This window comes from Heterocephalus glaber, unplaced genomic scaffold (genome assembly GCF_053883595.1).
Source record: "Heterocephalus glaber isolate CG9 unplaced genomic scaffold, H.glaber_assembly_v1.0 deba00001561, whole genome shotgun sequence".
Taxonomy (NCBI): domain Eukaryota; kingdom Metazoa; phylum Chordata; class Mammalia; order Rodentia; family Bathyergidae; genus Heterocephalus; species Heterocephalus glaber.
The window spans coordinates 2,119,906-2,258,817 of NW_028258349.1; the positions used below are offsets into that span (position 1 = coordinate 2,119,906).

General features: G+C 43.1%; 6 protein-coding genes and 4 non-coding genes across 18 annotated transcripts; 3 read left to right on the top strand and 7 right to left on the bottom strand.

The window, feature by feature from the left end:
- Positions 1-4,696: 4,696 nt before the first annotated feature.
- Fcrlb (Fc receptor like B) lies at positions 4,697-18,500 on the bottom strand. The gene is made up of 6 exons (XM_004865153.4): positions 14,299-18,500; positions 13,996-14,016; positions 13,400-13,654; positions 11,547-11,813; positions 10,644-10,934; positions 4,697-10,465 (listed from the first exon to the last, which is right to left on the bottom strand). Exons 1-6 carry the CDS (start codon positions 14,429-14,431, stop codon positions 10,050-10,052), a joined length of 1,383 nt encoding a protein of 460 aa, XP_004865210.2. The 5' UTR covers positions 14,432-18,500; the 3' UTR covers positions 4,697-10,049.
- Positions 18,501-18,649: 149 nt separating this feature from the next.
- Positions 18,650-45,258, bottom strand: Fcrla (Fc receptor like A). 5 transcript variants are annotated; one of them, XM_087190880.1, is made up of 6 exons: positions 41,249-45,258; positions 28,297-28,664; positions 25,074-25,271; positions 23,584-23,850; positions 22,841-23,125; positions 18,650-21,944 (listed from the first exon to the last, which is right to left on the bottom strand). In XM_087190880.1, exons 2-6 carry the CDS (start codon positions 28,373-28,375, stop codon positions 21,661-21,663), a joined length of 1,113 nt encoding a protein of 370 aa, XP_087047006.1. In that variant the 5' UTR covers positions 28,376-28,664; positions 41,249-45,258; the 3' UTR covers positions 18,650-21,660. The 5 variants fall into 5 exon arrangements, with proteins under 5 accessions (XP_087047006.1, XP_087047004.1, XP_087047008.1 ...); XM_087190878.1 differs by lacking the exon at positions 41,249-45,258 and adding an exon at positions 33,756-36,396; XM_087190882.1 differs by lacking the exon at positions 41,249-45,258 and adding an exon at positions 33,756-36,386 and having other exon boundaries at positions 28,485-28,664.
- A 146-nt stretch (positions 45,259-45,404) lies between these two features.
- Fcgr2b (Fc gamma receptor IIb) lies at positions 45,405-60,766 on the bottom strand. Of its 2 annotated transcripts, none has more exons than XM_087190883.1 (10): positions 60,669-60,766; positions 60,059-60,241; positions 59,786-59,889; positions 59,346-59,521; positions 54,299-54,319; positions 52,489-52,743; positions 50,699-50,953; positions 49,907-50,029; positions 46,087-46,124; positions 45,405-45,987 (listed from the first exon to the last, which is right to left on the bottom strand). In XM_087190883.1, exons 4-10 carry the CDS (start codon positions 59,374-59,376, stop codon positions 45,901-45,903), a joined length of 810 nt encoding a protein of 269 aa, XP_087047009.1. In that variant the 5' UTR covers positions 59,377-59,521; positions 59,786-59,889; positions 60,059-60,241; positions 60,669-60,766; the 3' UTR covers positions 45,405-45,900. The 2 variants fall into 2 exon arrangements, with proteins under 2 accessions (XP_087047009.1, XP_004865208.1); XM_004865151.4 differs by lacking the exon at positions 60,669-60,766 and adding an exon at positions 48,342-48,398 and having other exon boundaries at positions 60,059-60,206.
- A 38,729-nt stretch (positions 60,767-99,495) lies between these two features.
- Positions 99,496-106,558, top strand: LOC101701607 (low affinity immunoglobulin gamma Fc region receptor III-A). Of its 2 annotated transcripts, none has more exons than XM_004865141.3 (5): positions 99,496-99,641; positions 100,214-100,234; positions 100,577-100,831; positions 101,653-101,907; positions 104,645-106,554. In XM_004865141.3, the coding sequence occupies exons 1-5, from the start codon at positions 99,602-99,604 to the stop codon at positions 104,833-104,835; spliced, it is 762 nt and encodes a 253-aa protein (XP_004865198.1). In that variant the 5' UTR covers positions 99,496-99,601; the 3' UTR covers positions 104,836-106,554. The 2 variants fall into 2 exon arrangements, with proteins under 2 accessions (XP_004865198.1, XP_004865200.1); XM_004865143.4 differs by having other exon boundaries at positions 99,581-99,641; positions 100,574-100,831; positions 104,645-106,558.
- A 145-nt stretch (positions 106,559-106,703) lies between these two features.
- Trnan-guu (transfer RNA asparagine (anticodon GUU)) lies at positions 106,704-106,777 on the bottom strand. The gene has a single exon. It is a non-coding gene; the product is annotated as a tRNA-Asn (tRNA).
- Positions 106,778-115,490: 8,713 nt separating this feature from the next.
- Positions 115,491-115,562, bottom strand: Trnar-ucu (transfer RNA arginine (anticodon UCU)). The gene has a single exon. It is a non-coding gene; the product is annotated as a tRNA-Gly (tRNA).
- Positions 115,563-116,118: 556 nt separating this feature from the next.
- Positions 116,119-116,201, top strand: Trnal-cag (transfer RNA leucine (anticodon CAG)). Its single transcript has one exon. It is a non-coding gene; the product is annotated as a tRNA-Leu (tRNA).
- A 3,953-nt stretch (positions 116,202-120,154) lies between these two features.
- Hspa6 (heat shock protein family A (Hsp70) member 6) lies at positions 120,155-122,274 on the bottom strand. Its single transcript, XM_004921180.3, is given in 2 exon segments — positions 120,155-121,162; positions 121,165-122,274. Coding segments are annotated over 2 exon segments (1,932 nt in total). The 3' UTR covers positions 120,155-120,340.
- A 557-nt stretch (positions 122,275-122,831) lies between these two features.
- On the bottom strand, positions 122,832-133,342 carry Fcgr2a (Fc gamma receptor IIa). 3 transcript variants are annotated; one of them, XM_004865140.4, is made up of 5 exons: positions 133,137-133,342; positions 132,312-132,332; positions 131,742-131,996; positions 127,799-128,053; positions 122,832-123,362 (listed from the first exon to the last, which is right to left on the bottom strand). In XM_004865140.4, the coding sequence occupies exons 1-5, from the start codon at positions 133,201-133,203 to the stop codon at positions 123,337-123,339; spliced, it is 624 nt and encodes a 207-aa protein (XP_004865197.1). In that variant the 5' UTR covers positions 133,204-133,342; the 3' UTR covers positions 122,832-123,336. The 3 variants fall into 3 exon arrangements, with proteins under 3 accessions (XP_004865197.1, XP_087047010.1, XP_004865196.1); XM_087190884.1 differs by lacking the exon at positions 122,832-123,362 and adding an exon at positions 123,486-123,624; XM_004865139.4 differs by lacking the exon at positions 122,832-123,362 and adding an exon at positions 124,855-126,570 and having other exon boundaries at positions 133,137-133,341.
- On the top strand, positions 122,970-123,040 carry Trnag-gcc (transfer RNA glycine (anticodon GCC)). The gene has a single exon. It is a non-coding gene; the product is annotated as a tRNA-Gly (tRNA).
- Positions 133,343-138,912: the final 5,570 nt, after the last annotated feature.

A 138,912-nucleotide genomic window follows, 5' to 3' on the forward strand; every position in this document is an offset into this window, starting at 1 on the left:
TGTCCTGGCCCACTCGTTTAGTCACACTCCCACCACAGCCCGCACGATGGCCACTCAGAGTTGTAGGCCCTGCCAAGGGAAGAGGCTCCGACTGCCCCTCTCTGGCTTTGTGTCTCCACAGCCCTTCCACAGGGGATCGCAGAATGCCTCGCTGGGGCCACAAAGGTACTAAATGCTTAGCCTTGCCTGTTTCTGTACCTGTCGGACTGCGTCCAGTGAAAACGGTGCTCTGGAGCTGATGACTGCAGGGCTGGCCTGTTAATGTTCATGAAAAACAGCAGTGTCCACTAGGTGCCAGCACGAGCTTACTCGTCTTGCCCAGATAGAACGGTCTTGCCCAAAGAGCCTAGTTTTTGTTTGTTTGTTTGTTTTATGAGACAGGGTCTTGCTATGTGGTTCAGACTGGCCTTGAGTGCACAGCAGCCCTCCTGCCTCAGCCTTCTGAGTGCTGGGGTTACAGACCTTGCCACCCACAGTTTCCAAATAGCCTGTTTTTTGACAGGGTGACTAGCCCATCAAAGTAGGGGAATGTTCACACACTGTTCACTGCCCTAAGCTTTTGGACAGCTCTCCTTGAAGGGATGGGAGAGAATTACAAGCTGGATATTAGAACAATGAAGCAGGCTGGTAATTTGTTAAACAATTGTATCCAAAGAAAGTGACATGAATCAGTGACAATCAGTTTCACTCCCTGCCTCACTGTGTAGTACCCTGAACTGCGCTGGGACCCTGCAGAGTCCCCACCAGCAGGGAGGCCCTCACTGGCTGCAGCTGCTCAACCTTGGACTTTCCCACCTCCTGGGTAGCTGGATTACACGTATGCACCACTGCATCCACTCTTTTATCTGTTATTCAACCTTTTTTTAAAAAAGTGATTTGGATTAGGGCATAAAAATATGCTTACCTAACTTGCATGTGTTATAATTCAGAGGGTCTGCACTGGGATCTACTATTGTCTTATTAAATTAACAAAAACATAACTAAAAAGAGATACATACAAGGTTCTGCGTGTTGGTCCTCAAAATGAACTCCCAATTAGTTGGGGAACAAAGAGGTGTATTTTAGATGAAGGCATCCACATTTTCACAAGGGTTTCTAGGCAATAAACTCAGGCTGGTCAATATTACCTGACTTCTAAGCCAGGTGTGGTGGCACACGCCTATAATCCCAGCACTCAGAAGGCTGAGGAAGGAGGATCGCTGTGAGTTCGAGGCCAGCCTGAACTACATAGCAAGACTCTGTCTCAATCAATCAATCAATCGATCAGTATAACGTGACTTCTGGGAAAGCAGCAATCTCTTTAGACACATGATCTCCATGTAAAAGATCTGAGTTCTCGTTCTACACCATAACTAACAAGTATTAACTTCTCTGGATCTCAATGTCCGTTTCGCTAAAGTATCAAGTTGGGCTGTATCTCTAGGTCTTTTCCAACAGAAAAATCCCAAGATTTACCTCTTTATTGTCTATTCGGGTGGTGTCAACATCTGCTCATGACTGTCAGGTACCTTTCTGAGCTACAGAGCGTGGTAGGGCCTGAGACTTCCTTCCAGCCAGGTGCTGAATGTCGCTTGCATCTGACCAGCTCATAAGCCCCAGCCCACCAAACAGCAGGTGAGGCTGTACTTCTGCAGCCTGAGTCACTTTTAGAAACCTAGCCGAGGCAGCTTTTGGTTTTTCTCTGGTGTTAACTGGCCTTAGCTTTACAGTTCTAGAGGCAGAGCCCTAAGCGTCCATTTCTTGGACAGCACCAGACATAGTGTAGTCATGCTGCCCCACCAACAGCAGTGTGCTTATCGTGGAAATTTCCCAAATCACAACAGCGGCTGTGTGACCAGATAAGTTCTGATCAAGGGAGAGGCGTTACCTCGCTTGGTGGACTGACATCAGAAGACTTTGCTGACAACTCAGTCTGGAGTCCGTTTCTTCATGCTTCACAGTCCCTCTGTAAACTATCAAAGACTGTGTGACAAAATCCTTTCTCCTTAAAACAGCAAGAATGGATTCTGTTCTCTGATTCTTGATCAATATAATCTTACACTTAGGAAGATCTTTCTTAAAAAAGGCTCCGAAGAGTGCACACCAAATAATTACACAGAGTTACATCTATTCCCACTGATAGAGTAGGTGGAAGGATAGGAACTGAAGATAGAATTGAACATTTTTCTACATAGTATGACTTTTTCCAAATAAACACTCTATTTCTTAATAATTCTGTTTTAAAGATCAAATAAAGGGGGTTACTGGTATGTTAAAGTCAGGATTCGTGGCCCAAGAACCAGCAACATTGGCATGAATGGACACTTGTTAGAAATGCAGAATCTCTGGTCCCACCCCCAGACCTACCAAATCACAACTGCTATTTGCAGAAGAGTCCTGTGTGATCCATGTGTGATTAAAGTTCACAAAGATCCATGATTTTTCTGCTTCTATCAGTAATGGAGAATCCTGTAATGACCCTGGGACACAGGCATAATTTCAACTTATAAATTAGAATGCCAGTCCCAAATGTTAATTAGGCCTTCTGTCTTTTTTTTTTTTTTTTGGTACTGGGGATTGAACTTGGGTCATTGCGCCTGCGCAGCAGGCGGTGAAACCACTGAGCTAAATCCCCGACTAGACCTGTCTTTATTCCAAGTTAAATTTCTGACCTGGTATCCAGGTAAGCTCCTGACCTAAGGGAGGAGCTTGACTAAGACTCTCTCTTTTATCTCTTTCTCCCTCTCCCTCTCCTCCCTGTCTTCCCTTCCTGCTTTCCTCCTTTCTTTTCATTAGCATCTGTTTTCTTTTCAGCCTCACCTAAGCCAAGGTAGAAGAGAAGGGGAGAGGAGATGAACAGAAAGTTCTTATTTAGCTGACAGCTCTCTGAGTTTGGCAGGTGGCTAATACAAACTTTCGCCCATGTGCATTTCTGTGGGCTTTTTGGAGATGTTTAATTTTTCCCCCTGGGAACTGCTTTCCTATCATGCTGTGCTCTAGGCAGATGCATCTGTTTTCCAGGTGCACATTTGTATCTCTTTCCTCAGACCCTAGGAATCCAGACACTAACCTAGCTTTCTGGTGCCTTTGTCTACCCCTCCTGGTGGCCGTATTCTACAGAAAGCAGAACAAGCCCAGGCTAGTCCTCTGTCTTTGGTGGACTTTCATATAGACACATGTGATTTAAGGATATCATGGACTGCAAGCTGACCCCAGAGTAGCCCTTCCGGCCCACAACCAGAGCTCACTTTCCCAGAGCTTTCTGAGACCTAAGGCAGGCCCAGGTCTCCTCACTGCAGGGGACACATTTCAGACCTCTCTGGGAAGCTCCTGTGCATGTCCTTCATTAGGCTTGAGAAGGAGATAGTAAGCTCTTCTCACTTCCCCACTGTGAGGGCAAATTTGTCAGTAAATCTTGTTTCCTCTCCATATCTTGGCCCTGTATTATCTCTCTAATGTGACCTCAGAGTCCAAAAGTCAAGGAACAGATTCACAACCATTTCCTTTATGAATTCTGCATATGATGTTTTGGCTTTAGAATTTCACATCTATTGTATTTTGAAACAATCATTTTGACATCCTGTCACAAGTATAACTGCTTAATTGTAATAAATAAAAATAAAATCTTGCCTTCCGCTTTATTCATCCCGGATGCACCCATCTGAGGAACTGCAGTCTGTTGTGGGCTTCATATTTTAAGCCAAATACAGAGGATGTGTTTGGAAAAGCCAGGATAGGAAGGTATTCTATGTTAGAAATAGTTGAAAATGGGCCAGGGATTTAGCTCAGTGGTTCCAGCCCCTGCTTGCAAGCTCAAGGTCCTGAGTTTGAACCCCAGTACCCCCCCCAAAAAAAGAAATAGTTGAAAACTCTGGAGTGGAAAAACAGTGTACCTTTAAGAAAACCTAGGCATGAGCTAAGCAGTGTCTTTAAATACCTGAAGGATTGCAAGCAGGACCAGGCATTAGATTGTTCTGTGTAACCCTAGGAGGTACAATGAGTAGAAGTCATAACAAAATCACTTTGCTCATTATAATAAGGAAAAATCTTTTTTTTAAAGCACTTATAATCACACCCAGGAGCATTCTACATTTCCAGCCCTTTTTAATTTTTTTTTTTTTTGAGACAAGTTCTCCTTAAATTGCCCAGGTTAGCCTCAAATTTGCAATCCTCCTGTCTCAGCTTCCCACGTAGCTGGGATTACAGGTGTGTGCCACCATGCTTGCCGCAATAAGAAGGAACTTTCTGTTGCCAGCAAACCAGCCAGAGGCTGAATCTGGGCCCCAACTATCCAGACACATTTGCTTGCCCACTAGGAAGCGTATAAGGAAAGCTCATATTCACAATTTGGCCAAATTGAGTGAGTCTACTTTCCTCCACCCTGCAGAAGTACTGTAACTTACAGGAGGGGCAGAATGAAGGCCAGGAAACATGCATGCATAGATTCAGCCAGGCTTTGACCCACCAGAGGCCCAGAAAATGTTGAAAATCTGTTTCGCCGAAATTTCCACTACACAGGGCTGGAGGTGACAGTGACTGCACTTGGCATGACAAAGTGAACTAATAACTTTGTTTTCAAAATCGGAATTTTTAAAGCTCCATTCTAAGCCAGGGGAAGGTAGAGGGACATGAAAAGAATTAAGGCATGTAGGGCCCGGGATTTAGCTCAGTGGTTCTGCCTCCTGCCTTGCAAGCACAAGGACCCGAGTTCAATCCTTGGTACCAAAAAAAAAAAAAGACATGTCTTGTGCATGTACCACTCCCCATAGTAACTGTAATCACTGTGTATCACAAACATACACTAATAAAAATAAATAAGGAAAGCTCAGTTCCAACTTCTCAGTTTCATTTCTAGTTCCCAAAGATGGGGAGGGCTATCTTTGGAGGCCACAAGGGCCACAGTGGCTGTGTGGCTGTCCAGCAAGAGAAGTTTAGAAGTAACTCAAGAAGTGATTTCTTGGTTGAACTAAGCAGTCTTTTAAGGTCCCTTCAGCATTTCATGAACTTCTAGTGCATGCTCAGTCTCTGGCAATATGTAAGACCATGCATATCTTATTTTTTTCTAGACATTTAAAATTTGCTTTTCTAGAGTTCATGGTGCATTTTGTATTTTATTAATTCCAAAACTTTTTTTCCAACTATGTTTGAACATCTCTGAAATCACAATGCATCTTATAATTTCTGGGTTTTGTTGTTGTGTTTTCTGGTACAATAGGACTTATTTGTCACTTGGTTGCTTCTTTTAACTTATTAACGATAATGCATGACTATTGCAGGGAACTATAGTAATATAGAGAAGTGAATTAAACATTTCCCAGATATCCAGTAATATGTAATATTAATACTGTAAAATGTATCCTCCTTTTTTTGTTGTGTTGTTTGTTTTTTTGAGACAGGGTCTTTCTATGTAATCCAGTGTGTCCTTGAACTCACTGTGTAGCCCTGGCTGGCGTCAAACCTCATAGTGATCCTCCTGCTTTAGCCTCAGGTGCTGGGGTCACAGATGTACACCACCACGCCCTGCATCCTCATACTTTTTAAAGTGCATATTTGTTTTATAAAAATGGTGTTATGGTGAGCATACCGACTTTGAATGTGCTTTTCCTTAATATATTATTAGTATTCTCCATGAATATTTCCCTGTTATACTCTTAACTAATTATCTATTTCACTTTTTTTCTTCTGGTACTAGGGATTGAATCCAGGGCCTTCAAGCTGAGTTACCTGCTCAAGCAGGGCTTGAATTTTTGATCCTCCTGCCTCAACCTCCCAGAGTGCTGGGATTATAAGTGTGCACCATCACATCCAGCAAAATTGCTGTCTTGCCTTAGTTTTCACTGCTGTGTATCTATAAGCACCAAATTGGCAGCACCAACATTTACAGCATGGCTATGAGCAGATGGGAAGAGATTTTTAGGCAACACTGAAGCAGCTGTTGGCTATGGGACAGAGGATTGGGTAGGGAGTCGAAAGAATTTAGCGACATTCCTAAAGCAGAAGTCAAAAGTAAGCAGGCTCCAATCATTATCAAGCCAGTTTAAAAGTCTGGCAACAATAGCTGTAGCTTTTGCTTTTATGGCTTCTTTTGTGAAATACTCTTCAAAGAATAGAAGGTGAAACAGAAGTGAGAAAACATGGACAGTGGATAAATCTGAATTGAAAACTGATTTAGAAAAGTCAGATTCTGAATATAAGAAAGTTTTAGGAAGTCAGATGTGGTGGCTCATGCCTGTAATTTTGCATTCTGGGAGGCTGAGGCAGGAGAATCACAAGTTCAATCTCAGCCAGAGCAACTTAATGAGACCCTGCCAAAAAAAGTTTTATAAATACTTTACCCAATTTATTTCACTTATGTCTCCCTGTCGATACATAATTAAGAATAACTTATTATTTAAGCCTATTTTTCTTTTCTTTTTTTTTTTTTTTGGTACCGGGGATCGAACTCGGGTCCTTGTGCTTGCACAGCAGGCCGCAAAATCACTGATCTAAATCCCCGGCCCTTTAAGCCTATTTTTCATTAAGTTTAAAAGATACTGTGTAATTATTTGATCATTGTTTTCCTCTCTTAATGCCTTTTTAATGGTGCAGCCTACAGTTAATATTATTTAAGATTCAGCAAATTACAATCTTATAAAAATTTACTGCTTTTTGTGTCTGGTATATTACTTGCATAATCTCAATCCTAGTAATTTTGTGAAATTGATACTAGTATTATTACCCAGTTTTATTTTATTTATTTTTATTATTTTACTTTGTTAGTATGTGTTCGCAGTATGTAACATTGACATTCCCTGTGTGGAGTTGGTACATGTATGTAACGCATCTTAATTCTTTTCTAAATTTCTTTTCCCTTCCTTCCCCCCCTCCCTCCATCTCTTGATCCACTTCCCATTTGAGAAAGATCCATTTCCCTACTTCCCTAGTATCTAGCTCTTATTTTGCCCTTTATTTGTAATTTGTGTTTCTCACATAAGAGAAACCAGGCAATATTTAAGCTTGTGTATCTGATTTATTTCAATTTACATTATGGTCTCAATCCATTTTCCTACAAGTGACTCTAGTATATCTTTCTTTATGGCAGAGTAGTACTCCATTGTATGTAGCAAATATCACATATTCTTTATGCATTCATCTATTAATGGACATATAGGCTGCTTCCAAGATTCAGCTATTATGAATTGTGCTGCTATAAATATGAGTATACATGTTTCACTATAATATGATGTCTTTATCTCTTTGGGGAAGATACCTAGAAGGGAAATAGCTGGGTCAAATGGAATTTCTAGCTTTACTTTTTTGAGGAATCTCCAGACTGATTTCCATAGTAATTACATATTCTGTTTGTTTGTTTTGGTACCGGGGATTGAACTCAGGTCCTTGCGCTTGTGAGGCAGGTGACAGAACCACTGGGCTAAATCCCCGGCCCTACATATTCTGTTTTAAAGATAAGGACACAAGTTCTACAACAATGTATCATGTCCAAGGCTACTCAGCTAGCAAAAGTAACATTTGAACCTAAATCTGTTGACTCCTGAGCTAGGATTCTTCTTAACCTGTGTACTCTGCCACCTCTAAATTGAAAGCTAAGGAGCTGGGCTCTTATGACTTAACATTATATATGGGAATATAGTTACTGTTAAAATGCTATTTCCTTAGTGTAGATCTTCCTGGGAGACTATTAACAGATATCATAGAGAATGATCTTGGTCCTGACCTCCTGTATAAGATTTGGGGTGAGTGACTCCAAAACAGTAGAGCCAACAGGGTAGAAGTCAATTTTCCTCTCCCACACAAGAAGGTTTGGCCATGAATAATTTTGGTCATGAATAACTTACCAAAAGTTCTTGCTCTTTCCCATCCCCCACACCCCTATTTATAAATGGGTATAGGTGGCAGGGTAGGAAGGGGAACACTGTGGCTGCTAACATGGTGTGTTATAGGAGAAGCTAACATACTAGCTCTCTTCTGCATTGTTAGTTTACTTTTTTTCCTCAAAAAATGATCAACTGATTTTTTCACTTGACCTGAGATACTTTGACTACTAAGTCTCTTGGGACTCATCCTAGCTCAGGGATGGCAGGATCCTCAGGGGGACAAAATCAGAAAGGGGAAAGAGCCTGTGCACTAGCATAGAGTGCAGTTAGTCAAGTGAAGGTTGCCAGGAGGAGAGCTCTGACAAGGGAAATAAGCCTGCATTAGAAACCTGGAAATCAGAGCCACAAAGACCCTTGCAAACCAGGTGTGTTACAGGGACCTGGACATACCTTCTCAGAAGTAAACAAGTATCCATTAAGATCAGTTTGATTCTTTCTAATTTTACATTGGCAACTCCTGCAGTAAGATGTAAGGATGTCCTCATGTCAGGAATGCTTCCAAAATACCCAACAGGCTATAAAGTCGTTCTTAAAGATTCTCAAGTTCTGGTCCCTTCCTACTTCTTCGTATTCACCCCTGACTCCTCCTGTCTAAAATATAATCCCCACTACCACATAAACACACATAAGTCTCCAACCACTCCCAAACATTTGCAGCTCCACAGACTAGTCTTACATCTCCATGCCTTTGCATCCTCAGCCTGCTTGCCCTATGCCTTGATCTTTCTCACATCTCTTCTTGGTAAATTCTTGCTCTCCTTTGGAGGTTTGGCTTCCTTTTCTGAATTCCTATAATATTGCACAGAGCATTTATCACATTGCAGTGTAATTTACATGTGCACCTGCCTACTCCCTGTGTAACTACAGTGACTTTGTAATAAAAGGGTACAAACTAATTCTAAGAAGAATGTGATGGTTGTTGCTGTTGTGCTGGTTAATCAATTAGAAGCCAGGCACATGCTGTAATCCTAGCACTATGAGAGGCTGAGGCAGGAGGATCACAATTTCAAGCCCAATCTGGGTGATTTAGAAAATAAAAGGGCTGGGGATGTAGCTCACTGTGAAAGACCTAGGTTCAATCCCTAGAACAGAAAGGATGAACGGAGAGAGAAAGGAGGTGAAATGTGGTGGTCCGATTCTAACGGAAGTAAAGGAGCGGAGGGTATAGTTATTAGTTCTGAGCCTTAACAGTGAAACTTAACCAAAGAAGGGTATGGACCTAAAGAGAATGAGACCTGAGAACAAATCGTACCAGCCCTGCAGGGACCCCAGGACTCTGGTAGGCAGATGGAGAACTCATAGAAATTGGATTTTTAGGGAGCAAACTTGAACTTAAGATTGAAATGGCCTCTCACTTTTCTTCCTTCATTCCCCAGTAATGTCTCCGGGCAGGATGAGATATGGATCTGTACGTATGTACCTCAAGGTGTGAGGCAGGGTTTGAATGGTTTTTAGAGAGGAAAAGAATTTGCTAAAAATTATGCAGCAATGTTAAGGATTTGTCTTAAACTTTGCCCAAAGAGATTTCTGAATGCAGATGGTAGGCTTCTTTCATTTTTCACTGAGCTTACCATGGACTGCCCTGCTGTTACCAGAGCCTAGCAGCTGACTGCAAGGGCAGGGGGCATCTGAGAGAGGCTAACTGAATTATGAGCCTCATAAGCCAGGAATGTGAGGCCCACACAAATACCTTTCCCTCTAAAACTAAATGGAACCCAGGACTTTGAAGATGTGAACTCATCAGTTATAGGGCAAAGTCTCTTTAATATTAACAAGAGAGTGAGTGAATTCATTATGAGTAATTGGAACATGACCCTAAAATTTTCTAAAGTGCTCAGTGACCTCAGTGAATTTAATTACCAAAAAATTATTTATGCTGAAATATGTTCTTGCCAGGCTTATATAATGATGTCTAAGGATGACTGAATTAACTTCCAAACTGTAATCCTCAGAGTTGCAAATAGCAGATTTCTCTTTCCCTACTGAATTCTGGGAGGAGAAGAAACACATCAGGGAGAATGCGTGTGGTTACAAACTGCTACGTGAGGTCCGAATCGTCAGCCACCACACTTTATGGGTGCTTCTTTTATAATCACAGCAAAACAAAGAACAGAGATGGCTCTGAAGGGTCTGTGGGTAAGGGGAAACAGGCAAACCCAGGAGGACCGGTCCTGGAGAGAAGACGGAGGCTGCCTCTCAGGTCCCCACTGGAGTGGTCTCTGGGGTCCCCGGACTCACAGCAAAGTGGGAAGTGGGGGTCTCAGGGCTCCCTCTGAGCTCCAATAGGGCCTGTGGCTCCTTTAGTTCCACAACCACCCGGCTCAAAAGGCTTATGAGCAGCTGTACTTCTCGGAAGAGGTCCACGTTGGGTTTCAGCGCTCCGGCCCACTGTCCCACGGGAGTGGGCTGAGCGCAGGCAGGTGGCCCAGCAGTGGGGGCGCTGCCGCCAGCGGGGAACTGCAACCCCGCTGAGGTGGCGTTTGGGACAGAGGTAACCGACAGGATCAACCTGGACACTGGAGGCTTTCTGATGGAAAGCAGCTTGTTATCCGGCGCCAGAGCTGCAGCCTGGGGCTCCGGGGCGGAGGTGGATGCCAGATCCAGGGGAGAGCCTGTGAACAGACACCCCAGATCTTTTCGCCTTGGAGCGGGGTCTGGGGGAGGGGGAAAAGCCGGAGGAAGAGGCCTGAGACGCAGAACTGGAAAGGGAGAGGCTGGACAGCGGTCCAGATCGGAGGAGGCCAAGCTGCCTCCCACCAAGGTGGGCGTCACGGGGGCGCGGTCACTCACCCGGCCCCGGCAGCTGCAGCCACGGGCTGCGCTTCTGGACGCTCCGGGTGGAGGTGGCAGCCTCGCACCAGTACGCTTCGAGCTCCTCGACCTCGGGCTCCGGGACAGTGTACTCGGCGGCCCAGTCGAAGCGGCGCACCGCGCGACTGTACTTGTAGAAGGCAAACTGCAGCGGCGAGTCGCGCTTCTGGGGGTGCAGGCGCGTCTCACAGCGCAGGGTCACCCCGCGGGGGGCGGCGCCGCGAGCCTCCGGTGAGCGCAGCACCTTGAGCACCGGCGTCTGGAACAGCTCTGCGGAGAGATCCCAGAGGCCGAGGACGCCTATTGGGTCCTCCCGAGGAGCGGGATAGACAGGCCCGAGCCACCCCGCTCCTTCCCTTTTCCCGCGAGGGCTCCTCGCCCCCCCGAAGTCCCAAGACGGGTTGGGAAGCGGCTGCATGCGCGTGGGAGGAGGAAGGAAACCCTTCTGAAATGTAGGGCCGGGGGACCGCGTCCACGAGGGATTGGGACAGTGTGAAGGGAAGCGGGACCAGGCCAGGCGCCACACCTGATATCCCAGTTGATCCCTAGCTCGGATACTCCAGCCTAGAAGGGGGACGCTGGAGAACAGATCCCTCGCCCCTACCACTGCAGCCGCCCTCCTGACTGGGGCTGTGGCCAGAGCTGCCTTCATATGGGGTCCCCAGACAGAACAAGAAGCCACTGCGTGTCGTGGAGAAGGGACACCAGCCTAAAAGCATGCTGCAGGGAAAGTGCTCCTTCCTGTAGAGAAATCCACCAAGCAGCAGCTTCTAGAATCCCCGCCCCTCCTCTCCTGGTTCCAGTCCCGGCGTTCCCCAGTGCTCGTTTGCACCTCTCCGGTCCCCGGTCTCCCCCACCTTGCACGGTCACGGTCTCCCCCACCTTGCACGGTCACGGCCACCTTGGCGGAGAACATGGGCGCGCTCTCCACCGGGATGCGCATGGTGCCCGAGCACTGGTAGCGCCCGCTGTCGCTGGCGCGCGCCTGCAGCACCGTGTAGTTGGTGCTCGAGTGGAAATAGCGCACCGCCTGGCCGTCGTGGTAGTAGTGCAGTTTGTAGACCACCTTGTCGTACCAGCCGCGGCAGCGCATGATCAGCGGCTCGCCCTCGAACACCGCCGTGTAGGGCACCTGAAGGATCAGCCAGTCTGCAACAGACAGGCAGCGAGCCTCACTGCGCCAAACTTGCAGCCATAGCTCTCGAATTCTGACACCCTGCTTCCCCCATACCGTTCTCCCTCCCTCCTGTCCCCAGGACTCCCTCCCTCTCTCCAGAGCCCGCCAGAAGCCTCATACAACAGAAAGCTCTAAGTGCCAGGAAAGAGAAAGGCCAGGCTTTCATTATGTACTAGGGAGACAGAGATGCCCCAGACTCGGTTCCAGTCTCAGAGCATTACCCATCAGAATCAAGTTTAAACTCCTCTGGGTGGCTTCAGAGCTTTCCTGACCTGACCCTCGTATTTTCCCCTAACCTATTTCTTCTCTACTCTCCCACCTTTCATTCAACACATGCTAGGTTCCAGCTACAGGAACTGCTGGGAGAATTGGGTCTGCTCTGACCCCAGGGCCTTTGTACCTGCTATTTCCTCAGCAGAGAAGACCCTCCTTCATTTTAATTTGAGGCCTACTTGTCCTGCACATCTAGGTAAAGATTTCATCTACTGAATAAAACTTCCTGGACACTTCTCAAGACAGCCTTAGATATCCCCGGCAGCACCATCTATTTACCCAATCATCATCATGATCACGGCGTGATCATAGCCTTAGCACATACCAGATGTTACATTGGGAGGGAATTCCACAAAGAAGTACCACAAGCCATGCGTTACTCTCAGAACCTAAGCAGTAATCGCAATCTGTTGTAGTCAGTGTTACTATTGCTGTCACTAACAATTCTCAAACAGGAAACCTCAGAGTATGAATATGAAGTATAAGTCCTAATATGAACACTGAGTGACATCTCTTAAATTCTAAAGGCAAATCGTGCCTATGAAGCTAGAATTATACATTCCCTATGAAGGTTGCAATTCTGTACCTTAATTAACAAGTGATTATTTTTCTTGTCCTGTTTTGAAACCCTTCAAATATCTTTAGAGTCAATTTCAGTTAATCCCTCTGTGCACATATATACATGTCTGTTATAAAATTTTAATCAAATGTTCTCTTTTTGAGACAAGGTCTTACTGCGTAGTTCAGGCTAGCCTTGAATTTGCTATGTAGCCCAGGCTGGCCTTGAACTCAAAATCCTCCTCCATGGCCTTCCAAATGCAAGGATTACAGGTGTGTGTCACATTGTCCCGACATTACTGTTATGAACACTGATACACAGAGAACTGTAGCTTTACCAGGTGGGAATAATTCCTCTTGCTATGCTCCACCCACCCAGGGACACATTTTTCCTGCTTTACTCTGCCCTTTCTTGCCCATCCCCCAGAGTACTCTCTGTCCAGCATCCCAGGTCCTCAGAGACTCTAGTCTTCTGAGCTGGTCTGAGAAACAAACAGAAACGTTTGCCTCACATTATGGCGTGAGAGTAACAGGACTTTTGGGGCCAGGCAAACCCTACTTCATCTCTCACATAGCACCATGCGGGCCTCTGCCTACTCCAGAGGCTCAAGAGAGGCCTCAGGATGGCCCTTGTTTCCTGCCCCTTGGAAATGGCCCACTGTCCTACAGGAGGGCCTGTAGCACCAGAGGACACTCGTGCCCCTGTCCCCTTGCTCAGACCACTCACCATTAGATACAGAGAGGTGGATGGGGTCGCTGACAGGTGCTCCCCGAGTCTGGCATCGATACACCCCTGGTGTCTGCACCTCGATGCTCTTCTTGTGGGAGGGCAGGAGTAGGTGGCCCAGATACCAGAGAGTGCTGATGGGCCGCAATTCCAGGAACAGAGGGTAATGTCCATCACACCTCAAGGTTACCCGCTCGCCCTTGAAGATTGTGGTCCAAGGTGGGTGTAGAGACAGTATGGGCTTCTCCAGTGTAGCTGAGGTGTGTGAGAGGAGTTTTGGGAAAGAGAACCAAGGTGAGGTGCCCAAACATGCGGCCTGAGGTCCTGAAGTCTAAGAAGGCCCCATTTCCCAGGCCCCAGCCCATGTATTCACCCATCCCTGCGGAAGAGGAGACTGTATTCATGGAGCTACAAGCTATCCGCCCACTGGTCAGCATCCATTTCTGAGTGCCAACAAACTTAGTCCCAGGGATTGAGGAACATATACTATCCCAGAACAGCCAAGTACTGGGGAATCTACCTAAGTGGGTTACTTAGAGGGGAGTGGAGTAGAAATCATCAAAAAAATTGGGATGAGAGAGATACAGAAGACTCACCAGCTTGACCAGTGCTTAGAACTGTAAAACAAGAAAGAAGGAAGGAGGGGGATGTTGGAGATGAAAGTCTCATATGACCCTGGGAAAGACCGAATGGTCTTAAAGTCTGTTTTCCTTCTTTTCCCCCTGGTTACCCCAGCTCTGATAATGCTCCCTCCTCTTCACTCCTCCAAAAATAGATATGGCATCATTTGGAACCTGAGGATGGAATAGCCACTCCCCTACCCCACACACCCTGCCCTGCCCACCTTGTCCTCCCTCACCCAAAATCCTGCTGCTGCTACCACCTTATAGAGGACTCACCCAGGAGCAGGAGGGCCGTCAGTGCCCACATGACCAATCTGTCTGTAGCAGCTGTGGAAGATGCAGATGTGCTGGTAGGGGATGGGGGCAGAGAGAAAAAAGGTGGCCAGTGGCTGAGCACTAGGAGACACATTTCCCACCCATTCCTAGTTCCTGAAGGTGGTGGACTGGAGAGAGCAGGAGACAGGCAGAATATGTGTCGCCCTCAAGGAATCACAAGCATCAGGCACAGTCCTGTCTACCATCCCAGTAGCCATAGTACAGCTCAAGCCAGCCTTGGCTCCTGTAGGGTCAGCTGGGCTTGTGCCCTCTGTAGCATAAGAGAGCCAGGTAGGTCTTCAGGCTCCCACAAGTGACCCTGCCATCTTCAGCCCCTCATCGACAGCCCACTTCCACTCTGTCCCCACCAGCCAGCCCTGGAAGCCTCAGTTGAGGGGGACACATCTTCACATCCACAAGGCAGACGGGGGACTTTCTTTTGTTCATTCCCTGACTGATCCTGGTGTGAGGCCCAGAGAGGACAGCGCTGAGTCCCCTGCACCAGGGCTGACATCCTCCCACTAAAGAGTGGACAGAATGGCATGACTCACCAACTGCTCTTCAGTGTCCCCACCCTCCTGGTCCCCAAAGATAAGGGTAATGTGCTTCCCTTTCTTCCTTCCTTCCTAAAATCTCAAACCCTCAGAAGTTAGAAAATGTCTTTCCTACTCATCCCAGTGATCTCACCTGGCGGCACCCCCTCCCCCTTGTTCTTTTCTTCTTTCCTTCCGAAGAGCCCTACAGCCCCTCCCAACCACACCCTGCTCCTGGACCTCCTGACCTTCGGCAGAGAAGTCACTGAATCAGCCCCTCAGAAGTTCCTCAGATCTGACTCTTGGCCCTATTTCTTGCGCTCTGTGAGCCATGTGACCAGGCCTGAGCAATGAGGCGCCCAAATTTTCACATAAAAACTTAATGAAGTTTCCAACCTGATAGTATGTCTCCTTGGACTCTCTCCTGGCCTCACCTGGTTGAGAACCAGGGGGCCTCCTTCAGTTGGAACTCTGGCAGGAGGTCAATTATCAGACGTCAAGTCCCCAGACAGCATCCTCCTCTTTTGCTGGTGGCCAGGGTTCCACTCTGAATTCTCTCATAGCTTAGCTTAATATGCTAGTCCCTGTTAAAAATGCAAATGACTCTGAGGGAAAGGTCACTGGTTGAATTATGCTGGCCACTTCAGATGGTGCTTTGGGAGGAGGTTAAGATACGAGAGATAGCCATGTAAGTCTGGAAAGTAGGGAAGCACTGGATAAGGTGCCCAGGAGTGGGGGAGGCAAAGAACTGGACACTGGGAGCAGAGACAGTCAGCTTTCTGCTTGAGCAGTGACCAGGCTGGGCAATGCTTCTGTCTTTCCCAACACTCTGCCTAATCGTTCATGTTGGGGCCAGTCAGGGGCTCCCCACATCATCCGCAGCCTGCCCCAGGTGTGACCTATGCACAAGGCCGCTCTAACAATGCCCCATGGCTGGTTGCTGGCCTCTTGGACTATAGAGCTGAATTCTAGTTTGGCTTCTCATCATCCAGAACACAGATTTCAGCCACTTTACTGGGTTCCAGAAGAAACTCGCCCATGCCATAAATTCATGTTCAATATAATCATCCCTGAAAAATCTCAGGAATCCACTGTAGAATTCATTATCTTAGAGAGCTCTTAATTTGACTTGAGAAATATCCTGCCCAATGTTTCTTTATTCTATGCTCTCCTCAGGATTTTCCTCAAATTGCATCTTTTTCTCCATCCAGCACTTTCCCCTAACAGAATGTGTGGAAGGGTTTCTGGGTTTTGTTTTGTTTTGTTGGGTTTTTTTGAGAGAAACTCTCACTTTGTACTTGAACTCACTATGTAGGCCAGGCTGGCCTCAAATTCACTGCAATCTTCCTGCCTGAGACTCCCAAATGCTGGGATTACAGGTGTGGGCCCGGCACTGCTACCAGAATGTTAATTCTTTACTGCTTTACTGCATTGAGAAAGTCAGTAATTATTGGTACTTGAGTAATTCTTGGAAGCCTGTCACAGCATAACTTCCAGAAAAGATATGCCATCACTTATTTGATAAGGGTTCTGGTAAATAAAAGACATCCCGTGATGACAGTGATAATGGAATAATGCTGATGATGATACCAGTTCACTCTTATGGGCATCTGTTTCATGCCCTGGTGTGTGGCAGGCACCATGCTGAGTGCTTCACAGGTATAACTTCATTTAATCCTCACACAGGCCCTTTGAGGAAGGATTGTTATTCTCTCTGCTTTCCACTTGAGGAAGCTGAGGTGCCAGACAGAATTCAGGATGACTGAATGTCCAAAATCCGTTTTCTTGTGTCTTGTCAGGGACTCTCGGTGCTGCTCAGGGCATGCTGTCTCCCCTGGTCTTTTCAAGGCCCTTCTCTTCTTTTCCTGTTCCTCTGCTCTCGGCTACAGTGCCATTCATTGCCCCTCCACACAAGCATCCACTGCGCAATGCTTACTGTATGTCCCAACATATGCATTTGTTCCTCCTGGAGACATTTGGAGTATTATTAATTTACATAAATGACACAGAGATCTAGATATTATTTTCTCTTCTACTTTTTTATTGGTAGTGATATTGGGTATTGAACCCAGGGCATGGAGCTACCTCCCTAGCCCTTTTAACTTTTTTAAAATTTTGAGACAGATTCTTTCCAAGTCGTTCAGGCTGGGCTTAAACTTGCCATCTTCCCTCACCCTACCAGAGGTCCAGTATTACAGGTGTGCAACACTACACTTGGATCTTTGTGCCTTTTAAAATTAATCCCCTGTGCTTAAGATTCATGCACATGTTCTACGTGCATCTTGCTTATTGCTTTTGTCTGCCCCAATATTCCTCAGTGTGCTTCCATTATACCGCTGTTTGTCCATTCCCCTGACATGATGGCTGCTGTCCTGCCCTCTGCTATCACAGACAGTGCCATCATGACCTAACTTCTTAGTTTGTATGGGGAAGGCTGGATAAACTACAGTGCTATATGTAAGCGGCTTAGGAGAGGGCCTAGCACAAAGGAGGCTAATGAGGCTGTTAACATGTTAACATGGTTCTTAGGTTCTTTCTGTCCTGAGCAAAGAATCGGTCAGGACAAGTGCAAATGTAGCAAAGTTTTACTAAAACTAGGAAAAGAAATGCTCTGCAGAACTAGTTTGGGCCCAGTAAAAGTAGGAAAAGAAGTACACCCTACAGCATGAGGATGGCCCACCACACAAGAGAGAACACTGGTAAAAACTCAGTGTAGACCGTCCTTTCTGTATCACCCACTCCTCAGGCTCACATCAGGACTAGGCCATCCTATCAGAAATCTCCTCAAGGTCTTGCAAGAAGTCCACGTTCAGGGTTTTGGGAAATGTTCTGTGCACGAGCCTGCGGTTTTGTAATTAACAGGTCATGCTACTACCCTAGCCATCTTTGCTATGCCCTGATCTCCTGTTTCAAGACTAATGAGCTCAGATACTCCCTGCAGGGCTGCTGAAGGGCTTCCCGGAGTGAGACTGTAGGGTACAGTCATGAGCTTCGTGCCTATCCTCCTTTCAAAGTCCAGATCTGATCCTTTCCCAAGTCCTGACGACTCTACCTTCTACAGACATCATTTCTCATCATTATTTCTTCAGCAAGTGACCAGATAAATACTTTATAAATATAAATCATATTGTTTTTCTCTCCTTCAAAAATCGCCCTCAGAATAAAGCCCAAAACCCTTCCCAGGGACCTTACCTCCAGATTGCGCTTTTGTCTGACCTTTGACCTCATGTCACACTCTGACCTTTTCCCTCCCTCCCCCTGGTCTGGCATCATACCAGTTTTTCTGTCTTCACACTGGCTGACAGAGGTTTTTACTAAGGAGCCTTCATATGGTGGGGGCCTGGATACCATGGGGAGCTGAATGTGAGCTGGACCCAGAATTAGAGCTGCAGTCTCGGCCTTGGCTGGCAGAGCCTGAGAACACTTGGCCGTGTGGGCATGAGCACACTTTCTGAGCTTGGGCAAATGATGTAGGCAAGTCGATGGAGCTTGTTGCTGACAGACACCCTTTGGGGGCTTGGACTGAACCTTTCTTGGACTTTATAACGGCCTTCGTTGCCTTGGCATGTGCACCCATGGCCTTACATTGTTTGCCTGCTCTTCTTGTGCTTCTTGGAAAAGTACACATTCCTTAGGAACCCGAGGTCTACCTCCTTAAAAGGTTCATGTCTTTGTGATCCAGGTTTCCTGATGCCATGTCTGTGTCATTTTGGAGACTGGTTCTATGTGTGCGGTTCTTGGACTTGTCCATGTTTGCACCATAATCCATGGCTCCTGCTTGTTTTTGTTTTGAAAGTTTTTGCTCTTTTTTAGTAGATATTATTTCTTCATTTCTGTGAGATCCTAAACTCCTTTTAAAGGCTTTATGGGCTATCCTGCTATTTGCAGTTAATTGAGAGTGATTTGATCTCCCTGGAGTTGAGTTAGTGAACTGTCTGTTAAGATGTCTTTCCCCAGGCCCCTGAGTCTTCAATCCAGCACCAGCAATTGGGCCAACTACTTTGTAGCTATGTACAGCATCACATCCTGTCACTCAGCCAGCTAGTGATCGGCCTAGGTGTTTGTTTCTGGTTGCTTTGATGTTTCTGTTCCCTCATTCTACCCCTGGGACAAAACTTTAAGTAAACAGTGGAAAATCTTTTTACAATTTATTTTCATGGAAGAAGGCACTTCTCACACTCTTCCTCTGCAGCTTTTGGTCCCCTTAACTCACAGTAGCTGAATTTCTAGCTCTCTCTTTCTTCTCTTTCTCAGCATTACATTACCTTTCCTTCAGGGAGGTGGTAGATTGTCCACATAAATGAAATTATCCTTGTCTAGTTTGTTTATTTCTAGTAACAGGTTAACACAAAACAATTAACATTCGGTGTAGTCATTTCTTTGTGTCTACCAAAGAGAAAAGTAATAAATGAGTTAATAAGGATCTGACGGGTGGTTAAATTTACATATAGATTCCTCAGCTAGCTTTTTAAACCTTTAATTAAATACATTGAAATTATGTAATTTTCATGTTGATTGTATTGACAATTGCATGAGGCTGTAATTGTGGGCTTCCAGATCTGAAGCCTAGCTTGTGCCCTTTATTATCTTCACTTTCTTTCAGGTCTGTGGAGATGCTAATGCTGTCTCTGAGGATTAATTAATTAATTAATTTGTTTATTTATTTATTGTGGTGTTGGGGATCAAACCCAGGGCTTTGCATACACTAGCAAGTGCTCTACTACTGAGCTACACTCCAGCCCTGAGCATGAATACTTTAAAAATATTTTTTATATATCAATGATAAATGCTTGGAGGAAAAAAGAAATTTAATGCAAATTCAGAAGTTTTTTAAATTAAAAGTTCTGATGTTACAGCATTGTTTCTAGGAGAAAAACCATTCTGTTGCTTCTTCTCACAGATATATTACAGAATGAAGAAACATGCAGTTTACTTAGACTTTTCAAAAACATCTAACTAAAAATATTAAAATGAATGACCTGGAATTGAGGGATTATTTTCTTATATATACAGAATTAATTTAGGAACAGAAAGATGAATGAGTTCTTCTCTTTGGAAACAGATAAATAATAATCTAGTCCAGCAATAATTGTTGTGTGTGTGTGTGTGTGTGTGTGTGTGTGTGTGTGTGTGGTACTCGGAATTGAACCCAGGGCCTTTGCACTAAACCACATCCTCAGCCACTTATTTATTTATTTATTTACTTACTTACTTACTTACAGGCAGGGTCTCGTCATGAAATTCAGACTGAGTCTGAACTCACTATGTAGCCCAGGCTGGCCTCAAGATCAGGGCAATTCTCCTGCCTCAGCCTCCAGAGTGTTGGGATTACAGACGTCCACCACCACACCCAATTCCTTTTTTAAATTTTTTATTTTGAAACAGTCTCACTAAGTCACTAAGTTGTTCAGGCTGGGCTCAAATTTTCCAACCTCTTTCCTCAGCCTTCCAGAGTGCTGAAATTATAGCTATGCACTAACACACCAACTTTTAAAAAATATATTCTTTATTAGTATGGATTAATTTTAGAAAACATTGGATTTCAATATGTTATTTTCATCATACATGTCACATATTTTTGTCATATCCATCTTCCCTTTTACTCTTCCTAACAGCAAATCTTAATATGTGATCTATGGGGCTGAAGGTGTAGCTCAGTGATAGAGCATATATACATAAGGCCCTAGGTTCAATCCCAAGCACCACAAAAGAAAACAAAAAGGGAGAAAGAAGGTAAAAGAAATGCCACAAAGAAAAGCCACAGTGGGAGACATCACCACGTAATGCAGGATGGTCGAACATTCATTGGCTGAGGCCATTATAACATTGTACACTAACTCACTGACCAAGGTTACTGTAGGGCTTGCCAGGCTGCCCCTCATTGGGTGAGAAATTAGTTCTCATAGTTCTGGAGACAGGAAAGGCCAAGATTAAGTGGAGCCAGCAGATTTGGTGTCTGGTGAGGGCTCAATTTCTAATTCATAGACAGTACCTTCTTGCTGTGTCCTCACATGGCAGAAGAGCAGGCCAGCTCTGGGGGTCTTTTTTATAAGGGCACCAACCCCAATCACAGGGGCTCTGCCCTCATGGCATAATCATTTCCCAAAGACCCCATTTCCTAATAACATCACCTTAGGGCTTAGGATTTCAACATATGAATTTTGCGGGAAAACCAATACTCAGACCATAGGGCCACCTAAATACTAGCACGTGATTAACACTCGCTGAAGGAGGATGGGAGGGAAGACTGAGGATTAGGAGAGGCAAAGGCTGTTCCCAGAGCTCAACATCAGCTTTGTTAGGCAGGGGTTTCTCAACTTGGGCACCACTGACATTTTGAGATAGGTAACCTTCTGTTGCGGGGAGGGACTGTTCTGTACTTTTATAGGAGGATGAGCACACCCCTGGCTTCTTACAAGATGCCAGTAGCACACACATGTGAGGACTAATATGTCCAGGGAACACTGCTAAATTGGCCCAGTTGCTACTGCTGTGTTAAATCCACCTGCATGGATTCTCTTTCAATCACCAGATTATGGTGGGGACAATGAAAGGTAACTATTGGTCTAGACAGAGAAGAATTATCTTGTCGTGTTGAGAACACACAATTAGAGCTAAACTCCAGCTATCACTTCATACAAATTTATTTGTACTCACCTACCTTCATTATTCTAACAAGATGCTGGGACAGCTTATAAAACTATTTATGCCTATGTGCAGGACAGAAATCGACAATAGAGCTGGATTTACAGGGAGTGTCTGAGCCCCATCGTGGGTGACTCATGTACTTTCATTTGGCAGGAGGCTTTGTGGTCTCAGGCTTCCGGTGGCCAGACAAGTCCCTCAGCTCTGTGACCAGGTGACCAAGGAGAACCCGTACATCCTGCATGTGCTTGAGAAGAATGCCCATCTGGTGATGCAGATGGGGGTCAGGAGGGCAGAAGACTGGGGCCTCAGAAGTCGGGGTGGCTAGTGGAGGCACAGGCCTGGGTGGCTCTGTAGAACTTGTTTCCGAAGCAGCTGATTTCTGAGAAGCTGGATTCAAGGTGGGAGAGGCAGCAGAGCTGGAGGGACCTGAATTGTAGCACACATGAGAGTGAAGTTGGACTCTGACCCTACTCTCATGTCAATCTTTCTTGTTCTCTGAAAGTGGCTGTGGAGCCTAAAGGCAGCGGGACTTGAAGACTCTAGTGTCACTCCCAATCCAAGTGGGGTTTTTTGGTATCAGGGATTGAACTCAAGACCTTGCACTTGTGAGGCAGGCGGTGGCCCCAATCCAGGTTTTCATCTGAACCTTGGCTACCTGTGCTCCAATGATTAGCCTGATCACACTATATGTCTGTGACTATTCACCAATTTCTCTTCTTTTAAGACAGAATCTAATTGATCATTGGTCAACTCCTTTGTTGTATATGACATTAGTCAAATTCCTCATTCTTTTGCCAGCCTTCACCTTTTTGAGGATGTTCTTCCCAGTCCCCCCTGAGCTACCTCCTATTCAGGATGAGAATCTCCAGGCTCTTTCATTATTTTCATCCTCCACAGCTTCAAGCCTCATCACCCTGGATAATTCCTCTGGCAGTATTTTAGGTCGAGTAGAACTTTCCTAATGGCAGCTCTCAGAATTTACCACAGATGCCATTCCTCATTCTAGATATAATATTTCTATAAAAACCCAGAGGTAAGATAGGGATTCTAAGTTCTGTGGGACAGTCAGGATAGGGCTGGCTTGAGTCTTAGTCTTGTACACCATGGTCTGAGAAAGCCGTTCTCTATTGGTGTTTTCTTCCATCATCAGGGACTCTGGATTGTTGTTCCTGATTCTTCTATGTCCTTTCTTCCCTTTCTTTCACTGAACACAAGCTCATGGACCCAGTCATCCTGTCTCTCCCTCCACATTTACACACACACACACACACACACACACACACGCGTGCGCATGCGCATGCGCACCAAATATAGGAACTCACCCTGCACCCTGACCTCCAGCTGGGAGCTATGTTTCCAAACTTGGCTGTCCTCTGTGGCTGCCTCACACCAGTAGGACCCAGAGTGCTCTACTGAAGCTGTGAGGATCTGGAATTCTGAAGACAGATCCCTGCTTCGCACTGTCTTTCCATCCTTGTAGAAGGAGAAGAGGAGGCGGGTAGCTGACCTCTGAGGGGACAGCTTTGTCTGACAGCTCAGGGTCACTGGGCTTCCCTCTTGGGGCTCAGCTGAGGGTGAGGCTTTGAGGACTGGGGCTGGAAACAGTTCTGGGTTGAAAGATAGGCAAGAAAGAACAGGTCAGCAATCCTATGTTCCAGGAGACCCGCAAGAGGCAAAGCATCAATCATACTTTCTTTCTCATTTCCGTCAGGAATGGGCCCTCTAAGAAAGATCCATTGGTACTTTTCAAGTTCTCTCTCTCTCTAAGTACACAGGACTAGGAAAGAGCTGGAGATGGGCAAATCTGACCACTGTTCAGACATCAAATCTGCAAGTACCAGAAAGTAGATGTGGGTGGTAGGCAACCCACTGAACTCTGCATGGGGCTGAATGACTGGAAAGGCAGAGATACTGACCCTCCTAAAATCCAAAGTAGGCATTTGCCAGCAACCTGCACCTCAAGGCTTCAACAATCTTTCTACTTCCAGGCCAAAGGAAGATGATTTTGAGCACCCTGTCCCTCTTCACCCAATTCTGCCAGAGCCATATGACCTTCAGCTCTCACCTTGGACTGTGACAGACACGGGAGATGCTGTCTCTGGGCTCCCAGGACCAGGGCTCCTGAAGATGCCACTGCAGTGGTAGTGCCCGCTGTCTGCCTCTTGTACCACAGCAATGGAGAATTCTCTTTTAGGTCCAGGGGGACCGAGGGCGGAGCCATCTCGGTGAAAGGTGACCTGAGTCAGTGGCCAGTCTTGCCAGGCCTGACAGTGCAGGACTAGTGAGTCCCCTTCAAATATGGGTGCAGCTGGACCTTGGAGGATGAGCCAGTCTGTGACCAAGAGCAAGAGTGAAGTATCAACCACTGTCTCCCTTGGGAACTCCCCAAGTGATGCCCCCAACAGATTCACCTAAACTTTCTCTAAGGGTCCAGGTAACTCACTCCTTAGAGATCTACCATCATGCCCTCTGTCCCTTGAACTTTTCTTAGCAGTATCAAAGTCCTCTGCCCGCCTGCCTTCCCTTGACCCCCTACTCCCAGATAGAACTTGTAAACATAGAACAATTTTTTGCCTCCAGGTTGAAATTTAAGAGCTATGAGCTAGGTGTGGTGGTGCACACCTATGATCCCACCACTCAGGAGGCTGAGGCAGGAGGATGACAGGCCAGTTAAAGGCCAGTCTGACCTACATAGTGAGCTCAAGGCCAGCCTGAATTATATAGCTAGACCCTGTCTCAACAAATTGAAAAAAGAAAGAAAAAGAAACTTAGAGTTATACAGTGATACCTTGGTTGTAAAACTCAATTCGTTCCAAATTAGTGTTCAAATCGAAAAGTTTGAGAACTGAGCATATTTTTCCCATAAGAAATAATGGAAAACCAAATAATTGGTTCTGAGGCCCCAAAATTACACTTAGAAATTCATTTTTCCACAGCTTTCCAAGTTTCACAATGATTTCTTTCTTTAACTCTATTGCACTTCTCACAGTTTTCCTTTTAGCTTCACTGAGGGAATCACTAACTTTCTTTGGAGCCATGGTTATGATATTTTATGCAAATAAAGTGCAAAAAAAAAGCACAATGACCAATGTTCCAACACACTAACACAAAAGCACCATATGTTGTCTGGGTGAGAGCAGCGCTTAGACCGAAGCGTCACCCCTTTGTGTCTGTGACGAGTTGCGATGTGCGACTCAGCCCCTACAGGTTTTTGCAAGTCAGATTTTCAGTTTGACGATGGAGCAAAGTTACAAAACCCAAGTAGATTTTTTTCTAACTTTGCTGTTCAAGTGGAAAGTTCGAGCTTGGAGCCATTCGACAACTGAGGTATCACTGTATATTTCTTACCACTCTCTCCTACCTGCAAGACTGACCCAGTTTCAAATATGGACCTACTCTAGGGCCTAGGACTGAGGGCATCCTGGCTTGTAGGGTCTGGAGACAGTGAAGACAGTACCTCAAGCCATGGCTAGTTTCCTGGGGGCATTTTCCTGAGTCACCTGTGGAACTAGAAGAAGGGGTTGGGACACTGGCCAGCCCTTCCCATGACCTCACCGTAGGACACAATCAGATGGAAGGGTTCGCTGAAAGTGTAGCCCTTGACCTCAAAGTCAGCTTCCTCTGTGCTGGTCCCATCATCATTGGCGTGGCAGCTGCTCTCCTTGGTGCTGACAGATCCTTCACACTCCAGAATCTCCAAAATGGCAGCTGAAGAGGCCATGGACGAGGGACAGCCAGAAAATGATGCTGTAGCTTAGAAGAAAGGACAGGAAATGGGCCTCTGTGAGGGTTCCTCCTCTCTCCTGGGGGAATTGTCCTTTTCAGAGCAAGAAGAGGGAGATATCAAATACATTATTCCAAGAGACACCTATGGGTCTCTCCGGAGGATGCTTTTGGCCTCGGCTCACTGGTGTCCAGGCACTCTCAGTGAAAGGACTGTGGTTCAGGGAAGAGAAAGAAGAGAGATTGAAAGAATGATGAACTCACTGGCATGACATCCACCTGTTGGTGCAGGAATCAGAGGTCGAAGACAGCCATGACCCCAGAGCCGGCAGGCATGGCAAGAGAGGGAAAGATGGACATTAGATTCTAACATTCATGGGTTGCTCTCCATGAACCACACACTGCTGCACACTACTTTTGTATATTATCTTATTTTATCTTCACAATCTTTCCAGACATGTGATTCATCACCGTTTTGTAAATGTTAAAGAAACAGGCTTTCCAAAGTACATTAAAACACCTAAAGTTTAAAAACAGAATAAAGGATGGAGCAAGGGAGGGAAGTGTGTCTGAGCTCAAGCTCATGGTTCTTTGCACTCCACTGTGCAGATAGGGTCTGGGTCAGTCCTCAGAGGTTCCTTGGGGACTTTTCTTTCATCCTTTTGTTTTCCCATAGTTAATGTGTCTCTTCAGTCTAGACTAGCTTATCCATGAAGGAGCTCTCAGTACCTCACTGTGTCTCTCCTCCCTCTCTGCTGTCCCATCAGGTCTTCAGTTTTCAGTGATCTGAACAGATGCCCTCTGCTGCTTGAACTTCCCCTAGTGATGACAGAGCCCTTCCTGTGTCCTCCCCTCTACCCCGGCCCCCTATTTCATCACTGTATGGTAACTAGGCAACAACACTGTGCCTCTGGGTTGAAATGTAGTTATAGATCTCGCACCAACATACCACCTGTCTTCATGATTGACACAGGCAAGGTAAATGTGACTTCTCCCATCTCTGCAACTGCTCCTTGTCCCCTCTGTCTCTTTCACTCTCTTCCAGCCACCTGGAAGCCACCAGCCACCATTCATAGGTGCTCAGTTCTTTACTCCATCCTGTCCTGACCCACTGCCCTGTCCTCTTCCACTCCCATTGGCCCAAGATGCTTCTTTGACTTTGTAACTTCCCTTATCAAAGCTCCCTCTACTTCCCTATTCACACCATGTCACACCGGGTGTTTTCTTTTGATCTTCTCTTGGCTCTGTTCACTACTCTGCTGCATCTTTTCAGTTCCCCACTGTCACTCTACTGGTCTCTGGCTTCTTCCCTTTTTAAAAATAAAGTCTTAGGGGCTACGAGGCATTTTTTCACTCTGTACGCCTTATGCTTTACAAATGAGAAGACTGAATTCATAAATATTAAAAGTTACTTTTTCAAAGTGACATAGAACTACTAATTAGAAGAGAGGTTTGAAACTAGCATGTTTGATTCCAAGTCTGCAGTTCTTGCCACAAAACTAAAGTGGTCCTTGCCCACACATAGCTGTCAGTGTAGTGGAAGACACGGGTATGTGAAAAGATTATTTCAGCATGAAGAGCGGTACCTCAGGCAGCCATTGAGGAGCTTAACGAAGGCTTCTTAGAGAAGATGCCATTGAGGTTAGATCCCTAAGGATACCTAGAGGTCTTTAAGGGGAAGGGGACTAGGGGGCCATGGAGAGAGCTCATCTCAGGTAGAAGTAGAAGATAAGCAAAGCCTTGGAGACAGGTAAATGTCTGGATTGTGAAGGTGCAAATGCAAGCTGATAGAGGTTTTCTAGAGCACAGGTCACGGGGCTTAGAAGGTGGCAGTAGATGCTGAAGAGGCTTAATAGGTGCCAGGTTTGGGCGGCTTTTGTGTGCAGTGACAAGGAGTTTGGGCTGATAGGCTTGAGTTTTGGAACTCAGGCTGCAGAGCACAGAATTCATTGCAGGACACCAGGCTGACAGATTAGTTAGGCAGTCACTGCACTGGCCCAAGTCCTACGTGACTTAGGACAGCATTAGTGATGTTTCAGGAAACGACTGGCTCGAAGACAATGTCAGAAGTGAAATGTGCCAAACTCGACGCTTGATCAGATAAGGAGAATGAAAGAAAAGGAAGAGGCCAAGTTGTCTCTCAGGTTTCTGGCCCGGAGCTTGGGGTGGATTCTGCTGCCATTAACTGAGATCAGAAATAGTGAAAAATGAATTAGAAGAAGTGGGGGCCCAGATGACTGGTGAGTCCATCTCTGGTCACATTTCACTGCAGGGTCTGTGAGACCTGGAGGCAGACATGCTTCGTCTATAAATGTGAAAGTCAAAAGCCTGGGTACAGCTGAAGGTATAATTTAGGGCTCTTACATATGCAGTTATTGTGGCAAAGTGTATACAGATAATAAGCTCATGAAGGGGACTGTGAAAAGAAAAAAAGAGTAGAGAAGCAAGGATGTAACTATAGAGAACATTAGTGCTTAAAGGGAAGAGGAGATGCTACCAAGGGACCAAGAGAGGTGCAAGTAGTACAAGGGGAAATGGTGACATGGGAGCCAAGGGAGTAGAGAATGCAAGAAAGAAAGGGGAAAAAAAAACAAACCGATCACCAGTGCCCTGTTCAGCAGAGGAGTCCAGCAAGATAAGAGCAGTAAGTGTCAATCAAGGACCTAGTGAGTATGGAGATCATCGTGCCCTTTGCAAACCAGATTCCAGCAGAAGCCAGACTGCAAGCATTGAAGAGAGAGTGAGGCGTGAGGAAGTGGGGACAGCAAGAGCAGAGCAGTCTTTCAGAAAACTTGTATCAGAAAAGTAAAAGTTGAGGATGTAGCTAGAGAAAGCATTGCAGTTGGATGGGACTTTTGAGAAGGAAAAGGCGTAAATATTTTTATATTCAGAAAGAGCCATTCAGTCTTGCACACCATACTTTCTTATACCTCATCTTTTGATCCCCCTGAACAGTGATTCTTTGGAGAGACAAAGTTAGTTCATGTTTCTTTCCTCTGGGTCTTTTCCCAAAGTCAGGCATATTCCCACACCAACACTCAAACACTGTACTTACCTGGTAACATCTGCACTGCCCAGAGTATAGCAGGGGACATGTAGAGGGGCCAGGCTGTGAGGGCACAGCCCAGCTTCATGCTGCCTGCACTGAGGTCTCCTACAACCTCAACACACTGATTTTTTTCAACATGAAACCTCTTAAATTAGAAAAGAAGAAGTAAATCTAACTGTCTCATCTCCACGCACCTGTTGTCAAGTTTGTGATTGGCTGTCATCATTCAGATTTGGCCAGGTTGGTTCTGGCACCATGTGCATCCTTAGGGTTGTGGATGGAATGGCAGCACTCTCAGTTGTTCATGAATCCCCCTACAGAGCTCAGAGCCCTTTCAAAGCATGTCTGACAATCAGCTGGGTTTTATGTGCTTCCTGGGAAAAACCAATGCAACAAACATCCAGGTCACCAGTGAGGCAACAGAAAACAGGAGGAGGGAGGGAACAGAAGGTGAGAAATTGCTTGAAGAACAGCACTGGGAAATCAATGGTGAGAATTCAAGTGCCCTGCCTCAACCCATCCCAAACTTCACATGTTTCTAATGACTAGAATGTAGCAAGACACAGGGGGAAGGGCTGGGGATTTAGCTCAGTGGTGCCGTCATCTGCCTCACCTGAGTTCGATCCCCAGTACCAAAAAAAAAAAAAAAAAAAAAAATACAGGGGGAAATGATTGGTAATGACACCAAGGCAGATATCGGATTTGTCCCCAATAGGCTCTGACCATCCAAAGCCCAAACAATTTTTTACACAAATTTCTCTGGAGTCAGCTCTCTGTTTCTGCAGCATGACACAGGCTGTTCAGTCTCAGCGGAAATCTGAGTACAAGGCAAGATGAGTCCCTTGGGAAAGAGCAAAGGAAAAAAATAAAACCAATTTCCAGGGGCCCTAGCAGCAAGCCCAAGGCTGAGGCTCATGGCCAAAGCTCAAGCCACTGATCCTGAGGAAATTAGAGACAGGAGGCAACTGATAGCTTGAGAAACCTGAGGACCCTCAGGAATAAGGGTGATACAGAGGCTACAGCACCTCTCTTCAGCTCCAGCTGGCCTCAGGGGAGGCCATTGTCTCTGCTTCCACATGTTTGCTGGTTGGTTGAGGTCTCCTCAAGGCTGAGTCCCCTGCCTCTTTTCACAAGGACTACAATCTTTCCTTCCCTGTCATAGCAAGAGCACCCAGCAGGCCCTCAGTACATTATGTGGAGGGGAGACAAGTCATCAGAAGTGGGGGAAAGGCAGTCTTGTTTACAGGCAGAGGGAGGGACAACATGACCATTCAGCTGTGCAAAAATCAAAGATCAGCATGGGCAAGGGAGAGTGGATCTTTCTCAGTCTAAAATAAGCATTTAAAATTAATTTTCCATTAACTGAAAAGCATATGTTTTTGTGCAGGAGGCCCCAGGGAATCCAGAGGTGACTGCATATGGGTGTGGGGGAAGGCAGTGAGGCAGTCAGCCTTGCAGCTGATGTAGTGTGAAAGACTCAGCAGCCTTGAAAGAGGAAGAAAAGTCTAGCCGGCCATAATAAAAAGTCAAAATGAAAAGTGTTTAGATGCATCCTCACCCCTAAAACTCCATAACACAAAGAACTTCAGGCTTACACAGAGACTAAGGGCTTCTTAAAAAAATAAAAATTGGGCCGGGGATTTAGCTCAGTGGCACTGTGCCTGTCTCACAAGCACAAGGTCCTGAGTTCAATCCCCGGTACCAAAAAAAAAAAATCGTAAAAGTCTTTTTCTTCTCATGTTATCTCCTCTCCTTAACCACTCTTGCCATGTCTTCCCTAGACAGAGTCCCTCCCCTATACCTCTCCATTAATCACCAACAGGACCCCACCCTCAATACAGAAAGCAAGAAGACTTTGAAAACCTCATGTGAAGATCATGTTCATTACACTTCAATCACCATAAATCCACTGGGAAATTTTTCTCACTTGAAGCCTGGTCTATGAACTATTTAGAATAGGTGTGATTCAGGGGAGGGGGGAGCATTGGAATGGCTAGGTGTTTATGGAGAGTGAGATTCAGTTTACTGAGTTAGTTCTGCCTTTAGGATCACCTCAAAAATACTCAGGGCGATGGGGCAAGTCCCAGCTTTCATCCCAAGCCCAGTCAGGCCTTTGATGCCCTCCTCTGCTATTCCTGGCTGTCACCAATGGGCAAATGCTTATCTTTTCTTTATTTTTAATTGAGTAGGATACATATGATGAGAAGGTATAAAGAATAACAATGTAATATACACTTTTGTACTCTCCTGCAGAAGAAGGAATAAATTAGTGCTGTTATCCTTGAAGTACCATGTAGGTGCCTGTCCAATTGCATTGTCTACCCTGCTCATCAGCAATCACCCTCCTGATCTTGTATTTATCATGCCTGTTATTTTATAGTTGCAGTAATTTTGTACTTTTAACCTTTAAGTGGAATCATACTGTATTTCTTTTTCTAATTCAACAGAATGTTCCTAAGTTTCAACTTCTAGCTCTGTGCAATTACAGCTAACGAATTTTAATGACAGCAAATGTTCCAGTATGTGATTATGTCAAAAATTATTCTACTAACAAAGGACATGTGAGTTATTTTCGGGATTTTGCTATTAAAAACTGCATCTACACATGTAAATGGCTTGTAGTATAAGAGTTTTTCTCTAAGATACACATGAGTGGAATTTTCTTATTGACTTGCAATTGTCAACATGTTTTGGTGAGTCAATGTACAGCAAACAATTTTCTTTTTTAAAAAGTTAATTTTATTGGGGATTTAGCTCAGCGGTTCTGTCACCTGCCTCGCAAGCACAAGGTCCCAAGTTCAATCCCTGGTACCGAAAAAAAAAAGTAAGCCACAAATTGAAAATTATTTCCTCATTCTTTTTTTTTTTCTGGTACCGGGGATCAAACTTGGGACTTTGCACTTGCGAGGCAGGCGGTGGAACCACTGAGCTAAATCCCTGGCCCAGCTTACTTCTTCACCTTGTGTTTTTAAGATCACTTTATTGAGGTATATAAACATACATAAAATACAAATATTTAAATTGTATAACTTGGATGAATTTGAACAAAAGTGTGTGCCTGTGAAACCATAGCCACAATCATGAAAATAAATATATGAATCACTCCTAAAAATGTATGCTCCTTTGTTCTTCTTTCCGCTTCACTCACCTTCTGGAGGCAGCCATGAATCTATTTCATATCAGGCCAGGAGATTTAACTCAGTGGCCCCACACCTGCCTCGCAAGTACAAGGTCGTGAGTTTGATCCCCAGTACCAAAAAAAAAAATCTGTTTCATATCACTGTAGTTTGGACCACATTTTCTGAGGTTTTATATAAGTGGAATCATACAGCATATTCTGGGGGGATTTGGCTACTTTCACTCAGGATGATTATTATTCATTGTAATTATGATCTGCTTCTAACTTGACAAGGTAATTTTATAAGTATTTCTACTGTATAGTAACACAAAGATATCAATTATAATCTTATTGCTCAGGCAACAAATTTTGAAATAAGATAACCAAACAAAATTATAGGTTTCTTTTGAAAGCAATTTTCTTGGGCTATGGCAACTCTTAAAGGAGTTCTACAGGGCCTCCTTAATTAGATTTTACTTCCAAGGACAAATGGATATTAACAGAACAAGTTCATAAACAATTATGAAGTCTGTTTTTATTTTTATTTTTGGTGTGAGGACTGAGCTCAGAGATCTGTGCAAGCTAGGCACATGCTCTACCAATGAGCTACATCTCCAGCCCAAAATCTCTATTTTGCCCTAGAAAATAATACTGATACTGATAAAAGTCTTCCATTTAACACATTGTCAAACTGGATTCTTGAAGCAGAAGGTCAATGCTCCTCCCTCTTTTGATTAAAGGAGATGGGACATCTCTGAGACTCCTTTTATTAGTTATGAAACTTTGTATTATTTTAGGTTAGAACCTGAAATTTTATTGGTTATCATTATGAGCAAAAAATAAAAGGGCTCATGGAAACTCAATTTTATTGGTAGAAATGACAGAGCTATAATAGGATTTTACCTAATAATAGCAAAATAATTTACATATACCCCTGAGCTTCCAAATCCTATTTACAGTGATACATGCTTATTGTAGAAAATATAGACAACACAGAAAAGGAAATAAATTAAAATCATCTGTAAGTCCTCCACTTAGAGACTTCTTTTATAGATAGTTGGGCTTATTTTCTTCTGGGTGTTTCCCTCCAAGAAGTGGAGGGGGTACAGACTATAACTGATATAAGCCACAGACTGTATGTACTGATAGAAAACATGAGTTTAAATATGTATATTGCAAATACAAGGCTTTCCAATTTCTTCCTCTCAGAATGAGTAGTAGAAATACTTTCCTTATTCGTCCTGCAAAGTACAACTAAAGACATTGGACATTATATATACCACAAAAATAAGAAGGCTCTAAAAAACTGGAGAAGAAGCCAGACCAGCTAGGGACTTGGGGCCCGAGGGACAGCAGGTCAGCGAGTTCCCTGGGTTTTCTTTTTGCTTTGTGTATACCACACCTGGAGCTGGAAAATCCAGTAACCCAGAAATGACAAAATAAACAAAAATCTGCCAGTAAAAGTCTACTCTCTCTACCCAGAGGACAAGGAGAAAGTCAGCCTAGCATGACTGGAAACATTTAGATGATAAATACATGCTCTACTCCAGCAGTAACACATAAAATAAAGAAAAGAAAAAGATAAAAGAAAAACCTGTGGCTTTGTTTCCACTTTTTCCTTCTTTTCTCATTTTTTTTTCTTTTCTCTTCCTTTCTCCTTCCCCCCTTTTTAAAGCTTTTGTAAATGAGAGGAAGAGGGGTTGAAGGCAGGGGAGGGGAACAGGGGAAAAAAAGAAGCAGCAAGCTATATCATGTACAGGTACAAATTCCCTATGGGGAATGTGATCATTATGTATATCTAAAATGTACCAATAAACAATTAATTTTTAAAAACCTGTGGCATTATCACCCACTAAAAATCAGATAAGTAGGGCCGGGGATTTAGCTCAGTGGTTTCGCCACCTGCTGTGCAAGTGCAAGGACCCAAGTTCGATCCCCAGTACCAAAAAAAAGATATAAAAAAATAAATAAATAAAAATCAGATAAGTAGACTCCAGAGCACGAAAAGTACCAGAGATGAAAAAGGACTTTGCATAATGATAAAAGGGTGATACTACCAAAATAACATCCTAAATGTGTATACACCAAACGAGAGAGTTACCAAATATGTGAAGCAAAAATGGTAGAACTAAAAGAAGCTGAAAATTCACAATTATAATTGAAGGATACAATACCCCTTTCTTGACAATTGATAGAACAATTAGAAAATCATCAAGAATATAAAATTCAACACTATTAACCAACAAAATATAATCAATATTTAGAGAACATTCCATCTAATAATAGTGAAATACACATTCTTTTTTTTTTTTTTTTTTTTTAAGGGGAAGGGGTTTATTTGGCTTACAGTTCATAGAGGTTTCAGTCCATAATTGGTTGGCTCCAAGGCTGGATGGCAAACAAGCATCAGAGAAGAGAAACAACATGGCACGCACAAAGTAGCAAAGGTAACAAGAGGCCTTCACCATGTCTTTCTACCTCTTTTATCCAGACCTCCGGGATTAGGGTGGTGCTAAACCACTAACTTGTGTGTAGTGGTTTAGTAATCACAGGCCTTTAATCCCAGCATCACACATTCCAGATTCAGCCACCTCTGAGAAAGAAAGTTCCACTTCATCTGTGTGAGGCTTTGGGGGGAAATCTAAACACAAACCATAACATTCCACCCTTGGACCCCCAAAGACTCATGCATATCCTTTATGCAAAAAAGCAGTTAGTCTGTCTCTAAGAGTTGCCAAAGTCCTAACAGTTTCAGCATTGCTGAAAAGTCCAAGTCCAAAGTCTCCTCTGAGATTTAAGGCAAACTCAAAATCTTAGCTGCAAGCTCCAGTGGAAATGAAAAGAAAGTCAAACATTTCCAACATTCAGTGGCACCAGATAGACATTACCACTTCAAAAGGTACAAACAGGAAGGACACAAAGAAATGGGACCAAAGTAAAACTAAATCCAGCAAACCAAACATTACATTCCACAGTTCCACTTCCAGTATCCAAGACAATCTGTGGCAAGTTGTAAACTCCAAAGGGCTTGGGTGGCTCTGCCCCTGTGGCACTTCCGGTAGTTGTAGCTCCCATGACTTCCTTCTTGGGCCAGCTCTGCTCCCTCTTTGAAGTTTTCCTCAGACAATCCACACTCCTGGCTTCTCCAAACTTCTGGGGTCTCCACTGCACCTTTGGCTTCACACTCACAGCTTCACACATTGCCCTCTCAGGGGCACTCTGCCTGGCCTCCCAAGCCCTTTTCTGAAACCTGTGTGGAAGCCTTCCTGAGCCCACAACTCTTGCATTCTGCATGCACCTAAAACCAGCGTCACGTGGTCTACTGCCAGCTGGAGCAGTAGCCAGGGTTCCTTCCAGTGCCTATGAATCAAACCCTGAGGAATAATTTCCCTAAACCACCATTTTGAAGCAACTTCCTTAGGCCACTGACATTTTGTTTTTGTTTTGTTTTTTTGGTCCACTGCCATTTTGGAACAACTTCCCTAGGCCAACCGCCATTCTGGAACATGATGCTCTGGGGCTTCCTTCTCAAAGCAAAGTCTTTCATTTTTGCAATTTTGAGGCTGCAAAGGGTGAAATCCTGCTGTTTCCTATGATGCCCTCAGGCCATCTTTTCTATTCTCCTGTTCCTTCTCAGCAATCAAGATCTCCTCTGTTCTGTCTTTGCAGGATGAAACTTTATTGGAGCTTCCTTTCTGGCCAAATTCAAAACATTTTAGATTATTCTGCTGGGCTCTTTGCTCTTAATTCCCAATATAGATCTGGCTAAAAGTGCCCAACAGTAGCCATGCCATCGCCTCAATATTCGACTGCCTTGAAATCTCTTCTTCAAGATTAATTAGTCCACCACCCCTAATCTCCGTCTCAGGCAAAGTCTCTGGACACAAACAAAATGTTCTGCCAAGCCATCATCTGGAGTCCACATCATCTGGAGTCCAACAGCCAATGCAGTCCTTCTTCTTAGCAGAAACCTCCTGATCCTGGTCTTTATTGGCCTTCTGGTCTTCTAAGATCTGACCAGAATCTCCCATACAAAACAGCCTACAGCATTCCAGCACTCTCTAAAGCCAACATCTCTGGATCTTTCCTAACTCTTCCCCTACCCACAATCCAATTCCAAAGGCTTTTGAGCCACATGGCCAGGTAATGTCACAGCAACCCCCCCACTTCTCTGGTACTAAATTGCTGTGTTAGTTACTTTTCTCTTGTTGATGAGACAAAATACTCAGCACCAAAAATTAAAGGGGAAGGGGTTTATTTGGCTTACAGTTTGTAGAGGTTTCAGTCCATAATCAGCTAGCTCCAAGGCTGGGATGGCAAACAAGCATCACAGATGAGAAACCACATGGTACGCACAAAGGAGCAAAGGCAACAAGGGGGAATACACATTCTTTTCAAGTGCTCATTGAATATATATTAAGTTAAACCAGCCTGGGATTTTAGCTCAGTGGTGCCACTGCCTGCCTTGAAAGCGCAAGGGCCTGAGTTCAATCCCTGGTACTAAAACAAAACAAAACACAAACTACCACATTTCACTCACATTGAGATTGAACATTAAATGGCTCTATGATTATAAGAGAATATGAATTAATAATTTTTAAACTATTTTTATTAAAAGAAATTTCCAGGCCTAGATTATTTTACTGGAGAATTCCACCAAACATTTAAAGAAGAACTAACACCAATTCTACACAATCTCTTTCAGAATATAGAGGATCATGGAGCATTTCTCAATTTATTTTAGGAAGTTAGTTTATACTGACACCAAAGCCAAACAAAGAATACACATTCTTTTTAAGTGCCCATGTAACACATGCCAAGATAGACCTGGGCCAAACACAAATATAGGCTTAACACACACACAAATACACATACACAACTACACACAAAACAACAGACTAAAATTTCTCATGAATAGAGAGGCAAAAATCCTTCACAAAATATTAGCAAAGAAAATCTAGTAAAAATAAAAACAATTATACATAATAATTGAATGGGATTTATTTCTGGAATACAAAACTGGTTTAGTATTTTTAAATCAATCAATGTAATCTACTACTTTAAAAGGCTAAAGAAAGTCACAGGATTAAAAAAAGAGAAAGAGAGCATTCAAGTGACTGGAGTGTAGCTCAGTGATAAACCACTTGCATTGCATGCACAAGGCCCTGAGTTCAATCCCCAGACTTCAATCCCTAGCACGATCAATTTTAAAAAATAGCATTCAACAAAATTATATAAAGTCTCAGTGCTGAGCATGGTGGAGCATGTCTGTAATCCCAGCTATTTAGGAGCCTATGACAGGTGGATCAAAAGTTCGAGGCCAGCCTGGGCAACTTAGTGAGACCATCTCAAAATTTAAAAAGAAAATAAATGTAGCTCAGCACTCCTAGGGTTCTGTCCCCAGTACCACACACACACACAGAGAGAAAATAAAGGTGAGGGTAATAAGAGAGACCTTCCTCAACTTGATAAAGAACATCTACAGGCCGGGGATTTAGCTCAGCGGTTCTGCTGCCTGCCTCACAAGCGCAAGGTCCTGAGTTCAGTCCCTGGTACAAAAAAAAAAAAAAGAACATCTACAGAAACTGTCAGCTAACTCCATATTTAACAGTGGAAGACCATAGGCTTTTCTCCCAAGATTGGAAATAAGTCTGCTCCCATCACTCTTTTTCAACTCACTCCTTGAATTTTGACTAGAAATTCTAGTCAGAAAAAAAAAGGTATCAAGATTGGGAAGACAAGGGCTGGGGATTTAGCTTAGTGGTTCTGCTGCCTACCTCGCTAGCTCAAGGTCCCGAGTTTGATCCCCGATACCTCCCCAGTACCAAAAAAAAAAAAAAAGATTGGGAAGACAAATAAAAAATGCCACTACTCATGCATGACATAATTATCTACATAGGAAATCCCAAGAATCCATAAAAACCGCCTACAATTGGCAGGCATGGTGGTGCATGCCTGTAATCCTAACATTCTGGGGCTGAAGCAGGAAGATCACCACTTCCAAGCCAGCCTCGTCTGTTTGAGGCCAGCCTGGAGCATAGTGAAACCCTGTCTCAAAAAATCAAAACAAAACAAAAAAAATTAATTGTATTTCTATATGTCAATAATGAACATATGGACTCTGAAATTAGAAACACAAGGGCTGAAGATTTAGCTCAGTGGTTTCGCCGCCTGCTGCGCAAGCGCAAGGACCTGAGTTTGATCCCCAGAACCAAAAAAATAAGAAATTAGAAACACATTACCACTTACAATCACAAAAAAGAAATACAAATCTAAATCTATAAATATACAGGCCTTTTGTGAGGAAAACTATACAATATCAATGGAAGAATATTTTTTAAAAATCTAAATAAGTGGAGAGACCTATGATTATTGTGGATTGGAAAACTCAACATCATAAAGAAGACATTTCTGCCCAAACTAATATAGAGGTCAAAATCCTAGTGAGTTTTTTTGTAGATTTAAACACATTTTTCTAAAATGTACATAGAAACACAAAGGAATTAGAACAGCTAAAACAACTTTGAAAAGGAATAAAATGAGAGGAATGTCTAAATTATTTCAAGACTGACTGCATAGCTAGAATAATTAAAACTGTATGAGTCCAAGTACAGTGGTGCACACCTATAATCCTAGCCACTCAGGATGAAGAGTCAGGAAGATCTCCTGAGCCCAGGAATTGGGGCTATAATGCATTTTGCCATTTGGATTACCAAACTGTTTCAGTGGTGGGATCACTTCTGTGAAAAGTTACTGTATTCCATCTTAGGTAACATACCAAGACCTCACCTCTTAAAAGAAAAAAATATTAGAAATAAGAATATTGTTCAGGCTAAAAATTATTACAAAATTCAGAGAGACTACAAAATGTGAGATAGAAAGCAAAAGGAAGGCAATTTAAAGAATTTCAAAGGCAATTCTATGAAAAGACCAATAAAATAAACCTTTGGCATGTCTGATTAAGATAAACAGATATAAAGAGGTCTCTTTTTCCTTCACCCATTTAACAATAATACTTTGTCCAGTATCTCGGAAGTAAGGTTGAGATGAGCAGAAATTGTGGCCATGTTGTTACAGGGAATTGAATTAATTTCCCTAAAGAGAGAAATGCTAACAAGAAACGAGCTAATTTTCCTGGAAGTCCCTAGGAAAGCTTCCGAAACTCGAAGGATCATGTATCATAAAAGATATGGATAGAAATGATTTTGAAAATGAAAAGATAGTTGTAAAGTCAGATTAAGGAGAAGTTACACTCTAAGCCCTTTCTCCTACACAGAGTGACTAATTTTACCCTAGCGTGGTTTAATTCTCAGGCATTGACCCAGCCAGCAGCTGTAGGTGAATTCAAGTGAGATGAGCGAATCTCGGGTAGGGCACCCGTGGCAGCTGCTATGCCACACATGCATCTTGTTTAAGGATGTCTCTGGCATACGTGCTCTAGCCAAGCAAAGAAATATACCGAGAAATAAGCAGATGTAAGATTCTGGAAATAGGGGGTTTAATGCCAAAGACCGATGAAGAAAAGTCCCAGGAAAACAGCTGTGCACGAGGTCTGGACTCTAGGAGGGACATGTTGCTGAAGAAAAAGAAAGAGTAAGAAACATAAAAACCACTTGATGCATTTTACCACATGGAAAATAACAGTAATATCAGGAACACTTTAAAAAATCTTAGGAAAGGGCCAGGGATTTAGCTCAGTGGTTCCGGCACCTGCCTTGAAAGCGCAAGGTCCCGAGTTTGATCCCCGGTACCAAAAAAAAAAAAAATCTTAGGAAAAGCTAACAAAACAAACAGAAAACTAAGCAAATGACAAAATGAGGCATTCATTATCTCTACGGGGGAAAAAGATTGCTTAAAAAAAGGATATGTAATCAGACAACATTGTCTCAATAATAAACAGTATTTGTAAGGTTTTGATAAAGCTACAAGGGAGTACAATGGACCCTTGATTTACGAACTCAATTCATCCCCAAGGGCTGATTGTGACTCAAGTTGGTCAATTGGCTTCAAGTCTCTCTCCTGTATAATTTTAGACCATACTTTCTTCCAGGCAGATCTCAGTGTCCTTAGAGAGAAATCGCCCCCATGAGCTCTCAATTAACCCCACACAAGAAAGGATGTTGTAATGTTCCTTCCAGAACCCTTAAGGGTTAAATCTGTATCTGAGACCAACTGGAACCGCAGCGGCTATCATTTGGGTCATAACTCAAGACTTTGGTTGAAAGTTAAAACTAAAATTCCAGTCAGTCATAAGCCAAGTTGTTCATATGCCAGGCTGGTTGTAGCTCAAGGGTCTACTATACTTGGTAGGAAAAGTGGATTGGATGTGAGTTAGCATTGTATAAAAAAAAGTGTCCTCATGTTCTATAGTGGGAAATCATGGATAATATCTTATGCCGACAAATGAAGAAATAGCATCATATTGCATTGTTTGGAAATATGGTGGTAAACTAGCAGAAGATGTATTCTACTTAAAAGAGTTGCAAATGGTTACCTCTGGGGGGAAGGACTGAGGGGATGTGAGGGAAGGAATATGAAACAATCATTTCTTGCATTTGATCATATAATTCAAATCAAATGTGTATTACAAAATAAAATTTTATTTTAAAACTAAAGGATTCTTTACACATACATTTAAAGATATTCACAATCAGAAAAATCACGCAGGCCACATTTACTGTGCAATTTGAGTGAAACATTTAAAAAAATAGTATTCATTCCTTCTTGAAGACAAAGCAAAGAAGAACAATAAAATGCTTCTAAATAAATCTTGGGGAAGGAGAAAATAAAATTAAAGTTATAGATTGTTTAGAAATAACATTGATAGGAATAGCCGGGTGTGCTGGTGCATGCCTGTAATCCGAGCACTCCAGAGGCTGAGGCAGGAGGATCACCATAAGTTTGAGGCCTGTCTGGCCTACATAGTGAATTCAAAGCCAGCCTGAACTAAATAGTGAGATCCTGTTTAAAAAAAAAAAAAGAAAAGAAACAATATTGACAATAACGCATATAAAAATCAAAGGGATGTGGCCAAAATAGCATTAAATTTACAGCTTTTCATAATTTGTTTGAAAATAAAAATTTAGAAATAAATAACACAGTACATCTAAATAAAGAAGAAATAATACATTCAAAAGCAAATAAAAGGCAAAGTATTTTATCAATAAGTCAAAAGCTGAAACAAGGCTAATAAAATCTTTGGCAAGTCTGATTAAGATGAACAGAAATATAGTGGTTGACTCTCAACACTCATTCCACTTGAAATGATTAAGCTACTTAAGTTATGGTAGGCTGGGTCTCCTTTTTAGTAAGTGATTTAGGAATGGCCCATCCTGAACAATACAATATGATGGGAAGATTACTGGAGAGTTTCTCAGAAAATTTTACTCTCAAGAGACATATAAAAGAGGTAGTCAGTCCCTTTCTCTGTTAGTCAGCTTTTCATGCAGAAAAGAAATGCTTGGCATACACAGCTTAAAGAAGGAAATGGTTTGTTTTGGATTCATGGTTTCACATGTTTCAGTCCATGATTGGCTGGCTCCAATGTAGAAACATCATGGCAGAAGGGCATGGTGGAGAAAAGCTCCCCATCTCATGCCATCCAGGAAGCAGAAAACAGGGGAAGAGCCAGAGAGAAAGGTGCCAGGGACCAAATATAGTCCACAAAGCCATGGCCCTATGGCGTACTTCCTCCAACCAGAGCCCACCTCTCATAGCCCATTCAGCTATAAACTCATCAATGGGTTAACCCATCAAGGAAGTTAGTACCCTTGCAATCCAATCACCCCTCCAGGTATATCTTAATCTGTTCAAGTTGACAATCAGGACTGACCGGCTTACCTTCTTTTCCTAGATACCGGGGAATGTTCAGAACTGCTATAATCATGTTGTTGCTAACATAAAGGAAGTGCCCAGAAAATTGCAGGAAAGCAGAACCGAAATCCTGATGTAGAGATACTCTATATCTGGACTTTTTGTTATGCAAGATAGTATGTTTCCTTATTATTTAAACCAAGTAGAATCATGATTTCCTGTTTTTTCCAACTGAAGTCATTTTAACTGATGAAAGAAAACCAACAAGCTAGGAATGAGAGGGAGGCGTATGTATAAACACATAAATTATTTAAAAATATAGAAAAAAACACAGTGTACTACCACATATTAATACAATTTAGAACTTCCCAGGAAAGTAAGCCTTTTCAAAATTGACTCCAAAAAAGAGAAATTCTAACCAGATCAATAATGACAGGAGAGGAAAAAAATAATAATAATGACAGAAGAACAAAAATTTTGTCAGAGATCTATTGCAAAAAGTACCAAGCCCATATGATATAGAATTCTATCATTGCTAACACTTGGGAATGAAGAGCTATCACTTAGGAAATCTAAATATAATATAGATGTCAAACTTTAACAACCTAGACATATGATATAATTCTACCAAAATCGTAGTGACATTATGGAATTTTAAATTCCATCTGGAAGAGAAGCAAAATGGTAGCAGGCAAAATTTTGAAACCAAAAAAAAAGAGAAAATTTGAATTTCTATATAGAAAAGTACACTCTAAAGTTACAATAGATAAAAATGTGCTATTGATCCAGAAATAGACAAATTGAACAATGTTACAAAAGAGAGGCCAAAAATAAACTTATATTTGTGAATTTAGAATGATAAATATAGCATTTCAAATCACTGACTTATTCCATAAATGACATTAGGATAATTAACTTCCATATGGAAAAAATTGTGTTTGGGCCTTACCTTATACAAAATCTAAAAATAAGTTCCAATTGTATTAAATAAATTAATTTTTTTTTCAATAGTGGGGATTGAACCCAGGGGCTCACGCACGGTAGGCCACTGGGTGACATCTCTAGCCCTTATTTTAAGATATTTTTAAAGCATTTAAGAGTGCTGGGTAAATTCAGTAAGATTTCAAGAAAAGGCAATAAATATGTTACATTTTCAAACTCTTAAAGTGAAGAAAGCTTTCTTGGTGCTGCTATTACAAAATACCACAAATTGGGTAATTTATAGTTGTCAGATATAATTTTTCAATTCATCTTCTGCAGACAGGGGAGCCCAAGGTCAAGGGGCCAACATCTAGTGAGGGCCTCCTTGCTGTATCATCCCATGGCCAAAGTATAAAGGGAGGGTGAGAGAGGGTGAGAAAGAGGCCAAACTCATCCTTTTATAAAGACCCTCAGAGTCTAATCACTTCTCATCAGGGGCCACCTCTTAACTCTGCTGCATTGGTAATTAGGTTTGCCACACATTTTGGGGGGGGCATTCAAACCATAGCATTTAAGCCTATCATATAACAAAGAAATTGTAAACGAAAAGTTTCATTCACTGATTCATTCAACACAAAGTTATTGCATTGTTCTAGTCCCCGGAACACGCCAATAAAGGCAAACACTCTGGCCTCATTGACTTTCTATTTTAGTGTGTATGACTGTAAATATCTCAAAAAATACCTGATAGTTACATATAATGATAGATATCATGGAAGAAAGAAAAACATAGTAATAGTAGTAAGAGGGAGAGTGTTCAGGAGAAGCCTTGCTGAAACTCCCCAGGGTCCTTATTGTCACCTGACTTTATTTGTATTTTGAGTCTGGATTGAACCACTCAGATCCATGCCAGGAATCTTGGTTACAAGCTCAAGGCAGAAGTTCCCAGAGGGGTTTGTATGCACCCTGGCCATGTACACAACCCAGCCAATTTAACCCATTGGGCTCTTTGGAAAAAAACTACCAGTAGAGAAACTGATCCTGGGGGGATCACCTGTCAAGTTTCAGACTTTAAATAGCATAAAATTATAAATCCCACTGCTAAGAGTGGGATTAGTGTAGTTTATCTTAACTAAGAGTAAAACCTGGCCACCCAGGAGTCTCGCTGAAACAGAGATAAAGCTTTTCCAGCCATGATACCAATCAACTCATCTTTGAAGGATCTCAGAAATTACAAGAAATAGTGCAGATTCATGGAGGTAGGAAGTTTGTCTCATCTGGGTAGTGCAACTGGGATGAATGAACTTCACCTGCCTTCAGTCTTAGCACTACTCTGCTCAAGATTAAACCCCAGGGAAACAGAGCCTGCTTGGCCCAGCTTGGCTGTGTGTTCTCTTCAGGAATCAGAGATAAGGTAACCACCTACTCACATGGACTGAGGGTGCAGGGAGAACCATTGTGCCAATGTAAAATTGGGCTCTGTTCCAAAATAAGGGGGAGTTAATGATGGGTATAGAATATTAACACACCTCATTATAATAAATTGGCAAAAACTAAGAATACCCTATATTTTGGTACCAGGGATCGAACTCGGGTCCTTGCACTTGCACAGCAGGCAGCAAACCACTGAGCTAAATTCCCAGCCCCTAAGAATGCCCTACATTGACAAGGGTGTCAGGAAGTAGGAAACCTAATTTATTTTGAGAGAGCCTGTAAATAACAATATAAGAATATTTTTGAGCAATTCTTCTCTAGATATTTAACTTGCAGAGATATCCACACATGCAGCCAAAATATCATCCAAGGATTTTGTCCATTGTGGAATATAATGAAAAGTTTGAAACATTTAAATGTTAGCATAGTATCTGTACTATGGAAAACTATATTATCCTTAAAAAGAAAATACTTCCTTGGAAAGAGCTCCACAAAGTATTGTTAAACAAAGTAAGGGGCTGGGGATTTAGCTCAATGGTTCTGCCACCTGCCTTGCAAGCGCAAGGTCCCAAGTTTGATCCCTGGTACCAAAATAAATAAATAAGCTAACTGCATAACCATATATAAAATATGATCCCACATATGCATTAATATATATTAAATATACATACCAAAAAGGAGAATTTTTTTTTTGGTACTGGGGTTCAAACTTGGGTCCTTGCACCTGCAAGGCAGGTGGCAACACCACTGAGCTAAACCCCCAGCCCCCAAAAGAAGAATTTTTAATGCTTAATAATTTAAAACTCTCTGAATTCTAAAGCAAAATGTGATTGTGAGACCACAGAGAGTGAGTATCTTAGAAATCTATGGATACTACTGTTATGCCTTGTATTTAGATGTCACCCCAAGGCCTCATGCACTCATAAGTGGGGCTTTTCAGACACGGCTGGATCTACAGTGTGTGAATATAGATTAAGGGTGTGAGATAACCAAATTAGTCCACTGATTGGTTTAGCATAGTTCTTGGTGTGGATAATGGGAAGGCCCACCCTGGATGTGGATAGCACCAATCAATTAGTTTTTAGCCTGTATGGGCTAAAAGAGAAAGGAAGGCTCCGTGCTGCTGGCTGCTTCCTGCTTGCCATGCCATGGACTGTTTCTCCTCTACCCTTCCATTCTACTCTGCCTTGGAGCCAGACAACTATGAACTGAAACCTCTACAAACTGTGAGCTAAAATAAATCTTTCCTCCTTTAACTTGTGGGTGTCAGATATCTTATTCCAGCAATAAGAAAGTAACTAAGATAACTACCCAACAAAGGAAGTTGAAAAAATCCTAAATGCAAGAAAAATGTTTCACAATGATATTGTGATAATGCACAGAAAATGAAGTCTTTTCCAGGACACTCACCAAATTCCCAAGAATGCCACAGTCATGTTGGTAACCTACCAGGGATGGCTTCTCTGAGGTCACAACCTTCCAGTAGCTACCATGGGAGTAAATAGCAGAGCAGGAAGTCAGCATTCTCTAGTGAGGACTCATTTGTGGTTTGACTTCCTAAGAACTTGTGTTGCAAAATAAAGTGATTGTTTTGTTTGCCATAGGAGAAAAGGGAAGAAGACATGGAAACAAGCATACAAGTGCATTGGAAGAAAAGAATTCAGTTTTAAGAAATGGGGCACTCACCCTATAGTCCAAATCCCCATCTGTCTTCTCCCTGAATCCTATTCATTACTATCTTCCCCAGATTCTTATCACCAAAAAGAAAGAGACCCCAGAGAACTCATTCTATAAGACAATGAATACAGCCTTGAATAGGTAAACAGAATGTTGTTTTCACAAAATTTATTATAAATGCAGTGCATGATCTTTATAGGAAAATAAGAAGAAAAACCACTGATAATTCCATCACCCTGAAACAATCACTTTTAATATGTTGGTCTATGTTAGTTGATTTTATCATTTCTGAAATCATATGTACTTATGTAATTGCTCACATGTTACCCATAGTATAAGTGTGTCCCATGTTGTTAATATCTCTTAACAACAGTAATTTTATTACATTGGCTGTGGGGCTGTGTAGAGTTTTGATGTTGGGAAGTGCCAAGACATGCAATCAATCAGTTAGCCACCAGGGGCCATATTTTCTATTAGTGTCAGGCCAGAGAACTTCAGGACTCACAAATGGAACTCTGGAAGAATAGTGCTCCCTCTTTGGAACCGCAGCATTCTTTCTACATCTCCAGGGGAACTTCAGGCCAGGAGATAGCAGATCCTCACTTCTCTTATTTTCTCCCCCAAATTCCAGGGCTAGATAATGGAGATTAAATGTGGTTCTGATAATCAGGCTCTGTTCCATCCTCCCGAGCTTCCGGGTGCTTGAGAAGTGAATAGGTGATTGTATTCTCAGCCTAGAGAGAGCAGAAACTTGCGATGCATCTATGAAAAGGTCATGAGAAAAACAACAGCAGGGGAGAAGGAAGAGGAGAGGACAGGCTGAGATCACTCACCTCAGCTTTAGCAGCTTCCTCGGGATCAGAGAGATTGGCTGTGGGTAAAAAGAAGAGAGATCAGCCCCAGCACTGGTGGAACAGAAGGCACACTATGCTGCCGCTGAAGCTGCAAAACCAAAGTTCACACCAGGCCCAAGGCAAGGGTTGTTGACCCCAACTCAGGCCTGCAGGCTAAGAGCCAGGTCAATGTGGCCTCATTCTCTCACGCTGGGGCTATCCCAGCCTCTCCCACCCTGCTGGCCATGATGGCAAAGGGAAGCAGTGATTTGTCCCACATTCTTTTCAGAAGATCAATGAGCTTTCTTAGAAGCAAACCAGGTAGCTTTGGGGATCTCAGGGATTAGAGAAGAGGTGAGGAGTGTTCAGTATCAGAGTGAAATGAAGTCCAAATATTTTGCCGGCCACAGGGTTCAGGGAGGAAAAAGCAACTCCTTTTTCCACACTGGCCAAATGCAGTGCACCTTGGTTGGAAGTGTGAAGAATCAGGTACTTGGTGGCATCAAAAAGAAAGAAAGAAAAAAAGTGATGAGAAAGAGACAAGAAGGAAGAAGAGAAAAGGGAAGGTGAAAGGCAATAAGGCAGAAAAGAAAAGGAAGGAAGGAAGGGAGGGAGGAAGAGAAAGAGAGAAAGAAAGAGAGAGAGAAAGAAAAAGAAAGGAAAGAAAGGGAGAAAGAACTTTCTGTGGTAAATACCCAAAACACCAAATTTCCTCATGTTTTTGCCATAAATCACTTTTCCAGTATGAATAGCATCTTCAGTATCTGTGAATCCACATTTCCCAGGAAGGCGGGGAGGAGTCTGAGACAATGCTTCTAGTCTCCTTCCTCATCTCCTGGACACAAAGAGTCTCTATTTGCCATTTTCCAATCTCTGCAACAAATTATGCTTGGAATCTCCCTTCTAACACATTCTTCAATGACTTACTATGTCTTTTGGGAAACCATCAGTTCCAGTGAAATGTGTTTATGCCAATGTAGGTAGAACCAAACAACAAGGTTGTAAATTTACTATCCAGATGTGTTTGGACTTTTTATTAGACCTGGTTTGGTGCCTCCCAACATGGCCTGGCCAAGAGATGCTCGGAGCCTGCTCAAAGCACAGCTAGAGGAATTATAGTTTGCTCAAGCTCTCAAATCTGTTGGCTCTGCTCTAAGTCATACTCCAGCCATCTGAGGTAGAATCTTCAAAGGGCCTCTTTTTCCTGGGTGACCCTGCTATCATGGGAGTCCCCAGAGAAAGCTCCAATTTCCTTTGTGTTCTGAGTTTGACAACAGTTAGGAAATAGTCTGGAATTCTCCCTTTCTTCTTAAATGCTCCCACCTGGTATGGGGTTGGACAGTCACTGGTTTTCCTTCCAGGGCTCAAAGATCATCTACCAGGGGTGGCAAACCTATGGCACCCATGGCATTTGTTTTTCTTTTAAGACAAAAGATGTTAATGTATGAGTTGTTTTTTCTAAACTAAAACCTCAGTATCCAGGTTTAATTGCAGTGTTGGCAACTTGAGATAAATAAGTGGGTTTTGGGGTGCTGATTGGGCATTTGTCTCTAAAAGGTTTGCCATCCCTGCTCTAGGTTGACCTATTTCCTTCCTTGCTGAGGAGACTCAACATGGTAAGATTTTATTGGATGATGGTGGCAGAACCAGGCCAATATCTAGTAAACTGACATGGATGGGCATCAGAACCAAGTTTTACCCACAAAACAAAACCCACTAGTGGCCCTAGTCCCTCAGGATTTTCTCAAGCCCAAATCTCTTCCTGACTTTCAACCAAGAGCTGGTTTCTACCATGTCCACCCTATCCCTCCACAGGGACAGATTCCTCAACAAATCTAGGAGTTGTTCCCAGGACTCCTTCCCCTATTCTCTTAGACTCCTACATCCTTAACCCTATTGGACTTCTTATAACTTCAGACCCCTGTCTGTTGCCAAATCTCCACAGAAAGATCCAAATTTCTATGATATACTGCTTTGCAAATGTCCCCAAATTCTTAGTCTCAGAAATGTGGGTGCAGCTCTCCCCTCTCAATTTGGAACCGATGTTACTTTTCTTAACTCCAGTGAGATGTTCCTCAGGCCCAGGAGTTAGACTCAGAACTGACCAAGCGACTTGAGCCCCACCCACCTCCCCTTGCCCCCTCCCTCTTGCGTGCTCCAGCTGAACACACACAAGCCACTTCTTGCTGGTTCCCATCCATCTGGCAGCCCTGGACAGGACATCACTGAGCCCCCAGAGAGAACACTGTACTCACCTAGCTCCTTGGGAAGGGTCTCTCCCATTTCCCTGTGCTCAGGGCTTCCTGGGAGAGCTGGGAGGGGCACACAGGAGGTTAGTAGGATTATGGGGTGGGGCCTGAGTCCTCAAGACCAAAGATCAGGGGTAGGATTGGATTAGAATCAAAAGAAGCCCTTCTCTCACGCAGATGCCTCCTCTCCTCCCAGTTCCCCAGCTCCCCTGCCCAGAAAACACTCTGGCCTGGAAAAGGACTGGTCCAGAAAGACAAAAGTCAACTAACCCTATGGCATCAGGAAGGTCACCGTTCCATCTTTCTTATGCTTCCTCTGCCTTTGAAACAGACCTCTTTCTCTGAGTATGTCAGTGTCTCAATATTTACTTATCATCTGCAACTGAGGCCCTGCCTATGAACCAGCAGCAAATGCTTTGTGAGGTATTAGTAGTATTATTCTCTCATTCCTCACTTCCATGCCTTCCCTGCCATTCCTCATGTTCTATGCCTAGAACGCTCTTCCAGCCCTCTTTGCCTAACTCACTGCTTCCCAAACATCACCTCCTCTGTAATGGCAACAGTTCAGATTTATGTGCTGTCTATTATCAGCTAGGCAACTGTTATAAGAGCTGCAATCTCATTCATCATCATAACAATCCTGTGAGGTGAGTCCTGTGAGTCTCCTCATTTTCCAGATGAGGAAACTGAGGCACAGAGAGATGGAGAACTTCACCCAAAGTCATATAGCTGGTGAGCTGAGCTGAGATTTGAACCTGGGCAGTAGGACCCTACTTTTTGTTTTTCAATAGCTATTGTGCACTGACTTCCCATGAAACTTTCTCTAACTGCTCCAGCCGGGCTGGATGTTTAGTTTGTATATTAAATGTCCCTCAAAGGCCCCGTGTGAAACACTTGGTTGCCAGAATGGCGGTATTGGGAGATGGTGGGACCTTTAAGAGGTAGGGCTTAGTGGGAGGTCTTTATGTCATTGGGGGGGGGCGTTGAAGAGGACTGTGGGATCCCTGGTCCCTTCTTTGCTGGCTTTGCTTCCTGGCCATAAGGTTAGCAGTTTTGTCCCATCATTTGTTCCTGCCATAATATGCTGCTTAGTCACAGCTTAAAGAAATGGGGCCAACTGATCATAGGCTGGAACCTCCAAAACTGTGAGCCAAAATAAACCTTTTAGCTTTATAAGTTGATTATACCAGGTATTTTGTTATAGTGATAGAGCTGATTAACACACTGGGTTACAGAGCTTCCTCTATATCACTGTTGTAGCCTTTTTGTTTCTTTAACATTGCTCTTATCCCATCTTATATTTATCCATTTGTATTTCTGTCTTTCCCACAATGCTGAGAACTCCCTGAGGGAAGGGATTGGGTTTCTTTATCTTGATATCACCCCCAGTGTCTACCACAGTGCTTGACTCTTTGTTCAAGCCTTGTTGAATGAATGAATAATAAATGAATGAGTGATTAAAGATGGAGCTATAGCTGAACACTAAGAATTCTCTAGCCTGGTAATGTCTGGACTTAGGGCCTCAGTCAAGTAGGAACTGATAACAAACAGGACCAAAGAGAGACACTAACCTGGAGTCCTCTTTCTCTTGAGGTAGGTCATGGCTGCCACAGCAACAATAAAGGCCACTGTAACAATCGCAATGACTACAGCCACAATTATCACCACTGACGAAGAGTCACTTGACTTGGACTCTGGGGAAGATAGATTTGAGGACGCAATAAGTACTGTTCCTGTCACCCCCTCTCCCGCTCCAGTGTTGTGCCACAGCACTTATTACCTCAAGCTCTTCTGTGTCTGGGGCACCTATAGATGTAACACTTCACTCCGAAACCTCACCTGCACAAGGGTTCTATGGATGGACTTGTGCCTCTCCCAGAACCAAGTTTATCCACCACACAAGTAAAGGTACATAGGGGAGTGTGCAGGAGCAGAGAGATGCCCCTCTGGGGTAGCGGGGTAGCAGGCCTGAAGCTGCCCTAGTTGGAGGCATCACTCCTGTTCAGAACTCACCAGGCCCCAGGAGTGAATGGCCATTCCATGAGATGGGAGAAGAAGCAAGGCACCCTGAGCACTTAGGAATGTCCACGAGCTTAGGGAAGCTGTAGGCCAATGAGGCGGCTCTGTTTCACTGCTGCGCATAGAATGAGGCCACAACCTTGACCCCTATTCCCTGGAATGGAGGGCTGTGAGCTCTGGCCCCTACTCCTGCCCATTGACCGATACTGGGCAAAGCTTTCACAAAGCTTCTTGTTGGCCCTGGTGCTGTGTGGCATTGCTCAGACCTCCACACAGGCCGACAGGGCCTTAACCTTGCCCATTACCTTTTCTCTTGTCCCTACGTCTTGACAGAGTTCCCATACCTTGAACAGTGATGGTCACAGGCTGTGATTTGTGGGGTGTCACTCCTATATGTCCTGTGCAGTGGTAATCACCACTGTGACTGTGGTTTGCTCGTGGGATAGAGAAATTGCTATTGAAATTGAAAAATTTCTTGGCTATTCCATTGTGGTAGAATGTGACCTTTCCCAAAGGCCTGTCATTCCAGCTGTGGCACCGCAGCATGATGACTTCTCCCTCCTGGAACACTGGTTGGGGGGTCTGGAGCAGCAGCCAGTCTGGAAGACACAAGAACTACAAGATCTAGGAGATCTTGACTCAACTCTGAGACCCAAACGGTCCCATCTAGTGCAATGTAATGAGCAGAGGGAAGAGCCTAAGTTTGGCATCAGATACTCTTGATCTCTAATTCTGGCTCCATTCATCTATGAGCTCTGTAATCTTGGGTGGTAATTTAACTGTCTGGGCCTCCGTTTTCTCATCTTTGAAAACAGGCACGATGACACTATGGTTCTATAACAGTTCCTGGCACACACTGGGCATTCAGGGTGCACTCATCTTCTCTTTCCTTTCCTGGAAGAAGGTAGCTGCATCCTTGTCCTGCTAGGAAACATGCAAGACACCCTGAGGGAGTCTATTTCTTAGGGCTGAGTCCCAGCAAGACTGAGGAGATACAGGTGGAGAGGACCAACCAGATACATATATCTGGGCGATAGGAGAAGGTCTTGAATCTCCAAAAGATGTTGGTTTACTGATGAATATTAATGAACAGGGAGCTTCTGGTCAGCAGGGACTTCGTCTGAAGGCAGCAGGTCACAGGTGAGTCATGAGATTGCTGTACATTTTTGAGGAAACTTTGGGACTCAAGTGAGGGGCAGGGCCAAGTGAAGAGTAACAGTAACAACAGTCATCACAGTCAGGTGATAGCTTTGCCTTACGGAGAACCTACTTTCTGCCAGGAGTTTTGTAAAATCATTGATCTATTCGGCAAACACGTACTAAGCCTTTCCCTGTTCCAGAGGTGAGAAATGCAGAGAGGGATAGGACCCAATTTTCCCTTCAAGTTGCCCAGATACTGATGGGAGAGAAAAATGAAGGAAGACCCTATATGGAGAGGGGGCTGGAGATTAGGGAAGGACCAGATCTCCCCAGAGCCCTATGAGAGAGGCATTAATAACTCTGCTGAACAGATGGAGAAACTTAGACTTAAGGATTAAATAAGTTGATTGTGTTTATGTAGCTGGTTATTTCTAGGTTTAGGACTATTCAGTTGTGGTCTGTTTGTGGTTGGGGTTTTTTTTCGGGGTGGGGGGTATTGAACCTAGGGCCTTCACACTGAGCTATATCCCCAGCCCTTTCATTAATTTTCATTTTGAGACAGGGTTTTGCTGAATTACTAAGTTGCCCAAGCTGGACTCAAATTTGCAACCCTCCTGCCTCAGCCTCCCAGAGTACAAACATATACCATTATTTTCAGCTTGAAAATGAAAGGGTTTTTATGAAGTACGGATCTCCTTCTGCTTCTCTCACACTCAGATGCCTGTCTGTGGCCTTGGAATGAACCCTCTTGCTCAATCAGGACTGAGGCAAAAAGAACTTACTCATACACGCCAAGGAATTTCTTAGGAATCGCACCCGCATCCACACATATGAAGCCAAAGAGTGGGTAAAAAAGGAAATGAGTGAGCAAAAATTACTTCAAGCAAGTCAGAGTGGTGCTTCCCAGAAATCAGGCCAGCCCCCTTTCCTGCCAACATCCGCAGTGTCAGCAGGTTCCCCTCTCCTGGTCCCCCCACCCCCGTCCTCTACTGACCCGCGATCACGTCCAGATGCACAGGGTCGCTAAGGCTGGTCCCGCCCATCTGGCACCGGTACTCTCCGCTGTCATTTTTCTCGGCTGTGAACCGGTAGCTGGGATGGACCTGGGCGGGGATGGGGCTCCCGCTCTGGAGCCACTGGGTGGAGTGGTTCCCAGGGCTGAGGGCCCCCTCGCATGTCAGTAAAACGAGGTCTCCCTGGAGCACCTGGATCCATGGGGGCTCGCGTCTCACCACAGCCTTTGGGAGATCTGTTGGGGGTGGAGAGAGGAGGCAGCATGACGAAGGGGAAACCGAGGAATCTCAGCAATCCCTAAAACTCAGATAAGCAACTGTGTTCGTACTGCAGACAAGAAGAGTGGAACCAGGCCAAGAAGGACTCTGCTGCTGAGGGCAACCACAAAGGCCAAGGACACTCTCAGGGAGCAGGAATGACGCTTTGCAGGAGCGGGCAAGAGGGAACATGGGGGAGACCAGCAAGGAAACTCCCTACAAATATGTCTACCACACCAAGAAATAGCCTAACAGTTCCTTCTTTGTGTGTCCTGTGTCTAAGTCTGTTTTCCCTCTCCCTCTCCCCCCCCTTCTCTCTCTCTCTTTTGGGGCTCACTTTCCTCCCTTGTAAACTGAGGCATTTGGACACTAGTTAATAAGCCCTCTCCAGAGCTGGCTGAAGACAAGTGGGAGCATCTGACAGAGAAGTGGGGCCTGAGAGTCAGATATCAGGTTTCTGTTCCGACCTGGTGTCATTCTTTATCCCTTAGAGAGGAGGTCAGGGTGGCCAGTCCTCTGAGGCCTCAGAAGGATGGAATGGGAGAGAAACGAGAGGGTAGTCCCGGGGTAGGGGAAGACTACACAGATAAGGAAATGCCTGGCAAAGCTCTGTCCACCGTGCTACAAGCAAAAGCATAAGGGCTCTCTGTCAGGAGGACAGGACTTGAACCCTGGGATCCATGCAAAGCAGAGGATTTGTCAACACATGCAACAATCTACACAGATCATGTGATTTTGCGTGTGCTTGAATTTTACCTGGAGAGAAAGCCCTTGTTTTTTTCTAGTGAAGTTTAAAAAAATATTTGATACATAATATCTGTACATATTTATAGGGTACATGTAATTCTTTAACACACGTATATAATGTATAATAATCAGATCATATCTGTCACTACAAATGTTTGTCATTTATTTGTTTGAGAGCATTCAAAATTGTCTCTACTAAGGGGATAGAAGAGAATACTATATGTATATTCATTCCTCAAAGTGAATATAATTATTCATATACCAATAAAAAAGAAAAAATCCTCTCTACTAGCAATTTTGAAATACACCATTAATGTTGTCTACTATAGTTATCCTCCTGAACACAGAAGATTAGAAGTTTTTCCTCCTATCCAACTGTACCCCTGTGCCCATTAAAAATCCTCTCTCCATCCTCTCCTGCCCTTCCCAAGCTCTGGTAATTACTATTCTACTTCTGTGAGATCAACTTTTTCAAAGTTCTTGATTTTATTTAGAGTGGAAGGCAGTTGAAAGAGAGGACAGAATTCTCATTTTCTGTGACAATGCTTGTAACATGTCACTGTAACAGAACCAGAAGGGCTGAAGCATCTGTGGACCATGACTGTCCACCACCTGTACACCTGGGAAGAGAGGTGGGCAGGACATCTTCTGGGAGTGGTGACCCTTTCCTAACCCTGACCTCGTCCAGAGCTTGGTTGCTGGCGCTATCAGAGCACTCCAGGGAGGGCACCAGAAGAAGGGAAAGGTGGAGGTAGAGAAGGGAGAGAAGGTACATCGGGTCCTTACCAGATATCCCGGCAACAGGAGCTGTAAGAAAGAAAGCAGGGGTCATCAAGGGCCTGCATCTGCCCTGAGACCAGCCCGTCCAGGTCCAGAGCTCCCTCACCCACTGCCCAACTTTTGCCCATGCCCATCCCCTGGCTGCCCAGATGAGGTACATTTTCAAAAGTTCTGAGAACTCCTTCCACAATAACAGAAGAAAATGAAATGATATAAAACACTCTTCCTCCTGGGTTTGGTATTTCATTTAGTTTAACACTTTTGACTGATTAAAATGGCTCTGGAAAGTTGTCTGTTGGATCTTACATATGTAAATGATTTTTGCCAGACTCTACCCAGAGAGCAGGATTTGTTCTTTTGGGGAGAAGGGATAAGGATTAAACAACCTTACATCTGTACACAATCTGTAATCTATGATCATTGCAGAAGAATAGAAAATATACATGACAAAAATATTATTGCCTTGCTAGATTTTCCTTCTGGGAAGGAGAGATATATAGATATGTAGATATATATGATGTTAACATAAAGATTATATATATATCAGACTAAGTCATGCTATAAAAAGTGTTCTGTAACCTGATTTTTCACTGAGTGATACCTGGTCTAGCAGATTAATGTTTGTACATGATTGATTCATTGAGTGTTGGTACTGGGATTGAACTGCACTGAGCTATATTCCCAGCTCCTTTTTATTTTTTATTTTGAGACAAGGTCTCACTAGGTTGCTACGTTGACCAGGCTGGACTGGAATTTGTGATCCTCCTGCCTCAACCGCCCAGAGTGCTAGAAGTACAGGCTTTTGCCACTGTGCCCAGCTATGTTATTGCCTTTAATGACTGCACTCTATCCTAATATTTGACTCCCCAGTGGTTTATTTTGCATCCTTGATGCTTAATACTCAGGTCTTCTAGATTTTTGCTATTAGGCAAATCTGAGAAGAGAAGGAGAATGCAAAAAGAATAGCTCTGTGGCTTCATGTGGGGGCCGGCGGAATGACACAGTGAGGAGAAGGGTGTCCCAAGTGGAGGCAAAGCGTAGGACTGGAAGGGTTAGGAAAGCTGAATGCAAGGGTGGAGATTTGAGGGGAACCATCATTGGGTGAAAAGTCAAAGCAGCATCTTTACATGAATTAGAGCCCTGTGTGTGTGCGTGTATGTGTGTGTGTGTGTGTGTGTGTGTGTGTGTAGGTGTATATATTATCTATAATCAGTACGGATTTTCTTTTATATTTGGGCTGAAAGTTAAAAATTTCCAAATAGGTGTATATTTTCAGGGACAAAGCAGAGAAAGAAATTGAAGCAGAAACAAGGGTTGAGTTTATCAACAAACCTGCATTGACTTCCTACAGTCTTGCAGCTCAACATTCTAATGGTGGAGATAAGAATATGTATACTTTATTGTAAAAGAGATGTTCCTAGTGGCACAGGAGGAGTATGGATAAAATGCTAAGGGGGATGAGAGGAAGGAAAGGTCCTAGGGTTCTGTGTTTGGCAGGGTTTGGTGTTGGTAAGGAGGGGAACCTCATGGAGAGGTGGTATTCCTCCTCAGGGACCTTCAAGGAGTGAAAGGATTCTGATCGAGAGGGAAGAGGCAATCCATGCGATGAATGCACGGTACGTGTCAACATTCCTAGTGAGTTGTACCCCATCTTCTGCTTGATTTGGGGTCTCTGTGAAAGTCCTTCCAAGAGTGAAAGAAAAGACTAAAAAGGAAAGTCTTAAAGCTAAAGGATGTGACAGAGGGTAAGAACACAGACTGAGTTTGAATTTTGACTTCGCCCCTGCCAAGGGACCTGCACAAATCACTTTTCTCTGCTTTAGTTCCCTTGATTGTAAATGGAGATAATGACAGCAGTACCTGAAGTACTGAGTTGAAGTAAGAGTTACATGAAATAGTAAGGCTATAGTGTGCTACCTGACCCATGGTAAATTTTAAATAAATATAAGGTAATTTTTGAAGTTTGATCTTTAGTTCAGTGTTTAATGGGAAGTCAGAACATTAAAAGTGTGTCTAAAAGCACCATGTCAGATAAATTGGAAAGGGGAACTATCTTTTTTTTTTTTTGGTACCGGGGATCAAACTCAGGTCCTTGCATTTGCAGGACAGGAGGCGGAACCACTGAGCTAAATCCCTGGCCTGGAAAGGGGAACTATCAAAGAGACTTGTTAGGAAAGAGACGGTTGCAATTATCTAGAATAAGTGCGCATGACTTCTCCAATTCACACTTGATGTACTCATCTCTTCCGTTCACACATTTTAACCACACATGCTCATCCTACACCCAAGACCTCATCATCCACAGAAAGCATAACATCAAACTCACAAAATCAAACATTTCTCTCCCTCTCTCTCTCTCTCTTATGAGACAGGGTGTCACTATGTAGTTCAGGCTGGCCTCAAACATACATCGATCCTCCTGCCTCAGTCTTCTATGGGCTGGGATTACAGGCACACCTGGCACAAAATCAAACATTTCACGCTCCAGTTACAACCCCCTTCACTTCCATTCTATCTGCTCAAGTACAGACTCCATAATCAGCTTTCACTTCGTCAAGAATCCCAGAGCTAAGCAGAGCGTGGTGGTGCATGCCTGTAATCCCAGCACTCTGGGAGACTTTGGCAGGAGGATTGCAAACTGGAGCCCAACCTGGGCAGCTTAGTGACCTAGTAAGACTCTGTCTCAAAATAAAAAAAATATTTTAAATGCATGAGGATGTTAACTTAGTGTGAAGGTCTTAGATTCAATTCCAAGTACTGTAAAAAAAAAAAATCCCAAATCTTTTGTCCCTCCCCTTCTACCCTTCAGCCCATGCTTGCCTTTACCCCTGTCCCTATCCAGTTTGGATCTGATGAAAATCACCTCATTGCAAACCCCTCTAACCTTTTTTGCCCTTCTCTGTCTCCATCAAATGCACCTGCAATCCCCATTTCCTTGGTCATTGACAATTTACTTGGTCAGTTGTATCGACAGGGGGAAGTGAAGAGTATACTAAAGTGAGAGAAATTTAAAAGACAGAACTGAGAGAACTTGGCACTGATTGAAATATGGGGGTGATGTAAGTGCATGACCAGGAAAGAGGTCACTGTGCTTATGCAAATATAAATCTTAGATGGATAAGAAGACTTGTAAGGAGAAGATGCTAAGTTGGATTTTGAATATATTTTGTTTCTAAGCTGGAAAGTTTACTTGGAGTTATCCAGGCAGGAGGCAGAAATAAGAAATTAGGTAGAAGTGAGCAAGACAAGTAGATTTGAAGTTACTGACATGGAAATGATAGCCAAAAATCTGAGTATGTAGGATTGGGAAAGTGGACAGTGGAATGGAAGAGTGGGTGAAAAAGAGGAGGATGAAGAAATAAAATAAGCAAGAGATGAGAGAAGAAGAGAGAACCCAGAAGTCAGGTCTTCATTCCACATTCAACAAATAGTAGTGGAAATTAACTATATCACATGAATTGCACTCATTGTGAAAGGGACAAAGACCTTGTACTTCAGGTCAGGAAAACTGCTGAGTCCACAGAGAAGTCCCCAGATCGTAGTAGAGCACCTGCTACATAGAACTCATAACAGATTTAAACAAAGCAGTAGAAGAATCAGCAAAAGTGTTGAAAACAAAGTGCAGTATACACACTGCTTGGCTATAGAGGAATCACCATTTGGGGTGCAATGGGGAACATGCACACCTATGAGGGTAGAACTGGAGCCTTTTCAGTAAACAATGGACCAACACTGAAGTTGAAGTACAACTGTAAAGTGCAGTGACTCAGCCATAGCTGTACTTGGAGATGCCATGGCCTTAGCCTGCAGCAGGGATCCAGGGAAGCAGAGATGGGAGCAACTGAGGCACAATCAAGGGGTGTTGTAAAATAGAGTCATCAAGAGATAAAAACCTAAACTAGAGGCTCAGAAAAGATAGAGTAGATCCTTGGAAATTTAGCAAAAGGCAAATGGAAGAAAACACCAAAAGTCTTTCTGAAGATTCTTGCTCAGATGCCCAGCACATTGGGAGTGCTATTAATGCAAATAGTGAAGACATCACCCCTCTACTGAGCCTGCCCATGGGAAAAACACGGTAGTTCAGTGCTCATTTTACACTCCTACTTTCATGGGGAGCTACTCTCTCTTCCTTATCCCTGCCTCCTGTAGGCCTCCATCATCCAGCACTGAGGGGTGAGGGCTCCCAGAGAGCTGGCCATGCAGGGCCAAGTCAGGGCACGTGACTTGGAGGAGTGGCTGTGTGCCTTCCTCTGAGAGGTGAGGGTGAAACCCCAGGAACACACCTGGAGAAAAGTCTTGGCAGTAAGGATTCCCTAGTGTGCTTCTCCCAGCCTCTTCTAACTACCTGGCACCATTAGTTCCTGTCTCCCGGCCCGTAGCTGAGATCCTGATCAGAAAAGATTCATCTGTCTTGGCTTAAAATGATGGCTTTCTCACTGATCAGAGCCAGGACTCACCCCGTGGTCTGTGCAATGAAAGGAGGCACGCATGATTACTCTGGTCCCTCGGCTGACAATTCCAAAACTGCCCAGGTCTATGGGTCCTCTGAGTCCTGGTTCCCTGGGCTTCTGCCCAGGGGAATTCCCTTATATGCAAAAAACATAGGCTTCTGCTATATGAAGTGGTCCCAGCAGCACAGAGAAGGGCCATTGCCACCCTCCCCAAATGCATCTTAGAGCTCCTCTTCACCCCTTGTCTAAGGCAGCACTGGTCCTCTTGCCTAAGGTTTGGTTCCATGTGAAACAAATTCAAAGGGAAATATTCTGGCCACATATTTATCACTCAACTTAGATCATTAGACTTTCCCCAGAGCAGGTTCTGATGCAGGCAGTGGCAAAAGTTCAGGGGCTGGGTGCCCAGTAAAACTGAGCGTTAAAAAAAATTCTGCCAACTTTGATTTACTAAGGCCAATGGGGCTGTCAGATATGCAATGTACTGCCTCCATACTCCTAATTTTCCCAACATGCTTCTTATGTCACCCTTATCCCTGCCCGAGATCAGCCCTGACCCAGGTATTCCTCCTCCTGCCTCCCTCTTCAGGGCCTTGACTCACCCAGGAATAGCACAGCTATCCACAGCAGCATATGGCCCAAAGTCTGTGAGGACTTGCAGTCAGCTCGGTGACTCTCAGTGGCAAGGACAGGTAGGAATGAAGGGAAGCAAGCTGGCTCTGAAGCAAGCTGGCTTCCACAGCACACAGCTTCTCTCCACCCAGAAAGCACCCAAATTCTGTAGTCCAAAAGAGGAAATAAAAAGAAACGGTCTGTTTAATCATAGGCTCCTCCCCTTCCACTCTCTTTCATCTATTCTCTCCTAGAAGATTCAGAGTTTCCCAGAATCTCTGGCTCAGCTCAAGCCACAGAAACTAAAGAAACATGGAAGCAATTTCTCCCTTCTTCCTCTTGGGGCCACAGCTGACCTGGGCCCTTGGGTCCTTGGGAGAAAGTGGGACAAAAGGAAATGACCACCCAAACTCAATTCAGAACTTTGTACCTCAGTTTCCATCCTCCCTAGGAAGGTAATGGAGGTGAGTTGTATAGACCATCTTCCAGTACATCTTCCATTTGGAAATGCAGACACTGGGATCTGGACTTCTCCTGAAATTGAGCATCCACCATTGTTCAATTTTTCTCTATTATCATAATTCCCTGAGTCACTTTTGGATTGTAGAACAAGAGCAAGGAAGTGTGTCATAGAAGCAATAGGACAATCACATTCATCCTCATTATTTCCCTCCTTTATTCTTTTTTTTATTCATTTACTTACTCATTAATGTAATGAATATCTCAATGAATATTGCTTGAGCGCCAATTTGTGAACTGGATCCTTGTCCTGTTCATTTCTCCCATCACTGGTCTCACCCCTATGGTATGGTGAAAGAGCATGGGTGGTGGAACCGGAAGTGCAAATTTGAATGCTGAGAGCTACTGGGAGGTTTAGGTTCCAGACCTGTAAACATGAAGATCATCATGCCTGTTAATCCAAACAGTTTCTCAACCTCAGCACTATTGACATTCTGAGCCAAATAATTGTTGTGAGGACCTGCTCTGTGTATTATAGGATGTTTAGCATCATCCCCAGCCTCTACCTGTTAGATTCCTATGAATCCCAAAGAGGTGAAAACAAAAATATCTCCAGACATTGGCATATGCTCCCTGGGGGGGAAAAACTGCCCCTAGTTAAGAACTGCTGCACTCAAGGTTTTGGAAGATAAAAGACAACATGTGTGGGCTCGGGATGCAGCACAGTGGTGCCACGCCTGCCGTGTAAGCACAAGGTCCTGAGTTCAATCCCCCATACCACAAAAAAAAACCCCACCAAAAACATGCATTCTAGCAAGGGTCTGTAGATATCATAGGTATCCCATGAGTGCTACCTCTTTTTCTTGCCTTCTGTCATCATCTGTTCACCATCAACATCCCCAAAACAGAAGATATTCTGGGATCCATCTTGGGGCACTCTCTGGAGGTCTCTTTACTACACAACCTTTCAGGAAGTAAGCGTAATACTCAAGGAAATGACATTGTAAAACCTTCCTCTCATACTCTGTGGTCCTCAGAACACTTCAACAGCCCCACCCTCTCTATCACATGTTTTGACTACCAGGGCTTTCAACCTCCCCTCCAGCCTTTATCTTATTTTTAAGTGAGAAAACATTTTTATTAGTGATAAAAGGCCAGTGGGCTGACATCAATACTTTTACAAAATCATTATAAACTAAAGCATAAAACAATAAACAGGTAATACACTAAGAAACCAGAGTTAATAGCCAGGATTGGTAGTACATGCCTGTAATCCCTGGCTGAGCCAGGAGAATTGAGAATTCATGGCAAGCCTGGCCTACACAGCAAGTTCAAGATTATCCTGGGCTACCTATCAAGACCATGTCTAGGGCCCAGCATGGTGGAGCACACCTGTAATCTCAGCACGGGCTGAGGCAGGAGGATCACCAGGAGTTCGAGGCCAGCCTGAGCTACAGAGTGAGACCCTGTCTCAAAAACAAAACAAAACAAAAAAAAGTCAAAAAAAGCAAAAAACCGCCAGAAAGCAAAAAAGAAAGAAACCAAAATTAATAGTCACTACATAAGCATAAAAATGCTTATTCTGAAGAAGGCACTGGACATATTATCTCTTTTACAATAATCTCAGAAGATAAATATCATCATCCTCATCTGCATATGAAGAAACTTAGCTGGCCAAATAGTACAAAGAAGCTACAAAGATTGGCCCATGGAATGAAAAACAGGAGTTGCCTAAGCAGGCTCAAAAAGTGTTTGTCAAGAGAGATGAGGTCAAATAAAAACAAAAGGCTAAGATAACGGTCTCCACAATGGAGGAAGTTGTCAAGAAACTAGATCAAGGATCCTCAAAGGGGAAAAAAAGGGAAATGACAAGCCACAGCAGGGAAGAGGTGAAAGAGCTCAGGGAGGAATTCCAAGAGCAGCAACAGATGCTTCAAATGCAGAAAGCCAGGGCACTTTAAGAGGGACTGCCCAGAGTGGAAGAAGGAGGTGGAAATGATTCCCCTCATGGCATTTAAGGAGGACTAAGGGAGTCAGTGATTCTTCAAACAGGTCTGGCCAGGAGCCCTTGATAAACTTTAGAGTGAGACCTAAAGAGGAGGAGGTTATTTTTCTGGTTGACTCAGGCAACTGCCCACTCCTCATTAACATTTCAACCTAAGAGCACAAAGCTTTCTAAAGAGAAAGGACTAGCATCTGGGGTAAAAGGGGAGGGATTTTAAATTCCAATATTTGAAAGAATGATAGGCAGGGCCGGGGATTTAGCTCAGTGGTTCCAGCACCTGCCTTGCAAGGTCCCGAGTTCCATCCCTGGTACCAAAAAAAAAAAAGAATGATGGGCAAATTAGGGCCAAAGCAGATTAAAGAGTCACTATTATATTTCCCTGATGCAGGCACTAATCTCCTGGACAGAGATTTGTTTATTAGGCTGGCCAGCTCAGTTTCTTCATGTGCAGATGGGGATGATATTTATCTTCTGAGATTGTTGTGAAACTTAGAGATTATATGTCCAGTGCCTCCTTCAGAATAAGCATTTTTATGTTTACATAGTGACTATTAATTTTTGTTTTGGGGGTTTTTTTTGCTTTTCTTTTAGACATGCTCTTGATAGGTAGTCTGGGATTACAGGCATGTACCCCTACTCCTGGCTATTAGTTCTGAAGGAGGCTCAAAAAGTGTCTGTCAAGAGAGACAAGGTCAGGCAAAAATAAAAGACTAAAATAATGGTCTCCATAGGGGAGGAAGTTTGTCAAGAACTCGATCAAGGATCTTCAAAGGAAAAAAGGGAAATGAGAAGCCACAAAAAGTAAGAGTGGGGCCTTCTGTCAGAAGAAGAAGAAAAGAAGACTGACCCCCTTGTGTGGGTCAAGGAGGAAAATAGAGGGGGTTACAGATTACCCAGTGAAAATTAAGTTAAAACATCCAGGAGAAGTACTTAGTAGAAGACAATATTTGATTTCTGTTGAAGGCAGAAAAGGACTGCAGTCAATGATAGAAGGACTAATTAGGAACAGATTATTGGAAACTTGCATGTCACCATACATTACTCCAATTCTCCTGGTCAGAAACCCTGATGGCTCATACAGGTTGGTACAAGACCTGAGAGCTATAAACCAGATTGTCCAAACCCAATACCCACTAGTACCCAATCCCTGTACCCTCCTTAGCAAAATCCCATATGAACACAAGTGGTTTAGTGTGGTGGCTCTAAAGGATGCCTTTGGGGGTTGTCCTTTGGATCCCAAAAGTACAGACCTCTTTGCCTTTGAATGGGACAACCCCATCAGTGGAAGTAAATAAAAATACCACTGAACAATTCTGCCCCAAGGATTTACAGAGGCCCCAGACTTATTTGGTCAGATATTAGAAACAGTTTTGGGAGAGTCCCAACCTCCTACAAGAACAGAATTGTTACAATGTATATGTGGTCTTTTGTTCTCAGGGGAGAAGAAAGACCAAGTATCAGGAGCCACTATAAGCTTATTAAACTTCTTGGGGAAGAAGAGGTTAAGAATCTTCAGGAATAAACTATACTGTAGTTTGTGGAAAAAATACGTTAAATACCTGGGTGTGTTAATTACTTTTCTCTCGTTGCTGAGACAAAATACCAGACACCTGAAGTTAAAGGGGAAAGGGTTTATTTGGCTTACAGTTTGTAGAGGTTTCAGTCCATAATCAGTGAAGTCCAAGGAAGGAAAGATAAACAGGTATGGCAGAGCAGAAACAACATGGCACACACAAGGCAGCAAAGGTAACAAGAGAGTTAACAGTGTCTCCCTACCCCCTTTATCTTATTCAGACTACTTAGGGAGGGTAGCACTTAATCCTAGTGCCCCTGAGCCTAGCATTGCACCAGGAATCAATTCCAGCTTCACACACTCCAGATCAAGCCTATGACCACATGAGGCTTTGGGGGGACATCTAGAACAAACCATAACACTGGGACATTTAATCAGTGAAGGAAGCTTAATCCTCCAAGCACCTCCAGTATAGTCAAATTACCTCTTCTGAAGACAAAAAGAAAACTCAGAAAACTTTTGGGATTACTGCTGTTTGTGGATAGACTTGTGCTCAGAAAACAAAAGCTCTGGGGCTGGGGATTTAGCTCAATGGTTCAGGGGCCTGCCTTGCAAGCACAAGGTCCCAAGTTCAATCCCTGGTACCAAAAAGAAAAAGGAAAAAGAAAGAAAACAAAAGCTCTATACCTCAAACTATTAGAAGAAGAGCCTGACCCCTTACAGTGGTCACCAGAAGAAACTCGAGCTATAAAGGAATTGAAATAATCCCTTATTGCAGCTGCAGTCCTAGCTTTCCCATCCCTAGAGAAACCCTTTCACCTGTTTGTTACTACAGACAAGGTGGCAGCTTTTCAAGATTTAACTCAAATACGAAGAGGAGAAACACAGCCCATTGCATTCATTTCTAAATTCCTTGATCCCGTGTCTAAGGGTTGTGTGCAAGTGGTGATGGCTATTGCCTTGTTGGCTGAAGAGAGTAGGAAGCTGACTTTTGCTGGGGCTCTAGTAGTCAGTATTCCACATCAAGTTAGAACCATCTCCAATCAAAAAATCAGGAAGATGCCTGACAGACTACAGAATATTAAAATATGAAGCTATTTTCCTAAAAAGGGATGATCTAGTCCTCAAAACTGACACCTGTTTAAATCCAGCCAGTTACTTATAGAGAGAGGAGGGAGACCCAGAGACCCTAGGGCATGATTGCCTAGACATCATAGAATATCAAACTAAAGTTAGACCAGGCCTAAGAGAGATGCCACTCTATGGTGGACTTAAATTATTTGTGGTTGGATCCTCCCAAGCTGTAGAGGGAAAAAGACAATGGATATGTGATTATTAATGGAAAAGAACACTCCTTATGTAAAGGGGGACAGATTATCCAATAGTTGGTCAGCCCAAACTTGTGGACCATATTCTCTAAATCAGGAAAAATAAAGCATAAAATATACTGATTCCAAATATTCCTATAGGGTAGTACACACCTTTGGAAAGATCTGGATGGAGCAAAGCCTCAAAAATAGCAAAGGAAAAGAAATAATACGTGGAGTATTGATCAAACAAGTGCTTGAAAATATCCTACTTCCAGAAATTGCTATAGTTCATAAATGGTCATCAAAAAGGGAGCTCCATGGAGGCAATAGCAAACAGGCTTGCCAATGAGGCTGCTAGACTAGCCTCTCTGGAAGGGAAATTGCTAAGTCTAACTCCAAATATCCCCAAGGTAGTTCTAAAGCCCCAATTCACCAGGGAAGAGGAAAAAGAATTAGGTAAGATTGCTGTCACACAGGCAGAGGATCAAAGATAGATGTTACCCTATGGGAAGGAGATGATAAGAAAACCTTTGGTGACAGAACTGTTTACACTACATAAAGGGAGTCATTGGGATCCCCAGGCTATGCCCAATGTAATACTTAGAAGCTATGGATGCCTAAGAACTTATACTATTGCTAAACAGGTTTGTGGAAGTTACGTAACATGTCAGAGAATAAACAAGAGGACAATTAGAAAGCACATCAGTACTGCCCCTATCCCCTTAAAATCTCTTAATCCAAACCTTTTCTTGCTTTTGACAAATAGTTTTAGAACTGTAAACTTTGCCTCACAAAGAAGCCTCAGAATGACTTGAAGCCCCAAATGGCTTATATAATTTTAGATGGTACTGAAACCCTGCAACTCATCCTAGAATAAAGGTGATTTTAAGGAGAGAAAGATAAAAGAAAAAAAAAAAGCAAACAAAAGTATAACCAAGCAAACCTAAACAAATGAGTACTCCACACCCCAAACCAAACCAAAACAAATGCCTGGAAATTTTTCTACCTCTGAATCTCTTCTCACACCAATCAGTGCCCCTAAATGACCTGTAATCGCTCCAAATGGCCACAAATGGTGAAAGTACTTGCCTCATCCAGATAGCACTGTCAAATGACATAAGAGAAGGTCTGCATGGCGGAGACAGTACATCCCTGGAGAGCACTTCCCAGCTGGAAACTAGGCAGAGTTTGTCAACTCCTGAGCCAGACTGAACTCCTCAGTTCACCACACAAGGCAGAGCTCAAGTCCCCAGACCTTTTTCCTTTCACCAACAAAAGCGTGTATGGGCAGCTGATGCCATGAACAGGAAAGGAAGGTGATTCCCAGGTGCAAAAGTGATCCCATCAGCTTCTGGAATGTTCCTGGATTCCTGACCGTGTGTTCAGCTAGCCACAAACAGTCAATCCCTCTTCCCAGGATGCACAGCTCTCGGGAAAAGGGACTAAAATCCCTTCATGGTAGCCAAAACTGCTACTGGCCACTTAGGCTCATACTCAGGAGGTCATATTGATATAGGGGAAATAAATGTAACTCCCAACCTGCTAGATGTCAGATACGCTGAGTTCGGGTCCCCCAAAATTAAAGAATTAATTCTAAGGAACAATGGAGGTTAAGAGTAGGAAATTTTTATGGAGAGAGAGCACTCCTGAGAGACAGGAGGGGACCCAAAAAGGGAGCTGCCAATGAGCTCATTTCTCAAAGGAAGTTTTAAAGAGCAAAAGCATGAGGAGGGTACAAAATCAGGAAATGGATACGATGGGGTCAAAACTATGATCAACCAATAAGATTACAAGTATAGCTGCTTAGGTAATATTGATCCAATGGAGAAGCAGGTCATGTAGCAAGTATACATGGAAAGAACAAGGACCTTTTTAGGAAGGGATGGATCAGGAGGTCCTTATGCCACACCTGGGTAACTGATGTTTATCTAGGCTTTATTGGACCAAGTAATACTGATTATAGTATAATCTTCAATTTATTGCTTATCCCTTGGGAAGGCATGCAGGCCTGGTCATTCCATCCTTGTCTTGAGGCCTGGCCTTTGACAGATGCACCTCCAGCTGCAGTTGTAATCTGTTCTCATGTTCTGCACTGACTCCCTCGAGGGCCTAACCCTGTCTGACTGCCTATAATATTTCTACCTAACTTAGCTGTCTATAGTAATATATTTGGGGAAAAATAAAAAAGATTTATTTAAAGCTAGCTCCAAGGAGATAGAGGGGCCTATTTGTCTTAAATCACTATCTCATCATTTACAGGTGAGCAAGGGTCTTTTATTTAAAAAAACAAAAAAACAGAGAGAAGGGGGAACACAGAAAAAATAATCTCTACACTTGTTTTATTACTTTTAGCCATTGTTATGGCTTGTATCTAGATGTCCCTCCAAAGCCTCATTTGGTCATAGTTGGGGCTTTTCAGAGGTGGCTGGATCTAGAGTGTGTGATACTGGTGATATGGTGATATGAATAGATGTAACTCCCAAATATGCTAGATATCCAAAATGCGAGTTCATGTTCTCTAAAATCAAAGACTAAATTATAGGAACAACAGAGGTTAAGAGTATGAAAACAAATTTTAAATAACTTTTATTTTATCACATTCCCCCAGCCCCCTCCCCTCCCTATGTACAAAAGCTTTGTTTCCATTTTTTCCTTCTATTTTTGCTTTTTTTCTTGTCCCTTCCTTCCTTTCTCCCTCCCTCTTCCCTCGTTCCCCTTCCCATTTGAACACTTTCTTCCCACTTCCCAACATCCATTATACATCTCAGTCCTTATTTCCACTTTCAGTTTCTCACACCAGAGAAACAATGTGGTATTTAAACATATGTATCTGATTTATTTCACTTAAGGGTATCGTCCCAAGGTCCGTCCATTTAGCTATAAGTGTCTGAAGCTCATCGTTCTTTATGGCTGAATAGTACTCCATTGTATAAAAATAAAAATACATCTTTATCTCTTGTCAGTTGCTGGGCATTTGGGCTGTTTCCAAGATGTGGCTATTACAAACTGTGCTGCTATAGACATGGGTGTGGATATATTGCTGTGGAATAATGTTTTTAATTCTTTCGGGAAGATACCAAGAAGAGGTACAGCTGGGTCAAATGGAACCTCTAGTTTTAGTTCTTTGAAAATCTCCACATCTGATTTCCACATTGGTTGCACCAGTCTACACTCCTACCAACAGTGGAGAAGTGTTCCTTTTTCCCCAGGGCCCCTCCGGCATTTGTTATTGGTTGATTTCTTGATAGCAGCCATTCTTTCTGCAGTGAGATGGAATCTCAGCATTGTTTTAATTTGCATTTCACGTATGACCAGGGATGTTGAACATTTTTTTCATATATTTATTTGCCATTTCTAATTCTTCATCTGAGAAGTGTATTTTTATTTCAGATGCCCATTTTTGCATTGGGTCTTTAAATTTGAGGGATCTAATTTTTTTGAGTTCTTTATATATTCTAGATAATAGTCCTTTACCTGAACACCTGGTTAAAAAAAAAAAATTTCCCAAGACTAGGAAAAATGTATTGAGAGAAAGAAAGTTTCTGTCTAAGAGGGACAGAAAGGGGACTGGAAAATGGGTTGCTTGCCCACCCTGTTTTTCAAAGATGTTTTCTATGGCAAAGCCATGAGGTGAGGTGGGTACATAGTGGGACAAAACTGTAAGACACAATGGAAAATTACAAGGTGGCATGAGGTGGGACAAAACCATGACCAAGCAATAAGATTAAAAGTATAGTCACCCAGGTAATTTTTTTTTTTGGTACCGGGGATCCATCTCGGGACCTTGCACTTGCAAGGCAGGTGGGTGGCATCACCCAGGTAATATTGATCAAATGGAGATCAAATGGGAAAACAAGTCACATACAAGGAATTTCACATTTAGAGTATCAATCACTGTTATCAATCTCTAGGGGAAGCAGTACCTCTTTTTTATAATGCTAACCAGTAAATGTGCCTTAATTGTTCTCCCTGTTGGCTCCTGGCAGTGTTGGCTCCTTGTGAAGGCTGGAGCCTTGGGGGGGGGGGCTGTCTAACTACCTACAAGATATCTAATTAATTTACCTATGTACAATACTGGGACCAAGGATGTGATGCTGGAATTGATTCATGGTGCAATGCTAGGATTAAGGCTGCCTCACCCTGGGTGTGAGTGCTAGTCACCCTAAGAGTGGGTAGCCTAGATAGGATATAAGGGACCGAAAGAGAGCTGCTGTTGTCATTTGCTGCTGCTTGCTGCTTTCCTATCTCCTGCTTGCTTGTCATAGACAATTTCTCCTCTTCAATGTCCTCTGCCATGCCACCCTGACTTGGAGCCAGCCAACTATGAACTGAAACCTCTACAAACTGTAAACTATAATAAAACTTTCCTCCTTTAACTTTGGGTGTTGGGTATTTTGTCTCAGCAACAAGAAAAGAAACTAAGACAGCCATCTTTAGCTCATCCTCCTCTTTCTCGTAAAAAACAAACCAGGCTCCTGGCTTCCTGGGGTTGGCATCTGTGTATTCTGTCACTTCTTTCATCTGGGCACAAAGAGGTAGAAAAGCTGTTTATACCCTAGACCTCAGAAAGCCACTTGTTTTTTTTTTTTAAAAAAGTTTCATTTCATAGTACCGAAATGAAAGAGCCAGATAACATCTTTTGGATTACTTATCAAAAGTAGTGACAAAGCCACATAGGTCATTTTCAGTGACACTAAACTAAAATCGAGAGAGAAGACTCTTTCCCATCACAGCTGGGAAAGCACAAAGTACAAGATGTTGAAAAGAAAATGATTACAAATATAGGATACATTTTTGAAAACAGAAATGTGTCAGTCAGAAATGTGCATTTCTGGTGATGAAAATAGTATGAGTGACTCAAAAATCATGAAAGCCCAGTGATTAAGAAAATGAGCTGGGTGGGCCAGGGGTTTAGCTCAGTGGTTCCGGCACCTGCCTTGCAAGTGCAAGATCCTGAGTTCGATCCCTGGTACCAAAAAAAAAAAAGAAAATGAGCTGGGCATGGTGGCCCACACTTATAATCTTAGCATTCTGGGAGACTGAGGCACGAAGGTCATAAATTCAAGCACAGCCTGCGCAACTTAGCAATTTTGCAACACTGATTTTATTTATTTATTTTTTGGTACTGGAGATCAAACTCAGGACCTTGAGCTTTCAAGGCCATGAGTGCCACTGAGCTACATCCCCAGCCCCTCAAAATAATTGATTTTAAAAAAGAGCTGAGGATGTAGCTCAGTGCAAAGGTTCTGGGTTGAGTCCTTGTGTTATAGGAAATAATATTAGAGATGAAATAGGAAATATTATATCTCCCAATCTGTTAACTATCTGATACACCAAGTTCTTATTCTCCAGAAATCTAAGAATGAGTCCTAGGAACAACAGAGGTTAAAAGTTGGAATATATTTATTGACAGGAAAGCTCCTGAGGGGCAGGAGAGTTCCCAAGTGGGTAGCCCAGGAAGCCCACTTTACAGAGGAGTTTTATAGGGCAAAACCCACATGGGTACAATGTGGGCCACAGCCGTGAATATCTAATAAGGTTGTAAGTATGATCACTTAGGTAATGGTGGTCCAATTGGGAAACAAGTCATGTAACAAGCATGGATGGAAAGAACAAAGGTTCTCCTAGGAAGTGGTGGGTCCAAAGGTCTCTGGTCACCCACCGGGGTGGTTGATGTCTATCTAGACTTCATTAGGCCCAGTGTTTGTTCTTTGAGGAAGTATGTAGATCTGGTCATCTTGTCTTTATCTGGAGGCCTGGTTTTCAGCCGACGTGTCTCCAGTGCAGCTGTGGTGTCTTTCACCTTTGTTCTGACCCTCTCGAGGACCTAGCCCTATCTGACTGCCTGTAATATTTCTACTTAGTTCATCTATCCATAATAGCTGTGCCATAAATAAATAAATAAACGTGAGCTTTGGAGATAGACCTAAATCAAAAGCCCCATCCCTTCCCAAATGTGTAATCTTGGCTATGTTATTCATCCTTTCTTTTTAGCTCTGTTGCATCATCCATAAAATGAAGACTACATTAGTGTTTACCTTACAATGTTGTTGTGAGAATTAAATGAGAAAATCTGTAAGGGCCAGGGCTTTAGCTCAGTGGTGCCACTGCCTGTCTCAAAAGTGCAAGGTCCTGAGTTCGATCCCTGGTACAAAAATAAATTTTTTAAAAAAATCTATGAATGCAGTTTCACTCAGAACTCTAATATAAATCAAATCTTTGTCATTATCAAAGACTAGAAAAATCTAGTTTGGTTCTCCCGGTGTTTACTCTCTCCTCTGCTTGGTCAGATTTTGTTTCTCTTCCTCTTAACACCCTGGCTACTCTTTCTCGATTCTTGTGATTAGTCCTCTCTAGGATTTCCTGGTCACAGCCACTTCCCCGTGAACTGAGTCACCTCAGACACTGCAATCAGCTGCCTAGAAGGGAAGGCGATCGCCCAGAGGGGAAGAAAGAAAGGAGACTCTGGTTGGAGGAATCCCAGCAGGATCCAAGCACTAGCTTCACCAGTTTCCCTGGAAGCTTCCCAGAGAACTCAGGTCTTCAAGTTGAAGCAAAGTCTCTAACAACCAACTAGAAATGCAAATACCCTAGGCTTTGTGGACCATTAACTCCAGAATGTAAATTTGTTCACCAGTCCTTTTTCTTCTGAGAAACAGCTGCTGAAAAGGTTTAATGAGAGAGGGAGAGAGGAGCACCCGAAGAAAGGCTTTATTGGAGAAGGAGCTGCGGGGCTGCCTCAAACAATGGCGAAAGACGGAGAGACTATCTGGGGGGAGGTTTATATAGGGCGGTGCAGAGGAGAGCGTATCCGTGAGAGTTGAGCAATGGAACACGGGGTGATTGGAAGGGGAGAATCACGTGGGTAGCAGGGTGGAACAACAAGTTAGGTTTCGCTGTTCCAGAGGGTGTAGGTTTCACTTTTCTGAAGTGGCTCATTTCCTTAAGCAGGAACCATTTTAGGAATGGGAGCCATTTTAGAATGTAGGACCGTTGGGGCCCTATTGTCTGGTACAGAACTCTATCAGTCATCTTTAACCGGAAATGGTGATGCATTCCTATAATGCCAGCAGTTAGGAGGCTGAACCAGAGCATCCCGGTGAGTTCAAAATCTTCCGGGCTACATAGTGAGTTCAAGGCCAGCCTGAACTACCTAGTGACGCCCTGTCTCAAACAAAACAGAATTCATCTTTATGCCCACTTTCCTAAGTTACCTTTTAAGAGTTTTACAAACTTTGCATTTTATATCTAGTCTGTGATTCATTTTGAGTTAGTTTTTGTAAAGAGTAAAACATACATGTTTAGATTCTCTTTTTTTGTTGTTTTATGGATTGCTGTACAAGATGGTGTGCAGAGGACCAGGGTGTAAAAGTAATTTTGCCAATAGACAATGAATGTTGAAAAGACAATAGTTTATTTAGATCAGGGTATGCTGCCAATGGGGACAGTAGACAAGTTTCCAAGAGACGAATCATGCAGTCAGGATGAGAGATTGGGCTTTTTATAAAGGTATGAGGACATGGAGAAAAGGTCTAGGCAGCAAATGTGATTATCTAAAGAATGTCTTTTCCTGGACCATTAAGCAACTTGTAGGTCTTCTGGAAGCTGTACTTCATTTAATACAGTATTATGTGTACAGTTGCAACTTTAACAAGACCACTTCCTTAGGCCTTTAGCTTTAAATAAGAAGGTGATGAGGTCTATACATATCTTTTAGAGACTCTTTGGGAGAAATGAGTGGGGTTTACATCAAAGGGTTTGTTGCTGACCACCTACTGAGAGCAGATATCTTTAACTGGAGTTCTTTAACTAGAGTTGATATCTTAGGTTACACCCACCCAGCCAGGCTGCTCTCTGAGGCAACACTCAGAAAGATGGGGCCAGCTAGGCATGGTAGCACATACCTGTAATCCCACCACTCTGTGCAGCTGAGGCAGGACTACAGATTCAAGCCCATCCTTAGGCAATTTAGTGACTTATCAAGACACTGTCTCCAAAAAAAAACACCTAAGGATGTAGCTTAGTTCATTCTCCAGTACAGAAGGAAAAAAATTAAAAAGAATTGGTCAGTGATAGAGTGTCCCTCAGTTTGATGCCCAGTACCATAAGGGGGAAGAAAGAGAGAGGGAGAGAGCGAGAGCAAGAGCGACAGAGAGAGAGAGAGAGAGAGAGAGAGAGAGAGAGAGAGAGAGAGAACTGAGTTGATTTGGCTCACAGTCCATAGTCCCTTGGCCCCACCATTTTTGAGCCTGTGGCCAGGCAACACACCATAGCAGGAGTATATGGTAGAAGCCCACATACTGGAAGCAAAGAAAGGAACAGACTAGGGCCCCACATTCCCTTCAGGCACATGCCCCAAATGACCTGAAACTTCCCATTAGGGTCCACCTTTTAAAGAATTCCACCATCATCTACTAGCACTAAGTTGAGGACCAAACCTTTAATACTCAGGCCTTTGGATGTACTCCAGAGCCAATGTATAGCAGTGTTGAATGTAAAAATAATACCAAAATTTGACCAAGAGAGAAAGAACTCATAAATATCAACTAGCAATTGAATTGCTTGATTCACACCTGTAGCAGATGCTTTTGTCCAGTATTAGCAGGCTATAGTGGCACAAGCTTCTTGCTCCTCCATAATTTGACTGTTACATTGGAAGTAGCAGAGCTTGGCTGAGTTCACTCCCAGTCAAGGTCAACTGTCTCTCACTAAATTCTTCCCCTCTGAATTAACTGTTTGTTCTCTTCAGCAAAGATATGCTTGTGTCCTCATTCTACAGTCCTGCTTGCTTGATACTGTTATCAGCAGGTGTCCCAAGGCCTGCCTAGTTTCCCCCCTTCCCACACTTATAATGAATAAATACTGGATGTTCTAAGAGTCCTTTGTCTGTGCTGCCCAGAGCAACTTAGATCAGCCAACATTCAGTTTCTCTCAAGTCTCTGTCCCCATGTTTCTTTTAATTCTCACTGTCCTATCTCACAGATGTCCTACTGGCTTGCAGGAGGCCAGGATCACTGCAGGGGTCTCTGGCAACTCCCATTACCCCTTCCCTATACACATCTGGTACTCTAACCCAATGGTGATTCTATGCTTGATAAAAGAGATGAGGAGGAGATGAAAACAGTAGAAAAGACTAGAGCCTCTGCCCTGAGCAACTTTCATTACAATGGAGAAGACAGGATACAATAAGAGACAGAGATAAAAACAAGACAAACACATTCTGTGCATCACCTAAAGTAGCAGGGCAGAAAAGAGCTTTGACTTTGACTGGAATTTAAAACTGAGGAAAAATATTTGAGGAAGTAATAATTATTGTTTATACAGTCAAAGTAATCTGAAAGGGTTTGATTTCAGACACATCTGTGTGGTACCTTCAAGGTAGATTTGAGTTATCAAGCAGTCATAAGATAAATGTAAGAAATCACTGAAGAGTACTGTAGCTAAGAAAGGCAGGTACGTATGGTTTCAGACAGTCATAGAATTGAAATCACACTTGCATAACAAATAATACAGCAAATACTGATGGGAAACAAATACTGATGTCAGACTATGATGACAGTTTAGAACAAGGAGGGATTGCAAATTGCACTAGATGGAAGAATAACACAGAAGAGCCTGCACAAATAACCTGGTTCCTGCTTACACAGTCGCTGGTCATAATGGAGTCTAACTCCAGCACACTTTTGGAAAGTACTTCAAAAATAGCCTTTCGGGCCGGGGATTTAGCTCAGTGGTTCCATTGCCTGCCTCGAAAGTGCAAGGTCCAGAGTTCGATCCCTGGTACAAAAAAGCAAAAAACAAAAAAAAAAAAAACCAAAACTTTCAATTTCAGCCTCTTAGCTTATCAAGTCAGGTAAGCAATACATATTTTCACCTAACTCCTATGCCAAAATTCATCATGCCCTACTATTTCAGTGGTTTTTCATTTTGTTTAGGGTTTAAAACTACCACATTAAAATATTTTAATTATAAATACAAGAAAGAGCAAAATGATATACAAAATGATAACCTTTCTTGAGCCCATCAGAGTGCTGCGGTAGCAAGACAATCAAATACCCTGAAATTGAAGGAGAGACAAGAGTTTCCAAGGAAAACTAGGAAGTGAGCAAGGGCTCACCAGCAACAGAGCATGGGAGGAAGACAGGGCTGCCACATGAATGGATTAGAAGAATTCAGCCAAAATTTTTAATAAATTGCTGAAATCCAGGTGTGGCTAAGAACTGGGAGCTGATGCTACAAGGGAAGTTCACATTCATTTACTGGAAAGATTATAGGGGAAGAACAGCCTAGAAAATGCATCCCTGGGGGCACACACCTAGATCACAGGAGCAGCTACCATTGTGGGAAGGGCTTGAAGCCCACCTAAACTCCTTTTCCTAAGGAACAAAACCTTAAATCAGGGTAAGGGGCCAGGCACAGGCCCCTGTATTGGTGGCATTATCTAAAAATCTAAATCTTTCTCTTGATCAACTCAATTGGGTAGAAGATTTTTTAAATAAATTTTTTTTCTAAGAAATGAAAATAATCAAAAGAAGAGTGCTCAGGAGCAGTTTCTAAGCAATGCAATTCAATATCCACTTCCCAAAGAGGTGGGAACCCACAGCTGGTTTTCTAGGTTTCCTTTCAAGACCAAAACTTCAGATCACTTCCTCTTCTGCAGTCTTTCTCATCTGTTCCTTGGAAGAAGTTGTCACTCTTCTTTCTGAAACCCAAAGATTCTTTTCTGAGCCAGGCTTGATGGCACATTCCTGTAATCCCAGCACCCTGAAAGGCTGCAGCAAGAGGATCGAAAGTTTGAGCCCAGCCTGGGTAACTTAGCAAGACCCTTGTCTCAAAATAAAAAATACAGGGCTGGGGATATAGTTCAGTGCAAAGGCCTTGAGCCCAATCCCCAGGACCCAGTGAAAAAATAAATAAAAGATTCCTCCCGGAGTTGTCCTAGCCAATAATGACCCTTTTCCTCTAAGCCCAGGAGCACTCAGAAGCCTCACTTCTTATGAGCACCTCTGAGAAGCCCTAGGATCAGGTGCATGGAATCTATCACTGCAATTTGCAGGACCAAGATACTCTGAGGTTGCTCATCATGCTTCATCAAGACTTGTCAGGGCTCCCTCTTACTGCCCCTCTGACCCTGTTGTTGTTGCTGACCCTGAACACGCCTCTCTCTTCCCCACCCCACACACTGTTGTTCCCTGGGCTTTGGTCCTCAGTGAGCTTCTTGTTCTAACAATGATTTTCTAAAGGGGGAGAGATTCCCCCAGGGAGTGTTATCAGAACAGGAAGAGGAAGAAGTGGCAGTGTGTAAGCTAAAAAGCCTATTCAGCACTGATAAAATTTTATACTTGCAAACTTGACAAACCTGTTTTTAAATTTAAGATAAAATGAAAGAAAGATAAAAAATTTTGTTTATTCATAAAAACATTGAAGTTGCACATAAAAGTGTTGAGAAACGTGATCCTGTACATTTCTCCATCCTTCTAAATCATTTCACAGCAGCGGTGGTTCTTAACCATTGTGATTTTGCCCCCTAGGGGACATTTGCTGATGTCCAGAGACATTTTTGCTTGTTCCTATTGGAGACAGTCACTCCTAGCAACTACAGAGTAGAGGCCAAAATGTTGTTAAATGTCCTCCAATGAACAGAACAGCCCCCCTACCAGAGAACTATCTGGCCCCAAATGTCAAGAGTTCTGAGGATGAGAAACCCTGCTAGTGACTCCCAAATTTTTATCTCCAGCCAACATTTTTCTACTGAATTCTAGAAAAGTATATTCAGCTACGTAGTTACACATTACTACTTCAAGAAGAACTTTTTCTAAAGTAAAATTCACTTATTCCTTCAAAACTAATACTTCTTTCCCTATAACATACTGTCAAAGTCCTTAAAGTTATTCTAAGCCCCTTGCTCTTCCCTACCATTCATATCCAAACAATAATCAAAGCTCCTCAAGTGGCTTTTCCTCCTGCCAGTTGTTAGCAGTATTAAACTTTGAGCAAGTAAATCTCTCTATGTACTAGCTTTCTCCTTGTAACATAGTAATAATAAATACTAGTACAGCTCTCTCCCAGGGTTGATGTAAGAAGTATATGAGTTGAAGGGCTTAGAGTGGTGCCTGTGCATAGTAGTGCTATGTGTTTGCTTTTATTATTACTTTTTCTTGTCTTAATCATTCCTTGCAAATTACTAGAACCCCCCCCCCCGATAAACAACAAAAATTTCTTATTGTGCTAGAAGTTGAGAAATCTAAGACCAAGTCACCAGGTGAGGGCTTGCTCTCCGCCTCTTAGATGGTACCTTCTTTGTGTTCTCACATGGCAGAGGTGCCACAACAAACTCTGAACCAGTCCTCCTGCCTCATTCTTGCTCCATTCCAATCCATCTTCTGTACTGTGTTCAAAAGGACTTAGCAAGTTTTGTTCATCAAAAGATATCATTTAAAAGTGAATAGACAAGCCACAGGCTAGGAGGAGGTATTTGTAACAGGGATATAATAGACAAAGGGCCCATACCTGTAATACACACACACACACACACACACACACGCACGCAAGCAGACACACACAAATAAAATCCTAAACATCAACACAATGACGGACAACTCAGTTAAAAAGAAGCCAAGACAGGCTTAATTGTCAATTTAACTGCATTAAGAAACTCCTGGAGAGGTGAATGGATCGTGAGGGTACTATACTCATCAGTGGATTAATCCACGAAACATGCTGTTAGAAGGTGGGCCCATGGGCTGGGGATTTAGCTCAGTGGTTCTGTCACCTGCCTTGCCAAGCGTAAGGACCCGAGTTCGATCCCCAGTACAAAAAAAAAAAAAAAGGTGGGCCCAGTTGGAGGTGGGTCACTGGGGGTGTGGCTTTGGAAGGTACTCTTCCCCTATGTTTTGCTTCCCTGTCCCCATGAATTAAGCAGATTTTCTCCACCACTGCCTTTCACAATGATCCTCTTGCCTTGGAGCTAGCTGACCATGGACTGACCCCTCTAAAACCATGAACCAAAATAAACCTCTTCTCCTTTAAATTACAGGTGTCAGACAGTTTGTCTCAACAATATGAAAGCTGACCAATACAGAAGGTATTGCTTGAGGGTCATGGCACATACCTCTAATCTCAGCACTTGGGAGGCTGAGGCAGGAGGATTATGAGTTAGAGGCCAGCCTGGGCTACGAAGCAAATTCAAGGCTGACCTGGCCTGAATACTGAAACTGTTTCAAAAAAAAAATAAAAATAAATATATAAATAAAAAGAAGGTAAGGCCGAGGATTTAGATCAGTGGTGCTGCGCCTTCCTTGCAAGTTCAAGGTCCTGAGTTCGATCCCTGGTACTGGAAAAAAAAAATCAGAAAAATGTAAATTAAAATGAAACACTTTTAAAAAAAAAGCAAAGACTTAAACACTTCATAAAACAGGATATACAAGTGGGCAAATAAGCACATAAAAAGATATTCAGTAGGCTGGGGATTTAGCTCAGTGGTTTCGCCACCTGCTGTGCAAGCTCAAGGACCCGAGTTTGATCCCAGGTACCAAAAAAAAAGATACTCAGTAAGTCATTAAAAACACAAAACGATGGGGCCAGGGATTTGGCTCAGTGGTTCCGCCGCCTGCCTCAAAAGCGTGAGGTCCAGAGTTCAATCCCCAGTACCAAAAAAACAAAAACAAAAAACACAAAGCCACTCTATGTTCATCATATTGGTTAAAGTTCAAAAATTGACAATAGCAAGATATACCTCAATTTTTTATAAATTGCCAGATAGGGCTAGGGATTTAGCTCAGTGGTGCCACTGCCCACCTCGCAAGCACAAGGTCCTCAGTTTGATCCCCAGTACCAAAAAAAAAAATTGCCAGATAGAGCAGATTGCTGCCCTAATCAAATCCTTTGATGAGGTCCCATGGCCTTCAGGATGATAGCCCTTAAGGGGGACAGCCACACCTTCAGAATGGCTCATGGCAGCTGTAAGCACATTTGTCACTGCTACCCCCACGCCAATCTTATACCAAACTTGTTTTTTGTTCAACAAATTGACCATGCTGTTGCCTTATTTCCCCTCTGCTATATTCTGGGAACAAGGCTATCTTGCCAACTCACACTCATTCTTCGAGATCAAACTCCCTCTCTACAAAGCCTTCCATAAGACACACATGGCTAAACTTCCCTTTGCAAGAGGAAAATCACCTAAGAGTTGTTGACTGTCTGAGGTCTACCCTGTCTCCACAGAGACCTATCCCCCTTATCAACACATGAAGGATGCTGTGCCATATTTGGGTACCTTGACATGAGGATAATATTGCAGATGGACTTGTTTTGTTTTCTCTGGGTTTAAAAATGTAGACTGTTTGCTGCTGTTTACTGCCCTCTGCTGAAACAAAGTGCGCAGTATGAGTTTCTTCTGCAAGATAAAGGAACCAAGTTTTCAAGAAAATGTGTGTGGTTTAACAGAAGTAGCAGCCCACTGACAGTCTAGGGGAGCAAAAGTCAGTTGCAGAAGCATAAAAAACCTGGGGCTGCCCTCGCTTTAAGCTCCTTGGCCTGCTCTTCTGATTGAGTGGGTCTTGACCTTTGCATGATTTCTTTTTTTTTTGTACCAGGATTGAACTAGGGTCCTTACACTTGCAGGGCAGGTGGCAGAACCACTGAGCTAAATCCCTGGCCTTGCATGACTTCTTGATATAGGAGAAATATAACTCCCAACCTGTCAGATGTCAAATGTGCCAAGTTTGTGGTCCCACAACATCAGGAAATGAAATTGCAAACCAAAGGAAGAACTTAGGAGCATTTTATGGGAAATAAGGGGAAGGGGGCCAGGGATTTAGCTCAGTGGTTCCATCGCCTGCCTCAAAAGCACAAGGTCCCAAGTTCGATCCTCAGTACCAAAAAAAAAAAACAAAAAGGAAATAAGGGGAAGAAGAATAACTCCTAGATTTCCAAGAGGAGTCCCAAATGGGGTTGCCACTGAGGCCCTTTGTCAGGGGTAATTTATATAGCAAAGTCACACCTTGGGTACAACATGGGTCAAACTACAATCAACCTATAGGATTAGAAGTATAGCTGCTTAGCCAATATTGATCCAACAGGGAAACAAGTCATGTAGCAAGAATACATGGAAAGAACAAAGGGGAAAAAAAAAATCTCCTCATGACTGAAACCATCAGAAACAAAGATCAGTCTTTTCATGGGAATAGAGCTGTCCTTCAAGCCATGAGGATTCCAGAGCTATGAAACCAGGACTGAGATAATGCTCAACAGAATGCCAGCCCAACAGCTAATCCTTAAAAGCTAGCCTTCTGTCTCTGTGAGTGGGCCATTCTGATCCCCTTCACCAGAGTGGGCCCCAACAGCTGCACAAACTGGCATCCTTTCCTATTTTTCTTACTCTCTTTTGTTAAGGGCTGGTCTCATCTTTGTCAGCTCCTCAAGCTAAAGTCCTTTACCATTTTCTCTTGCTTCCTAACTAAAGCTTTGACCTATAAATTTGTGCTTTAGTTTTAATTTCCATTATTACTAAAAGCAAGGACCCATGCTAGCCAGTGACTGGAAAATACAGTGTTACTGGTAGCTCCTTCTAAAAGTGGCTCGCCAACTAAACGTTACCAGGTTCTGGGTTACTCGCCTACCCCTCTGGAGATAGATTCCAGGTTCTTCTCATCTTGAACAAAGAATTGAACAAAATGAGCAAAAAGCAGTAGCCAAGTTTATTCAAGAAAGTAAAAGTGAAGAGTGAGGGAGAAACTGGCTCTTCAGGGTGAGGTTGGGCTGAGTAAAAGGAGAAAAAGTAATAAAAGGGGACCTTGGAGAGAGTAGAGTGGGCAATAGCAAGTTCTTCTTGGCATCTGTATTTTTTACACTGTCCAAATCTCAAGGAAACGCCATGAGAACGTCTACATCTGGGTCCTGAGAGAAGGTGCTGGGATCCCACACCTCAGGCTGACATCAGGTCTAGGCATCCTATTAAAAACCGGCTCCTGTTCTCATGAGAAGCCCACATACAGGGCTTTGGGAACTATTCTGCCCATGTGTCCAGAATCTTGGAATTAACAAGTCACATCTACTTCCCTGGCCAGCTTTGCCCCACCCTAATCTCCTGTCTCAATAGTACATTACTTTTTTTTTTTTGGTACCTGGGATTGAACTTGGGACTTTTCGCTTTCCAGGCAGGCACCAGAACCACTGAGCTAAATCTCCAGCCCCAATAGTACATTACTTTTAAAGGGAAAGGAAATGGGAGGGTATGGTAGTATACATTTGTAATTCCAGCACTTTCAAAGCCTGAGGCAGGAGGACTGCAAGTTCAAGCCCAGCCTAGACAACTTAATGACTTAGCAAAACCCTGTCTCGACATAAAAAAATAAAAAGGCCTGGGAATGTAGCTTAGTGAGGATTCCCTGATTTGAATCCCCAGTACTGTAATAAATAAATAAATAAATAAATAAATAAATAAATAAATTCTATACATTAACGAAGAGAAAGATGATTGGCACAGAGAAGCTATCCTAACACTAAGCTATAGGTCACTAAACTATATGTGACTGATTTGGGTGTAAAGGTGGTTGGCCGTTTGTGACAGTTGCTCAGCTGCATCCTCCAATGTTACGGTTTATATCTAGGTGTTCTCCTAAAGTCTCATGCAATCATAGGTAGAACCTTTGGACGATGATTGGATTAGGGGGATATTGTAGCTGATTGCTGTTCAGAGTTGGGGCCTGGTCTGAAGAGGTGGGCTGCTGCAGGTGTGACCTGAAGGTTACACCATATCTTCCTTCCTGGCTCCTCTCTTGCCTCTCTGCTTCTCTGACTCCATTACACGTGCAGCTTCTCCTGAAGAAAAGCATGACGCAAAGCAACTTTTAAAAAGCATCTCAAAATGGATTTGGGAGGTTACAAAGGCCAGGGCCTATGTATATATTTGCCTGCTGCCTGGGAAAGTGAACTCTTGAACTGAGGAAAAGAAAATGATAAAAGAAGGCTGACCTTTGAAGTGGGCCAAGGGTGCCAATCCATTAACATCTGTTTTAGTCACTTTCTTCATCCCTGGGACAAAATACCCAACACCCTCAATTTCAGGTAGGAAAGATTCGTTTGTTTGTTTGTTTGTTTGTTTTCTCAGTACCAGGGATCGAACGCAGGACCTTGCATTTGCAAGGCACAAATGGCACCACTGAGCTAAATCCCCAACCTGGGAAAGATTGATTTTGACTCACAGTTTGTAGAGGTTTCTGCCCATAGTCAGCTGGGTCTAAGGCAGGATGGCATGGCAGAGGGGCATAATTTTCTTCTGGATTTCACAAAATTGAAATAACTATTTGAAAGAAATTTTAAAATATTATCAATAGTTCAGAAATGTGCATTGCCATGACATTGGGAAAATGCTTTTGGAAATCCGCCAAAGTATTAAAGAAACAATTTTTTGGGCCAGGGATTTAGCTCAGTGGTTTTGCTGCCTGCTGCGCAAGCACAAGGACCCGAGTTTGATCCCCAGTACCAAAAAAATAAATAAATAAATAAATAAATAAATAAACAATTTTGCTCTTTGTGTTGCCCCACCCTAATCTTGTACTACCAGCTCAACTTCACAGAATTTCTACCCTGTTCTAATCTTGTTTATCCTTGAGGACAGGATGCCTCTAGGGCCAAGTATTATAGACAGCTAAATTAGGTAGAAATATTATGGGCAGTGGGGCATGGTGGTAAATGCTTGTAATCTGACAGTTAAAAAGTACCATGACAAAGACTGAAAAAACCCATAAAAGCAGCCAAAAAGGCAGCACCCAGATTCCTGGAAATCTCCTTCCATTCCCAGAAAAGACATGAATATTCCTCCCCTTTATAAAAGTATCCCTTTCCCTCATTTCTTTTACCCTATATTTATAAGCTCCCAATTCCTAACAGGTTGAGAAATTGATTTGTGAGTTTAACTCCTGCTTCTGTTATTAGCCAGGAATAAAATCTTCTTCACTGCTCAATGGGTGCTCCGTCTTGTTATTGATTCCATAATTCTGAAAGGGAAAAATGACCCAATTTGGGGTCAGAAATTGGTAACATTTGCAGTACTATTGAAGAATAATCAAAATTAGAAACAAGATAAATGCCCAAGATCTTACTTTAGGGAAATTCCTCTGCTTCTGTATTAGCTGGAGATTTCTTGAGCATTGATAGAAAGATGTATGCATCAGCCTAGCAGAAAATTCTATTCAAATAGTTCAACAAGAAATATTTTACTAGTCAGGTGTGGTGGCACAGGCCTGCACAAACCATTCTAACACTATGGGAGGCTGAGGTAAGAGGACTCGAAGTTCTAGTCCAGCCTGGGCAACTTAGCAACTTTGTGAGACCCTGTCTCAAAATAAAAAATAAAAGAGGGGAGGCCTGTACCTCGGTGTGAATGGCCTGGTCCAATCTGCAGTATTGAAAAAAAAATTTTTACTATCTCATATATCAAGTTGTTCTAATGACTCAGAGGCTACTTTTGCTAAAAAGCACTGATTCTTTATTTGGACCTGCAGATGCACAATAGGTAACCAAAAGCAGGATAAAAGCTTGGCATCTCTACCTTCATTTTGTATCTTTCTCCTACTGTCAGGCCTGCCCTAAATCAACAGGAAATACCAACAAACACCAGCAGCTTTTAGCAAATACCAGCGGCTTCCCAGTATGCAAAGCAAATGGATTAAAAAATGTGATTGACAACCGCCTGGCACTGAAAAGTCCAGTAATTATATACCTACCTGAACAGACCGTCCTTGGGCATCTAAGTCATAAATATGTCACCCCAGATTCCTCAGCCCCTTCAATACCTATATAAGCCTAATTCCTTTCCCAGTTAATTACTAATATCTCTCTCCCCTGATGTTAGCCCATCCTCTCAGGGAGGCAATCTTTCCCAGTTAACTGCCACTATCTCTCTCTCCCATTGTCAGCCCATCCACACATGGCTGTGATAAACTCCTTTTCCTGGCTAGCTGCTAGAATCTCCTGATTTCTAGTCCCTGTTAACTGGAATAAACTTTTCTTTTTCTCACAACAAAAAGCCTGTTTTTGTTGACAAGTGGATTCTTTATAATGCCTACCACCTTAAAATGTTGGGTCAGAGTCCTGCTCAACTTTGCACATAGGCATGTTAATCTTGTAAGGAGTGTATATTTCAATACTGTACAATAGCCCTAAATATACTAACTTCTCTCATCTCTCTTCAAGGCTTGAAGGCACTAAGAGTAACTAAGTATTTTCAAGATTTGTAGGAACATCATAATCAACAGACTGTCAGCTGTTAGCTTTTAAAATGTCCTGTTCCAGACCACTGGAGCAGCACCTAGAAGTCCCTAGTCTCATTGCCCTAAACCCTCCAGGAATGGCAAGGTTAGCAGCAGATCACCCTATGATGGGACCCCCAAAGCAGGAGTAATCACCTCAAGAAGGAACTGAATTTTCTCCTGAAACAGTACGCACTCCTTCAGGACCTTGCAAAAGTAGACCCAAGATAGACCCAACGATCAACAAGACCACAGTTTGACCAAGATCACTTAATTATGCATACCTATTACTCTTGCTCCAGTCGTCCCCTATAACTCAATACCCACAAAGATGGGGCTGAGGGTGCTTGGTCCCCTTTGTCTTCCCAGTAGAGTTATACTGAATATTGAAATTCCTTTCCTACTTCACCATTACTTTTTTCCTTTTGATCTTTGAAACAAGTAGCCAAATCTGATTTTTTTGTTTGTTTGTTTGTTTGTTGTGGTACAGGGGATCAAACTCAGGATCTTGAACTTGCAAGGCAGGTGTGGCACCACTGAGCTAAATCCCCACCCCTAGCCAAATCTGAATGTTTGGAACACCTCAAGGTCAATCTCCACTCCATTCTGGCTTAGGGTCCCAGCACCAAAGTTTCTTGAAGATAAGATAGTCCCAGGGTTGATTAATCTATAATAATGTCATCAGTAATCCAGAGTCACTCTTCCCTTTGCTTGGCTATCCTCAACATGTCAGCCACTTCTCTCATGAAAGCAAGATGGCGGCAGCAGCTCCTTTAAATATCACCATGTCCGAAGACTGACAGAGAACTCATTACTTCCTGTGCTCCAGAATCCCCCTCCCACAGTTGGTGCCTGAGGATTCACTGTCCAAAACTGTACCGCCTACTCATTCCTAAGCAAATGACCAGCAAGAGCCAACAACCTGATTGTCTTAGGTCAGTGGTTCTCAAAGTCCTGGGACAAATAACTTTAGTGTTAACTGGAAACTTGTTGGAAACGCAAATTCTCAGGCCCCACACAAATTAGTGCGCTAGTTCAACTTTGAGAGTCCCTGGATTAAACTAACCAAAAGTCACTTCCTGAGGCTAAGAAAAGGTCTAGGCTTCCCAAGGTCATGGCCACAATACATCTGAACAAATTTGCATTCTGTTACAAAAAAAGAAAAGGAGAAACGACTGTGAATTAGATAGTTTCTGAATGGGAGAAAGTCCTTGTCTCTCAAGTGCAAGGTCCTGAGTTCAATCCCCGGTACAAGAAAAGAAAAAAAAAAGATGCTTAATATTCTGCAGCTCAAAATGACCCATCATTTAAGAATAAAAGAAAGGCTGGGGTGCACTGGTACATGGCTATAATCCCAGCACATGGGAGGCTGATATTTAGTTCCAGGCTGGCCTCCGCTACATAACAAGACCCTGCCTCTAATAATAATAATGATACAGTGGTACTTCAGTTCACAAACTTAATTTGTTCCACAATTCTGGAAAAGATGACCACATTTGTATTTCTGCAGAAAAGATAGCTGCAGTCATGTTCATCACCTGATACAGAGTTTGCTAACAACAACAAAATTTTGCCAAACACTTCTGTTTGCAAACAAAATTGTTTGAAAAATGAAAGCATTCACAGGCCCGGGATTTAGCTCAGTGGTGCTGCCACCTGTCTCGCAAGCACAAGGTCCTGAGTTCGATCCCCAGTACCAAAAAAAAGCATTCATGAACTGAGGCACCACAATAATAATAATAATAAAATAACACTGTCTCTTCCTTTCCGTACATTGTGCAAAAATGTTTAATATTATTTCTCCAAATAAAAATATGTTGAGTGGTGTTTATGTCTATATGTATGTGGAATTACTATTTAAAAGCAAGTTACAAAGACTAGCATGGTGGTATGCATCTATAATCCTTGCATTCTGAAAGTCTAAAGCAAGGGGATTACAGGTTTGAGCCCAGCCTGGTCAATTTAGCAACTCAGAGAGATGCTGTCTCAACACAAAAATACAGAGGGCTGAGGATGTAGCTCAGCACAGAGGCCCTGGGTTTAATCTGCAGTAACAAAGGGTGGAGGAGGGAGTAAATTATAGAATAATATTTACCACATAATATCTAAATAATAACAACAAAAATGAACAAAATAGAAGTAGGCAGCAGGGCAGAGTGGCACACCTCTGTAATCCCAGCACTGAAGCAGGAGGATAGCCACAAGTTCAAAGCCAGCCCAGACTACATAATGAGTTCAAGCCCAGCCTGGACTACATAGTAAGACCTTGTCTCAAAAAAGAAAGGAAGAAAGAAAGAAAGAGAAGGGGAGGGTGGGGAGAAAGGAAGAAAGAAAGAAAGAAAGAAAGAAAGAAAGAAAGAAAGAAAGAAAGAAAGAAAGAAAGAAAGGAAATAGGCATAGTTTAAGAAAGTGTGGCCCTGTCTTTTCTATCAAAGGATATAAACAAGAGTGCTTCCATCTTAGACTCTAGTCCACCACAGTGGCCCCTCCTGAACACACTGAAATTGCAGGAAATGCCTGCTCAGTTTAGTTAGCAGTGGTTTTCGTTTTTGCAGTGCTGGGCCTCTTCATGCTAGACAAGTGCTCTGCCACTGAACTACAACCCCGGCCCTATCAAAGGCCAATTTCCTCCAACTGCCTTGAAAGAGGGATGGGGAGGGCCAAAGAAAAAGAGACACTAGAGACTTGCTTAATTTCAAAGCACATGGAGGGCCAGGAGGTCAGTGCCTCAGAGTGGGCAAGGACAAAGACTCTCCAAGCTAGCCACTATTTATTGGGTACACACAATAATCGGTGGGAGCATCGGGTGACTGGGGGTGGGGGGTGATCTCATGTCTGATCCTGTGCCGAAGCAAATTTCATATGATGAGGGGAAAGGAGAGCTGGTAGGATGAGAGAGTAGGTAGGATGAGCCGGGCTGATAAGGAACTAGTCCCTCCCCAGGTGAAACCTTTCTCAAGGAACCTGGTTCTCAAGGAACCAGGATGTCTTCAGCTGGTGTCACCTTGCCACAGCTTCACAGACCATTGAGGCCTCAGCTGTGACTAGAGGCAAATGGAGTTATGTTTCCCCGTGCCATAGCTGACTCTCAGGCAAGGCAACATCGGGCCTTAGACAGATGTAGTGATATTGTAATTAAGAAATGGTTTTTCCCCAAAATTTATGTACAAATGCTCCCGACACAGCCCTGCTCAGGTTAAATTCTGGAAACATAGCTACAGACATAGAGAAGTGACCAGTGTTACTTTCACTTTTACTTCACTTCTGAATTGTTTCACTTATTTAAAGCAAGAAAGTATTATAGACCATGTGCATATTTTCAAACAAACAAACAAAAAGAAACCTGTTAAGGCAACAACAAAATTTCAGTGAGAGGGACAAGGACAGAATGTCTCTGGAAGGTTCTGAGCCCTGCTCATACTCCCACTGACATTCCCAACCTTTCTCCTCTCCAATGGATGAGACTGATAAACACAGAAAGAATAGTACTCCTCCTGCCTGGCAAGCACAAGGTCCTGAGTTCGATCCCCAGTACTGTAGATGCAAAGTGTCAGCCAGTATATATAGCTGTAGTGTTAGAGCCTAATGCAGGTAGTCCAGGAGAATGGAAGACACACCCAGGAGTCTCGGTGACAGCTTTATTCTTAATGTCTGTGGGTCAGTCTGGGACTTCTCCACAAAGAGACTGACCACACAACTGAGCCAGAGTTGGGTTGTTATACCCTTAGGGAAAGGGAGGGGTTACAGAAAGTAGGTACATGTTTCAAGCCTTCATTTACATTCGGGCCCAGCAACCTTACTGGTTAGAGTTTCATATAGCAGGTTCACTGACTTTTACCTTATTTGTGTATGACAGGAGGCAGGAGTAACAAAACTTTGAGAACAAAGAAAACTGAGATGTTTGAGAGAGAAAGGGGGGCCAAGGCAGGCCCGGACATGTTAAGAGAATTTGGAGGGAAGTCATCTTTCCCTGTTAGCAAGTCTGGCTTTAGCTACTGAGAAATTTAGTTCCCTTTCAGTACCACACGCACAGAAAAAGGATAGTACTCTATGACCATACCACCCTGAATGCGCCTAGTCTTATCTGATCTTGGAAAAAGAACAGTACTTCTATCTCCTTCTCAAAAACTAAGTTTTCTTTTTGATGTCACCTAGTAGGTTCTGAACATTTTGCATGTGGGTAAAGGCATATGTTTCCTTTTTCAACCAATTTTTAAATCTGAGAGGTACAACTTGCTAATCCTGCTAGAAAATCCTTTGGCTTCCAAAAGTTACCCAATAACCTATATTAGGAGTTTTAGGAAACAAAGACTACTACATTCTGAAATGTCTAGAATTTTCCACTGGACACCAACATTCAGAAATATAAAAATATTTAAGGTGGAAAGAGCTACATTTAACCTAGCCCAATTACCTCACTTTATAAATGAGGAAACTGTATTAGGAAAAAAATGTGGCTTGATCAACTAATTCCTGTCAGACTGAAAGTGAAATAAGTATTTCCTTCCTCCTAAACAAGTATCCTTCCCATAACATATCATCAACACTCTTCTTTTAAAACTTTAAAATTTTGCAGTTTCAAAGAAATGATAAAAGCTTGAAGAAATACGTATGTTTAATTTGATTTAAACATTACACAATGTACAACGGTACCTAGGTTCATGAACTTAATTTGTTCCACAAATTAAAAAAGAAAAGATGAATAAAAGGATAAAAAAAGAAAAAGAAAAAGATGGCCAGGGCCAGGGATTTAGCTCAGTGGTTCCACCGCCTGCCTGCCTCGTAAGCACAAAGTCCTGAGTTCGATCCTAGACACCAAAAAAAAAAAAAAAGAAAAGAAAAAGATGGCCAGGGTTATGTTCAACACCCAATGCAGAATTTACAAACAAAAACAAAATTTTGACAAATGCTTCTGTTTGTGTATTAAATTGTTCACAAACAAAAGTGTTCATGAACCAAGGTAGCTATATATAGGTATAGAAATATTATGTGGTACTCCATAAATATTATAATATTTCAGTTTTTATATATCACTTAAAAATGTTTTAAATTATTTTGTAGTTTGAGGACAGTCTGTGTTCCAATCTGGGCTAACATAAGGTAGGGTGTTCATAAGTCACTCTAGGAAACAGCATCACAGTTCTGTAGAGTTCTTACATGTCAATAGGCTATATTATTTGAAAAACTACAAAATGTATACAAGCTATGGCTTACAGTCACACTACAAAATTTATTTGTTTTTTTATAGTTTCTTGCCTTGCTTCTATCTATCTCTGTTTTTAGAATTCTTTTCTAGTTCCTATGACTCCTTTTTTTGTGTCTCTAAACATGTCTATTTCTGGACCTCTCTTTGGTCCCCTGTTCTGTGTGCATTTCTCATCTTTTTATTTTTATTTTTTAAAGATTATCTTGTGAATGCCTTGGAGCTACTTGATAACAGAGTGAATCCCCTGAAACTATAAGGTAAATTAAACCTCTCCTCCTTTAAATTGTAGCTATTGTTTATTGTATCCCAGTAACAGTAAGGTTAATACAGAAAATTTATACTAGAAATGGGGCCATTGCAGTGACTGTACATGACCAAGTGGTTTAGACTTTGGAATTGGTTTGTGGGAGGAGTTTGGAAAGATTTGGAGATGCAGGCTAGAGAAACCTAGACTGATGTAAGTAGAACCTAATGGGTGATTCTTGTCAGAGTTCAGAAAACTAGGATGCTGACAGGAATGAAGACAGTAAAGGACAAGCTTGGGAAATTTCAGGTGGGAACAAGGACTTCATTGCCAAATCAATTAGAGGTTATATGTGCTACACTCTGGTAGAAAATTTATCTACATTTTGCCCATATCCTGCGACTTTACAAGAGACTAAGATTAAGGGCAGAGGATTAATGAATCTGGCAGAGGAAATTTCAAGGTACCACAACATTCAGGCATGGCATGGATACTGCTGGCTGCCTTCAGCTATATTTATAGTGAAAATCAGAAGCAAAAAGTAGAGCAGAAAATTTTGAAAAACTTAAATTTGGGCCCTAAAGTAACCACGTGTAAAGTTGAGGTTAAGGAGATACGGCTGTGGAAGAGATCAGCACCAGTAAAAAGAAACCAAGTATTTTGTACAGGGACAAGATAAAAGATGCCTTGAGGGGGCTGGGGATTTAGCTCAGTGATTTTGCCGCCTGCTGTGCAAGCAAAAGGACCTGAGTTTGATCCCTGGTACCAAAAAAAAAAAAAAAAGATGCCTTGAGGGCATTTCAGGAATCAGCAAGATCCCACCCATCACAGGTTCAATGGTGTTAAAGGGTAAATCTTTCATTTGAGTCTCCAGGATCCCTCCTCCAGAAGGGCTTTCTAGGGGATTGATTTCCCAGGACTCGTTTCACTATGCTCAGTCATGCAGGCACTCAGAGGCTGCTGCTGCCATTATCCAAGAGGGGCTAGCTACTGCCTATGCTGGTGACAGCATCGTCCATGTAATGCTGGTTTTACCACCATGAAGAATGCAAGAGTTGTGTGGTGTTACAGCTTGTACCTAGATGTTCCCCCAAAGTCTCTTGTGCTCAGAGGTGGGACTTTTCAGAGGTGGCTGGTGTGTGATACTGGGATTAAGGATGTGTGGTTCTGGATTAGCTTCTAATTGGATTAGAATAATTTTGGATGTAGATAATGGGAAGGCCCACCATGGGTGTGGGTGGTACCAACCAATAGGCTTATACCCTGGATAGAATATAAAGGGAAAGATGGAAGGCAGGCTTATTGCTTCCTGCCTACCCTGCCATGGACTGTTACTCCTCTAGCATGCCCCTCTGCCATCCCAGCCTGCCTTAGAGCTAGCTGATTATGGACTGAAATTTCTACAAACTATGAGCTGAAATAAACCTTTCCTCCTTTAACTTGTGGGTGTCAGGTATTTTGTTGCAGCAACAAAGAAAAAACCAAGACATGGGGTCATGGAGACTTCTACCTAGATATCAAAGGAAGGCCTAGGAGGCCAGGCAAGGAGCCTCTGAGAGTTCAGTGAGTGAAGCTGAAAGTGAAATGGAGATCCCAGGAAGTCAGAGATGGCAAGGACATGGAAAGTCTACCAAGGAAAGCTACAGGCTATTTGTGGGGCAGCCCAAGAGAGGCCAAGTGGGCTACAACCACTAAGGCCATAGGGATGGGGCTTCCCAAGCCTTTTGGAGCTCACATCTTTCTATCATGTGCCCAGGATGCTGGATATGGAGCTATAAGATTAATACAGGGATAAAGTAGATTCCTGAAGAAAACCAAGGCAGTATTACAAAGGCATACTGGGTATTGGGTGGTAAGTACATCATATTTTATTTGTTTAATCAACAGAGTTATGGCAATTGTTTTCTGTTTTCTGTTTTTTTGAGACAGAGTCTTGCTATATCATTCAAGCTAGCCTTGAACTCACTACTTAGTGAGGGCTGGCCTCAAACTCCCAGCAATCCTCCTACCTCAGCCTCTGAAGTGCTGGGATTACAAGCACATGTCACCACACCTGGTATAGCAATTGTTAAGTTGGAAAGAACTCGGAATACTATGGACTCAAGTTCAAGACGTCCTTGTTTCCTACATTATCTCAGTATTGCTCTGTAGCTGTGAATTCTAGACCTAGGCTATACCAAAGACAAACAGGCCAACTACCTTTCTCACAGTATCTTCCTGACTCCCTGACTGAGGTCCTATGTGCTTTCATTTAGTGTTTCCTCAATTCAATTGGAGGTACTCCAGGTTATAGGACCAACCTCCACTGCCACTAGGGGCTGCTCTTAGCAGGCTGGTTAGAGGGCACTTGGCAGGGAGTACTACTGGAGAAAAAGTACCAACACTGAGGCCTGGGCCACCTACAAATTCATAACTGCGAATGTCAGCTAGGTACCTGGCATTGTTTGCCATCCTTTTTCAACTGTTTAGAATCCTTACAATTCTTTACATATAAACAGTCAGCTCCTTCCTCCATTCACCATAATGACCTATGTAAAAAATCCTCCAATGTCCTCAAGCCCCCTATCATGACCTTTACTCCCTCTTTCTCAGCATTTGACTTTGAGTCCTCCTTAACCAAGAATAAATATCAGAGCTGGGTGTGGTGGCTCATACCTCAGATCCCAGCACTCTGGGAGGCAGAAGCAGAAAGACTGTAAGTTTAAGCCCAGCCTGGGCAATTTAGCAACTTAGTGAGACCCTGTCTCAAAATAAAAAATAAAAAAGGAGTGGAGGTGTAGCTCAGAGCAAAAGCCTTGAGTTCAATTTGCCAATTCCACAAAAATAAGTAAGAAAATAAATAAATAATAAATAAATAAATAAATATCAGGACTATCAGATGTAAATGACTTTAACTGTCTTCCTCAGCATCTGAAAATGGATGTTGCCATGTACTCCCCTCACCTCCTGCCTTCAGGTCAGAGGCTTCGTGGCTATGTTCTAGTCCAATCACTTCAAGATCCACAATTGCTTTACCAAATCTCGCCCCCCCCATCTTTCACTTAGAACAAAATCCCCCTTTCATTCTCTGATTCTCTCTAGCTAGCATCCTGATTCTTGTGTGTGTGTGTGTGTGTGTGTGTTCCTGAGGATTGAACCTGGGTCTTGTTCATGTTAGGTAGGCACTGTAGTGCTAAACTGTACTCCCAGCCCTTTTAAATCTTCTCTCTCTCTCTCTCTCTTCCCCTCTCCCTCTCTCTTCCCCTCTCCCTCTCTCTCTCTTCTTCCCCCACCCCTTTCTTGGCATTATTGGAGATTGAACCCACAGCCTTTACACTGAGCTACATCCCTAGCCCTCCCTCCCTTGATTAGCTTAAGATAGAGTCTTGCTATCCTGCTAAATTGCCCAGGTTGGGCTCAAACTTCTGATCCTCCTGCCTCATCCCCCTAAAGTGCTGAGGTTACAAACATGTGCCACCATACCCATGGGAGCTTGCTATATCCCCCAGGCTGGCCTTGAACTTGCATCCTCCTTCCTCAGCTTTCCAGTCACCATTCCAAGTAGCTGACATTACAGGGATGCACCCTTATACCTGGGTATGATTCTTCCTCTTCCCCTTCCCCCCCTTCTTTTTCCTCCTCCTCTTCCTCCTTGTCTTCTGTGTGTGTGTGTGTGTGTGTGTGTGTGTGGTACTGAAGACTGAACTTAGGACTTTGCACTAAACTATATCCCCAGGCCATTTTATTTTTTAATTTTGAGATCGAGTCCCACTAAGTTGCCCAGGTGGAACTCAAACCTAAATCCTCCTGCCTCAGCCTTCCAACATGTGATTTTCCATTCTTATTGTGTCACGCAAACTCTTGGTTTTTAAGCAACTGTATCAGACTCTGAATACACAAAGTAGGTGAAGAGGTTCATTAGATGGAAACAGGAAGCAGGTCAGCCTCTCCCATTGCTGTGCTGTCTGGGAACCAACCGTCTCCCTCCCTTATAAGTGAACAAGTGTCATTCACTCAAGATTCAACATCCCATAACAGACTCAGGCCCAGATTACAGGCCTGTCCTCTAGCTGCCTGGATCAGTTTCCTAGGGCTGCTGTTAACAAGCCACAGGCTGATTGGCTTAAACAACAGAAGTTTGCTTTCTTACAGTTTGGAGGTACAAAGTCTGGGATCAGAGGGTTGGCTGGCTTAATCTCTCCTGGGGCCTCTCTCCTGGCTTGTAGATGGCCATTTTCTCCCCACACCTGTCTGTGTCCTAATCTCTTCTTATAAGGACATAGTCATATTGAATGAGACCCCCTATATGACTTCATTTTAAGTATTACACCGTTAAACACTCAGTGCCCAAATATAGTCACATTCTCAGGTGCGGGAGGATTAACATATAGGCTTTAAAATATGAATTTGGGGAGACCCAGTTTAGCTCATAACACTGCCCCAAGATAGAGAAAAAGGGGATCTGGCCCCTTTAGCTTCTGTCAGACTACTCCGAGAGCTTCCCTCAAGGAGAATGATGTGCTAACAGGAAAGGGGATTGGGCCTAGACAGGACAGAGAAATGTCCACAGTTCTTCATATTAGAGAGTCTGAAAAGGAGTAGTAAATAATAGTAGCAATAATAGTAATAAATAGTGCTAGTACTAAATAGTAACAGTAAATACAATACTACTTCAAACCAGGCATGGTGGTAGCACATCTGTAATCCCAGCACTCTGGGAGGCTGAGGCAGGAGGATCCCAAGTTTGAATGCAGCCTGAAAAATTTAGCTACCCTGTCTCTAAAACATAAAAAGGAATGGAGCTCATTGTCAAGGCCTTGAGTTCAATCTGCAGTACTACAAAAAGAAAGGAAGGGAGAGAGAGAGAGAGAGACCAGTGCAAAAGTACTGGGTTCAATCTACTCCATAAAGAAAGCAGCCCTAAATTCAGGATTTCCAGCCTTGTTTCTGTACGCTGTCTCCTCTCAGAGAACAATCTTTACCTGGACTTTAGACGGCATGCCCACCCTTCTTTCTGCAATCATTCTACAATTGTTTCTTTGTCTCTCTCTTTCAGATATAATTGCTGTAGCATTCTACACAGAATCTTATCCATCAACATTAAAAAATATATATATTGGGTTCGATCCCCAGTACCACAAAATAAAAATAAATAGATAAATTTTATTGTTTTGTTTTTTGAGATGGAGTCTTGCTATGCAGTTCGGGCTGACTTTGATCAAACTCACTATGTAACTCAGACTGGCCTCAAACTCACAGTGATCCTCTTGCTTTGGCCTCTCAGGGGCTGGGATTTTAGGTGTGTGCTACCATGCCTAGCTCAAAAATAAATTTAAAATATAAAAACACTTCCTTGCTTCTTCTCAGACTTCAGTCCAAAGCTATGAAGCTCCTATCCCTAAGCCCCAGCCCTTGAAATTGTTCCCATGCAGTCATTAATAGTAGTTCCCCGATTGTCCCCCTTCACACTGTTGACCACTCTCTCCCTGAGCTTCCCTATTCTCTCTTTTGGGGCCTCTCCTTCCCCTCCTCTGTCAGTTCTTCTTTTTCTTACAAAAGAAACTTTGTCAACTCTTCTTTTGCTTAGGAAAGAAACTTCCTGTGTGTCACATTTCTGTCATTGGCTCTTTCTCCTCTTTCTCCTTTCTTTCCCTCCCTGTCACAGACTGGTCCCACCTATGTAGTCCAGGCTGGGCTCTAACTCACAATTTCTTGTCTTAGCCTCCCCAGTGCTAGAATTACAGGCCTCAGGCACCACACCTGGATCCATACTTTATCTCAACCTAGGGTCTCTGATGGAGTTCATGTGGAGCTTCTTCAATTAGAGGGAAAATGGCATGTACATTTGCATGTTTTCCTGGGAGAGGGACTAAATAAAGCTCTTATCAGAAGTTTAAAGCATCAGCCATGTGAGTATCTCCTAAATCACGTCTTGTGTCCCGGCTGTCTCCTGAGTTCCCACTGCCTGCTTGACATCTGTTTCACTGGAACAACATCGAAAGCTGAAACGTTATCTCCCTTCTGAAGTCAGCTCCTCTTCTTGTGTTTCCTTCATCCATGGAAGGTGCTACCATCCAAATGAAAGTTGAGCTTCACTCAGATTCTCCTTTCCCTTCACACCTCACCTCCCCCTTGCCGATCACTCATTTGTCTTGTCTTTTTTTTTTTTTTTTTTGGTACCGGGGATCGAACTCAGGTCATTGCGCTTACGCAGCAGACAGGGAAACCACTGAGCTAAATCCCCGGCCCACTCATTTGTCTTGTCAATTCCACTTTTTTAACATCTCTTTAAACAGGATCTCCTAGCTCTCAACTAAATTGTTGAAATAACCTCCCAACTCTTCCCTCAGCCTCCAATCTCTGTTCCCTCTAATTGACTTCTCTGACTGCTATCAAAGTAATTTTTATTGCAGGCTGGGGATTTAGTTCAGTGGCACCATGCCTGCCTCGCAAGTGTAAGGTCCTGAGTTTGATCCCTAGTACCAAAAAAAAAAGGAAGTTTTTTTTATGAAACATAAAAATGATCACGTCACTTCCAGCCTAAAATATTTATAGTTCCCGGTAGTTTTCTTACTGTGACAGACAGACTCTGTGATCGCCTGATCAGTACCGAGTGCCTAACAAATGCCAGGCTGTGGCTAATTACTGGGGATACAGTGATAAGACAAAGGAAAGAGAAAGAGGAAAAGAGATAAAGCGAGCACAAAGGAAATACTTCAAGTATAAGATATCCTAAGACCATCTGGCCTTGTGTAAAAATGTTGTAATGTACCTATTGCTGTAAAATTAACTCTGACAGCAACCCAGTAGCACTCAATTTGAGGACTGCTCAACAAGCACTTTAGGAGAACGCATTGCATGACTGTGAGGCTGCTGCGGTCCCTCTCTCTCCTCCTGTGCTTTTTCCTTCCTCTCTAGCTGGTTCCCTCTGCAGCTAACAATTCCACTTTTTATTGTTGTTGTTCTTTTTGTTTTTGGTTTTTTTTTGGTACCAGAGATTGAATTTGGGACCTTGCTCTTTTGAGACAGGCGCTGGAACCACTGAGATAAATCCCTGGCCCTACAATTCCGTTCTTGAGAGCCACCAGCATGTGATGAGTCTGAAAAGTAAATGAAACCTCCAAGGAGGAAGACTAAAGTGAACACTTTCAACCACAAGTTACAGGGCAGAAAGATGGGGAAACCAGAGGTAGGGCCCACCCTTTCCCTCAGAGACCATCAGCTGCCCCTCAGGGATCTCTTCTCCTTTAGGTTCCATGAGAAGCATCTCAAGTACAGGCAGCTGTGTCCCCAGACACGAGTCTAGATTTTGTTGGATGTCAGTGAATCACTTGAGACAGACCACTAGCATGACTGCCTGGCTCACTTCCATGTGCACCCTCATCAGACGTCTTCTGTAGGAAGAGGCTGCTGCAGGAACCCCCATGGGCCTCAGTGGACAGCAGTGTGGAGAGGCAATCATCTCCACTCAGGAACAAAACCAAACGCAACCAATAAAACCTGAGGAGTGAGCTGGGAATTTAGCTCAGTGGTTCCGGTGCCTGCCTAGCAAGTGCAAGGTCCTGAGTTCGATCCCCAGTACCAAAACAAAAAACAAAACAAAAAAAACCCTGAGGAGTGATTGTTGAAAGATCCTGGAGTGGAAAGGGTGCTAGCCCAAAGCAAGGGTCAGCAGGTCCTGTGCCAGCCCCACCTCCGCTCTATCCCTGCTGAGCCTCACTTCCCCACGCCTGTCTGCTGCTCACCTGAGCTGGCCACAACCTGCCCAGCTGTTGTCTAGGAACCCACTCGGGGAGCAGCACTACCAGGCAGTCATTTCATTTTGTCTGGGACTTGGGCTGATGTGACAGCAAACAAAGTGGGGATTGGGGTAGGGTGTGTGTGTATATGTGGTGTGATGGAAAAATACAGTGAATGTTTGGATTTTTTTTAATTACAGTAACAGACATATTACCAATAATCCTCCCATCAAGATACTCCCCCTCATTTTAAACATACTTATCCCATTGCTCTTGCCACTTTCTGAAGCAGTTCTGGAAGTCCTCTGTGTGAGAGTCTTTACTTGTGCTGTCGTGGCTCCCTCATTGTCCTAAATTAGTTCAAAATGTTCCCCTTTCATGGTCATTTTTACTGAAAAAGAGCCACAAGTCACACAGTGCCAGCTCCAATGAACAAGGACAGACCATAATGGGGTTTTTTTGTTTTTTGTTTTGGTACCAGGGATCGAACTAGTGTCCTTGCACTAGCAAGGCAGGCACCGGAACCACTGAGCTAAATCCCCGGCCCCAGGACACACCATAATGGTTTTACGAACTTGCCTTTCCATTAGATGGCACTCAGTAGCAGAATTCATCATTTTGTTTTTTGGATTTTTGTTGGGTTTTTTTTGTACCAGGGATGGAACTCGGGTCCTTGTGCTTGCGGAGGCAGACAGCAGAACCACTGAGCTACATCCCTGACCCCTTGTTTTTGTTTTAGTACTGGGGATGGAACTCAGGACCTTGCGCTTGCGAGGCAGGCAGCAGCTCGGTGCCACTGGGCTAAATCCCCAGGCCTTTACCTTTTTTTTTTAATCACACTTCATAAAGACACTCAGGAAAGAGGACTTCCAGAACTGCTTCAGAAAGTACCAGGAACAACAGGCTGTGTTTGGAGTGAGGGGAGTACTTTGAAGGGGGATGAATGTCAATGTGTCATTTACTGTAGAAAATTTTTTAAAAATTCAACATATATTTTAGTCACACTTCATACATGCTGGGGAGGGACCGGAAAGAGAAGAACAGGTTAACAATCTTACCACTTCCTGGCCACCCACCTGCACCTTTGCTGGTAAGAGGCCCTGGTGATACAGGGGGAATGATGTAACTCCCAAACCTGCTAGATATCCAAAAGGTGATTTTTGTGTTCTCTAAAATTGAAGAATGAATCCTAGAAACAAGAGGTTAAGAGTAGGAAAAATTTATTGAGAGAAAGAAACAGAAGGGCAACTGGAGGGTGGGTTGCCCTCCCACCCTGCTTTTCAAAGGTGTTTTATTGGACAAAGCCATGAGGTGAGATGCGTACAAAACTATAGGCAAGCAGTAAGTTTACAGTTACAGAGATGTCAATCATTGCTATTCATCCCTGAGAGAAGGGGTGTAGTGGTTTTTATACTGCTAATCAGTGAATGTGCCTCAGTTTTTCTATGCTGAGGGCCCAGCTTTGTCTTATAGCGGCAAAGTGCCAGCCACAACATACAGACAGGTAGTACAGGAGAATGGAAGATGAACCCAGAAGTTTTGGAGACAAAGTGTACAATTTTCTTTTGCTGTTTTTGGTGCCGGGGATCGAGCTCGGGACCTTGTGCTTGAGAGGTAGGCACCGGAACCACTGAGCTAAATCCCCGGCCCTGTACAGTTTTATTTTTAACACCAGCAGGTCAGTCTGGGGCTTCTCCACAGAGACTGATCCCTCTGGGTTTGAGCAGGGCAGGTTATAATCTTGGGAGAGGGGCGGGCTTGCAGGAGTTGAGTACTTTGCATTGGTTACATAGAACGCAAGTCATTTGGGGCCAGCAAATTCACTGGTTATCCGACATTACAGACAGCAAGCTCAGGGCAGAGAGCCACATCTCATTTACATTTGGCAGGGAGGTAGAAGTAATAAAACTGAGAACAAAGAAAATTCCTGAGATGCTTGAGAGGAAGTGTCCGGAAGCTTGGACACACTGAGGGAATGGGGGAACTTTTCCACCAGCAAGTCTGGCTTTAACTGTGGAGAAACATGTTCCCTGTTCAGGCTAACTGCTTTATAACAATTCCTAACTAACTTAGCTCTTTACAATACTGGGATCGGACCTCTTGACCTGCAGACTATCCCTGGCCTGGTTCCCCGAGGGGCCAGAACTATCCAGAGCTACTGCAGGTCAGCGCTGCCCTGGTGACAATGGGGCCAAGATTCCTGTGTCTGGGTAGACCCAGGAGATGGGACAGACATCCTGAGATGGCCACAGGAGGACTGTGAAGGCTTCTGTGTGTGTCCCCCAGATGGTCAGTGAGGTGCAGAGGATGAGAACCACCTTGCTTCTCCTCCAGGCTCTTCCCCTCCTGCTCCAGTCCTGTCCCGGGGCTCACTTGTCAGAGTTTGGATTCAGAAATCAGATGATGTTCCCGGAAAAGGAACCCAATGAATGAGGCAATGGGTTTGGGGGAAAGGCTGTGTACTTCCTCTCTTCTAGTCAGCTAGGTCCCTTACCAGCGTCAGCTCTCTGTGGTGACTCGTCACTCCAGTGCAGCAGTATGTGGCATCTGCCGCCACCATTGGCTCTGCTACTTCTAGGTAAGTCTGGGTCACTCTGTATAAGGGAGAAGTTAAGAAGCTGTGGGTTTGGCAGAAACCCCTTTTTGGACCAGGGATGGTACAAACTGCCTGAGGGCTAAAAAGGAGCAGAACTCTGGTCTGATTAGTGCATCAGGAGTGAAGGGGCATTCAGAGAGCAGTTGTCAGCCCTCTGGGTCTCAGTTTCCCTATATGTCAACTGAAGAGCACAACTTAGATGGTCCCTAAGGTCTATCTCTTCCAGTCAAACATGCTAAGCTTCCCCTCTACGACTTAATTTCTCCTCTTGCCGGGGGACTTGGGTTCAGGTTGTTCCTGTGGCTTGATCTGAGGAAATTCCACCATCTTTACCTTTCATTCCTGAGTTTTAACAGGGAACGAAGAGTAAGGGAACAGAGTCAAAAATGGGACTTGGGTGGCTGTGAGGCAGGAGACACAATCATTGGAGACCAGAGGGCAAGCAGAGAGGCAATCACTAAATATCTTAATTCTTGGGAACCCTGGGCTGCCAGGGCATTTGCCCTGATTCCTCACTCTGCCCAATATCTGATTCATGTGTTTTTTTCTTTCAGTTTCATCTGTCACACAAGCTGGTGAGTTTGTTTCGTAGTCTTGGATTGATCAAATGGGGCACACAGGGGTAGGGGAAAATGACCATCATGTGGAAAATTTTACCGGGTAGTGTAGACAAGGGTGGTTTCCTCAACAGTGGAGCTTGCTCCCGTGCTTCTCTGGTTAGTTTCTCTCAATCTTTGGGGCAGGCCAGAAATGGAGCCAAGTGCCTGCAGCCAAGAGGCTCAAAGACTGAGTCACAGACTGAGTCACCCACTGTGTGTGTGCAGTCGGCTGGCTCTGGCTCTGCATTGGCCTGGTAATGCCAGGGTGGGCCTGCTCACCCTCCCTCCTCATTCTTCGTTCTCTTGTCTCTTCAGCAGATCATGGAAAGGCAGTGGTGCTCCTAGACCCGCAGTGGGTCAGGGTGCTCCAGGATGACAATGTGACTCTGGCATGCCAGGGAGCCTACCCAACTGGGGACAATTCCACACATTGGTACCACAATGGAGCACGCATCTCGAGCCAGGCCCCCAGCTACCTCATTCAGGCTGCCAGAGTGGAGGACAGTGGCGAATACCAGTGCCAGAGGGGCCTCTCCACGCGCAGTGACTCAGTGCAGCTAGAAGTCCAAGCCAGTGAGTGATGGAATACTGCTGTGAGGGTCTCTGCATATTCCTACAACTGCCTGTTCCTTCTGAAGTTTATCTTTTTTCTTATGGGGCAAATCATCATTTTCATATACACTTTCGCCACTTTGTTCTAGAATTTACTGTGATTCCTTATTACCTGCCAAAATGAATCCAACCAAGTCTAACACTTAAAGACCCTGTAGATATCCCTAGCCTTGCTTCTCACTTTCCTCATTCTTTTTTTTTTTGGTACCAGAGATTGAACTCAGGACCTTGCACTTGGGAGGCAGGCAGCGGCACCACTGAGCTAAATCCCCAGCCCTCACTTTTCTCATTCTTAGCGCTTCTGCTCTAACTTTATGTTCTGCTCACCTGTGTGTGTGTGTGTGTGTGTGTGTGTGTGTGTGTGTGTGTGTGTTTCCTTCATTTGACAAAAGGTCTCAGGGTGACCCAAGCTCTTTTGCAGGGCCCAGTTGGCTTTTTCCCAAAGAGAGCTTTGTAGAGGTGTCCCCTGTCTGGCTTTTCACTGTGTCCTGGGATCTGGCTAACAAGTATCCCTTTTAAAAGAGCCCTGCCCTGGCTGGGCATCACCTGCACTAACATGGTGGCGCACGCTTGTACTCTCTGGGAGGCTGAGGCAGGAGTATCAAAAGTTCAAACCCAGCCTGGGCAAGTTAGTAACTTAGTGTGACTCTGTTTTAAAATAAAAAGAGCTGGGGATATAGCTCAGTGCAAAAGCTCTGGCTTTAATTCCCAGAGTTGGAAAAACCCAAGAGCCCTGTGCTGAAAGTGGAGGCCAGAGCCTGAGGTCTCTCTGTGTCTTTCAGACTGGCTGGTGCTCCAGACCTCTAAGTGGGTGTTCCAAGAGGGGGAGCTCATTCGGCTGAGATGCCACAGCTGGAAAAACAAGCCTGTGTACAAAGTCACCTACCTACAGAATGGCAAGCCCAAGCAGTATTTTCATAAAAATTCTGAATTCCACATTCCAGAAGCCACACTCAGTCACAACGGCTCCTACTTCTGCCGGGGGCTCATCGGACATAACAACAAGTCTTCAGGGACTGTGGATATCATCATTCAAGGTGAGAGCAGGGCAGCCCTGGGTTCAGGAAGATGAATTGGGGGAGATTCCTGACTCCACAGACTTCCTTATATAGGGTTCCCTCCCAGGGATTTGCAGAGACCCTGAAGGGCCCTGATTACTGGATAAGCTTGAGGTTCTGCTCCAGCCTGTTCCTAAGGGGTAGCTGAGAGGTGTCATTCACTCTGCAGTGTGACAGTAGGAGTAGAAGCCACATTTGCTCCACCATTTATGGTTCTTAGCCAGGTATAAAAGCAGCTGTGGTGCTGCATGCCTGCAATGCCAGCACCCAGGAGGCTGAGGCAAGAGGATTGCTACAAACTGAGTACAAGGCCAGCCTGGGCTACAAGGTGAGCTCAAGGCCAACCTGAACTGTATGTTTGTTTAGTTTTTGGTTTTTTGAGACAAGGTCTCACTATCTAGTTCAAGCTGGCCTTGAACTCACTATGTAGTCCAGGCTGGCCTCATATTCAGTTTGTAGCAATCCTCTTGCCTCAGCCTCGTGTTTGCTGGGATTACAGGCATGAGCCACCATGCCTAGCTTTATCTCTAGTTTCTATAGTACCAGGATCAGAGATCTACATCTAGCATGGTGCTTCCTGACATTCTGATGTCACAGAACTTCTATCTATAACTGGCCCAAAATGTAAATTGTAAGCAATTTACAATTGTAAATTTTTTAGAGGTTTTCTTTGTTTGCTTTTTTGTTTTGTTTTGTTTTACTGGTACTGGAAATTGAACCAGGGCCTTTGCACTTAGCTACATCCCCAGTCCTTTTTATTTTTTTTGAGACAGGGTCTTGCTAAGTTGTTTAGTTGTGCGAGTTGGAATCAAACTTGCAATCCTCCTGCCTCAGCCTCCCAGAGTGCTAGAAATACAGGCATGCACCACCACACCTGCCTTTACAACTGTAAATTGTTTGATTTTACAGGCAGGGCCTGATATTTAGCTCAGTGGGGTCTCACAAGCACAAGTTCGATCCTTGGTACCAAAAAAGAAAGAAAGAGAGAGAAAGAGAGAGAGAGAGAGAGAGAGAGAGAGAGAGAAAGGAGGAAAGAAAGAAAGAATTTAAAGGCAGAACATCTTTCAAGATTTGACAAAATATGGGCTGGGGATTGAGCTCAGTGGTTCCACTGCCTGCCTCTCAAGCACAAGGATCCAAGTTTGATCCCAGGTACCAAAAAAAAAAAACTTGACAAAATAATAACTAAATTTGTATAAAAAATAATTTTATTGGTCAGGGATTTAGCTCAGTGGTGCCACACCTGCCTGGCAAGTACAAGGTCCTGAGTTCAATCCCCGGTACCAAAACAAAAAAATAATTTTATTGCACTTTAAATCGACAGTAAATACAGCTGTCCCTCGGTATCTGTGGTGATTGGTTTCAGTACCTCCAAAATACCAAAGCCCTCAGAGGTGCAAGGCCCTCATGTAAAAGGGCACAGTATTTACATGTAACCCTTATATATCTGCTTGTGTACTTGAAATCATCTTTAGGTTACTTATGATACCTAATACAATGTAAATGCTATAAAAAAGTTGTTGATACTGTATTGTTTTGGGAATCATGACAAGGGTCCATAGGTGTTCGATATACACACAATTTATTGTTGTTGTTGTGTTTGCTTTTTTGGTACCGGGGATCGAACTCGGGTCCTTGCACTTCTGCAGCAGGCAGCAAAACCACTGAGCTAAATCCCCAGCCCTGTTATCTTTTGATTTTCAAGTCTTCTGGCTCACTGTTGTCCAGGCTGGTCTTGAACTGCTATTGTCTATAAACTAGCACAAACTTGTGGATTTCAGTATCTTTTCTAACTTTTTTTTTTTTGAGACAGGTCTTCCTATGTATCCTCAGCTGTCCATGAACTCATGGCAATCCTCCAGCCTCAGCCTCCTGAGTAGCTGGAACTACAGGCACACAGGCCACCATACCCATCTCAGACAATGTTTTTTCTCCATAAGTTGCCCAGGCTGGGCTCAAACTTGTAGTCCTCCTGCTCAGCCTCCCAGAGTGCTGAGATTACAGGCATGGGCCACCATGTTGGGCTGTTTCAAATATTTTTCAGCTGTAATTGGTTTAGTCTTCAGGTGCAGAACCCGTGTATATGGAAGCCCTATTGTACTCTCAAATGGTTAGGAGGGAATGCAAATGAAGAGGCAAATGGGGCAAAGTAAATAACCAATGAATCTGGGTAAAGGATATATGAAAGTTCTTTATGTCATTCTGGCAAATTCAAGTTGGAAATTATATCAAAATTAAGAGTTAAGGTAGGTATGGTAGCATATGCCTGTAATCTGGCACTTGGGAGGCTGAGGCAGGAGGGTTGCCATGAGTTCAAGGCCAACTTGGGATACATAGAGAGACTCTGTCCCCCCAAAAAAGTTTAAAAATGATACTAAAATCCACAAGTTTGTGACAGCTTATAGACAAGACTATTATCTGATATTTTCATAACTGTCACCCAACACTAAGCGACAACCTCACTTGCTGAACACTCCCTGTCACAACCCCCTGAACAAGCAGAAGCTGTGTCTGAGTGATGAGCTGAGCTTGCTTGGGAAGCACTAAGATAAGGAATTGGTGGGAGGGAACAAAGGTGCCCCAGGTTCCCCCACCATTAATTCCCGAGATGGTGTCCCTTGGCAGGTGTCAGGAATGCCATTCCCCAGTGACCTCACAGTTCATTCCAATTCTGCCTCAGTGACAGCCATTTTGTTCATCTCTCTTCTTCTGTCAGATCCAACAGCTCCTCCATCCATCATCTCACTACCATTTCCACCTTGGCACCAAATCGCTTTCTGCCTGTTGATAGGATTGCTGTTTGCAGTGGACACAGGCCTGTATTTCTTTGTTCAGAGAGACCTCCAAAGATCAGTGGTAGCCAAGAAAGAGTACAATTTTAAATGGAGCCGGGACCAGGACAAATGACCCCTTAGCTCCTGGGGGAATAAAAGCAGCAGTACTGCATTTGGAAACCTCTCTTCGGATCTGCAACCTCCTCATCCCCACCTGGCATTTCCTCAACAGGAAAAACACTACTCAGCCTGGGCTCAGAGCACGTCCTCCAGCTCTGTTTTCTCCAGTTTCTAATGGGAAGAAAAGGCCTGTGATCTTTGGGGACCCACAGGGATGCCCCGGGAGTAGCTGCAAGCCCAAGAAGTCTCAGAGTTGTATGTTTTCTCTATCCAAACCACACTCTCCCAGAACAGCAACACACAGGCTCTGGACAGTCACCTTTCAAATGGATAAAAAGCCTCATAAATAAGTAGATCAAAGAGTTAATGAATGAGGCAGGGCAGCAGAACAATGGTTTGCATCTGTTGCTGCAGGGCTGGTTGCCTTCCAGAAAGCCCCAAACTCCTTCCAGACAGAGTACAGGAACTGCTAGGGATTGAGGCAATTAGCAGAATCCAGCAAAAGGATGACAAAAAGAGCAGGGGAGTCCAGGACAGACAGGAAGATCCCTCTCCGGGCCCAGAGATAAGGCTCCTCTCTCCAGCAGGAGGCACAGCAGAGTGAAGGAGAAATCACGCAAGTGCAGTGGATTTGAGCTTTCCTGGGTTGGGGCGGGGGCTCTCTAACAATTGATATGGTCTATGAGTATATAATGATGAATCTTCTTAATGCACTGAGCAGAAAAGGAAGGGGGCTATGACCGAAGGAATGGACTCAGAGAAGTAGAGATAAACCCATGTGTTGTGCTGACAGAGGTATCTCAGCATCTAACCTGAGAAAACGTGTCAAGAAAGCTATAACCACAAGTTCACAGGAAGCAATGGCCAGGGGCTTAGGCGGTTTTTGTTGACCAAGGTAGTAAGAATTAGAGGAGAGGAAGGGTGGGAACTCTTAAAAAACAGCTTTTCTGTTTCCATATCTGATTTAGGTAAAACTTTGTGCATACCATACATTAAAAAGATGTTGAATAGCCAACATTAAATGTCCTGAGCTTCCTGAGTTAAATTACGAAGCTCTGAAATCCCTCAGCTTACCAGTACCAATGGGGAGGGGTTGGAGACGGCAGTGGCTGCTTACATAAAGAAGCTTTAAAAATATAATAATAATAAAAATCAGAAGCAAGAAGAAAAAGAAGCTTTAGCTGTCTCTGTGCTTCAGATGTTTTTAACAGCATTTCTTGCTTTTAATAAAGTTTTTGCAAGATCTTGTGTGCTACTTTCAGAAGACAGGAAAAACATGGTAATAAAGCACGAATAAGAAAATCTTTTTTTCCCTCCTTTTGTCAAAATTCTGTCAGAGACCTGTTTGGATTAATGAGAAAATCCTCTCCTCTTGCAATCATATTACCATAACTCACATGGATTAGCCAGCTTGCTTCCCACGTCTCGGTCTCGCCAAGAAGGGAGTGCCTAGGGAGCTTTATGGGCAGTAGGGGGTTGCAGGGAGGGGATGGACCATAGGAGGTGGCGGGACTCAGGACCCAGGTTCCGGATGTGATGCCCACCTCTTGAGTCAGGAAATACAAAGACAAGGCTGGTACAATTTAGTGGGAAAAATAAAGACTTAATCTTTGGAGTTTTACAATTGTTCTTATTTCCTTTGATCAACAATCCTCATAATGTTGCAATTTCAGTGGTTAATAATACAGCTAAAAGCTTTACCAATGCAACTTTCAATCAGCCCACCAACGAATTTTGAACTACTGAGTAAAACTCCCACAGCGTGGAGCTATGAGAATCACAGTGCAGCGGCGCTCCGCAGGCTCTGGCGGTTAGGGCTGAAAGCGGCTTTTGAGTTCACACGATTTGTGGCATAACCCAGGGTTCGTAAAACTTATTTGTCGTCCCTGGGTGGGCTCGAACCACCAACCTTTCGGTTAACAGCCGAACGCGCTAACCGATTGCGCCACAGAGACAGACGGTAAACTGTTCTGCTGCCGAGTCAGTTCACGGAAGAGTAAACTCGCAGTGCTCTGGGTGCCCGGAAACTTGTGACTGGAGCTGCCGTAGTATGCGATAGGACAACAACACTTTTCACAGCATCAGGGTGCGATCGTGGCAGATATTTCACCCGCACTAGCACCAGGTTAGATCTGAGACAGGACTCAGCTTCTGCTCCCAAGAGGCTGAGAAACGGGGAGCAGAGGATGAATAAGCGAAGCGATCTTTGGGGAATCCAAAATAGACGCTCTCTGAGGGATTGGGTGTTTAGTTGATTTTGCTCAAAAAACTATTTCCTGAGCTTCAACTCCACCTGTTTGAAAGGCCCAGATAAAACATGGAATTTATAAATGCCTTTAACTTACAGACCCTTCACACTGACATATCTGGACCCAAGTATCTTAGGGTACCCTTAGCCTACCGTCACCAGCCTAGGGTGCTCACCAGGACTCCTGAGCCATTTTCTGCACTGCCCAAGTCCCAGACAGCTCCGAGCCTCAACACAGAACCTATTTTCTTTCTGCCCTATTGTACTCGGTTCAGTGGTTTTCGTTTAGGTACAGGTCAAAGTTTTCTAAGATCTCAGTGAAATTAGAAACATAGATATGCATGTTAGAAATTAAATATACATATAATTTTATATTAAACATCTGCATGTATTTGTGTTATATATACACAAATATTTGCCAAATAACCTTTTAAATTTTTTATTAGTACATGTTTGTAGTACATAATGATTACATTCATCGTGACAAGTTGGTACATGCACATAACATACCTTAATTCTTTTTTTTTTTTTTTAAGAGTAGGAAAAATTTATTGAAAGAAAGCTTCTAAGAGAGACAGAAGGGGGACTGGAATGTGGGCTGCCCGCCCACCCCACTTTTCAAAGATGTTTTATACAACAAAGCCATGTGGTGAGGTGGGTTCAAAGTGGGACAAAATTATAAGACCCAATGGAAATTTACAAAGTGGGCATGAGGTGGGGCAAAACCATGAACAACCAATAAGATTACAAGTACAGTCACTGAAATAATATTGATTAAATGGAGGAGCAAGTCACATAGCAAGATACAAGGATTTTCAGTAAGGTTAAGGGTCAGGGATATTTCCTGGAGAGGCTGGGTTAAGACCTTGCCCCCCCCCCAGGTGGTTGATACCTATTTAGAATATCAATCACTGCTATTTATCCCCAGGGGAAGCACAAGGGTGTGTAGTTTCTCTTCTTTTACAATTCTGGCCTTCAGTGAATGTGTCTTGATTGTCCTCTATGTTGGCTCCTTCACTGTCCTCCATGTTGCCTCCTCCTGGGCTGGCTCTAACTGCCTACAAGATGTCTAATTAAGTTACCTATCTGCAATATTACCCCCTCTGAAGAAGTACCCTTAACTGCTGTGAGGGGGCAAAGGGTGAAGACCGTTCTGGCTACTTCCAGCCGAAGAGGGTCATAGTTGTTGTGGGACTGCATGATTCCAAAATCAATTATTCCCCTAGCCTCTATTGTACTTGTAAATTAATGGTTAAAATGTGCTTGTTAGTTCTGGGATAATAAAATCTGTAACGAAACAGAGTTCCTAAGTAAAATTGCTCAACCCCTTGTTTGTCTGGAGAACGAATGTTCCCAGGCCCACTACCTGTAGAACAATCCATCAATGTGTCTGCTGACCATCAGTACGTGACAGTCAACCACTAACCTTTGTTCCTTTTTTTCGTAAATCTACATGTTAACCTCCCCCTCAACCCCCTATAAAACAGCCTTCGACTTTGAGCCAGTTGCTTCTCTTAGCTACTTTGCTTTGGGAGTGCCGTCTGGCCAGACTAATAAAGGTCTGTTTTATTTTTCAACTTGTCCGGTGTGTTCCTTCCCGGGTGTTCGTCGCTGCAGTCAGCTCCTTGGAGCATTTGGTAAGGCCCTTGGTCTTACATACCTGCTGGCTTTTATAGATTCTACTATAGTTTTTTCCTAATGATCCATAACTGGTGAGCTACTAGTGTAGCTACAAACTGCCAGAAGGGGTCAGTGACTGGAGCCCCTTTTTATATCTAGCTTATTTCTATGGCATTATTTTATACATTTTGGTTATTCTTTTCTGCTGGGTGTTTAAAACCAAATTAAAGTGAGACCTGTGTCAATCAGTATGAACCTCTTGCTATCTATCAAGGTCAGTTAAGTCTCCTCAGGCGTTGCTTTGGAACCATGCATAGAGCCTCTCAGCTCCTCTGTCAGTGTCATGGGTCAAGGCCTTGCTTGACCGTGTTGCTTTCAGTGAAAGTGTGGGAGATTTTTTCCTCTTTGTGACCCTCCTTTGGCACACTGTACATTTGTCCTCTGGTGTCCAGCAATTTCCCTGCTCAGGAGGTTGAGTGACTTACCAAAGATGCAGGATCCTACAGGAAAGATTCCTTTGTGTCCTGGATCTTTGTTGACCTTGAGGGGCCAGGGCCAAAATATTGACTGTCCTCATAGCCCAGTTACCTTTCTAGTTTTGGTCTCCAAACTTTAGTTGTTAAACACCCAGGAGAGAAGATTGGTGACATAAGTATTTCAGTAGGAGCAGTGAGCTTAGCTATTATAATAGTTAAGACTTCAAGCACTTTTGAAATATAAAGCACAGTTAAAGGGCTGTTATTTTACCAACCATGGTCATTTAGTTGAATCCTTGTAGAATGTTAACAGACAACAGTTATACATTATATAGAGAAACTTAAGATTAAGAGCCACACAGTATTTTAGCATGACAATCATGATGACATTTTCTTTGTAACACTTACATGTCCATCTGGTTTGGGATAGTCTTTTAGTCAAACACCTCCATTTAATCACAAGACATTAAGTGACATAAAGAAAACTCTTATTTGTTATCCTTTAGTAGAATGCCATCTAAAGAGAACATACATATTGGTCTATAAATGTACCTTAGGGGTTCATAATGTCTAGCCTCCAATTTTAGTGTGTGACGTTGTTTCAACTGTTTGGCGACTGAACATCCCTAAGTGTGGTGACATTCTCTAGTAATGAACTATAGAAATGATCCCTGAAAATATAGCTTTCCTTAATTCTTTTTACTTCCTCTGCCGAATGAACTTTAACCTGAGATAATTTTTTTTACACTTAAGATTTTTTGTTTTAAATGTCCTTTTTAAAATAAAATTATAATCTGTATAAGTAGTGTTTGTGGGTGTGATTGTTTTGTTAATTTCCTAACTTGGGAAAATGAAAAGCTGACAATCCTATATTGCTAACCGACACTTTCAGGGAAATTTTCCTCATCTGTCAGGTCCAGGTTTGGGGACAGCTACTCTCAGCTTTACCTCCTTTGTTAGATTAGCAGCAGAAACGAGAAGTATTGCTTTTTAGTTTATTCCAAATACTCACATATTTCCTATGTTTCATGTTAATGCAAATGACAACAATCCAGAAGAAGACAAGAAAAAAAAAAGAAAAAAAATTTTTTTAAACCCAGTGGAGAAAAACAAAAGCCAGTGTGAAGTACCAAGGGGGTGGCAAGATAAATATAAATATATAAATAAATATATATACAAATATATTGGTCATTATAACAATTATAAATGGACAAAACTTGCCAGTTAAAAGACAAAGTATGGTTCTGGTGCCTGCCTCACAAGCACAAGTTCCCGAGTTCCATCCCCAGTACCAAAAAAGACAAAGTAGATTTTTAAAATCAAATATATTCTGTTCAGAATATATTAAAACATAAGTAAACAGAAAAACTTAATGGAAAAAGATATTCCAAGAATAGTCTAACAAAAAGAAAGATGATATAAACTATATATTTCAGATAAAATAAAGTTTAAGAAACAGCACATTACTAGGAATGAAGATGATCACTATAATAATAAAAGATTAAACTCACGATGAACATATAGTAATTCCAAACATATACATACCTAATAAAATACCATTCAAATATAAAATCAAAAATTATTAGGGCCGGGCATTTACCTCAGTGGTTCTGCCGCCTGCCTCAAAAGCACAAGGTCCCAAGTTCGATCTCCAGTACCCCCCCCAAAAAAAATTATTAGATTTACAAAGGAAAATAAACACATCACTACAGTGAGAGAATTTAATATACTTCTCTCCACACTTGATAAATCAAACAGAAGAAAATATTATTAAGGATATGGACAGAACACTTTAGCAAAGTTGATTTAATAGACAAGATGGAGGCTGTGGGCTCAATGGGAATAGAGGGAAGATTTGAGGATAAACAACCACTGAGATGCAGGTGCCACTTCTTTCTCTGTCTGCCAAATTACATCTCTATTTTATGGGACAAGAGTTTTTGTTTTAGTTTTTTAAACTTCATAGGCATTAACAATGTTCATTTTAATGATAGAAAGGATAGGGCTAGAGATTTAGCTTAGTGGTTCTGCTTCCTGCTCCACAAGCGTAAGGACCCAAGTTTGGTCCCTGGTACCAAAAAAAAATAATAATAATAGAAAGGATAACTAATGCTTGCTGATTGCCAGGCACCATTCTAAACACGCATTAACCCTTTGAGAGCCGTAACTATCATCATTATCCTCTTTTACAGATGAGTAAATGGAGACAAAGAGCCAAGTTAAACACAGAAAGTACAAAAGAGCCCACACATCTCATCACCACACTGTGTTGCTCCATTCAGCCTAAGTGTTTGGGGTCAACCCAATAATATATGTGATTCCGGTAAATGATTTTCATGTAAAAGAGACAAGATGCTGCATAGAAAACCTTAGGACAATATTTGAAAGGCAAGTAAAACCATGAATTAAATTGCTCTTTATTTTTACATGATGTTTGATAGAAATATGACATTGTATAGTAGAGAAACTTGTATCAATGTACATTTTATGGGACTACTTCTAGATATTTTGGGTTTATTCGCACTTATGAAAGAACACAGTGTGGGGCTGGGGATGTTGCTCAGTGGCGCCATGCCTGCCTGCCAAGCGCAAGGTCCTAAGTTTGATTCCTGGTACGGAAAAACAAAAGGGCACAGAATGGTGAGAAAACATGAATATAAGGGATGTACATAAGTCTTCAATTGTCCTACCTGTAAGAATTCATATTAAATCAAATCCCTGTGAATGTACAAAATTCTCGGTTATAACTCATATTTTCAAAATCCTTTGAATATCTCTCATGTCATGGAAACCTATACAAGTAAGCAATGCAAAAAACTGATGTGAAATATTTTTGTATAAAGTGCTCCAGAAAATATACACCCAGAGAAGATATCCTAAAGTATCAATAGAATGTGTTCAACAAAAAAAATTACTCTTAAAGTAGATCTCTGGATTACATATTTGTAAGGTCACTTGTAAAAATAGATGCTGAACAATAGTGTGGGAGTTTAGTATTGTCTTTAATCAGGTTAGGTGATTATGTTGGATCTACAGGTGAATTGGAACATGTTCCTTCTTTTTTTTTTTTTTTTTTTTTTGAGACAGGGCATGTCTATGTAGTTGAAACTGGCCTCCAACTTGCAGGGATTCCTCCTGCCTCAGCTGGCTGAAATGTGTTTCTTATATGACAGTAAATTTAGTATTTCTGTAACTTGCTTTCTTTTGTTTTTAGTAATTGTGAGGTACAAGGACATTTAAAACTGAATTTCTGTTAATTGTCAGGAATTTCCTACTAGCTTCTGTTTAAATTCTTGGTACATACACCTCATTTTTCCTTTTTAGTGACAAAAGAATTTTTATTGCATGCTATATTTTATAATTATAATGTATATTTTTAAAAGATTTCTGTACATGTGTTTTAGACACAGTTCAACTGTTTTCAAAGAACTTGCATATTAGCAAACATCATGCTTTCCATAATCTGAAAAGATTTCTGCATGTACCCCAACATAATTATAGATTATATCCAGTGCATTAAAAAATCTCATTCAAGTATAATCGATTGATAGAAACTGCGGGGAGAGGGTGGCTAGAAAATTCAGTTTTTCGCTTTCTAACCTCCGCAGTAGAGGAAAGGAGATCAGAATGAGGCTGGAACGGGTGGTGAGCAAGCCAATCCAGATATCCATTACAATGAGTAAACAGCAATACAGTAAATAAAAATCAAACTTAAACTAAAACGAATAGGCCAGGGGTGGGAGGTGGGGTAAGAACTAGATAATGGGGGGCGGGGGCTACAAATGTGGGTAAACTGGATAAGCTACAATAAGGGTATGTGTGTGTGTCTGCTCTTAAAAAACAAACTGGAACAGGGATGGCAGACTCCAAGTCACAAGTTGGATCTCACTCTTTTCCCAACAAAAGATTATAGAAAACTTAATGCAATTTCAATCATCTGTAATATCCGAGGCTTTCTCTTGGGGTTCATGACTAACATCTCATGATCTAAGCTAGTCTGGAGTCAGAGCTGTTCTGGAAATCAGAGCAAGGAATTACATAGTTGAATACAAAAATATAAGCAGAAAACTCCACAAGGGATGGCAGAGTAAGCCATTAGTTTACAATCATTCGCAATACCAACAGGAAGCTTGATATTTTCTGGTTTCACCAGTCATGTCTGGTGGACCCAAGCTGGGATCGGAGTCAAGGATGTCCCAGAGTTTTTAGTTTGCTTTGTTTGAGAGGCTGAGTGAGTAAATACTCAGAAACTATGCCATTTCAAATCAGTAGTTGAGGAATGAGTTACCCAATACATTGAACAGAGAACCATCAGGTGCCAGAAGGGGAATAGAGTTGTAGGTTTACTTCATGTCATATCTCAAAATTTCAAGAAGAAATAAACAGAATTCAAGCCTTGGAAGAAAGAACTACAATAAGCAAGATCCTTATCCTGGGGTACTCACTGTGATCCAGACTCAGACATATAAAGTGGTGCAGAAAACCGCAGTCTCATTGGCTTGCACGTGGTGGTGGAATTGAGAGCTGCCAGACTGGCTGGAGACTCCCCTCTCAGAAAGGAGGGAACCACATGGGGGAAAATAAAACCTCCAAATAAATCTCACCCCTGAACTGGACATGCGCTGAGCAGAGATTTTTAGAAAGGCCGAGGTGAAAACAATATAAAACTCCAAGGGTACAGAGCAGAGATTTCAGGAGCTGCCTCACCAGAAGAGACAGAAAACACTAGAAACAACATAAACATTCAAAAATAGAAGATTCATTAAAGAAATTATGATGTAAATGTATAGTATAACACAAGAAACTGATTAGAAGAATGTTTGGGGCTAGTATTTAATGATTGTAGAAATAATCACATTTCTAAGGAAAGAATTAAGCAGGTTAGGGTGGCTGTGGTTGCACACACCTATAATCCCAGCTACTCTGGAAGGAAGATCACAAGTGTAAAGCCAGCCTGGGCAGATTAGCTAGACGACCTCCATCTCAAAATAAAATAAGAGCTAGGAATGTAGTTCAATGCTCCCTGGGTTCAATCCCCAGTACAGTGGAGGGAGGAAATCAAGCAGGTTAAAAAACATGTCTAAATCCATAAAATGTGCAACAGCAAGATTGAACCCTAATGCAAACTATGGTCTTTGGGTGATAATGATGTGTCAATTTGATTCATCAACTGTAATAGATGTATCACTTGAGGGGGATAATAATAATGGAGGAGGCTATGCATATGTGAAGATGGAGGATATACAAGAAATCTCTATACTTGCCCCTCAATTTTGCTGTGAACCTAAAGCTGCTTTTAAAAAATAGTATATTAAAAAACAAACTATGCATAGTATTATTCCAACTTTGCATTTAAAACATGTCCCCCCAAATGCCAAAGAGATATACATCAAAATATTAACAGGTGGGCTGGGGATTTTGTTCAATGGCACCATTCCTGCCTTGCAAGCGCAAGGTCCTGAGTTTGATCCCCGGTACCAAAAAAAAAAAAATTTAACAGGTTTTCTGGACCATGGATATATCTATGGGTGATTGCCTTTGAATTGCCTTTGATTGGCCTGTGATTTGGTTATTCTCCATGATTTCTTTAAGGACTATATATGTATTACTCTAATTTATATCTAACCCTAAGCTATACAGGAAAACTATTTTTTATACAGTAAGTATATAGTATGGGTCAGATGCGTTTACATATATAATCTTTCACCCTCAAAACAACCGTTAAAACTAAGTGTATTTTTACCCTTTTTATATGTACATCAGATGATGGAGTTGAAGTTCAAAAAGATTAAACAGTTGGGCTAAAATCAAAGAGCTCGTTAAGTGGGAGAGCTGAGATTCAAAATGTTTGATTAAAAATCACACTCTTTCCAGTTCAGGACTGTATGTCCTTCAAAAGGAGGTTAGAGCCTAAAAGAATCTCAAAAATTGTGGAATTTGAACTCCCCTTAACAGATGAGAAATCGAACCCCAGAGAAATTAAATGACTTGACCAAAAGCAAATCATTCACTAATGATTGAAAACAACAGCAACAGTGCTTGTTTGGGCAGCACACGTACAGTACTAAAATCCCCTGTGCAAGGATGGCAGGTAAATCTGTGAAGAGTTAGATGTTTACAAGTAAAAAGAACAATATCAATACCAAAAAACACAAACACACCAAGCCTGATTGGCAGACCAGTGACCCTTGCTGTGCTTGGTTTAGATAGGCCATCTGTCATTCCCTAGCGCGGGTTTGTTTCTCGCGCCCCATCTCTGGCTCTGGTCAGGTACGCTAAGTAGGGAGTAGGGGGAGAAAAAAAAAAAAAAAAGCGTTGTCTTGATGCGTTGGCCGGGAATCGAACCCGGGTCAACTGCTTGGAAGGCAGCTATGCTCACCACTATACCACCAACGCCCGCTGTTCAGTGGCTTCTGGAATTATAAATATAAAAGTAGAGGTAGTGAATCTACTGAAGGTCATGGATTTATGATTTCAAGGCAGGATCGCTAAAACTTCCTGATGCCGGGAGCCTGAGAGCCGGGACCACGGGGTGGCTGCAAAGAAAGCGTCAGTTCAGCTCCGCGAGGGATATTTCTCCGCCGCTATCGCCCTGCTTCCCTCACAGCCGGACGCTCCCAGCTTCGCGACGCCCCGCTTGGATCCACTGGGTGTCGGATTCCGTCTTGGGTGAGGGGGTGATGGGCCAGTACTAGATCCACCAACGCCTATCTCCGCCTCACCAAAGGAGAGGAGTGCGCAAAGGAAACGGAGCTTCAAGGTTTAAAATGACGAGGAAGTAACAGATAGGAATGAGCAATCGGTGACAGTTTTATTTTCTTGTTTTGCAAATAGAATCAAGAAGAGTATTTTAATTGAAACAATAGATTAAATACATTGCTATGATCATACATTGTGCTTCATCAGTTTATGATAAACTGAAAAGAAAGTAGAAAAATGCAGCGTTATGTGTGTCAGGATGGCCGAGCGGTCTAAGGCGCTGCGTTCAGGTCGCAGTCTCCCCTGGAGGCGTGGGTTCGAATCCCACTTCTGACAATATCCTTTTCAGTAACACAACCCTTAGAGAAGGTAGTATTCTGACAATATCCTTTTCAGTAACACAACCCTTAGAGAAGGTAGTATTCATAAATGGTTGTTTTTATTTCATTTCGGGATATGTAACTAGAGGAAGACTGTTATACACTACTGTAAATGTTGGATGAAATCCAATATGCAGTTGAAGCTAAGATCTTTCCTTATGAAAGAATAGAAATTTTTACTTTAGACTCCAATTTCCTGGTGCCTGTTTAGTCTTTTATCTGACAACAATGTACAAGGGACCCTCAAGTTATCACCGGCCTGACATATGAACAACTTGGGTTAATTGGTTAATGGAAGATCCATCTGCCTCTTGTTATCCATAGAGTGTACCCAGGTAAACATCCAGATATCAGCTGTATTGACTTACAACCAACTTGAGTTACAACCAGCCCTCAGGAACCGATTGAGTTCATAAATCAAGGATCCACTGTATTGAGCCTTTTCTATATGTCAAGTGCACTGAGACAGGTCGTTATCAGTCTTTGACGGAACAAGAGAAAGCCCTTTATTCAGGGACCCTTGATTTGCTGCAATTACCCCGAATCTTTTCATGCTAAGGCAATGGTTTCAAGCTTTGGTGAACAGGGTAATCCCCATCCACCTCCTTGCCCAACCAACCCCCACCACCAATTCTAATCTTGTAGGTTTCCTGTTTCACACCAGGAAAAGAAATAAACAGACCAAATGGAGAACAGATGGGGAAAATAAATTCACAGAATTGGTTGCTTCAAGAAATCCTTTTTGTAGGAGATCTCAAATCATTTTCTGATTTGGGAGAAGCTGGGCATGTAAAAAGCCTTGTTGTGAGGTGGGGCCTGAAATCTAAATTTCTAAGACCTACTAAATCTGCGTTTTACAAAATCTACGGGTGATTTGAATGTATATTAAATTTCAGAACTGTCTCCCTAATAGTCTAAGTGTTTTTCCACAGGCCGATCTTTAACCTGGAATCTCTATCTCTTGCTTCTCACCAGGCCTTTTATTCAGTATCATTTAGCTATTTACCATTTTTTAAGCTTGAAAGTGGTTGTTTGTAATGCATAGGAATTGAGGATGGGGCAAGAAAATGCTTACTACAAGATTTGATATTTTTAAATAATGGGTATATATTTTGGTTTAACTTGTGAATGGGTGACATAGTTGTGATTACAATAATCAGTGAAGACTGTACAACATAAGGGTTGAGAGCAGGGGTACTGGGGATTGAATTCAGGGCCTTCACACTGAGCTGCATCTCTAGACATTTTGAAACATTTTTAAATTTTGAGCTGGGCATGGTGATGCACGCCTGTAATCCCAGCACTTGGGAGAGTGCGGCAAGAGTATTGCTGTGAGTTTGAGGCCAGCCTGGCCTGAGACAAGGTCTCCCTAAATTGCCTAGGCTGGCTCAAGTTGTAATCCTCCTTCCTTAGCCTCCCAGAATGCTGGGACTACAGGTGTGCATCACCACAACTGACAATAAGAAATTTTAGATGCCTGTTATTACAAGAAATCTCAAAGAAACTAAACCAAAATTACCAACAGCAATCATTGAAAAATAGAAATGGATAGTTAATTTACTTAAATCTCCCCATAGATAATTAGATACCACCCAGTTGGGAGGATATGAAGTATTTTCACAAGTACTAAACACCATAAAATGTATGTTTTTAAATTTTTTAAAAAAGGAGAAAGGCATGTTGTGGGAATAGTAAGAAACTCCATAGATCTAACTATAAACATTATTCTTGAGAGAGAAGTACAAATAGGTTGAGATGGTCTATGTTGGAAGTTGAGAAATTCAGGAAAATAATGTAATAACACAAGGTGCTTATGTAATTCACCTCTCTACCCAACCCCCATGCACCTCACCTCCATCATGTACCCATATCGCTCCTCCGCCAAGTACTGGGGATTGAACCCAGAGCCTTCACACAGCTATATACTGTACCCTTTTAATTTTTTTGGTATGAGGGATTGAACTCAGGTCTTTGTACTTTCAAGACAGGCAGCAGAACCACTGAGCTAAATCCCCAGCCCTGCTGGCTCAATTTTTGAGACAAGTTCATGGTAAGTTGCTCAGTCTGGGCTTGAATTTGCAGTTTTCCTGCCTCAGCTTCCTGCATGTTTTTTTTCAGGTTCCTTCACATGAATCCAGGTTGACTAAGACTTGAACCAGGCACAGAAAAAGAGGGCAGTTAAAAATGTGAAATGATATCCAGGGACAAGTAGATTGTTAGTGCAACCTACTCTCTACCTGCAAGAGACCACCTAAGCTAAATATAGTGTACCATTATTCTAGCCAAGCTTACTTTCATTTCTGAGTTTAAAATAAATTTCCCACTGTTCATGATAGATAAAGTATGAATTAGGCTGACTGGGAATTAACTCACCCAGTTTATCCTTGCTACTATATTGTCATTTACTTAACTGACAGTAAAGGTGAGTCTGTGGATGTCCCCCAGGTTCAGTCATTTGCTATAAAAATATATGCAAGGGCCGGGAATTTAGCTCAGTGGCAACATGCCTGTCTCACAAGTGCAAGGCCCTGAGTTTGAGGCCCTGGTACCTCAAAAACAAAAACAAAAACATGCAAACGTTCACTTAACAATGTAAGTATACAATAAAATAAATACTCTTCCCCTTATGGTTCAGCAGCCAGTTGTATTCTAAAGGCATAATCTGTCAACTTCACAGTATCTGGGGGAAGGTGTAGTAATATGTAGAGTTATGGTCTGTTTGTGAGGTGCCATGCTTGGGATTTAGTCAGGCAGAACAGAATTCTTAATTCCATCTTTCCCTCTGTCTACCACATTTAATAGTTATGTGATCTTGAGTAAATTGTTTAACCTGTTTAAACTGCAGAATCTTCACCCCCAAAAAAGATAACCACCCTGTAATACTGCTGTGAAGATTAAATTGTATATGTCAAGTAACACAACTTGATGCTCAACTAATAATTACTAGCTAATATTACTTGGTAGTGTAAATGCCTACCATTCTTTTTTTGCCTCTTACATATTTTAATTGAATTCTCACAATAATATTGAGGTAGCTACTGTTGTCATCTCAGTATATGCAAGGGAAAATTGAGGTTGGGAGAATTTCATTTACACAGTACAGCATTCAATGTGATAGAGTTGAAAACCTGTGCATTCTGGGTCCAATGCAGCCATAATGCTACAGCACTGTTGTTACTCTGCTCCTCCGCCCGTCAGCAGAAATCAGCTGGGATCATGCTATTCTTCTTACATCAACAAGGTCAACCAATAGCAACTTCAATCACATCCACTGACCTACTCTGACATATACTATTCCCAAAGTCCATTTGGGAGCCTTGTCTCCAAAATAACAATGGATAAAATGACATGCTTAGAAACAGCTAACAATCACGTAAACTGTTTGTCTGTGTTATTAGTATACAGATTAACAAACTAATCTCCCAACATAGAATTTTTGTCTTAGGGTTGCACATGGGAAACTTGCTAGTATTTAAGTTTCTCTCTATTCTCTGCTTTTTCAACTCCACTGACCTCCCTCCCTTTTCCTGCACTATAAGTCCTCTCCTAACACCCCTCATACCGCAGTACTGATTCAATGTGTCTGCCTCAAACTGTCTTATCTTGTTTTCTCCTACAGGAAATTTGCACACAGCCTTATGAATTTTCTTCATGTCTCTCCTTCAGCACCTACTCCAACATTTTCTGCTTCTAAAAGGTGAGCTTCATCATGTACTTCATTGACTGGAATGAAAACCAGGAAGTTTTAAAGTTTATTTAGATCTACAACTATATTTCACATAACAAAATCCACACATGCAAGTTAAAAAAAATACAAAATATATAAGAAAGCAATGTTAAAGTGTCACACAAATGTTAATAATAAATTAATGACTTCTGTTTGTTTGAAATCAAAGAAGAGGAATTTTTTTCAAAAAGTCAAATAACAAAGACCTGGGTTATACAACATACTGTGAAGAAAGCTCCCATCTTTAGGGGGAACACACTTCTTACCCAGGAACCCCTAAAGTTACAGGACAGAATAATAGAAGACAGTCTAGAAGGCCCAAAGGCCCAAACCTTGACAGTAATATCAGACTTAGCATGAGGAGTCATTCAATTGACTTCCTCAATGATGGGGCCGGTACTGGGCCTCCCCTGGTGGGCTTGAGCCCCACAGCTGCTGCCTCCAGGAACGCTAGACCCTCCACAGAGCCTAGAAAAGATGGGGTGGCAGATTCGCTCCAGTTCCTTCTTCTGATGCTCATATTCCTCCTTCTCCGCCAACTGGTTGTGCTCCAGCCAGGCAAGGACTTCCTGACACTTGCCTTGCACTTTGCGCCTGTCTTCTTCAGGGCTCTTGTCCCTAAGACTTTCTTCTTGCAAGGAGCCCTTTATGTGGAACACAGGAGCCTCCAGGGAGTTTTTGGCAGCCACCCTCTCCCTCTGGGCCTCATCCTCAGCCTTGTACTGCTCAGCCTCATGAACCATTCTCTCCACTTCCTCCTTGCTCAGCTGGCCCTTGTCATTGGTGATGGTGATCTTGTTAGCCTTGCCTGTGCTCCTGTCAGTGGCTGTCACACTCAGGATACCATTGGCATCGATGTCAAAGGTCACCTCAATCTGAGAGACTCCACGCAGGGCAGGAGGGATGCCTCTGAGCTCAAAATGCCCCAGCAGGTTGTTGTCCTTGGTCATGGCCCTCTCGCCCTCATACACCTGGGTTAAGACCCCAAGCTGGTTGTCAGAGTAGGTGGTGAAAGTCTGGGTGTGCTTGGTGGGAATGGTGGCATTCCTCTGGATTATTGTGGTCATCACCCCACCTGCTGTCTCCAGCCCTAGTGATAGGGGAGCCACATCCAGCAGCAGGAGATCCTGCACTTTCTCACACTTGTCCCCCATCAACACTGCCGCCCGCACCGCAGCCCCATAGGCCACACAGCCTCATCAGGATTAATGCTCTTGTTCGGCTCTTTGCCATTGAAGAAATCCTGCAGTAGCTTCTGCACCTTAGGGATGCGGGTGGAACCGCCCACCAAGATGACATCATGGATTTGGGCCTTGCCCAGCTTGGCATCCCGCAGGGCCTTCTGCACAGGCTCCAGGGTGCTGCGGAAGAGGTCCAAGCACAGTTCCTCAAAGCGGGCACGAGTGATAGATGTGTAGAAGTCCATGCCTTCGAACAGGGACTCAATCTCCAGAGTGGCCTGGGTGCAGGAGGACAGGGTGCGCTTGGCTCGCTCACAGGCTGTGCGCAATCGGCGAAGGGCCCGTTTGTTGCCGCTCACATTCTTCCCATGCTTCCGCCGAAACTCCTCCACGAAGTGGTTCACCAGCCGGTTGTCAAAGTCCTCTCCACCCAGGTGAGTGTCTCCAAATGTAGCCTTCACCTCGAAGACGCCGGCGTCTATAGTAAGAATCGACACATCAAACGAGCCTCCACCAAGGTCAAAAATAAGGACATTGTGCTCTCCTGCCCCACGCCGGTCCAGCCCATAGGCAATGGCGGCCGCAGTGGGCTCATTGATGATCCTCAGCACGTTGAACCCTGCAATGGCACCCGCGTCTTTGGTAGCCTCGCGCTGCGAGTCGTTGAAGTAGGCAGGCACTGTGATCAACGCGTGCCTCACGGGCTGGCCCAGGAACTCTTCAGCCGTCTCCTTCATCTTGCTCAGCACCAAGGACGAGATCTCCTCGGGGTAGAACGCCTTGTCCTCCCCGCGATAGGACACGCGCACCTTGGGCTTGGCGCCCTCGCTCACCCCCTGGAAGGGCCAATGCTTTATGCCCGACTGCACCGTCGCGTCCAAGAACTTGCGCCCTGTCAGCCGCTTGGCGTCAAAAACAGTGTTGTGCGGGTTCAGGGCCCCTTGGCTCTGGGCGGCGTCTCCCACCAGCCGTTCGGTGTCGGTGAAGGCCACGTAGCTGGGCGTGGTGCGGTTGCCCTGGTCGTTGGCGAGGATCTCCACCTTGCCGTGCTGGAACACGCCCACGCACGAGAATGTGGAGCCCAGATCGATGCAGATCTCCACTTCCCTTGGGGCTTACATGGCTGTGGCTTCTAGCGCTTAGGATACGACTTCAGACTTCAGATGCAGGGACTCCGGAGGTCTGTGGTGCTCAGGAGAAAAGGGGCGCTCAGTAGAACCGACTGCTCCCGTGTGCTCTCCAGGCAGCCCGCGGAGAATCTGCCCCGCTCAGCGGCTGCCGGGCTTTTATAGGGCTGCGGGGCCCCGCGCCCCTCCCGCCCTCCCTGGCGGGAACCTTCCTGAGACCTCTCCGCGCACCGAGAGCCGTGGGTCCCCGCCCGCGCCGGCAGAGTCACTCCGAAAAGGTTCCCCCCGGCCGCCCGGGGCGGGAGGGGCGCGGACGCCTGGGCCGGCCCGTCTGCCTTCACCTCAGAGCTGCCGAAGAGAAACACCGAGAAAGTGCCAGCTTCTCCCGGCTGGTTCTCACCGCCCTCGGCCGTGGCTGAGGCAGTGAAGGCAGTAACCGAGGCCAAGCTCTCCGCCGCAGCTCCGGAAAGCTGGGGCGTCGTTACCACACAAACAGAGCAGAGCCGCCGCCTCAAAGCCGGGAGTTCACACAGTCGCTTTAGTATTTTTTAAAAGTTTATTGTGAAAAAACAAGAAAGCTCATTTTAAAATATAAACGTAATATTTTCAAAGCAGACGTTCTGTTCGTCAAAGGAAGGCGGCTGGATAGCAAAGTGAAGAGCGATACTGAAGACCACTTGCTGCTGTCTGCATTGGTGGTTCAGTGGTAGAATTCTCGCCTGCCACGCGGGAGGCCCGGGTTCGATTCCCGGCCAATGCACAAAATGCTTTTTCTATTTAGGCCTTAAGTTTTCGATATTTTTCTATTTTAAGATTTATAACACTTAAATATAAGAAACAAATTTGTCAGAGGCCTTGGGTTATTTTGACACGGTTCCTCCTCTTTAACAGCTTTCCTCAGAGAAGCCGGAGGTAGTGCTGAGGTGAGGGAATGCAACCTATGGGCCGTAGGAGGTACAAGGTCGCCAGATGTCGCTCCTGCGGCTTTCCAAGGCCTGTCTCCGAAATGGTAAATGTGCGTTTTTCTCTGTGGCAGAACTGGGATCCAATTCAGACTCAGGATTCCCGCGGAAAGTAAATTCCTACAGGGTCAAGGAAGAGATGGGGTCATCAGGCAGTAAAGCCACACTAGTTCCCATCAGGTCTGTGGCCTTATGAATTTAGCATATCAAAGGAATATATTAATTGCCTGATGCAAAGGAAACTTCTAATTTATTTATTTATTTATTTATTTATTTATTTATTTTTTAGGAAACTTCTAATTTAAAAAAGAGATATTGGGCTGGGGATTTAGCTCAGTGACGGCACGCCTGCCTCACAAGTGCAAGGTCCTGAGTTCGATCCCTGTACCAAAAAAAGAAAAAAAAAGAGGAATCTTAAAAAAGAGATATTGAAATGACCTGTTCCGTGGGTGGTTGTTTTCTCCAACAGATTAGAACTCCCTGGGTCCAGTGGGCCTCTGAAGAGGAAGAGAGGGTCAGGCTGCTGAGGTCAGTTCTCTCCCAGTGTTCAGGTGAGAAAAAGCAGCAGTTGGCTACTAGAGAAATTAGCAGTACTGGGAAGGTAATCAGTCCAGGAAAGAAAAATGTTTGAAGTGTCAAATGAATGACTTCCACAGTGGAAAAATCAAACTATCCTCAAAGAAAAGTAATCTATGTCATAACTCTGAGAGAGAGAGAAGTCAGGCCTAGGAGCCAGAATCAAGAAGGCCTGCAAGAGAAAGGACTTCACCTCAGAAGGAAAAGGATTGCCTGGCCTGGAGGTCTTTATTCTGGCTTGTTCAGGGACTGCCTTGTCTGGGCTCCCTAAAACTTTCTCCCTGCCTTCAGCAGCCTTAAAATACTTAGTGCGTTGGGGATGTTGCTTAGTCACAGAGCAGTTGTCTAGCATGTGTGATCCCATGTACACACAATTCCACCCATTTAACATCAAAAGTTGTGGACATAACCCTGAAGCAGGATATCAGTGTTCATGGCCTCACACGGTCATACTTTAATGTGTTTGTTTTCCGATGCTAGGGATGAAACCCAGCCTTCGGGGGTTTCCAGAAGCCATTTAGTTGTTCTGGCAGGCTGGAACTGGTATCCTCCTGCCTCAGACTCCTGAAGGTCTGGGATTACACCACACCAGGCCCAGTTTCTTTGTTTTTTGACTGATCTCTTCACAGAGGTTCAAGGGTTCATAGGGGAGTGTATATATGCAGTACAAACTTTGTACATACACTTAAACATAGCCATTTGTGTTTAGTAGCTTAGTTTGGTTATCTTTTAAAAGAGATCCGACTAAATAAATAAATAAATAAAAATGAAAAATAAGCCAGGGATTTAGCTCAGTTGTTCCACTGCCTACCTCGCAAGCACAAGGTCCAAGTTTGATCCCCTGTACCAATTAATCAATCAATCAATCAATCAATCAATAAATAAAAATAGATCAGACATTAAAGTAATGACTTACAGATTGTGAAGTGAAGGGATGCTTATCACCCAATATTGACCACAAAATAAAAGCAACTGTAGATTAAAATTTATAGCATGGTCCAAACTATATTTGAAGATCTGTCACACCAACTACCCATATTTTTAAACTTTATTCTTTTTATTAGTACATATTTGTCCTTTTTACTAGTACGTATTTGTTACACATATTGATCACATTCATCATAGGGCATTTGTAACTTTCCAGAATACATCTTATTGGTATGTTTGGTTTTTGGGGGGTGTCTTTTTGGTTTTTGTTTTTGGTACCGGGTATTGAACTCAGGACTTTGTACTTGCCAGCAGGCACAACACCACTGAGCTATAACCCTAGCCCTATTATCTGTATGTTTTAAATCAAGTCATTTCACCTATCTGGGCTACAGCTTCTTTGGTTTTAAAATAAGGAGAGTGAATGGCCTTGTTTCTAAGGATTTTTCCAGGTTCAGGCCAGGGAGTTAGCTCAGTGGTTCTGCTGCTTGCCTCTCAAGTGCAAGGTCCCAAGTTTGATCCCCAGTACCAAGAAAAAAAAAAGAAGAGGATTTTCCAGGTTCAAAAGGACTCTGATTTCAAACTTTTAAGAATTTATTAATTCCACAAATATTGAATCCAATATCATGGACAGACACTGAACCAGGCCTTAAGCATATAGTGAATAAAATAGACAAAGGCCTCTCTTGGAGCTCATATTCAAATGGGGGAGTGCCAAACAATAAACAAGTAAGCATACAGTAAGCACATCGATTGGTGATAAGTATAATGTAAAAAAAATAAAACAGGTGGGGAGAATTAGAAGTATGATGAATAGAATTATACTAAATGATCAAAGAGAACCCACTGATAAGGGGACATTTGAGTAAAGATCTAAATGGTATTGTCTTGGTCTAATTTCTGTTGCTGTAACAAAACACCTGAGACTCAGTGATTTGTAAAGAAAAGCGGTTTCTTTAGGTCACAGCTCTGGAGACTAGTCCAAGATCAGGTGGCCACATCAGCTTGGCTTCTAATGAAAGCCTCATGTGCTCCATGCCCAACAGAAATGTGCAAGGGCAAGCATGGCACTGGGAAGAGAGAAAATAGCCAAATTTTCATGATAGCTAACCTACTCCAACACTTCGGCACTGAGGACCAAGCTTCAAAATGAATTCGAACTATAACAGTCATGATGAAGCATGACATAGGTATCTGTAAGAAATAACATTCCTGAAACAGGAAACAGCAAAAGCTGTGCTGAAGCACAATTCATGTGTCTAAAATAGGACAAGAGTAACCAAGAATAAGCATGGCAAAGCAGAAGGAAATGAGATTAGAGAAAGAATGAGGAGCAAGATCACATTAGCATCTTGCAGTACACTGCAAAGGCTTTAGCTTTTACTCTGAGTACAAGGGGAAGTTATTTTGTTTTTTCCAGTACCGGGGATCAAACTCGACTTTGCACTTGCCAGGCAGGCGCAGCACCACTGAGCTACATCACCTGCCCACGGGGAAGCTATTTAATAGCTTGAGCAAAGAAGTGACTAAAAAAAGATGATTCTTTAGCCAAGGTGACTTTCAAGAAGGAGCTACAGGAGAAAGCAAAGTGTGGGCTATGGGATGTAGCTGTCACTGCCATTATGCCATAGGATGAGAAGTCATTTGTCCCGAATGTCCTTGTACCATCTGACTTCATTCTTGCAATCTGTCATTGAGCTTCGAAGGTCTCTCTGCACAGAGAAATACAGCCCTGTGTCCACTGAGAACAGCAATCCCATCACCAGGCAGAAAATGACTTGGTACCAAGGAGGAGAGATGGATGGAATCGGAATTTCAGGACCTTCTAGGAGAGACAAAGGAAAGAGAAAATGATAGCCATTTAAGTAGAAATCTGTAGTAAACAGTGAGGTCCCCAGTAGAAAGCCTTTGTGACTTCACCCCAGCTAGGGGCTTATGGCAAAGTCAAGAGGAGATAGGTAGGCCAGGAAATCTTCAGAGGTTATCTTTGTCTCTCCGCATTCCCAAAAAAGCACTAAATTAGCATTTTCTAAAGGGCAACCATGGCACATTGGTCTGAAGTTAGAGAAGACAAAGATTTGTGGTAACCTTGGTTTGGCAACTGCCATTTGAAACATGGTTTAAAGTTTTCTGCTGGGTTTGATGGTGCATGCCTGTAATCCTAGCCCTCTGGGAGGCTAAGGCAGGAGGATTGCAAGTTCTAGCCTCACCTTGGCAACTTAGTGATTTACCGAGACCTTGACTCGAAATAAAAAAATAAGGGGCAGGGAAGAAATGTACCTCAGTGCAAAGGTCCTAGGTTCAATCTGCAGAACCACACAAAAAAAGTTTTTCTTTACAACAGACTTCTTAAAGCCTTTAACATGCATTGTGAATATAAAAGGAGAGGAACAGAGTATGCATCATGTTCCACATCAATTTAACCACAGAACCCTTCATTTCAAAATGCTCCTAAGGAATTACATGACTGGGGAACTACAGAATCCACAGACCACATCAGTGGATCTTCACTCCCTACCTTCTCTCAGCCTAGGACTCCAACACCAGTCTCTCATAAGTACCTTCTGTTGCTTCCTGAAAAGGCATCACAAAGATTGCCTAATGCAAAATTTCAATAATAGCCATGGGCCTAGTTCTTTGTGGGGGAGAAGTATTTCCCAAGATCACACAACTGCCCTGAGCTACAGTTTGAGCTTAGGCTGAGAAGTCATTAGGCAGGCACAAGCCTCAGAATCCTATAGGTAGAGGGACATGAATCTAAGAGGAGTGGTTGAAATGAGGTGGAAAAGAGGTAGAATGATTATGTCTGGTAGATGTATTTCTGGAGAAGAAAAGATACCTTCTGTTAAAACTGAGTGAATGAAATCCATTTCCATAATCCCTGAGGAACAAAGTGGTTCAGAGCTGCACATCCACATAGCAGTCAGATCAGCTAGAACTTTGAGAGTGTCATGCATATCAAGAGGACCCCTCAGGAGAATGTCAAGTACCAAAGCCTAAAAAGGATCAGTAATTCCCGTTCTAACCCACCTTCCAAAGCCTAAAGCTCCTACCTTGGACAGTGATGGTCACAGGCTGTGATTTGTGGGGTGTCATTCCTATATGTCCTGTGCAGTGGTAATCACCACTGTGATTGTGGTTTGCTCGTGGGAGAGAGAAATTGCTATTGAAATTGAAAAATTTCTTGGCTATTCCATTGTGGTAGAATGTGACCTTTCCCAAAGGCCTGTCATTCCAGCTGTGACACCGCAGCACAATGTCGTCCCCCTCCTGGAACACTGGTTGGGAGGTCTGGAGCAGCAGCCAGTCTGGAAGACACACAGGAAGAAAAGTTTCTAAGAGTAAGATACAAGGCCTTTGCAGGAGCTCAGGGCTACATGACTCATAGAACTCGAAAGAACATTGGGCAACTGCTTCGTGGCAGATGTGAGTGTTCTTTTACAGGGAAAATATGGCATTTTGCCTGTGGGCTCTCTGAAGGATAGGAGTCTCCAGAAGTTCCAAAGAGCAGATACTTAAAAATTTTTCTGAAAAATGTAAAACACTATAATTACATAAGGAAATTAATCCATTTCAGTAACTAGAAGTTACCGAACAGGATCTGAAACATTTGATTTCTCATGGGTACAGAATTTATTGTCTGGAGATTACTAATTCAATAGTCACTCTCGAAAAAGTTTGGAAGTGAGCTAAGTGGCTATTAATGGTATTAACAGTGAAGCAGAACCTTAACAAAACATTCTCTCTTAATCCATTCAGGCTGCTATAACAAAATAGCATAATCTCAGTGGCCTATAAACAGCAGAAATGTATTTATCACAGTTCTGGAGTCTGGGAAGTCTAAGATCAAGGTGCTGGCAGCTTTTGCAACTGGTAAGGCCCCTCTTCCTGGTTTGTAGAATTGAGGCTCATTGCCACGTGTTAGAAGTGACACAAGAGGCCCAAAATCTTCTGGGCACCTCTTTTTTGAGGGGTGAGGGGCTCTGTTATAAGGAATCTACTCCCATTCATGACTCCACGCTCACCTACATAAATCACTTCCCCAAAGGCCCTACCTCCTTATACTGTCACCTTGGGGCTTAAGGTCAACAAATCAATCTTAAGGGATATCAACATTCAAGACCAGGACCCTGAAAAGTAGCTTAGTGGTGCAGTGTTTGCCCAGCATGTGTGAGGCCCTGGTTTTGATCCTCAAGATGATAAAAAAAAAATTCAAAATTGCCTTTCATCCACATAAGAAATGAAAATGTATGACTATTGAATTCAATGTTCAATTATAGCTCTGAACAAAAGGGTAACTAAAGAAAGTTTTAAAGTTAGTCACTTTTCAAAAAAAAAAAAGAAAGAAGAAGAAAAAAAATAGTTGATCACTTTTCCCTCCTCGACTATAAACACTCTCATTCCCAGCCACCCCCTCTTCATTGATGGCAGAGTAATCAAGTTTCAAAATTCAGCTACTTTGGAGGCTAAGTCTTGAAGAATGCATTAACTAACTTACTAGAGAAGAAACTCAAATTGCTCTGTTACAGAAATTAATATCTTGATTTATTCTATCTTAAATGAAAATTTATTTATGAGAACAATATTCTGGATATGAGAGGCAAGATAGTGTTACTGAGACAGCATGAAACAGAAATCTAAAGTCAGGATTCTTATTTTGGCTCCTGTCATCAGCTGTTGGGTGTCCTCAGCTTAAATTCCTTCTACAACAGAGGCCTGGAGTTAAGCACTTTCTCCCTAGCAACTCTTTGGACCTAAGTTTTTGTTATGTATAATTTATGTTTTCATGGGAAAAGTCAGAAGTACGATCTCTTTCTGGAGAGGAAAGTATACAAGGAGCAGGGATGAGTAGCTGTGATGTCACTGGGCAGGTTTTTTTAGTTTAACCCAATATTTCTGAATTTATTTTGCAGTGCTGGGTATCAAACCCAGGGTCTTGTGCATTCTAGCCAAATGCTCTATCACTGAACTATACCTCAGCCCTTTTTCCTCTTTCATGAGAGCACCAGCCATAAAAAGTGACTCCATATGAGAATTTCTCTGATATAGGGAGCCTTAAAGGGCCATTTAAAAAAAACTGCCTTCTTTGTAATAAACGGGAAAGTCTAAAGCACTGGATTCTTACATGTACCACCTGCAGGGTTTATGCATCAAGTTATAGCTGAAATAAATTATTCATATTTTCAGATGTTGGAGTGAGGTAGAAATAGTCTAGGAGTAGTTTCCTCACAGAATCTATTAAACTGTACACTACTTCATATTTACATAAGACTAAATCAGATCATGTAGTTCCTTGCATTATAATCATCTCATGACTTACATGATGGAATACTATTCAGCCATTAAAAGAATAAAATCCTGTCATTTGCAACAACGTGGATGGAACTGGAGATCATTATGTTAAGTGAAATGAAACAAGGGCTTTGGGGGAAAGACAAATATTATATAATCTCAATCATATATAGAATTTTTTTTTGGTACCAGGGATCAAACTTGGGACCTTGTGCTTGTGAGGCAGGTGGCAGAACCACTGAGCTAAATCCCCGGCAGAGAGAATAGTTTTTAAAAAGTTGATTGCACCAGGCATAGTGGTGCCCACCTGTAATCCCAGAACTCAGGAGGCTGAGGCAGGAGGATCACCTCTAGTTCAAGGCCACCCTGGGCTAATAGTGAGACCCTGTCTCAAATAAACTTAGATAAATAAACAAATAAAAATAAAAGGTTGATTTCCTACAAGTTGAAAGTAGAATGGTGGTTAGCAGAGGGTAATGAGAGGAGTGGGGAGGAAGGAATGGGGAGAGATTAGTCAATGGCTGCTGAGTTACAGTTAGCTAGGAGCAAGGTGTTCCGTGTGCTGTGGCACAGTAGGATGCCTATCATGTACCATATAGTCCAAAAAGCTAGAAGAAAGGATTTTGAATGTTTTCCCCATCAAGTATTTGAGGAGATAAATTATGTTTAACCTGGTTTAAACATTACACATACACACGTATCAAGCCATGACATTAGACCACTAATACATACAACGTTCACGTATCAGCTGAAAAAATTTAATTTTTGCAAAAACCATCTCAAAGGCCAGGGATTCAGCTCAGTGGTTCTGCTGCCTGCCTCAAAAGCACAAGGTCCGGAGTTCGATAACCAGTACCAAAAAAAAAAAATCTCATGAATTTTCATTTCATTCAGGAATAAAAGTTAAGGTCATTGCAACAGCTTGTCAGCCTCCACACCTCCGACCAGACTGTTTTCCCCCCTTGGGGTTCCGGCCTCCTGTCTCCTGGACTCCTGGCAGATGGCTTGTTAGCAGAGTGACCCCCTCACACTGGACAGGCAGGCTCCCACCAGGGGCCTTTACAGATCTCTGCCTCCAACGTCTATGCTTCCCCACATTAGAGCAGGGTGCTTTTATGAAGTACAGACCTCCTTCTGCTTCTCTCACACCCAGCTGCCCATCTATGGCCTTGCAACCCTCTTGCTCAATCAGGACTGAGGTAAAAACAACCTAATACATGCTGAGGAAATTCTAAGCAAAGGGGTGGGTGAAAAGGGAAATGAGATGCACATTGGTAGTTCCAGTACTCTGGGAAACTGAGGCAGGAGGTTCACAACTACAGCCTAATCTGGGCAATTTAGCAACTTAGTGAGAACCTACCTGGCTCAAAACAAAGACAGGTGGGGATATAGTTAGTTCAGTGCAAAGGCTCTGTTTCAAGACCTGGTACTGCAAAACAAGACAAGAAAAGGAAAGCAAAGGGAGGGAAAAGGAAAGGAAAGGAAAAGGAAAGGAAAGGAAAGGAAAGGAAAGGAAAGGAGAAAGGAAAGGAGAAAGGAAAGGAAAGGAAAGGGAAAGGAAGAAAAAGAAAATGAGTGGGCAAAACTACTTGAGCAAGTCAGAGTGGTGCTTCCCAGAAATCAGGCCAGCCCCCTTTCCTGCCAACATCCGCAGTGTCAGCAGGTTCCCCTCTCCTGGTCCCCCTACCCCTGTCCTCTACTGACCCGCGATCACGTCCAGATGCACAGGGTCGCTAAGGCTGGTCCCGCCCATCTGGCACCGGTACTCTCCCCTGTCATTTTTCTCGGCTGTGAACCTGTAGCTGGGATGGACCTCGGCGGGGATGGGGCTCCCGCTGTGGAGCCACTGGGTGGAGTGGTTCCCAGGGCTGCGGGCCCCCTCGCATGTCAGTGTCACGAGGTCTCCCTGGAGCACCTGGATCCATGGGGGCTCGCGTCTCACCACAGCCTTTGGGAGATCTGTTGAGGGAAGCAGAGCAGAAAGGAATGTGAATAATTAACGTTGGAGAGGCCATGGATCACAGAGGAGCCATGCTATGTGTCTCCTTAAAGATCTGTGTGCATACGTACAGCAGCCTCATTCTCCCGAATCTTCAGTGAATTTGGAAGGAATCATACAAAGAACCAAATCCCCGGCTCTACTGAAATAGGGGCACTGCCCGTGCTGAGCCGAAACCTGACTTTTGGTGGCAGGCTTTTCCTTACAAAGTAAATCCAGTGTCTTACTGTGAGGAAATAGCACCACCAAAACAAGAAAGCCAAGAGCAAACTCACCAGTTTGCCTTTCTGCAGAAGCTGTAAAAAAAGAGAAGAGAATGGATCAACACAGAGCAATAGAGGAAGATAACATTTAAATTGGCCCTGGTCACACACACTTATAATCCTAGCATTCTGGAAGGCTGAAGCAGGAGGATTGCAAATTTGAGCCCAGCCTGAGTAATTTAGCAAGATCCTATCTCAAAATAAACTTCTCAAGAGGACTGGGGATATAGCTCAGTGTGAAAGCCGTAGGTTCAATCCCTAGGGCGCGCACACGCACACACACACACACACACACACACACACAAGTGTAGAAGGAGAGAGGCAAGTTAAAAAGAGGTGATTTGGGCTTCTTCTTTTCCCATGACCCTTTCTGAGAACATATTTGCCCAGTTGTGCTGGCACACACCTGTAATCCCCAGCACTTGGGGGGCTGAGGCAGGAGGACCATAGGGAGTTCAAGGCCAGCCTGGGCTACACAATGCAAGGTCAGCCTGAACTACATAGTGAGATGCTGTCTCCAAAAAAAAAAGAGTCTATTTGCAGTTAACCTCCTGACTATCTTTTTTTTCTTATCCTCTTTATCTCATTTCTGTCCCCATGACATGACTACAAAGAGTAGTATGAATGTTTGGAGCACAGGGAGCTTCTCACGGATTGTGAAAGTATCTCCAAAATCTGACCTTAGGAACCATGGAAGCTATAAGAATTCAGAGTTCTCTCTTCCCTTTGTCTGACTCTAGCTTCTAGGGCCCACACCTTCTCCTTACCACACTGTCCCTGAAGTCCAGGCAGTAGGAGGGGCTGAAATGTCCCTCTCCCAGAAGGACTTCTACTCACCCAACACCAGCAAAAGTGTCAGTGGTTGAAACAGCCATCGGCCTCGAGGATATACATTCTGAAACATTTGGGTCTTCAAAGTCGTCTCAGATCTGGGCCAGAGTCCAATGAGGGTTAGGAGATGAACTTCGAAAAGAGGAAGGAAATTGTTTCATACTTTTGTACATATGTCATCAGTCACCAGATTCTCTTTCTGCTAATGAATCATTAACAAGTCAAGGAATAAAGCCTGCTTTATAGTAAATGCCTCTATCACGTAGCCCCTTGTTGTGTCCTTGGGAAAGCTCTGGGCTATTGCTTCTTGGTGAGGAAACAGGGAAACACTAAGAAGGAGACCTGGAGCTGGAGCCCAGGTCCTGGGTCCCACTTCAGTGTTGTTCCCACTCCACTTCCCATTTGCCTCACTGGCCAGTACAGAAAGTTCCACAGAAGCTTCAACTCTGACAAATCTTGCACCAAGAGATCAGAAAAAGAGCTGACAGGCAGAACAGAGAGAAACCCAAGTGCACAAACAATAAGCCACCCCCACCTCCGGTAAAATACAGAGGAAGTGGGGGGGGCTGACTAACCTTAAGACAGTGTGTACTCACACCTATGCACTAATGTAAACACTTATATACATCTGTATTCCCTCTAGAGTCACTATATTATTCACTCTGGGGTCATTATAGAGTACAATAGATACTCACACGCCCCCTTACTAACTCTAAGCTCACCGAGAATAAGGCACTCCCTTGCCAACTAGCTGCCCACCCCAAAGATAAGGCCTTAAAAGGTAGGTCAAAGACAAGTAAACAGACCAAAAAAGCTGCACATAGACCTCCAGAAGAAATGATGTTAGGCAGAGATGCCTGGAAGCCAATCCAGTTATGGTAAGTTCCGGGTGGAGGGAAAGGAGTCACGCACTCCCCCTCATAAAAACAGCTGAGAACAAAGGGCCCATGGGTCCTCCATCTTTCCAGAGCCCCCTACCCTGATTTTTTCTCATCAAGGTAGCTATCTATCATCTCCTCTCTCCCTCCTTTTCCACTTTGCAAATAAAGTGTCTTCCTTCCGTTAAACCTTGTCCCTCTAATTTATTTTTGGGGCTGAGTTATGTTCCTGGTGGGCTGCTGGGACAACAGAGCAGAGGTGCTCATCCTCCAGATGCAACAGAAAACACTTTTTTGTCTCTATATTAACTCTCTACACAGTTTTGACACCAAATTTTTGAGTTTTTTCTACACTAAGCAATTCTCCACACCAGCCCTACAACTCCTTTCTAACACTATCTACCTGGAATTAACATAAAATCCCACAGTTTGAGCTCTCAGTCCCACAAGATGGTGCCCCTTCAGAAGCCAGTGGCAAGCAGGGCCCCCTATATTTCTGACTGATGGCTATAAATTAGAAGTTCCTGCTGGCCCTTTTGCCACGGGCCTGTGATTCCACTACTCTCCAAGGCTGAGGCAGGAGGGTCACAAGTCTGAGCACAGCCTGGGCAACTAGGTGACTTAGCAAGACCCTGTCTCAAAATTTAAAAGTAAAAAAGGGCCGGGGAATGTAGCTTATGAAAAGGCCCTATGTTCAACCCCAGTACACCATAAACAAAACTAAAACCAAAACCCTCTATTTCTTATGTAATTAGTTAAGATGAGGCATTACTAGCTAGAGTGGGCCCCTAATGTAAAAGATAAAGAAATAATAACAGGGCAGCCCTTTGTCTGTTGCCCAGCCTCCCCATGATGTTTTTGCCATAGGAGTGCTGTTCAAGCAATGTAACTGTACTGCACCATGTTCCTGCCCAATGTTCAAGCAATGTACCTGTTTGTGCTGCATGATGTTTGTACCTAAGGTTTCAAGAATGTTCTGTTAACTCTGCCCATCCACCTCAATGAGCATTCTCACCTGGTAGGTGGGCCTACCCTCCTACCCTGAAAATCTCTATATAAGGCTGCTTGCATTGCTGTTCAGGGCTCTGACTTCAGAGTACAAACTCCTCTGAGTCCATTGGCATAATAAAGAATCCCTCCATCTCTCCAAGTGCCTCTGCACTTCTTTGCTGCCAGAGACCTTCAGATAGCTGTAACACTTGGCTGTAAAGCTGAGGTGTCACAGGAAAATTGGGATACAAAGACAGACCTATAAACAGAGAAAACGCCATATGAAGCTTGGAATCCTTCTGCCACAAGCCAAGGTACTACCAGAAGCTACAAAAAGCTCTGGACCAGATCTTTCCTTCCAGCCTTCAGAGCATGGGTCTGCACAAACCCTGAGCCTAACTTCTAGCTTCTAGAACAGTAAGACAAATTTCTGTTGTTACACTGGGTGTGGTGGCACATGCCTATAATCCTAGCACTTGGGAGGCTGATGCAGGAGGATTGCCGAGAGTTTGAGGCCAGCCTGGGGTACATAGTGAATTCTAGGCCAGCCTAAATTGCAGTGAGACTCTGTCTCAAAAAAAAAAAATGTTATGGTTTGGGTCTGGATGTCCCCCCAAAGCCTCATTTGGTCAGAGGTGGCTGAATCTGCAATGTGTAATCCTGGGATTAAGGGCATATGATTACTAAACCACTACATGTGAGTGAGTGGTTTAGCACCGCCCTAATCCCAGTAGTCTGGATGGGACAAAAGAGGCAGAAAGATGTGGGGAAGCTCTCTCTTGTTACCTTTGCCACCTTGTGTGCACCATGTTGTTTCTCCTCTATGAGGCCTGTTTGTCATCCCTGCCTTGAAGCCAGTCAATTATGGACTGAAACCTCTATGAACTGTGAGCTAAATAAACTCCTTCCCCTCTAACTTTGGCTGTCAGGTATTTTGTCTCAGCAGGGAGAGAAAAGTAACCAATACAAAAAGTTAAGAAAAAAAATTTGTTATTTAAGCTACTCAGTTTATGGTATGTTATTATGGCAGCCCTGGAAAACAAATAATTGGGTTAAGTAAAAAATATTACAAAAATTAATTTTACCTGTTCCTTTTACTGTTTTAAAATGTAGTTACTGGAGGGCTGGGATTTAGTTCAGTGGTTCCGCTGCCTGCCTTGCAAGCCCAAGGTCCCAAGTTCGATCCCCAGTACTAAAAATTAAAAAAAAAATTTAACGTGGTTACTAGAAAATTTGAATTCTTTATTTTTCTTTTGGACAGCACTAGTGTACTTGGCAATATTTATCCTGTCAGACTTACCAAAGAGCTATTTCTTCCTCTCCAAGGCCTTCATGTAGTAATGCTTGTCTATTCCACAGCCTGTGGTTAATGTGAAGTCAATCTATAATCATAACAGCATAACATCATAAGCATAACAGCAACTGGATTTTAAACTTGTGCTTTCCCCCGCCAAGCACTGAGGATTGATCCTGTATCTGCTAGGCAAGCACTCTGAGCTGGACATCCCCAATCTTTTTTAAAATATTTTATTTTGAGGCAGGGTCTCACTAAGTTGACCTTCCTGGTCTCACATTTGGGATCCTCCTGCCTGAGCCTCCCTGGTAGCTAGGATTACTGGTGTGCACCACCACATCCAGTTTAAAATTCTTTTGTTTTTTTTCTTCCTGTGCTTAGGAACAAACCTAGGGCCTAGAACAGGCTAAGAAAGTGCCCTACCAGTGCTTCATTTCTTTCAGCACTCACACTCCACTCTTGAGTGTGTCCTATATCTTCCCCAAATGAATCCTTCTCATGCCTCTTTAAAAAGAAAAGAAAAGCAAAGCAAGTGCTCCACCACTGAGCCACATTCTCAGACCTCAAACTCCTCTTGATAATCTATTTAGATGAGTTCTCTTGCTTTGACACTTGATACTCTTCTGAATACCATTCTTAGCTTTCCCTTTAAATCCATAAACTTCCAGTCATAGACTCTATGCTGCTGAGGCTGTTTTCAAGCTGAGGCTCAAATGATTCTCTTACCTCAGCCTCTCAAATACTGCAACTATAGGCACAGGGTACTATATTTTCCTGCCACAGACTTTTTTTTTTTCCAGCATAGTATTGAATCCAGGACCTTCACACTGCGCTGCATCCCCAACCTTTTTTTTTAAGTCACAGTCTCACTAAGTCACAAAATTGCCCAAGGTGGAATTGAACAAGCAATCCTCATGCCTCAGCCTCTCAGAATGCTGGGATTACAGACATGCCTCACCATGCCTAGCTAGTCACAGGCAAAAAAAAAATTAATTTTATTGGTACATTTTAGTTATACAATATAATGACATTCATCATTGGAGATTTGTACCTTTACGTAATATATCTTTTTTTTTTTTTGGTACCGGGGATCGAACTCCACACCTTGTGCCTGCAAGGCAAGCAGTGGAACCACCAAGCTAAATCCCCAGCCCTATGTAATATATCTTGATTCTTATTTTTTTCCCCATTCTCCTGCCCTCCCTCCAACCCTTCCACCCCTCTCTATTTCCAAAGACTTTGTTTCCATTTTTTCATTTTCTTGTGTTAATTCCATGTCCTTCTTTCCTTTCCCCTACCCCTCCCAGTTCCCCTTCCCCTTTGCACCTTTTCTTCCTATTTCACATTATCCATTATACATTTTGATCCTTATTTACACTTTCAGTTTCTCACACCAGAGAAACTATTTGGTATTTACACATGTGTGTCCTATTTATTTGACTTCATAGACATTTTTTGCTATCAACTTAACACCTATTCATCCATCCTGATTTTTAGGGCCATATCTGTTGGGCTGACCTGCTTTATTTTGCAACTAGTGGGGAGAACTGAATAGATGCTATATCATTTAAAAATCAGTCATTCTATGAGAACACTCACATTGCTCAATGAGCCACAGTGAGTAACTTCATCTCAATCACTTTGATTTTTTTTAGGCACATACCATCGTGATGGTACTCAGTGATACTAAACTTCAGGAATTAGATTGCTGATTCATCTGTATGTTGATGAAGATATAGCATGTCCTTTAAGTTTGGGCTGTAAGAAGTTCCTCTTCCTATTTCCTAATGAAAGAAAATGTATCTGTCCATTGCTTCTCGGCCTTTTGGCTAAAATCAAGTGAAAATGTATCTGTCAACCCTAGAGCACTAAAACATAAGGTTAAATAAAATATATTATTAAAATAAATTTTATCTGTTCCTTTTTAAATAACCTTAAATAAAATAACTAAGTTTGGGGGGAATATTTACCCCCAAAACCATTTTAGAGTAGTTGACCTTGAGCCATTTTGTCTGATAATTATTAGATAGAAGAATCAGTAACTGAGGCCACTTAGTTTAGATTGAATCTCTGCCGCAGAGAAACTTTCAATCTGGTAATCTTATTCTTCATCTCCTGGAAATCTATTTTCATCTGTTTTATGGATTCCATTTGTTTCCTATGTTGGGATTCCATCATGTTCCCGAGCTCCTCTCTAGATTTATTAATCATGTCTTACACTAGGAGCACAATTTCTCCTGTTATCTGAGAAGTTATTTCTGATTTCATTTTTTCCAGATCCCCTTTTGTTGCCAGTTTAGTGGGTCCAGGTGGTTGAGTATCAGAGTGTTCCATCTCTTTTCCCTTTGGGGTTGCTGTAGGTGATCTGGAAGTCTGGTTTTGAGACTTATTTATGTGTTTTCTCATTTCCACTGGGGGGGCAGGGGGGGTAATGTTGGTGCCCACGCGGCTCACTTCCTCTGAGCTGGGAGAGGTGGGACAGGGGCTGGAGCACCAGTAGGGATGGTGGCCCAGAAGCCCCTTCCTCTGGACCAGGAGCAGTGGGACGGCGACTTAGAAGCCCCTACCTCTGGGCCGGGAGCGGCGGGACCTGGTAATCTTATTCTTGAGTAATGGAAAG

Excerpts from the sequence above, each read along its gene's own strand:
- Fcrlb (XM_004865153.4), bottom strand. The coding sequence starts at position 14,431 with ATGTGTCTCCTAGTGCTCAGCCACTGGCCACCTTTTTTCTCTCTGCCC. Across the intron at positions 11,814-13,399 it reads CCACCTCTCTGTATCTAATG|ACTGGCTGATCCTTCAGGTG; the intron begins GTGAGTGGTCTG and ends TGTCTGTTGCAG. Across the intron at positions 10,935-11,546 it reads GGTGGCCGTGACCGTGCAAG|AGCTGTTCCAGACGCCGGTG; the intron begins GTGGGGGAGACC and ends ATCTCTCCGCAG.
- Fcrla (XM_087190880.1), bottom strand. The coding sequence starts at position 28,375 with ATGAAGCTGGGCTGTGCCCTCACAGCCTGGCCCCTCTACATGTCCCCT. Across the intron at positions 25,272-28,296 it reads GGCAGTGCAGATGTTACCAG|CTACAGCATCATTTTCTGGC; the intron begins GTAAGTACAGTG and ends CTTTCTTCTAAG. Across the intron at positions 23,851-25,073 it reads CCATCTGATTGTGTCCTACG|ACTGGCTCATCCTCCAAGGT; the intron begins GTGAGGTCATGG and ends TCTTGGTCACAG.
- Fcgr2b (XM_004865151.4), bottom strand. The coding sequence starts at position 59,376 with ATGCTGCTGTGGATAGCTGTGCTATTCCTGG. Across the intron at positions 52,744-54,298 it reads TCCTGTTGCCGGGATATCTG|ATCTCCCAAAGGCTGTGGTG; the intron begins GTAAGGACCCGA and ends CACCCCCAACAG. Across the intron at positions 50,030-50,698 it reads TGTGACCATCACTGTTCAAG|AGTCCAAGTCAAGTGACTCT; the intron begins GTATGGGAACTC and ends TATCTTCCCCAG.
- LOC101701607 (XM_004865143.4), top strand. The coding sequence starts at position 99,602 with ATGTGGCATCTGCCGCCACCATTGGCTCTGCTACTTCTAG. Across the intron at positions 99,642-100,213 it reads ATTGGCTCTGCTACTTCTAG|TTTCATCTGTCACACAAGCT; the intron begins GTAAGTCTGGGT and ends TTTTTCTTTCAG. Across the intron at positions 101,908-104,644 it reads TGTGGATATCATCATTCAAG|ATCCAACAGCTCCTCCATCC; the intron begins GTGAGAGCAGGG and ends TTCTTCTGTCAG.
- Fcgr2a (XM_004865139.4), bottom strand. The coding sequence starts at position 133,203 with ATGTTTCAGAATGTATATCCTCGAGGCCGATGGCTGTTTCAACCACTG. Across the intron at positions 132,333-133,136 it reads GACACTTTTGCTGGTGTTGG|CTTCTGCAGAAAGGCAAACT; the intron begins GTGAGTAGAAGT and ends CTTTTTTTACAG. Across the intron at positions 131,997-132,311 it reads TTCTGCAGAAAGGCAAACTG|ATCTCCCAAAGGCTGTGGTG; the intron begins GTGAGTTTGCTC and ends TTCCCTCAACAG.